We start from the raw sequence: 121,896 nt of genomic DNA, 5'->3' as shown, positions 1-121,896 counted from the left end.
CCGCCATGGACCAGCCCCAAGGAGTCTGGTGGGATCAAAGCATAGTGAGCGAAGCAGAGAGGGGATGGGAAATGAGGCTGGATAGAGATGGAAGGGCTAAATCATGCAGGGCTTTGTGGCCTGGGAACAGGCCATTGGATTTTTAGTCCAAAGGCAATGGGAAGCTGCTATGAGCTTTAAGAGGGATGGTGACATGATCCAAGGCACAGATTCCATCACCTGCTCCTCCTCCCCCCGCCCCCCGTCCTGGGCTATGGGCACACTGCCAGCTCCTGCAGTATCTGTCTTGTTGCAAGGAGAATTTTCACTGCATGCTTTTGAACAGCCTCAAAGCCGGGGATGTGCTGAGAGGAGAGACCGGAGCTTTGAGCACAGAGAGGGAGCAGCATCCTTGAAACAGGCCAGCTGCCCCACCCCCACCATCCTCTGGCCTCATGCTGTGGGTTATTGCACCACATTTCCCTGCAACCTGACATTGGAAAGTCTGCTAGTTTTCCATTTGATTTTAAAAACAAGTAAATCATTGCAGTCAATACACATTTATAGTGAAAATGCAAAGCAAAAGATAGCATTTGGGCACTGCAGCTCCAGGGAGCGGCTGCCGCTCTAAGAGATTCTTGGAGGCCAGCTGCATCTAAAGGGACCCATTGCTGTTTTATGCTGTGTGTGGGGCTTTGGAGGTCCCGGCGGCCAGCCCCGAGGGACATTTTGGAAAGTGATAATGGAAATGATTTTCAGTCTGAGGCAAAGAAGCAGGTCAGATACCTAAACTCCTGGCCCTACCTTAAAAGGCTCTACTTCTGTCCTGACAAGCAGGAAACAGAACAAATAAGCACATTCACGCCATTTCAATGTTCTTTCTCAAACGTGGATTTAAGCCAGTTGGGTTTGGAATCCATTCAATTTGTGATTTTGCCAAGAGTTTTGTGGGTGTAAGGTTTAAAAATAGCTATGTACACATAGGATGTCTGTGGGGAAATGTGGGTAAATTCTAGGTTGGAAAAAGGGTTCTGTGAGCAAGTGCCCTCAATGTTTAGCTCCAAGTGTTTGTCTTTGCAAACATTTTGGAGCTCAGAGTAACAATGGTGTTTCAGCCTTGGTCCAAACTCGCCTGCATCTGGGTCCAAATGGGGGGGGTGGTAGAGTGACTCAGAAATATGTGTTGGGGGGAATTAAAGGCCCAGAAAAAAAAGAATTAAAATTTAAAAAGAGGTGAGGGGAAAAACAAGGAGAAAAAAATTCCATATAGATAGGCTAGAAAAGTCAGGATTTTTCAGTCCGGAAGCATGAAGGCAGATGGAATTGAAACCGAAAAATGCAGTAAGTGGTTAAGGTTCAGGTAATCACAGCCTTGCTCAGTTAGGGCCTCCTGTGTTTTCCTCCCTGCACACAATCCCCCTCCCCGCCCCCAACCCTCCAGGACATTGATTAATTACGAAGTGAGCAGCCTGAGCAGGGGCAGGGGCCTTGACTTGGGAATGTGAAGATGGGTATTTATCATGAAAGGAGCACTAGCCACAAACAAGTACATCTCTCATGCACTCACTCCTTCCTGTCTTATTTATTGAGGTACTGCTTAGACTAAGGACCAGTTTATAATTTGCCTGGGTGGATAAACCTCGTATCTAAACAACTACAGGGCTTACAGGGCTAAGTATCCTGTGATCTGTCCCAAATCAGGGACAACCTAGTACCAACACATTATAGCAGTGGGAAGGGTGCTCTGGTGTCCTGGAGGTGGTGTTTGCACTGGCCTTTGGTGGACAGCGGGATTTTGATGGGTAGAGATTTGGAGAGGAACAATCTGAGCTTTGGCACGTGGGTGGGAAGGTGTGTTTAGTGGAGCGTAGAGTAGTTGAGTGCAAAGATGGAAGAGGTGATGGGGACCGTGGTGAAGGCCTGGGGAGAGGGCACTTTTGCTTGTTGGCAAGAGGGAGCCGTGGGAGGGTTTTAAGCAGGAGGATGTACAAAGCACGTTAATAATTGGCAGTTGTATATAGATGGACAGGAGTGGACAGATGTCGGGGCCATGGAGACCAGTTGGGAATCTCTGGCCATAGCCAGGTGAGGATAACACACAAAGACGCTGGAGAGTGGGCCACCAAATCAGGGGTGTAAAAGTATTTCTTCATTATCTTTTGAATAAAACTAATTCTGACTCGAAACCATCATCCTGTGTCATTCGGAAGTTCCATTGAGTCATAATTGAGGGCTGCTTGGCCAGGAATAGGGACACATCAGAGTCTTGGAGGATTATGTGGTAGATGAAACGGGGAAGGGGCCTCTGGTCTCTTGTGGTCCTGCAGTGGTCCATGAAGCCAGTTTCTGTGCCATGAAGACAAAACCCAGGTGAGGTGAGTATCTGGATGCCCTCATTTTACAGATGAAGAACCTGAGCCACAGAAAGTTACAGAACTGTCCAAAGTTTCACAGCTAGTAAAGAAGGGGCCAGGATTAGAAGACCTGCCTCCAATCACTAGTCTACAGCACATGCATCGCTAGGGCTGGAGGGAAAGGAAGGAGGAGAAGCACGTAAAGCCTGGAGAGGATGAGTAAGCAGGAAGGTGACAGATTAGTCATGCAGATTGAGAATACTCAAAGGTGGCTGTGTTTTCATAGTTTTATTGTCTTTATTTTTTAATTATAAAATTAATAATTGCTTATCATAGAAAATAAGTCAAGTGCAAAAAGGAAATTGAAACAAAAAATATCACCCATAATTCTACCACCCATAAGCAAAAGCTATTATACTTTGGCACACTTTATTTTTTGTTATATTCACTAGTTTGTTTTATTTTTTAGATTCCACATATAAGTGATATCATACAGTATCTGTCTTTCTCTGACTTATTTCACTAAGCATAATACACTCCATGTCCATCCATGTTGTTGCAAATGGCAAGATTTGATTCTCTTTTACGGCTGAATAGTATTGCGTTGTATATATGTACCACATCTTCTTTATCCATTCATCTCTTGATGGACATTGAGGTTGCTTCCTTACCTTGGCAATTGCAAATAATGCTGTTATGAACTTTGGGGGTGCAAGTACCTTTTCGAATTAGTGTTTTCATTTTCTTCAGATGTATACCCAGGAGTGCAACTGCTGGGTCATATGGTAGTTCTGTTTTTAGTGTTTCTGAGAAACCTCCATACTGTTTTCCATAGTGGCTACACCAGTTTATATTCCCACCAACAGTGTGTGAAGGTTCCCTTTTCTCTACATCTTTGCCAACATTTATTGTTTGTAGTCTTTTTGATGATGGCCATTCTAACAGGTGTGAGGTGATACCTCATGGTGGTTTGGATTTGCATTTCCCTGAGTATTAGCAGTGTTGAGCATCTTTTCATGTGCCTGTTGGCCACCTGCATTTCCTCTCTGGAAAATTGTTTGACACACTTCTTTACGATCTGTTTTCCCCTGCATTGTTTTACATGATCAAGGGCTGTGTGTGTATGTGGCACCCTCTTAAGTTTTGCCTCTGAGGTGAGTGCCTCCCTTGCCTACCCTAGACCCAGCTCTGATTCACTCCACTTTGCGAGTGAGGAAACCAAGGGCGAGAAATGAAGTTTCTTGATTAGAGTCACATGGCCAGTAAGCTTCAGTGATGACATTCAGATCTGAGTATGTGTGACTCCAAAATCCTGTTTCTTTCTACTAAGCTGTCTTGGTGCTTCACTCTGGGTTTTATTTATTTATTGGCTGTGTTGGGTCTTCATTGCTGTGCACAGGCTTTCTCTAGTTGTGGCGAGCAGGAGCTACTCTTTGTTGCAGTGCATGGGCTTCTCAGTGCGGTGGCTTCTCTTGCTGCGGAGCATGGGCTCTAGGCACTTGGGCTTCAGTAGTTGTGGCTCACGGGCTCTAGAGCGCAGGCTCAGTAGTTATGGCACATGGGCTTAGTTGTTCTGTGGCATGTGGGATCTTCCCGGACCAGGGCTTGAACCCATGTCCCCTGCATTGGCAGGCGGATTCCTAACTGCTGCACCACCAGGGAAGTCCACACTCTGGGTTTTTGAATGTGAATGATGAGTAGAGAGAAGAAACCATTAAACAGAACTGAGGAATCCCAGAAAAGAAGGAGCTGGTCCTTTCTGGCATGTAGGAGTGTGGCAGTAGTTTAATGTGGGTCACATTGATTTGGGGGCACAGGGATACCAGACCCATCCACTGTGGGCTGTGTAGCAGGTGGCTGAAGATTCAGGTCTGGCCCGCACAATGGGGTGTGACTGAGAGTGAGAGAGGCAGGCTGGGCCTGCAGGACAGGAAAGGAGGGCCAGGGCACACCCCACTGGAAGCTCTAGTGCTTATCTAATCTGAGTGCAAAGGCCAGGTTAAACCCAGAATAGGGCTGTGACCAGGCAGAGTTCCTGAGGATGGTCACACGTGGTTGGGTCACAATTCTGAGCCTGCTGCCAGGTGCCCGACCACACCCACCTCCACAGTGGCAGCCAGTTTGGGGCAATCAGCTGGAATGGGAGACACTCCTGGAAGCCTGTGCGGGGCTGTGAGTTCCGACAGTGACCAAAGGAGCAAAGGAGTCACTGCAGGTTGGCAGAGCCAGCTTGGGGTGAACACAGGCTCGGACCCCCATGAGCTTTCTGGCCAGGAGAGTGGCAGAGCTGCTGGCCTGGGCTGATTGACTTGCATTGGGCACTGGAGGCTTGTTTTGCAGGAAGTGGGACGAAGTCTCCATGTGGCTATAGGACGAGTCATCTCCCTGCTGTGCACACCAGTTTCTTCTTTTCTGCCTGGTTGCATTTTCAGTCTTCAGACCACTTGCAAGGGCAGAGGGTCTGGCAGTAAGTCCATTCTACTCATCAGTCTCTTCTTACTTCTGATCTCATTGGAATCACACACATCTTATGTGGTCAGGAGAGAGCCTGAGGGGGTAATGGACGTTTCTGGCCTTGATTGCAGAGGGGGCAAGGTTAGCTTCTGGGAGTAGTGCAAACAAAGATAGTTTAGGGACTGTTTGGGAAGTTGGAACAGGTTTGGACAATTGAAGCCTGTAAGAGTGGCGTGAAAGTTGACCAGGTAGCCATGGATGGATGGACCACAGTGTGGTCTGGCAGTTAACAGGGTGGAAACAAAGCAAAAGCGCAGGACAGCTCAGCTCAGGGGGGCTGGCAGATGGGGCAACAGATAGAGGGAGAGGTACAGATGCTACAGAGGCAGCAGTGAGATGGTCAGCCCTGGGCTCCAGGTGGGGTGGGCAGGCCTGGAAACCAGGAGAGAGGAGGGGAGAGTAGACAGGCAGGGAGGTGGCTGAGAGGAGGCAGCGCAGGTTTCATAGGCTTGAGGGATTGGGTGGGGGGCTGAGGGGAGAGGGTGTGTTTAGGGAAGGGCAGTTCAGAGCTGGGGATCTGGGAGAAGGAGCAGGGTTGATCTGGGAATAAGCATCAAGGTCTGGTTTGGCCAGCAGTGGCTTGAAATGGAGGAAAGAAAAAAGCCAGGGAGGTGGAGGGTGTGATGATGATGGAAAGATGACTTCCTATTGGGTGGAATTCTGTCCAGAGAGAAGGTTGAGAGGTGATGGTGGAACTGCTGATTGTAAAGAGTACAATGAAGCCAAACCCTGTCTGTCCTCCCCGCACCGGGGAGTCTGTGAAGGAGACTGGTGTCTGCTGGGCAGAGCACGGGGCCAGCCGTTCTGAAGCCCGAGGGAAGGGAAAGAGCATCAGCCTTTATGAAATGCCCGCTATGTTGCAGTATTGGGACTTCTGCACAAATTATGTAACTTAATTCTCATAGTGACTCTCCAGGGTAGGTATTGTTGTCCATATTTGACAGGTGATGAAACTGAGGTGCAGAAGAATAAAATAACGTGCCCTGGGTTCACAGAGTGAGTGGTGGAGTCAGAATGGGAAGCCAGCTTTATCTGATGCCAAAATCTGAGCTTCTGATATATGTAACTGTGTCAGATCCTTTAGGAGGATTATAAAATCTGCAGGGAAGGATAACTAGTAATGATGGGAGGAGTTTGTTCCCTGAGGATGAGATGATGTTGTTCCCATTCAATCCTGGGTCCGCTTGGCTGACATGAAACTGTTCTGTGAGGGTTGCTTGTCAACTAATTTGAGATGGTGGTCAAACTGTGCAGTACTTTGTGCATTCTGGATTTTAGAAGTTCTTTTTTTTTAAATTGTTCATTATATCAAATTTACCTGTGTATGAGCAGAAATTAAGACCTTATATAGTTTTTATGTTGTGATATTTCTTCAAATAAATGTCTCCAGTAAAAAAAGGCCACAAACAGCCCACTACCTGACACATAGTGGGACTCAGGAAATTCTTGTTGAATGAATAAGTAAACCCACCCAGATCACTGAAGAAAGAGGTACAGGGAACTGAATTCCTGTCAGTCTTCAGGAATCTCAGTGGAGGGTGGGCTGTTGGGATTTATTTATTTTTTTAAAATTTTATTTATTTAGTTAATTTTTTTTTTGGCTGTGTTGGGTCTTCGTTGTGGCACGTGGGCTTTCTCTAGTTGAGGAGAGCGGGGGCTACTCTTTGTTGCTGTGCGTGAGCTTCTCATTGTGGTGTCTTCTCTTGTTGCGGAGCATGGGCTCTAGGCGCATGGGCTTCAGTAGTTGTGGCATGTGGGCTCAGTCGTTGTGGCTCACGGGCTCTAGAGCACAGGCTCAGTAGTTGTGGCACACGGGCTTAGTTGCTCCATGGCATGTGGAATCTTCCTGGACCCGGGCTTGAACCTGTGTCCCCTGCATTGGCAGGTGGATTCTTAACCACTGTGCCCCCAGGGAAGTCTGGGCTGAGGGGATTTATAACTTATCTGGAAGGGCTTCAAAGTGCTAGAAGCCTGTTTAACCAGTGTGTGTGCATGTGTGTGGGTGGATGTTAGAGAACTGGAGTTGACTCTGGAACTGCAGAATGTGGATGAGGATGCAGGGGGCCTCCAGTAGACGTGGGCTCTCTATCCGCACAGGCTAGAACCATGGTTAGGAGCCTGCAGTCTCCCAGGAGGATGTCGGCCTCACCACGTGCCCTCTGCCTGCCAAACAGATCTGGTCTCAAGAGACTGGAGGAAGCCAGGTTCCAGGCTTTCTGCCCAGGGCCAAATGTCCCTCTTCCCACAGTGCGGCTGGAGATGTCCAGGGAGGCTCGCCCAAAGCATGAGGCTGTGTCCACTCCTCCAGGTCTCGTAACTTCCATCCTTCATCATGAAAGCTACCAGCTTAGACCAAATTAGTCATCGTGCAGAGAAAATCGCTTATGAAAATCCCCTTCTGAGAGGATTATTTTATTTTATTTTATTTTTATTTATTTTACTTATAGTGGAGTATAGTTGATGAACAATGTTGTGTTAATTTCAGGTGTACAACAGAGTGATTCCGTTATACATACACATGTATCTATCTTTTTCAAATTCTTTTCCCATTTAAGTTATTACAGAATATTGAGCAGAGTTCCCTCTGCTGTACAGTAGGTCCTTGTTGGTTCTCTATTTTATGTTACTTATTTTATTGGAGAATAATTGCTTTACAACGTTGTGTTAGTTTCTGTTGTACAACAAAGTGAATCAGCTGTACGTATACATATATCCCTTTCCTCTTGAGCCTCCCTCCCACCCCCCTACTCCCATCCCACCCCTCTCTGTCAACACAGAGCACCAAGCTGAGCTCCCTGTGCTGTACAGCAGCTTCCCACGAGCTGTCTATTTCACACATGGTATTTGTTCCACCCTCCCTACCCCACTGTGTCCACCAGTCCATTCTCTACGTCTGTCTCTTGTCCTGCCCTGCACATAGGTTCATCAGTAGTTGGTTATCTATTTTAAATATAGCAGTGTGTACGTGTTAATCCCAAACTCCCAATCTATCCCTCCTCTCAACACTTCCCCCTGGTAACCATAAGCTCGTTCTCTAAGTCTGTGAGGAGAAAGTGACTGTAGACGTCTTTGCTAAGAAAAACTTGGTTTCTATTGAAAAATAGCCTTGAGGCAACTTAAATTACAATGAGATAAGACGATGTCACTAAATTCTCTGATCGTAAATGAAAACCATTAAGCTGGTCATGTTTCCCTTTTTACTTTGGCTTCTAGGAAATTCATCTGCAGCAATTTTTCCTTTATGGTTGGCATATTTTCTAGACTCTTTTTTCTTAGCCCTGATTTTCTATTTCTATTTGCATCGTCTTATATAATTGTAATTTCAGTTGCTTCAGTACCTTGCGGAAATAAAATAAGTAAATTCAGAATAATAAATGGAAGTGAAATTCATCAGGGCGGAGTCTTCTGTAAAGACAAGGGCAGTCGCTGGCCCTCCTGGACACGGTGGCCACTAGGTGGCACCAAAGCTTTCCCACAGCCATCCTTACCCAGGAAATTTGGCCTGAAAGCGATTCTGTGTAACTGGCCATTTCTTGGACTGTGCTAAGCACGTTTTGAGTTGCTCTTGTCCATAATGCTCTGGGTTTAGTTCTAGGGACTGGGCAAAGCTGACCTAAGGGAGTCTGGCTGGCTTCTTTCAGATGCTCAACTTATATGATCAATATTTCAAATAAAGTGGGGCAGCTCTGAACCAGACCAGGCCAGCGGGGGGGCTGTGTGTCCTCCACAGAAGCAGCTCTATTAGCTACACCATCTGGAGCAGCGGGAGGTGGGACCCTCATCACAAATGGAGAGTTTAGGGGGTATGTTTTGGGGGCACAGGGAAGGGGCTTTTCAGCTTCCCCAAGTGTTCTGGTGACTTCTGTCTGAAGTGAACATCCTGGTCCTAATATTGGACACATAATTGGACAACGGTTACCACACCTGTGAAATAGAAACTAACTTCTAAGAAGACCTAAGATGCCAACATTACCATTAATGTTTGCCTCTGTTATTCAACTTGGAGAAATCATGTCATTTAAAGCCATTTTGTATCTAGGCCTCTATGCCCAAGACTAGAAAAAAGCCTTCAGTAGAAGAAGAATATAATTCTATAAAAACCTTTAAATTCAGGTTCTTGTCCCTTCCTGAATCCATTTTTTATAAGTTGTGACAAAAGATGTTTCCTTTGAGAATGCATTTATATTCATGTTGATTTCTTTTTTTTTTTTATAAATTTATTTTATTTATTTTATTGGCTGTGTTGGGTCTTTTTTGCTGTGCGCGGGCTTTCTTTTTAGTTGCGGTGAGTGGGGGCTACTCTTCGTTGTGGTGCGCGGGCTCCTCATTGCCGTGGCTTCTCGTTGCAGAGCACGGGCTCTAGGTGCATGGGCTTCAGTAGTTGCAGCACGTGGGCTCAATAGTTGTGGCTCCCGGGCTCTAAAGTGCAGGCTCACTAGTTGTGGTGCACAGGCTTAGTTGCTCCGCGGCACGTGGGATCTTCCTGGAGCAGGGATCGAACCCGTGTCCCCTGCATTGGCAGGCGGATTCTCAACCACTGTGCCACCTAGAAAGCCCCATGTTAATTTCTCATGTTGTTTTCTCAAGCCTCTAATATTATCTGATCAATTTTCTTTCCAAAGAATTAAAGAGAAGTGGAATCCTACACATCACGAGGGGCATTTATGTCCAGACCAGTAACATGGCGCAATGTGGCCCTGGGCAGGGAAGGGGAAGGTGACCATCCAGCTATTCCCATTGCACTCCTGAAGTTCGGACTTGGGATCACTGGCCAGAACTGGTCCTGACAGTGTTCTGAGGCCTTGAGAAGGAGAAGCTCTCAACAGTTTTATTTGCTCTTAAAAATCTCTTCTAGGAATTCGATGAGTCTACTCAGGTGCCTCTTTCCTGGTAGATTGGAGAATTCATTCACCTACAGAAAGCCCAGTAGCGGGTTAGGAAGTACCCGCATTTCTCCTGATTCACAAAGTTCTAAAGAGATCTGCCATGGGCTCAAGGGTCTTCCCAATACAAGGAAACGTTTGGCCTCACCTGGAGGGCGCTAGACAGTGCAGCCCAGCAGGCTTCCATGTGACTGCTCCCCTGTCCTCGGGTCTCAGGGCGTAAGCAGCCGCCAGTGCTACAACCTGCTTTGTATTCCACATATCAGCCCCTCCAGCATCGCAAGTCTCTTCAGTGGCTCACCACCCTCCCCCATGGGAGACCCAGCTGGGGTGCCAAGATGATTTCTGCAGGGCTCGCGTGGCAGGTCCGTTAGGGATCTCGAGAAACATTTGATCTTTAAAGCAGATACTAGGTGGCGTGTAGGGTGGGCCATGGTGGGACCGTGAGCAGTAATTTGGGGAGTCTTATTTGGAAAAGAGACAAGTAAGGGATGGGCTGTGAACTAGACCTGGGCACTTACTAACACGGCCCCCAGGGCAATGCTGGGGTGCGGGGCGGGGGGGGAATGCAAGGTCAAGGCGACATTTTGTCCATTAAATAACAAAAAACTAGGGTTAAAAGTCCAGATGTCCTCCATCACAGAGCCAAATCCAGGAGAAAAATAAATGTATGAGACCACCTCCATGTTTTTTTAATTGAACAAATTTATTGAGCACCTACAGTATGCCAGCATCTCTCACGACGATAATCCAAAAAAAGAGTCAGGATCCCCCAGTGGGTATCAGGACCCCTCCTGGAGCAGGACAGCGTTAGCAGCAGGTCAGAAAAGGGAGCTACGCCATCAGGAGCGTCTCTGTGACTCCTCCCCAGGGGCACCGCCGTCTACGGGGAGGGGAGCGTGCGAGCGTGGTCTGTGGTGGGCTTCTCTCCCCATCTCCCCTCGTGTTATGGGGGCGTCGTGCATTTTCTGCTTTTGAAGGGGTTTGGTGACATCTTTGGGGGCCCCTCTGTTTGGTAGACTACATCGTGCCGAGGCGGGGGTCAGGGAGAAAGGGGAGGGCCAGCGTGCGTCAGAGGTGCGCTCTAAAGCATCCATAGCGGGTGCGCGTGAATATTCTGAACCAAGGGCACTGATGGAGGGTGGAGACGGGGGGAGCCACCTCCTGGCTGTGGGTCCGCGTGTGGATGCTGCAGTGACTTTTGCTATCCTGAGCTTGCCTTCCGCTCCTTGGGGGCTGCGTCAGCATGCTGAGGGATTAGCATGTTGCTTTGCATCGTCAGCTCCTGGCTGTGAGTCACATTTCGGGGCAGCAGGTGGACAGGCAGTGGCCTTCTAGGCACCATCTCTGCAGAGAGAAGCCCCACGCTGCTCTTGAGCCCTGTGGTTCGGCAGTCGCCAGCGTGGCCCTGGAGCGTACTTTCTTCACCTTGGGCACCAGAGCAGCAGAGGGCTACAGACCTTTGCTCTTTTATCGTTGGCCGTGGCTGAGATCTCAAGCAACCTCCGTCTAGCACAAGGGTTGGCACATACGACCCTTGGGCCGGATCTGACCTTCCATCTGTGCTTGTAAAATAAATTTTCTTGGCACTCAGCCACTCCCATTCATTTATATATCCTTGGTTGCTTTCACGCTATAATGGCAGAGGTAAGTAGCTTCCACAGAGACTGTATGGCTGGCAAAGCCTAAAATATTTATTATTTAGCCCTTTAAAAAAGAGTTTGCTCACTCCTGGTCTGGAATTATAAAAGACCAAATTTTTCTTTACTTCAGTCAGAGCAGAAGATTGTAATCTGGAGTCCTGGAATATCCGGGATGTTCAGGGTAGGAGGTTCTCGTTACAGGGACGGCAAAGACGCGAAGCTTCAGCTCAAGTCTGATGAGGAAGCCGGCTGCCGGGAAGACTGTGTTGAAGAGGATTCTGAAGCTGTGTCTGGGCTGGTGTGGGCCTTCCAGGGAGGTGTGAACCGGGCCCCGAGTCATCAGGCAGGAAGCACTAGAGTTGGATGTGAGCAAGGCAAGCCTGCGCTCTCCTTCCCCAAAGTACACAGCAACCAGGGACAGCTCGGTGTTGACCCGGACGCCAGCACTTGGCGCTGCTGGGGCTGGAATTGTAAACATCCCCTTACTGCAGTGGGAGAGGTGAGATTTCAATACCATTCATGCTAAGACAGAAGCAAGGCACCGGCAGCAAAGGCCAAGGTCAGGTTAGAGCTCCAGCTTCAGTTAAGGCTCCTATGAACATGTGCAGCAGTGTTGGCTCAGGACAGCATTTTGTGTAAAGCTTCCCATTTGGAGAAGCGGGGAGGGCATTTATTAAGGTGTGCAATCACAATGCCAGTTAAAATTGTTATTATTTAAAAATGAACAAGGCTGTGTGACGATGCGTTTCCTGGAGAAAGCAGTATATAAAATGTGGCTGCTGTCATTTACATAGACCTATATATACAGCCCTTAGATTGTGGTTTTACAAACTGAAGCATCTTAAGAAGACCTACCCACTATGTCTAATATCCTATTATTCTGTAACTCCAACGAACGATTCTCTCTCAGTGGTCCAGATAAATCCAGGTGGTGGAGACTTCTGTAGACTCTCACTTGTTACCGTGAATGCGTTCGAAAGGTGTATGCAGATCTAGTTTGGGGAACTCAAATTGTATTCTAAATGCACCAAGAGTCTGTTAAGCTAAATCTGTATAAAGTATATTAGCTATTTTTGCGTAAATGCAGATTTTCCAATGTTGCGTGGTGTCAAAGTGAGGCATCACTGCAGTCTGATATATGTTTACTGTTTTATAAAGGTGACTCCTTTCACTATAACAGTACCTGGAAATTCCCAGGGCCACTGCTCCCTGGTAAGGTGAATCCAGTACGGTGGAATCATGTGCACTAATCTCTCATATGAGTCACTTGGTATCTTTTTCACATTCAACATTTTGGCTTTAATTGTTTTTCCTTCACAGCATGAAAAATTGCCAAATCAGCTCCAGCTGAATAAGTTTCCTTTTCATTTCAAATAATTATATGAAGCATTTGAATTATATAAGTGCACTAAGCCATATCTCAAATGGAACTGAGTATTCAAAAATATATTTTATGACTTAAGTTTGTTGAGAATTTATTTGCATAAAAATCTCAGTGTTTTTCCATCAAGTCCCTAGAAATACACCACCTCGCAGGTAAGAATGGGTGATGTGGCAAACGTGCTGATAATGACCCCGTGAGACAGGTGATTAGAGTCCAGACAGACCAAGGGAAGCGGGGCTGAGAAGACAGGTGGCGTGCAGACCCCAGAGGGGCCAGGGGACCTGAGCCTGTGGGTCTGAAAGACAAGACTTGGGGGGTGTTCAGATGTAGAATTCCTCTGAGTCATTGTCCCCGTGTCCCCCCGGCGCTGAGGGTGGTGGGACATCTCTGCCTGTCTGCTGGGCGTCAGGGGGATCGTAAGGGAGTTCTGGGGGTGACTCTGTGAGCGAGGAGGTGTCAGAAGCTGAGGGAGCGGTGACAGCTGTGGCCGAGGAGCCAGAAGGCCCTTTGGTGAAGAAGGGGAGGGCAGCCCAGGGGGCCTCTGTGGTCAGGCCACCCCCAGCAGGCAGCGGTCCTTCTCTGGAACCCCTGCGCTCTGACCAGAGGCTGCTGCATCTTTCAGAGGGGAGCGGTGTTTCCATGGGGCTGCAGAACCTGCTGGGTGCAGAGTAGGCAGAGACCACGGACAGGTCAGAGGAGGAGAGCCGCAGCCCCGTGTCCACATCTGTCTCCTGGGCCCCCTCTAAGTCATCGATGGAGAGGAGGTGGCCGTGCCTCGGCTCTGGCACTCTCTGCCCTGGGCTGCCGGTGTTTGCAAACCACTGTGGTTCAGCTGAGGAGGCCGGGGAGGGGTCTCCGGTGGGCAAACAAAACAAGGACTTGCTTCTCTGGAAAGTCCAGGGGAGCCTGGGAGGGCTGCTGGCTCGTCTGGCAAAGTCCTGCGAGTGCCGGGTAGGCAGGCCCGTCTGGCCCAGCCCCGAGTGTGACGTGTCCAGCAGGGGCTGCGGGCCGCTGCCAGGGGTCCGGCTCGGTGCGGCGGCGCTCGGGGAAGGCGTGGACCCAGGTTTCTGCTCCGAGGCGTGGTGAGCTCTGCTAGGTTTAGGGCACTTCCTGTGCACCCTCTGTGCCTGCAGGGGGAAGAGGGCACATCCCATTAGTGCAGGACTGGGGGTCATGCGGGATGGGGATTCATTGTTAAACAGAACATGAAACACACTTTCTAAGGCTTGGAAACTTCCAGCGATGTCTTGGTGATACAGCATTATCAGAAATTTCATTCTCCAAACTCAAAAGCAAAGACAGAGGTAGCACAGCTTGGGGGAATACAGATTAGACTTCTCAGTCTGAGCAGATGTCCCTGAACCTAGGAGGAGAGGCAGTCCCTTGTCACAACAGGAATACTGCTTCTTCCAGTGCACACGCAAGGATGCTGTGGCCTGGCTGAGCAGGAGAGAGGAGACAAGAATTACCATTCAATGCAAAAAGGGATGCTTGAAGGGTTTCATTCTCTCCAACCAAAGCCCCACTGTTTGGGATGCAAGGGTCGGGATGTGCACGTGTGATGGTCAGGACACATCCTAGGGGTGGCCTATGACTCCGGACAGTGCAGCTTCAAAGAGTGAGGCGCTATCAGTACATTAGCATGTGTTTACTTGCTATAAGGAGCCACTGACTCCTCTATTTCGTCTTTCAGAAACTGCGTGGGAAAGGAGGAGGCTAACTACCGACGAATCTTGTGGATGCCCCAGAGGGCGTGGACGAGCAGTTTCACCCGTTAACACCTCAGCCCCGTCCTCCTATTCTCCGCCACCCCCTGCAGCTCCCCAGGAAGCTGTTTCTGCTGCACAGACCTGGGGACCTCTCTTCCAATGCTCATTCCCATCTGGGGCCACCACTCTCAGGTTCTCCCCCGGTCCAGCTCATCAGGCCTGCAGGCCAAACTTACTATGCAAAGTCTGGATACTATCCAAATGATGGGTTTGGGGACAGTGGGTCTGGCTCTGTTTCGTATAGGATTATCTGATTTATGAATCCCTGAAATAAGAGGTCTGAGTACAGTTCACTATAAGGGATATCTCCCGGCACCCAGCAGATTATGAGACACTGGCCCTTTCCTAGACAGCAAACACCCCCGCCTCCCTGTTAAACAGGAACCCGGTTTTTCCCACAGCCACTTGGGAAATTTTATTCAGTGTAGTATACACTTATTTGTACCTATTACAGGTAAAGGAAGGGAACCTACAATAAGAAGGACTGTCCTCGACCACATGAAACTTATATTTCATTGACAGGATAGGAGACAAAAAGAACTCAGACAAGAGCGTGTGATGAAAGGTACAATACTAGGGCGAAGAGGGAGAGACCACGCCTGCCCGTGGAAGTAGAGGAGTCTTCAGTGGAGGTGGCCGTGGAGACGGGCAGCTGTCGTCCTCGTGGGTGGCACCGGTGGAGAGGAGGCTGTGCTGGAGGGAGAGGCCAAGACAAAGAGAGGCTGACTGTTGGCAGGTAAGCAAGGGGCTGCGGGGTCAGGGAGCGAGCAGCTTGGCTTGATGAGGGACCAGGTGTGTGGGAAGCAGTGCTGCAAGGTCAGCTTGGGGACAGAGTCTAGTATTGGTCAAGGAGACCCTGACCACCTGAGTAAGCAATCCACATACTTATCCTTCTGCTGAGGTCATATTCAGTCTTGATTATGTTTTTTTCTATGGGACCATTCCTTTCATTGATTTCTAAGGTCTTTGCCTAATTCCAGGTATCTTAATCCTGTAAATAGACCAACTGACTCATTTTTTTTTTCGATCAACATTAACTGAGAGTCTTTTATGCAGAGCTTCTCAACTGGTGTGTTTCAGCTTTGACTGGGTTATAAAGGTGTACGGAGATACTGCTCTCTGTCACCAGCAGAAATATTATCATTTCCTATGCACTCTGATGTGAAAAAGGTCTGAAGGTCCAGACACAGGTAATTTTTAAAAATAAATTTATTTTTTATTTATTGGCTGCATTGGGTGTTCGTTGCTGTGCAAGGGTTTTCTCTAGTTGCGGCGAGTGGGAGCTACTCTTCATTGCAGTGCGTGGGCTTCTCATTGTGGTGGCTTCTCTCACGGAGCAATGGGCTCTAGGTGCGTGGGCTTCAGTAGTTGCAGTGCTTGGGTAGTTGTGGCTCTCAGCTCTAGATGAAGGCTCAGTAGTTGTGGCGCACAGGCTTAGCTGCTCTGTGGCATGTGGGATCTTCCCGGACCAGGACTTGAACCTGTGTTCCCTGCCTTAGCAGGCAGATTCTTAAGCACTGCGCCACCAGGGAAGCCTGATAATTTTGAATAAACAGGATCTTAGCCCCCCACAATTAACAACACCATGTTCAAGTGTAATACAGTGAGCCACGATGATAAAGTGAGCGGTGATATATGGGGGTGCTGGGCATAAAGCGGTAGGAGTTGACTTTACAGAGGAATGAGGCAGCACGGGGAGAGGGTAGAAAAAGCTTGCCTTGGGAAGTCATGCTTGGACAAAATCTTGGAAGAGAAAGAGGGATTTGCCAACTGGAGGGCAGTGGGCATGGCATGGAAGGACACACAGGCACAGAAGCAGCCTGAGCAGAGGCCAGGGGCATGAACCCAAGCGGGAGGTGAGCCCCGAGAAGAGAGAGGAGCCTTGCCAGGGGCATGCTCCTGCGTTTGCAAGCTCCCTCTCCCTCTCGCTATATATTCTTTTTCAGATTCTTTTCCATTTTGATTATTACAAGATATTGAATACAGTTCACTGTGCTACACAGTAAATGCTTGTTGTTCATCTATTTTATAGATGGTAGTATGTATCTGCTAATCCCAAACTCCTAATTTATCTCTCCCTCTTACCTTTCCCCTTTGGTAACAGTAACTTGTTTTCTTTTTTTTCTTTTCTTTTTAAAAATTTATTTATTTATTTATTTTATTGGCTGTGTTGAGTCTTTTTTGCTGTGTGCGGGCTTTCTTTTTTAGTTGTGGTGAGTGGGGGCTACTCTTCGTTGTGGTGTGTGGGCTCCTCATTGCCGTGGCTTCTCTTGTTGCAGAGCACCAGCTCTAGGCGCGTGGGCTTCAGTAGTTGCAGCACATGGGCTCAATAGTTGTGGCTCACGGGCTCTAGAGCACAGGCTCAATAGTTGTGGCACATGGGCTTAGCTGCTTCGCGGCATATGGGATCTTCCTGGAGCAGGGATCGAACCCGTGTCCCCTGCATTGGCAGGCGGATTCTCAACTACTGTGCCACCTAGGAAGCCCCGGTAACTTGTTTTCTATGTCAGTGAGTCTCTTTCTGTTTTGTAAGTAAGTGAATTTGTATCATATTTTAGATTCCACTCATAAGTGACAGCATATGATATTTGTCTTTCTCTGTCTTAGTACAATAATCTCTACATTCATCCACATTGCTGCAGATGGCATTTCATTTTTTTATGGCTAATATTCCATGGTGTGTATATATATATATACACCACATCTTCTTTACCCATTCATCTGTTAATAGACACTTAGGTTGCTTCTATGTCATGGCTATTGTAAATAGTGCTTCTGTGAACGTTGGGGTGGATGTATCTTTTCGAATTATGGTTTTCTCTGGATACATGCCCAGGAATGCTGGATCATATGGTAGCTCTACTTTTAGTTCTTAAAGGAACCTCCATACTGTTTTCCATAGTGGCTGCACCAACTTACATTCCCACCCAGGATATAGGAGGGTTCCCCTTTCTCCATACCCTTTCTAGCATTCATTATTTGTAGACTTTTTGATGATGGTTATTCTGACTGATATGAGATGATACCTCAATGTCGTTTTGATTTGCATTTCTCTAATAATTAGAAATGTTGAGCATCTTTTCATGTGCCTGTTGGTCATCTGTGTGTCATCTTTGGAGAAATGTCTCTTTAGGTCTTCCACTCATTTTTTGACTGGGTTGTTTGGTTTTTTGTTATTGAGTTGTATGAGCTGTTTGTATACTTTGGAGATCAATCCCTTGTCAGTTGCATCGTTTGCAGATATTTTCTCCCATTCTGAGGGTCGCCTTTTCATCCTGTTTATGATTTCCTTTGCTGTGCAAAACTTATAAGTTTGATTAGGTCCCATTTGTTTATTTTTGCTTTTATTTCTATTGCCTTTGGAGTCTGACCTAAGAAAACATTGGTATGATTTATGTCAGAGAATGTTTTGCCTATGTTCTCTTCTAGGTGTTTTATATTTGTTTTTAAGCCATTTTTTTTTTTTGTATGGTGTGAGGGAGTGTTCTAACTTCACTGATTTACATGAAGCAGTCTAGCTTTCCTAACACCACTTGCGTTTTTCCATTGTATATCTTTGCTTCCTTTGTCGAAGACTAATTAATGGTAGGTGTGTGGGTTTATTTTTGGGGTCTCTATTCTGTACCATTGATCCATATGTCTGTTTTTGTGCCAGTACCATGCTGTTTTGATCACTGTAGCTTTGTAGTATTGTCTGAAGTCTGGGAGGGTTATTGATCCTCTTCTTAATCCTCAGTCTCTAATTCTGTGTGTAGGGTATGTGTGTGTGTTTGTTCCTATGACCTGCTATCTTCCTGCCCATCAGGTTCTGTACAGCCTAAGGAAATTCTCAAGCTGTTCTGCTAAGGGTGGCTTAAGGAGCTGAAGGTCAAGAGCAGCAATTATGGAGATTTCTGATGGTCTAAATTATAGCTTCTTAAATACTGTGACGCAAAATGCTTTTAGTACAGGTTGTAAGGTTTGGTTCTCGTAAAGATCACACTCTACAAGGCCATTCTATGTGCATTTTCTGTGCATGGGGGACCTCGCTGAATATGGCAAGGAAGGTGCTGAGCCAAGCTGCTTCCTGCTGAGGTGTGACCCACTCAGCAGAGCTTAGCATCCCCTGCATGTGCTCCAGCATGCCCTGGACTCCCAACCCAGCCATTCTGACTCTGTGCTGTACTGCTCTGGTAAGTGGTCCACCTTCTCTGCAAGGCTCTGTGCTTTTCAAGGGAGATTTTGCTCAGCATATACCCTGTCCACTACCTGATACATAGCAGGATCGGGGTAAGGAATGGCCTCAGAAGGCCCATGTGTGCCTGGGAGGTGTGACAGCTGAGTGGCTGTTGAAGAGACAAACCAATTTTCTCAATCATTTGAGTCTGGCTAAATAAGAGAGAAAATAAGTCATGAGGCTTTTTAGAGAAGGAAGTCCTTGGGTATGGAGGTTGCTCCCAGTGTGGAGGGGGAGACAGTGCTTATTAATTAAGATGTCTATCTTATTTTTCCCAAGGGCTGAGCCCCCTGGGTGCCCCAGTAAATATGCACTACCCTGTAATTTCCATGTTCAGATTCTTATTCGAGAGGCATGCTCTGGGTGAGCATGTTTACAGTCTGAATCTGCCTGAAAAAGGAAGCCTCTGTGAATATTGTTCCATGAGAAGCAAAAGGCCAAGGCTCCCAGTGGAGGAACTGTTTGGAGACATCTGAATCTTTCCATGGTGAGAGACAGAACAGTGTTAAATTTGACTTAAACAGGAGCAACTAGCAAAGGACGAATGCTTGGTGGTTTTGCAGAGATTTTCATCACTGTGCTCCATCTTATTTTTACTGCATCATGAAGGCAGGAGTCCAGATAAATCCTAATATCTGCTTTGAAGAGAGGTGGTGCCCTGTGTTTTTCATTGGAGGGCTGCCCACGTGCATTGTAGAGGTACCTGCTGGGCAGGTGGGATTCCAGTTGGCACAGCATTGGCCGGTGATGAGGCAGGATCCTGGGGTGGGGAGTTGGAGGAGGGTTGCTGCAAGGCTCCACACCCCCTGCTCCTGGGGGGGTTGGGCAGTGCTATTGTGCATGTGAGATGTGTCTGCAGCAGATCTGAGGGTTTTCTCCAGCTCTGCCTGGAGGCAGAGAAGTCAGCTCTAAAAGCAGGGTCTTGTCTGTCTAATGACAACTGACATATGCAAAGGATGGCCCTTCTTTCTATGTCCTTCCCCTGGTGATGGCTCCATTTGTGGCCTCTCTTGTCTGCCTGTCTGACTTGACCGGGAACACTAGAAGCTGAGAATGAACCATCATAGATGGTTTGAGAAGCTCTTCCCTAGTGGACTTTTCCAGAGTAAAACAACACCCTGTGCCTTCCTCCCTCACGGAAGCCTCCCTCCTCCTCCAGCTTTCGGCTCTCAGGGTTGTTCTCTGGAGCTTCTCCAGGTGACAGCAGCAATGTACCTTGAGGAGAGCTTCCTTTGCTTCTCTTTAAAGCAGTCCAGGCTAGCTGACTCACTGGAATCCAGTAGTTCCCTCTTTGCTGTTCATGGAACTTTCTCTAAGGAACACAGTAGCATTACATCAATGACTCTGCCTAAGGCAACCAGCCAGGGAGATCTGGTTGTGTCCCTGAAATTACCAAAAAGCTGAAATGAAGTAAGCGACCCATGAGCTTCACATGCAACTTCAAGCCTGGGCGATTTGCAATGGAACAAGTAAAGAGGTCTTTTTCAAGGATCTTGGTGTGTCAATAGACACATGGATAGACTCCCTAGGAAGGGTGATTCTGCCCCTGACCCCGTAAGCCTGGGAGGTGTCTCATGGGATGATTGTGACTGGGGAATTCCCTCTCACCCTCACACCTCCTCTTTCCAAGAAAGGTCATTTCCTCTTGTCCTGTGCTTGGCAGAAACACAACCAGTATGGCACTGTCTGTTATGTAATGAGCTAGCAAAAGACCTTTTAACCCAGGGACTAGTAAGAATTAGGGGCAGTCTCAAGGAAATTGGGCAATGGGTTCACATAAGAAATCAGATTTTTGTTTTAAATAAAAACATCATACTTTGCTTCTCCTTTCACTGTCTTCTGGGTAGTTTCCATATACCCACTAAGAGTACTACCCCCAGAAAAAGCCCATGTTCTCTTTAAAAAATTAAAAAAATTTTTAATTAAAGATTTTATTGAAATATAATTGACATATAACATTATTAGTTTCAGGTGTACAACATAATGATTCCTTATTAGAATATATTGTGAAATGATCACAATAAGTTTAATCCATTACCACATATAGTTGTATGTTTTTTTCTTGTAATGATAACTAAATCTACTCTCCTAGTAACTTTCAAAATACAGCACCATATTGTTAACTATAGTCACTAAGCTGTACACTACACTGCCAAATTTATTAATTCTATAATTGGAAGTTTATACCTTTTGATTACCCACCCCTAACAACCACCAATCTCTTCTCTGTAATTATGAGTTAGGTGTTTGTTTTTTTAAATTCCACATATAATTGAAATCATATGGTATTTGTCTTTCTCTGACTTTTTGCATAATGCCCTCAAGGTACATCCATGTTGTCACAAATAGCAGGATTTCATTATTTATGGCTGAATAATATTCTACTCTGTGTGTGTGTGTGTACATTTTTTCTCCCTTCATCCTTTGATGGACCCTTAGGTTGCTTCCATGTCTAGACTATTGTAAGTAATGCTACAATGAACATGGAGAGTGCAAATATAGTTTCAAGTTAGTGTTTTCATTTCTTTCAGATAAACACGCAGAATTAAAATTGCCGGATCATATGGTAGTTCTTTTTTATTTTTTGAGGAACCTCCATACCGTTTTCCATAGTGGTCACACCAATTTACATTCCTACCAATGGTGCACAAAGGTTCCCTTTTCTCCACATTCTCACCAACACTTAATATTTCTTATCTGTTTGATAACAGCCATTCTAACGGTTACGAGGTGGTATCACTCTGTGATTTAGATTTGCATTTCTCTGATCATTAGTGATGCTGAATATCATTCCATATCTGTTGACCATCTGTATGTATTCTGTGGAAAAACATCTATTCAGACTCTCAGCCCACTTTTTAATCAAGTTGCTTTTTTGCTATTGAGTTATATGAATTTTTCTTTATTTTTTTTTAGATACTAACCCCTTATCAGATATATGATTTGCAAATATTTTCTTCCATTTAGTAGGTGGCCTTTCCATTTTGTTGATTATTTCCTTTGCTGTACAAAAGATTTTTAGTTTGCTGTAGCCCCACTTGTTTGCTTTTTGCTTCTGTTGCCTTTGCTTTTGGTATCAAGTCCAAATTATCATCACCAAGACCAATCTCAAGGAGCTTACTGCCTATGTTTTCTTCTAGGAGTTTTATGGTATTCTTATGTTCAAGGCTTTCATCCATTTTGAGTTCATTTTTGTGTATGGTGTAAGATAGTGGTCCAGTTAAATTCTTTTGCAAGTGGCTGGCCAGTTTTCCCAATGCCATTTTTTGAAGAGACTGTCTTTTCCCCATTGTATATTCTTGGCTCTTTTGTCATGAATTAATTGACCATATATGCATGGGTTTATTTCTGGGATCTCTATGCTGTTCCATTGATCAATATGTCTGCTTTTATGCCAATATCATACTGTTCTCATTACTGTATCTCTGTAATAATAGTTTGAAATCAGGAGGCATAATGCCTCCAGCTTTGCTCTTATTTCTCAAGATTGTTTTGGCCATTCAAGGTGTTTTGTGGTCTCATACAAATTTTAGGATTGTTTATTCTATTTCTGTGAAAACACCAGTGGAATTTTGATAGGATTACATTGAATCTGTGGATTGCTTTGAGTAGTATGGACTTTTTTATAATATTGATTCTTCCAACCCATGAGCATGGAATACCTTTCCACGCATTTGTGTCTTCTTCAATTTCTGTCATTAAAGTCTTATAATTCTCTTTTTTTTTCTTTTTTTAATTTTTACTTTATATTGGAGTAGAGTTGATTTTCAATGTTGTGTTAGCTTCAGGTGTACAGCTGATTCAGTTATATATATATATATACACATATATCCATTCTTTTTCAGATTCTTTTCTCATAAAGGTTATTACAGAATATTGAGTAGAGTTCCCTGTGCTATACAGTAGGTCCCTGTTAATTATATATTTTATATATAGTAGTGTTGTATATGTTAACCCCAAACTCCTAATTTATCCTTCCTCCCAATGTTCCCCCCTGCTCCCCACAACCACAGGCTGCTTTCAAAGTCTGAGTCTGTTTCTGTTTTGCAAATAATTTAATTTATATCATTTTTTTTTAGATTCCACATATAAGTGATATAATATGATATTTGTCTTTCTCTTACTTCCCTTAGTATGATAATCTCTAGGTCCATCCATGTTGCCACAAGTGGCATTACTTCATTCTTTTTTAATGGCTAATATTCCATTGTTATATATGTACCACATTTTCTTTACCTATTCCTATGCTGATGAACATTTAGGTTGCTTCCACGTCATGGCTATTGTAAATAGTGCTGCAATGAACATTGGGGTGCATGTATCTTTTCAAATTACAGTTTTCTCCAGATATGTGCCTAGTGGTGGGATTGTTGGATCATACAGTAGTTCTATTTTAGTTTTTTAAGGAACCTCCATTCTGTTCTCCATAGCGGCTGTATCAATTTACATTCCCATGAACAGTTCAGGAGGGTTCTCTTTTCTCCACACCTTCTCCAGCATTTTATTGTTTGTAGATTTTTTGATGACGGCCATTCTTACTGGTTTGAGGTGATACCTCATTGTAGTTTTGATTTGCATTTCTCTAATAATTAGTGATGTTGAGCATCTTTTCATGTGCTTTTTGGCCATCTGTATATCTTCTTTGGAGAAATGTCTATTTAGATCTTCCACTCATTTTTTGATTGGGTTGTTTCTTTGCTATTGAGGTGCATGAGCTGTCTTTGTATTTTAGAGATTAATCCCTTGTTGGTTGCTTTGTTTGCAAATGTTTTCTCCCATTCTGAGGATTGTCTTTTCATTTTGTGTATGGTTTCCTTTGCTGCACAAAAGCTTTTAAGTTTAATTAGGTCCCGTTTGTTTACTTTTATTTTCATTACTATAGGAGGTAGATCAAAAAAGTTCTTGCTGCGATTTATGTCCGAGAGTGTTCTGCCTATATTTTCCTCTAAGAGTTTTATAGTATCTGGCCTTACATTTAGGTCTTTAGCCCATTTTGAGTTTATTTTTGTGTATGGTGTTAGGGAGTGTTCTAATTTCATTCTTTTACATGTAGTTGTCCAGTTTTCCCAGCACCATTTATTGAAGAGAGTCTTTTCTCCATTGTATACTCTTGCCTCCTTTGTCATAGATTAGATGACCATAGGTGTATGGGTTTATCTCTGGACTTTCTAACCTGTTTCATTGATGTGTATTTCTGTTTTTGTGCCATTACCCTACAATTTTGATGACTGTAGCTTTGTAGAATAGTCTGAAGTCAGGGAGCCTGATCTCTTTGGCTCCATTGTTCTTTCTGAAGATTGCTTTGGCTATTCGGGGTCTTTTGTTTTTTCCTACGAATTTAAAATTTTTTTGTCCTAATTCTGTGAAAAATGCCATTAGTAATTTAATAGGGACTGCATTGAATCTTTAGATTGCTTTGGATAGTATAGTAATATTCACAAGATTGATTCTTCCAATCTAAGAACATGGTATATCTCTCCATCTGTGTCATCTTTGATTTCTTTCATTAATATCTAAAAGATTCTGGAGTACAGGTCTTTTGCCTCCTTAGGTAGGTTTATTCCTAGGTATTTTATTCTTTTTGATGCAATGGTAAATGGGATTGTTTCCTTAATTTCTCTTTCTGATCTTTTGTTGTTAGTGTATAGGAATGCAAGGGATTTCTGTATTAATTTTGTATCCTGCAACTTTACCAGATTCATTGAAGAGCTCTGGCTCTTCTGCTGCCACATTTATGGTTCTCTGCTGGCACCTTTATGGTTCTCTATGTATAGTATCAAGTCATCTGCAAACAGTGACAATTTTGCTTTTTTCCAATTTGGATTCCTTTCATTTCTTCTCTGATTGCCGTGGTTAGGACTTCCAAAATTATGTTGAAGAACAGTGGTGAGAGTGGACATCTTTGTCTTGTTCCTGATCTTAGAGGAAATGCTTTCATTTTTTCACCATTGAGAATGATGTTTTGCTGTGGGTTTGTCATATTTGGCCTTTATTATGTTGAGGTAGCTTCCCTCAATGCCCACTTTCTGGAGTTTTTATCATACATGGGTATTGAATTTTGTCAAAAGCTTTTTCTACATCTATTGAGATGATCATATGGTTTTTATTCAATTTGTTGATGTGGTGTATCACACTGATTAATTTGTGGATATTGAAAAATCCTTGCTTCCCTGGGATAAACTGCACTTGATCATGGTGTATGATCCTTTTAATGTGTTGTTGGATTCTGTTGGTTAGTATTTTGTTGAGGATTTTTGCATCTATGTTCATCAGTGATATTGGCCTGTAACTTTCTTTTTTTTGTAGTATCTTTGTCTGGTTATGGTATCAGAGTGATGGTGGCCTCATAGAATGAGCTTGGGAGTGTTCCTTCCTCTGCAAGTTTTTGGAAGAGTTTCAGAAGGGTAGGTGTCAACTCTTCTCTAAATGTTTAATAGAATTTACCTGTGAAGCTATTTGGTCCTGGACTTTTGTTTGTTGGAAGATTTTTAACCATTTTCAATTTCAGTACTTATGATTGGTCTGTTCATATTTTCTATTTCTTCCTCATTCAGTCCTAAAATCTTGTACATTTCTAAGAATTTGTCCATTTCTATTTTATTGGCATATAGTTGCTTATAGTAGTCTCTTATGATTCTTTTTATCTCTGTGGTGTCCGTTGTAACTTCTCCTTTTTTCATTTCTAATTTTATTGATTTGATTCCTCTCCCTTTTTTTATTGATGAGTCGGGCTAAAGGTTTATCAATTTTGTTTATCTTTCCAAGAACCAGCTTTTAGTTTCACCAATCTTTGCTATTGTTTTCTTTGTCTCTATTTCACTTTTCTACTCTGGTCTTTATGATTTGTTTCCTTCTACTGACTTTGGGTTTTGTTTGTCCTTTCTCTAGTTGCTTTAGGTGTAAGTTTAGGTTGTTTGAGATTTTTCTTGTTTCTTGATGTAAGATTGTATTGCTATAAACTTCCCTCTTAGAACTGCTTTTGCTGTGTCCCATAGATTTTGGACCATTGTGTTTTTGTTGTCATTTGTCTCTGGGCATTTTTTTAATTTCCTCTTTGATTTCTTCAGTGATCCATTGGTTATTTAATAACATATTGTTTAGCCTCCATGTGTTTGTGTTTTTTTACAGTTTTTCTCCTGTAATGGATTTCTAATCTTATAGCATTGTGGTCAGAAAAATGCTTGATATGATTTCAATTTTCTTAAATTTACTGTGGTTTGGGACTTCCCTGGTGGTCCAATGGTTAAGACTCTGTGCTTCCACTGCAGGGGGCATGGCTTTGATTCCTGGTTGGGGAATTAAGATCCTGCATGCTGCGTAGTGCAGCCAAAAAAAAAAATTTTTTTTTTTACCAAGGCTTGATTTGTGACCCAAGATGTGATATATCCTGGAGAATACTCTGTGTGCACTTGAGAAGAAAGGGTATTCTGCTGCTTTCAGATGGAATGTCCTATAAATATCAATTAAGTCTATCTGGTCTAATGTGTCATTTAAGGCTTGTATTTCCTGATTAATTTTCTGTCTCGATGCTCTATCCATTGGTGTAAGTGGGGTGTTAAAGTCCCCCACTATTATTGTGTTACTGTCAATTTCCCCTTTTATGGCTATTAGCATTTGCCTTATATACTGAGGGGCTCCTATACTGGGTGCATATAAAATTACAATTGTTATATCTTCTTGGATTGATCCCTTGATCATTATGTAGTGTCCTTCCTTATCTCTTGTAACAGTGTTTATTTTAAAGTCTATTTTGTCTGATAGAAGTATTGCTACTCCAGCTTTGATTTCCATTTGCAGGGAATATCTTTTTTCATCCCTTCACTTTCATCTGTATGTGTCCCTAGGTCTGAAGTGGGTCTCTTGTAGACAGCATATTTATGAGTCTTGTTTTTGTATTTATTCAGCCAGTCTATATCTTTTGGTTGGAGCATTTAATCCATTTACATTTAAGGTAATTATTGATATGTATATTCCTATTGCCATTTTCTTAATTGTTTTGGGTTTGTTTTGTAGGTCTTTTTTCTTCCCTTCCCCTTTTGCTGTCTTCTCTTGTGTTTCCTGCCTAGAGAAGTTCCTTTAGCATTTGTTGTAAAGCTGGTTTGGTGTTGCTGAATTCTCTTAGCTTTTGCTTATCTATAAAGCTTTTGATTTCTCTGTCAAATCTGAATGAGAGCCTTGCTGGGTAGAGTATTCTTGGTTGTAGACTCCCTTTCATCAGTTTAAATATATCATGGCACTCCCTTCTGGCCTGTAGAGTTTCTGCTGAAAAATCAGCTGATAACCTTATGGGGATTCCCTTGTATGTTATTTGTTGCTTTTCCCTTGTTGCTTTTAATATTTTTTCTTTGTATTTAATTTTTGTTAGTTTGATTAATATGTGTCTCAGTGTATTCCTCTCTGGGTTTATCTTGTATGGGACTCTGTACTTCCTGGACTTGGGTGACTACTTTTCCATTTTAGGGAAGTTTTTAACTATAATCTCTTCAAATATTTTCACAGGCTCTTTCTCTTTTTCTTCTTCTTCTGGGACCCCTATAGTTTGAATACTGGTGTGTTTAATGTTGTCCCAGATGTCTCTGAGACTGTCCTCATTTCTTTTCATTCTTTTTTCTTCATTCTGTTCTGCAGTGGAGATTTCCACCATTCTATCTTCCAGGTCACTTATTTGTTCTTCTGACTCACTTATTCTGTTATTGACTTCTGGTGTATTTTTCATATCAGTTATTGTTCATTTGTTTGTTCTTTAGCTCTTCTAAGTCTTTATTAAACATTTCTTGTATCTTCTCAATCCATGCCTCCATTCTTTTTCTGAGATCTTGAATCATCTTTACTATCATTACTGTGAGTTCTTTTTCAGGTAGATTGCCTATCTCCTCCTCATTTAGTTGTTCTTGTAGGTTTTTATCTTGCTCCATCTGCAACATATTTCTTTGTCTTCTCATTTTGTCAGACTTGCTGTGTTTGATGTCACCTTTCTGCAGGATCATAGTTATTCTTGCTTCTGCTGTCTGCACCCTGGTGGGTAAGGTTGGTCCAGAGGCTTGTGCCATTATTCCCTTGATAGGGGGTTTGATTGGTGTTATGGTGACCAGAGCCTGCCTTGGATATTGAGTGGGGCCTCCCCTTTGCTCTGTGGTTGTCACTGCCCTGTCGGCAGTGGGGTCTGCTCCCTAGTTGTTGGAGTGGAGGCCCCCCCAGATCTGTTTCTTAGCTGTGTTTCTGATCTGTGGTGCAAGGTAGGTGGGACTGGAGCTCTCCCACTGAGAGAGAAGCCACTGAGTATTCCTCCTCTGGAGCTGTTCACCTATGAATGTGCTCTGTTGTGTCCCCCTTTGCCTATTGCGTGGGCTCACAAAGTACACTGTTGTTGGCACTGCTCTTGGTCCCACCTTAACTGTGGGTATGCCAGCAGTTGGCCCTGGTGACTCTCAGGCATCATTTTCACCAGGTTACTGCTGCAGATCCACTGAGGTCAGGTCCCAAGACTCAGTAGTCATGTACCTGGACCTGCTATGAGAGCTATGCAGGCAGCTGATTCTGGCCTGGCTCACCCCCGTGTATACGTGCCCACAAAGCCCACAGCTGCTAAAGCCAGCCCTATCCCAGCTGTAGGAACACTTGTCTTTTTGGATGTTTTGCAGGTGCTGAATTTAGGAAGCGGTCAGTTGAGGTGTAACTCCATGGTTCATGCAGCTGTGAGGAGAGATTTCAGCTCTTCTTCCTTAGTCACATGGACCCTAGGGCTCAGCTTTGGTTTCATCACCACCTCTGCATGTGTTCCTCCCATCAGACTCTGCTCCAGAGGCTGCTGGAGCACATGAGCCCATCAGGCAGGAAGGAGCCATGGCAGAGATTAGGGTGAGCAGGCTGCCCAGGTGGGAGGGTGCTAGGGCAGAGATTGGAATGTGTGAGCCCATTAGGTGGCAATCAGGGTGAGTGTGTCACCCAGGCTGGGGGGTGAGGGCGTGAGGAGGTGATGGCAAGGTGTATGAGCCAGTTCTGGCAGGAGCACTCCCTAGTGCCCGTGGAGGCAGAGGCCAGTGCATGAGGAGAGAGGCTGTGATGGCAGCCCCACCCTTTGTGCATCACTCAATGGCACTTCGCTTCTGTGGCTGTCCAGGCTTCCTCCACAAGCATTCCCAGTTGTAGAGCTCCTCACTCCCATCCCCTCACAGCCCACAATAGTCCTTTCCCCGGGTCTGCTCTCCAAACCCCACATTCCAACACCCAGCCCTCATGCTCACCAGTGGACACCTGTCTCAGGCTGGGGTGCATAGGACTGTGGCACAGATCATCTGTGTAGGTCTCATTCTGTCCTGCCTGCCACAGACTGGTTGCTGGGCTCTCCTCTGAGCCCCCAAGGCTCCCCTTCTATTCCAGGTAATCTCCCCACTGGTGATGGGAATTCCCCAGATGTAGGCACCTCTCCTTACCTTCAGCTCCCCACCAGGGGTTCAGGTCCCGTCCTGCTTCCTCTCCCTTTTCCCTTCTTTCTTTCATCCTACCCAGTTATGTGGGGATCTTTCTTGTCCTTTTAAGTGCCCAACGTCATCTGCTAGTGTTCAGCAGATGAGAATTGTTCCATTTGTAGATGTACTCTTGATGTGTTTGTGGGGAGAGATGAACTCCACGTTCTCCTACTCCTCCATCATCTTGGAAATCCCCGCCCTCCCTTTTCGCTTTTTTCTTTTGTCCTACCTGGTTATGTGGCAGTTTTGTTGGCCTTTTGGAAGTCTGAGGTCTTCTGCCAGTGTTCAGTAGATGTTCTGTGTGAATCATTCCACTTGTAGATGTGTTTTTGATGTATTTGTGGGAGGAGGTAAGCTCTGAATCCTACTCTTCTGCCATCTTGATTCCTCCCTTCAAAGTCCTACAGCTTTCAATGTCTATATCATCGACCTTCTTGGATAAATTTTTCTATGTGTTTTATTCTTTTGATGAAATTGTAAATGGTATTGTTTTTTAAAATTTCTGATAGTTTGCTATTAGTGTATAGAAAGAGCAGATTTTTAATATATTGATTTTCGTATGCTGCAACTTTACTGAATATATTAGTTCAAATAGTTTTCTAGCACAGGCTTTTGGATTTTCTCTCTATAATAGCATCTCATCTGCAAATAGTGACAGTTTTACTTCTTTTAAAACAAAACATGATTATATTTTAATACAAAACCAAAATACAAAACACCATAGTAAATTGATGGCAATAAAATATGGTATTTCATTTGCATTGCATGAAATGAAATGGTTAACATCCTTAGTCGTAAATGAGTTCTTAGAATACTTCCTTCTTTCTAACTTGGATGGCTTTTATATCTTTATCTAGCCTAATTGCCCTGACTAGAACTTGCAATACTACATTGAATAAAAGTGGTGAGAGTTGGAATCATCTTGTTTCTGATCACAGAGGTAAAGCTTTCAGCTTTTCACCACTGAGTATGATGTTAGCCGTCAGCTTGTCACATGTGGCTTTTATTATATTGAGGTGTGTTCCCCATATACCCAATATGTTGAAAGTTTTTTTATAAATGAATGTTGAATTTTGTCAAATGCTTTTGTATCTAATGTATCTGTTGAGATAATCTTATGATTTTTATCTTTCATTTTGATAATGTGGCATATCAGACCAATTATTTTGCAGATGTTGAACCATCCTTGCATCCTTGGAATAAAGCCCACTTGAACATGGTGTATAATCTTTTTAATGTATTGTTGAATTAGTCTGCTAATATTTTGTTGAGGATTATTGCATCAGGGATATTGTCCTGTAATTTTCTTTTCCTATCATGTCTTTGTCTGGATTTGGTATCAGGGTAATGCTGGCCTTGTAAAATGAGTTTAGAAGTGTTCCCTCCTCTCTCTTTTTTAAAGAGTTTGGGAAGGACTGCCATTAATTTTTTCTTTAAATATTTGGTAGAATTCATCAGTGAAGCCATCTGGCCCTGGACTTTTGTTTGTTGGGAGAGTTTTGATTACTAATTCAATCTCTTTGCTAGTAATCAGTCTGTTCAGCTTTTCTATTTGTTCAGTGATTCAGTCTTGGTAGGTTTATGTTCCTTGGAATTTATCCATTTCTTCTAGGCTGTTCAATTTGTTAGTATCTAATTGTTCATAGTTGTCTTTTATGATCCTTTGTATTTCTGTGTTATCCATTTTAACCTTTCCTCTTTCGTTTCTGATTTGAGTCCTCTCCTTTTCTTGGTGAGTCTAGCTAAAGGTTTGTCAATTTTGTTATCTTTTCAAAGAACTGGCTCTAAGATTTGTTCACCTTTTCTATATTTGGTCTCTATTTCATGTATTTCCACTGTGATCTTTGTTACCTCCTTCCTTCCACTAAGTTGGAGCTCTTTGTTCTTTTTTTTAGTTATAAAGATAGGTTGTTTGAGATCTTTCTTGTTTCTTGATGTAGGCATTTATCACTATGAACTTGTTTTAGAACTTGTTTTGCTACATCCCATAAGTTTGGTATGTTGTATTTCCAATTTTATTTTGCTCAAGGTATTTCTTATTTCTCTTTTGATTTCTTCTTTGACCCATTGGTTGTTCAGTTGCATGTTTAGTCTTCACATGATTGTGAATTTTTCAGTTTTCTTCCTGTAATTAATTTCTAATTTCATGATATTGTGGTTGGAAAGGATACTTGATATATTTTCAGTATTGTTTTGTGGCCGAACATGTGAGCTATCCTGGAGAATAATTCCATGTGTGCTTGAGAAGAATGTGAATGCTATTTCTTTTGGATGGAATATTCCATGTATATGTTAAGTTCTCTTGTCTGACATGTCATTTAGGACTAGTGTTTCATTATTGATTTTCTGTCTGGATGATCTAGCCATTGGTGAATGTATTAATACTGTAGTGTTGTCTATTTCTTTGTGTTTGTTAATATTTAGGTGCTCCTATGTTGGGTACATAGCTATTTTCAAATGTTATACCCTTTTGTTGGATTAATCCCTTTATCATTACAAAATTAATTTATCTCTAGTTTTTTTCTTAAAGTCTATTTTGTCTGATATAAGTATACCTACCCCCAGCTTTCTTTTGTGTATTTGAATGGAATACTTTTTCCATCCCTTCACTTTCAATCTCTGTGTATCCTTACATCTGAAGTAAATATCTTGTAAGCAGCATATACATGTATATTGTTTCTTAATCCATTCGGCCACTCTGTGTCTTTTGATTGGAGCATTCAGTCCATTTACATTTAAAGTGATTATTAATTGATATGTCTTATTGCCATTCTGTCCATTGTCTTCTGGCCATTTTGTAATTCCTCTGATCCTTTCTTCCTCTCTTCCTTTGTAATTTGATGATATCCTGCATTAGCATGCTTAGATTCCCTTCTTTTTATATTTTGTGTATATACTATGGGTTTTTGATTTGGAGTATCACGAGGCTTACAACAAACAACTTATCAATTTAAAATAGACTGTTGTAAATATAACAACTTAAGTTTGAAAACATTCTAAAGTTCTACATTTTCACATTTTGATGTCACAGTTTATACCTTCTTATCTTGTATATCCATTAAAAATTATTGTAGTTATTTTTACCACTTCTTTTAACCTTCATGCTAGCTTTATAAGTGATTAACCCATCACCTTTACATTAGATTATATTCAATTTTACTATAAATTTACCTTTACCAGTGACATTTATACTTTCATGTTTTTGTGTTACTAATTAGCACCATTTTGTTTCAGCTTAAAAGATTACCTTTAATATTTCTTGTAAAATCAGTCTAGTGATGTTGAACTCCTTTAGCTTTTTTGATCTTCTGGAAAACCCTTTCTCTCTCCAATTCTTTTTTTCCCATTTTTATTGAGATATAGCTGACATACATTACTATGAAGTTTAAGGTGTATAGCAAAATGACTTGAAACACATATATCAATTCAATTCTGAAGGACAGCTTTGCTGGGTAGATTATTCTCAGTTTGCAGTTTTTTCTTTCAGCGCTTGAAATATATCGTTCTACTTCCTTCTGGCCTGCAAAGTTTCTGCTGAAAAAATCTGCTGATAGTCTTATGAGGACTCCCTTGTATGTAGGTTGTTTATCTCTTGCTGCTTTTAAGATTCTCTCCTTGTATTTATTTATTTTTGGCTGTGTTGGATCTTCATTGCTGCACATGAACATAAAATTATTGTTCAGTCCTGCCCTAGTTGGTTGTCTCTCAAACCTTTGTGTTTGTTTAAGCAGCCTTAAGCAGCCTACTTTATTCTTAGTGGCTCCAAGAAAGGAGGGTGTTCCTAGATCTGTCAGCATCCCAGAGAGGAGAATCTGTCTGCTCCCTCCATATTGAGCCTTGGGGTGACAGCCAGTTAAGAACTGTTTCTTTGTTTGCTACTGTCCCATTGAACCCATGAACACAAGCCTCACTGGCCACAAGAGCCAGTGTATCAAAGGATGTATTCTCAGGGTGGCAGCTACAAAAGCTAGGTCACCAGATATTTACACAAGCTCCTTTCTCAGGAACACTGGCGATTTGGGGTTGGGATGATGGAAAACATGAAGATGACACTTACCAGCTTCCCTGATCTCTGGTGAGGACTGTAGTCATCCTCTATGTGTGTGTTACTAGCCTTGCCCATAGGCCACAGCTATGAAGATAAGAGTGTTCTTGTAGAGAAGGACTGGGGCTTTCAAGTCTGTTGCTTCTTTGCTGTGACCTGGGGTTTGATGGTTAAGAAGTCTTCTCTATTTGTTACAATCCTGTGGGACCTATGAATGTAGGCCCTGCTGTCACCAGCGCTAGGTGATCAAGGGGTGCTCCCTGGGTGGTAACTGCAAAGAGCAGGGCATGAGATGAGTGCACAAGCTCCTTTTTGGGAGACACCAGCAACTTGGAGCGAGGGTGAGTATAAAGATGGTACCTGCTTGCCTCTGTTTTGGAGATTATTTCAGTAATTCCCTGGATATGTGTTAAATTAGATGCCTGGCCCTTGGGATGAAGCTTTAAGAGAGGCAAATTGGCCTCTTTCCCAGCAAGACTGGGTATGTGTTAATTGGCTGCCTCTGCTCTGGGCCCTGGGCTGGGTGCCTCTGTCTAAGCCCTCTAAGAATTCTTGGACCATCTCACTTTCTGGGTATTGTGGACACCAGTCCCAACGGCTTGCAAAGCAAGGTGTTCTTGAAGTTAAGGTACTCATCTCTCAGGTGCAGGCCTTAAAAGTTGGGGTTCAAACTCTTCACTCCTCTGGGAGAGGGTGGGTGTTATGAGAGCCCTCCTGATTATGGGTCACCATGCCAGGGTTCATGGCGATACTGTGTCTCAGCCTTTCCTACCCACTTTGCAGGAGTTGATCAGCTAGTTTTAGAAGAAATCGTTCCATATGTAGCTGTAGATTTGGTGTGTCCATGGGAGGAGGTGAGTTCAAGATCCTCCTATGTCACCATCTTGCACTGGAACCCTGCATTGTCTTTTTTTGAATGGTTAGTAGAAAGAGAGGAGGAGGACTTATGGGGAAAAAGGCAGGATTCACTCTAAAAGCAATTAAAGCCTGTGCACATTCTGTCAAATCAGTGACATTTCTAGGTTGGAAATGTGAAAATTTTCAAAGAGATTCTAGGCCATATAGGATGGTGGTTTAAGCAAATCTTTGCTGGACAGCTATCTGTCCATTCTTTTCCTCTTTGCCTTTATGGAATTGTAAGACTTTCTGAAGAATTATCAGGTAGGGCAACATACTAATTCTGTTCCTTATAGAATGAAACACAGGATAATTAAGAATATAAGAAGAGTACCTATTCTCCAGAATTGGCACAATGGCAGCAAAAGTGATAATTATCCACCTGGACTGGCTTCCTGCCAACAGTTATATAGCTTCACCAGCCTCACCCCCGCCATACCTCTCTGAATGACCTTTCTAAATACAAACCTGACCATGTTTCTTAGCAGAAGAGACTAACTAGCAAGCTCTATAACACCCTGTCTACTCCTTCAAGCCTTGTGTCTTTCTGAGATTGCAACCTGTATGCTCCAGCCATTTGGAACGGCCATTGTTCCCAAACAAACCAAGTGGGCTTATATTTCCATGACTTCTTGCTGCTCCTGATACCTGTCTGCCTAGAGAACACCTGCCCATCTTCAGAGACCAAGCCTAAGGTGATGTGGTGAAGGCTCATCTGGCCACTTCTTCTCCTTTGTGAACAAAATGCACTCATTTTTCTTGGGCATATAACTAGGAGTGGAATTGCTGGGGCATAGGGTGAGCAATTTTTAGTTTTAGTAGGTACTCCCAAACACATTTCCAAAATGATTGCATCAATATATAATCCTACTAGGAATTTATAAGTATTCCAGTTGCTTCACATCCTTGCCAACATTTATTGTTAGTGTTCTTTTTAATTTTAGTCATTTTGGTAGGTAATGGTATTTCATCATGCTATTTATTGGCCTTTGCCAGATGACTAATGATATTATCTTTTTATGTTTATTGGCCATTTGAATACCCTCTTTGTGAAGCACCTGCTCTTTGTATATATTCTGGATTCAATTCTTTTCTTGGATGTATGCATTGTAAATATCATCATCCAGTCTGTGGCTTGCCATCTTACTCTCTTTTTGGTATCTTTTGATGAACAGAAGTTCTTATTTTTTAATAAATTTATTTACCTTTTTTTTTTTTTTTTAAGACTAGTAATGTCTGCTATTCCAACCCGGCAGCCATTCTGAACCAGAAGGTGGAGGACAGAATGAAAAGAACCTTGGAGCCCTGACGTCTGTGGGCTGCCATACGTAGGAGAGAGAAGTAAGCAACTATCATTATTAAGCCTCTATTTTTTAAGCCTCTTTCTCAGTTGAACCTGAGCTTAGAAATCACCACAACAAGCAAGAAACACTTTGCCCAGAAGTATATTTACATATTTAAAGGAACTGGGTCGATTGACCTCTAGCATCTGTACTTATGTGCAAATATGTATTTTAAAAAATATTCATAACAGGCACTCAGTAAATTCCCACTGAATACACAAATACATGTGAGATAAAAATACATTATCTTCTAAGATTGCTTATGATCAAGGGAATTTTAAAGTGCTTATATGTAAATATATTATAAATGCCAACAGTTGTTATTTGGCTTTGATGGAAAAATTGAGGACTTTATTATTGGAAAGTGGTAGCAATATCTAACAATGAAAAAATTTTAAGTAAAGAAATATCTGAGGGGCTGCCTCAGGGACCAGCTTTGTTTAATATCAGTATCAGCTCTTGGGAAAATGTGGCAAACAACACAGAAGATACTAAATAGAGGGACTGTGAACACCCAGAGCTGCTAGGACACAATCAGACTACTGATCTGATATATATTAAAAAGCTCTCCATTTACGGAGGAACAGCAGAGAAAATCAAGGTCATAGATCTCAGGATTAGGAGCTGAGGCTGACAGATCAAATGACAGAATCCGTAAAACTGAAAAGATGACTCATAAAAAGAACAAACATATCTTGCTCAAATGCAAAGCTTTCTCTTTGCCTCTTTGCAGAAGTTCTGAATGTTCCCCTGAATATTTATTTTTCAGTATGATTTATGAATTACCCTGCAACTGGCTGTCAAACACAGAGGTAGACTGACTTTTATATCAACAAAGGATCATCAGAATGTGATTAACTATCACTGATTTAAGGAATTTCAAAAGAAATATTCCTTGCCACAGTTCAATCAGCAGAGCCTACAAGTAGCTGATTGAAATGATTAAAGACAGCTTAAGCAAGAATCCCATTTTTGAAATTAGAATGAAAAAGAGTGAAGAAAGCATACATGAACTATGTGGGGCACTATGTGGGACATGATCAAAAGAAACAATATCCTCACTCTGGGAGTTCCAGAATTAGAAGAGAAGGGATAAAGGGACAAAACTCTTATTCAAAGAAATACTGGCTGAAAACTTTCCAAATCTGGGGAGAGATATGGCCATCTAGTTATAGGAAGCTCAGTGATCCTACCCAGAGAGATCCTCACTGAGACACATTATAATCAATCTCTCAAAAATCAGAGAGAATCTTGAAAGCAGCAAGAGAAAGAAAATCACACACAGGGAATTCTGATAAGGGTTTACATTTCTCAGCAGAAACCTTTCAGGCCGGGAGACAGTGGGATGATATATTCAGAGCACTTAAACAAAAAAAGTCAGCCAAGGCTATCCTACCTAACAAATCTGTCATCCAGAAATGAAGGAGAGATAAAAACTTGACTAAACAAAAGTGTGAGGGAGTGTGATCACCACTAGACCTTCCTTACAAGAAATGCTAAAGGAAGTTCTTCAAAAGGAAACAAATTAGTAGCATGAAAACATATTGAAATATAAAATTTACTGGAAAAGATGAATATAGTCAAATTCAAAATACTCTAATACTTCAATGGTGGTGTGTAAATCACTTTCAAATCTAGCATATAGGTTAAAGACAACAGTGTTGAAAATAATTATAAATATTATATTAACATAATATTACAGTTATAAAGATACATAAATTGGGACATCAACATAAATCTGAGGGGGACAGGTAAATGGGTAGAACTTTCTTATGTAACTGAAGTTAGCTTATATAATTATAAGATGTATTATTGAAAGCCTCATGGTCACAGACCAAAACCAGATAATAGATACACAATGATAAAAACTACTACAAAAATCATCAACTCAAAAAGAAAGACAGCAAGGGGAACAAAGGAACTAAGGAATGACAAAACAATTAGAAAGCAATTAACATTACTGACAACAGTAAGTCCTTAGCTACCAATAATTAATGTAAATGAGCTAAATTCTCCAATTAAAAGACACAGAATGGATTAAAAATAAGATCTAACTATATGCTACCTACAAGAGACACTCACAAACAGAATGTGAAGGGATGGAAAAATATATTTCAAGCAAACAGAAACCAAAAGAGAGCAGGGGTGGTTATACTTCTATCAGACAAAATAGACGTTAAGTCAAAAACTGTAACAAGTGAGAAAGGGGCAATTCATCAGATATATTAATTGTAAACATATACACAGTCAATATTAGAGCATCTAAAAATACTAATTATTTAAAAAATATTAAACAATTATTAAACAGATTTAAAGGGAAAAGTAGACAACTATGCAATAGTAGTAGGGGACCTCAATACACCACTTTAAACAATGGATAGATCATCCAGCAGAAAATCAAGAAGGAAATAATGGATGGGAATGATGCTTTAGAACAAATGGACCTACAGACACATGCAGGATATTCTATCCAACAGCAGCAGAATACACATTCCTCTCAAGTACACACAAAATGTTCTCCATAATACATCACATGACAGGTCACAGACCATGTCTTAACAAATTTAAGGAAATTTAAATCATACCAAGTATCTTTTCCAACCACAATGGTATAGAACTAGAAATCAATACCAGGAGGAAAATTAAAAAATTCACAAATATGTGGGGATTAAGTAACATAAAAAACCAAAGGGTCAAAGAAAAAATCAAAAGCATCCTGAAACAATGAAAATGAAAGCAAAGCATATCAAAACCTATGGGATGTTGCAAAGGCAGTTAAGAGGGAAGTTTATAGTGATAAACATCTTAAACAACCTTCTTTACACCTCAAGGAACTCAAAAGGGAAGAAGACACTAAGCCTAAATTTAACAGAAAGAAGGGAATAACAAAGATCAGAGCAGTAATAAATGAAATAGAGGCTGAAAAGATAATTGAAGAGATCAAGAAAAATAAGAGCTGGTTTTTAAAAGATAAAATTGACCACCTTTAGCCAGACTCATCAAGAAAAAAAGAGAATAGATTCAAATAAAATCACTAATGAAGAGATGTTAAGATGGATATCCAGAAACACAGATTATACACAAATTGGACAGCCTAGAAGAAATGGATAAATTCCTTTGAAACCTATAATCTACTAAGACTGAATCATGAACAAAGAGAAAAAATATGAACAGACTGATTACTAATTCAATCTCTTTACTAGTAATCAAAAACCTCCCAACAAACAAAAGTCCAGGACCAGATGGCTTTACTGGTGAATTCTACCATATATTTAAGGAGTAACTAACACTAATTCTTCTTAAACTCTTCCAGAAAATAGAAGGGGAGGGAACACTTCCAAACTCATTTTATGAGGCCAGCATAACCCTGACACCAAAATCAGGCAAGAGCACAAGAAGAAAGGAAAATTGTAGGCCAATAGCCCCGATCAACATAGATGGATAATTCCTTGACAAAATAGTAGCAAATCAAATTCAGTACATTGAAAGTGGCAAACAGCATGATCAAGTGGGATTTATTCCAGGGATGCAAGAATGGTTCAACATCTGCAAATCAATCAATGTGACACACCATATTAACAAAATGAAGATAAAAAGCATATTATCATCTCAGTAGATACAAAAAGATGCATTTGACAAAATACAACATCCATTTGTAATAATAGTTCCCAACAAGGTGGATATAGAGGGAATGTACTTCAACATAATATAGGCTATACATGACAACACAACAGCTAATATACTCAATGGTGAGAAGTTGAATGCTTTTCCTTTAAAATCATGAGCAAGACAAGGATGTGTACTTTCTCCACTCTTATTCAATATAGCATTGGAAGTTTTAGCAAGAGAAATTAGGCAAGAAAAGGAAATAAAGTCATCTAAATCAGAAAGAAAGAAGTAAAACTGTTACTATTTATAGATGATATATAATAAAAACACTAAAGATGCCACAAAAACAGAATAAATTCAGTAAAGCTGCAGGATACAAAATCAATACACAAAAACCTGTTGCATTTCTATATACTAATAATGAACCATCAGAAAGAGAAATTAAGAAAACCTAATTTATAGTGGCATCAAAAAGAATAAAATACCTAGGAATAAACTTAACCAAAGAGGTGAAAGACCTATATAAACTATAAGACACAGATGAAAAAGTTAAGACACAGATAAATGGAAAGATACTCTAGGTCCTGGATTGGAAGAATATTGTGAAAATGTCCATACTACCCAAAGCAATCTACAGATTCAGTGCAATCCCTATCAAAATTCCAACGACATTTATCACAGAAATAGAACCCCCAAATTTGGATGGAGCCACAAAACACCTTGAATAGCCAAAGCAATCTTGAGAAATAAGAACAAAGAAGCATTATGCCTCCTGATTTCAAACTATTACAAACTTATGGTAATCAAAATAGTATGCCATTGTCAGAAAAAGACACATTAATCAATGAAGCAGAATAGAGAGCCCAGAAATAAATCATGCATATATGGTTAATTAATTTATGACAAAGGAGCCAAGTATATACAGTGGGAAAAGGACAGTCCCCTCAATAAAAGATGTTGGGAAACCTGGACAGCCACACTTGCAAAAGAATGAAAGTGAACCACTAACTTACTCCATACATGAAAATGAACTCAAAATGGATTAAAGACCTGAATGTAAAACTCGAAACTCCTAGAAAAAAACATAGTAAGCTCCCTGATGATGATTTGGACTTGACACCAAAAGCAAAGGCAATAAAAGCAAAAAATAAAAAACTGAGAATACATCAAACTAAAATCTTCTGCACAGCAAAGGAAACCATCAACAAAATGAAAATGCAATCTACCAAATGAGAGAAAATATTTGCAAATCTTATATCTGATAAAGGATTAATTATCCAAAATATATAAAGAACTCATACACTCAATAGCAAAAAAAAAAATCCAATTACTGGTGGCCAACAGGTACACAAAATGGTACTCAACATGGGAAATGCAAATTAAAACCACAATGAGATAGCATCTCACACTTGTTTAAGTGGCTATTGTCAAACAGACAAGAAATAGTAGTGTTGGGGAAGATATGAAAAAAGGGAACCCTTGTGCACTGTTGCTGAGAATGTAAATTGGTACAGCCACTATGGAAAATAATATGGAGCTTCCTCAAAAAATTAAAGACTGTAACTCGAAAAGATACCTTCACCCCCATATTCATTGTAGCATTATCTACAATAGCCAAGACACAAGCAACCTAAGTATCCATCAACAGATAAATGGATAAAGAAGATGTGGTGTGTATACACACACACACATATACACACAATGGAATATTACTCAGCCATAAAAAGGATATCTTGCCATTTTTGACAACATGAATAGATCTTGAGAGCATCATGTTAAGTGAAACAAGTCAGACAGTGAAAGACAAATACCATATGATCTTAGTTATATGTGGAATCCAAAAAACAAATACCAAAAAAGAAAACAAAATGAGCTCATAGATACAGAGAACAGGGTATAAACTGCCAGAGATAAGTTGGGGGGGTTGTCGGTGAAATGGGTAAAGTGGGCCCAAACTTACAAAATTCTAGTTATAAAGTAATAAAGTCCTAGCGATGTTATGTACAACATAGTGACTATAGTTAATAATACTGTGTTGCATATACAAAAGTTGCTAAGAGAGTAGATCTTAAAAGTTCTCATGAGAAGAAAAACATTTTGCCAACTATGGTGATGAATATTAACCAGACTCATTATGGTCATTCTGCAATATATACAAATATTGAATCATTAGGTTGTGTACCTGAAACAAATATGTGGTATATCAATTAGACCTCAATAACAAGAAAACCCTAAAGACTCCACTAAAAAACTATTAGAATAAATGAATATTGTTAAGTTGCAGGATACAAAATCAATATCATGTGCATTTCTATACACTCACAATGAATTATCTGAAAGAGAAACTAAGAAAGCAATTCCATTTACAATGGCACTATAAACAACAAAATACTTAGGAATAAATTCAACCAAGGAGGTGAAAGATCTGTACACTGAAAACTATAAGAAAACACAAATGGAAGAATATCCTGTGTTCCTAGACTGGGACAATTAATATTGTGAACACGTTCGTACTATGCAAAGTGATCTACATATTTAGTGCAATCACAACAAAAATTCTGATGACATTGTTTACAGAAACAGAAAAAATTACCCTAAAATGTGTTTAGAACAGGAAAAGACCCCAAATAGCAAAAGTAATCCTGAAAAAAGAACAAAGCTGCAGATATCACAATACCTGATATGAGCTATATTTCAAGGGTATAGTAATCAAAACTGTATGTTTTTATGGTATGGCATAAAACCAGACACACATAGACCAATGGAACAAAACAGAGATCCCAGAAATAAATCCACGCATACATGGTCAACTAGTATTTGACAAAGAAGCCAAGAATACTCGATGGAGAAAAGACAGTCTCTTCAATAAATGGTTCTGGGAAAACTGAATATTCACCTGGAAAAGAATGAAACTAGGCCCCTATTTTACACCACTCACAAATATTAACTTGAAGTGGATTAAAGACTTAAAAGTAAACCTGAAGCTATAAAACTCCTAGAAGAAACATAGGAAAAACGCTCCTTGACATGGGTCTTTGTAGTAATTTTTTGAATATGACACCTAAAGCACAAACAACAAAATAAAAAACAAGTGAGACCAGATCAAATAAAAAGATTCTATACAGCAAAAGAAATGATCAACAAAATGGAAAGACAACCTATGGAATGGGAGAAGATATCTGCAAATCACATGTCTGATAAGGAATTAATATCACAAAAACATAAAGGACTCGCACAACCTAATAGCAAAAACAAACAAAAAACAACCCGAACAAAAGGGGTTAAGGACCTGAATAGACATTTTTTCAAAGAAAATATATGAATGGCCAACAGGTACAGGAAAAGGTGTTCAACATCACTAATTATTGGGAAATGCAAATCATAAACCACAATGAGATATCACCTCTTGTCTGTTACAAAGGCTATCATCAAAAAGAGAACAAATGCTGACAAGGATGTAGATAAAAGAGAACGCTTGTGCACTGCTGGTGGGAATATAAACTGATGTAGCCACTATGAAAAACAATATGAAGTTTCCTCAAGATATTGAAAATAGAACTACCATACGATCTAGCAATTCCACTTCTGGGAGTATATCCAAAGGAAATGAAATGACTGTCATAGAAATATTTGCACCCTCATGTTCATGGTAGCACTATTTATAATACCCAAGACATGGAAACAACCTAAGTGTCCATCAACAGGTAAACAGATAAAGAAAATATGATATATATTCCCATGGAATATTATTCAGCCATGAGAAAGAAGGAAATCTTGCCATTGTGACAACAGGGATGGACCTTGAGGGCATTATGCTAAGTAAGGTAAGTCAGATAAAGACAGATATCACTTATATGTGAAATCTAAAAACACTGAACGTGTAAAAACAGAGTAGAATGGTGGTTACTAGGGGTTGGGGGTGGGGGGGTTGGAGAGTTGTTATTCAAGTGTACAAACTTGTAACTAGTAGATAACTTCTGAAGATCTAATGTACAACAAAGCGATTATAGTCAACAATACTGTATTATAAACTTCAGAGTTGCTAAGTGTTTAGATCTTGATTGTTCTCTATACACACAGAAAATGAGACCTGATAAAGCTTTTAGCTAATACTACTGCAGTAATCATTTTGCAGCATATGTTATCAAAGCAACACAGTGTACACCTGAAATTTACAACAATGTTATATATCAACTATATCTCAATAAAAGTAATTTTTAAAAATCCCATTTTTACTTTATTTGAGCATTAATCAAGAGAAAGGGTATTTTTGGTTTTGAATTATCCAGATAATTGTTTCAACTCTTTTAGTTTTCTAGGGCACTGAGGGTATAATGCTAGCCTGTGGGACTGACTTTTGACTCATTACTATATTGTAGGCCAGAGGATTATTCATTTAAGTCAAAACACATACACACACACACATTTGGGAACCTGATTGGAATCTTAGAGATTTAGTTTCACTCAAGGTTTCTCAGTTCAGCACAATTGACGTTTTGGCCCTGATAGTTCCTTGCTGTGGGGGGCTGTCCTATGTATGCTTCCCAACAGATGCCAGTAGCCTCCCTCTCCTTCCTGCCCACACTGAGACAACCAAAAACATCTCCAGATATTGCCAGATGTTCTCAGACATGGGAGGGGTGTAAAAAGGCCCCCAGTCAAGAACCACTGCTTTTGTACTATGGAAACATAATGTCTTTATACAAACTCAGCAGTCAAACTTCTATGGGAATGCCTCATCATCATTTTTTAAATTAAATTTTTATAAACTGATATGTGGACAGAGTTTTAAAAAACAAAGTTCAGTTGACCCTTGAACAACATGGGTTTGAACTGCATGGGGTCCTCTTATATGTGGATATTTTTCCATACTAAATACTACAGTACAATATGCCATGAATACAGAGGAACTGGATACGGAGGGCTGATTCTAAGTTATATGTGGATTAACTGCCACATATAACTTAGACCCTTGTTCAAGGGTCAGCTGTAGTTCTACAGAGCTTGTAGTGGAAAAAAGAAGGTTTTACTTTTACCCCTGTCTTATATAGAGCAGTGCTGTTCAATAAAACTTTCTGCAGTGATGGAAATGTTTTATATCTGTGCTGTCTGGTATGGAAGCCAGCAGCAAGTCAGTGACAAGAGACAGACACTAGTCCCCTAGTTCATGAGGGCAGGAAAGGCGTATGGTTTGGGGACCCTCAATCTTAGAGGAACCAAAGGAGCTGTGTCCTCCCAAAGATAACCTACTGACCTGACAATGCCCCCCGCCCTCTTATATGGAGACAGGGGTGGAAGAAGTTCCACTTCTGCTGAACTGGGTCACCCAGCATGCCTTGTAGAGGGAAATGGCTGGTCTCACAGTTGGAATGTCTCAACATTTCAAGTGTAGGGTTCTTAACACCTTTGTTTTTCTGCCTGGACTCCAATCACTAGATCAGGGATAACTGGACACCCATCACCACTGTCTGGCATAAATAAAAATGAATTATGAAAATTCAAAAGCGATGCTATTGCAAGGCTGAGTTAGCTGCCCATATCAGATAAGGACCCACACTTAACATGAGGCAACGCCAATGAGTCATGTCGAGTGAACATCTTCAACACCTTCCAGTTGACCTGGGCAAGGTTACATTACCACCAGACTACTAGTCCCCTCCTGGCCACTCTCAACTTCAGCCCCCGACTCCGTCATCAGGACAGTGAACACACGCACGTGCCAGGACAGATACTGGCAAAGTGTCCTCGAGACTGAGACTCTCATGAAATCATGCCGAGAGAAATGAGAATGGAATTGATCATATTAGGCAGGCCAGTAGTTTGCAATTCTGGCTGCACGTAAGAGTCACCTGGGAAGCTTGAGGAACGAACCCGCTCTAGAGCAACTGAAACAGAAATCTCTGGGGTGGGGCCCAGGCGTCAGCTGAGAAACTTCCCAGGTGATTTTAACATCCAGCCAGAACTGGGACTGCTGTTTTAGGCCAACTTCCTGATTTTCTCTTGTACCCAGGGCATGTAACTATTTTTATGGCTACTGAAAGTGGTATTCTGAATGACTTGAGAATATATATTTTCATGACTGTACTCTTCAAATTTTAAAAACCCTTTCTTACTTTCTGTGAAGTAAACTCTTGCCACCTTCCAGCTCCAAGAATCTGTGATTCTGAAAACCGAGACCCAGAAAATTGTGCCTTATATAACTTTCACCAAGAAAGCCGGTGGGAGAGGCAGAGTTAGCACACAGGAATGTTCTTTTCTCTCTAACTGCCACTAGGTTAATTAGATTAGCATTCACTTTCCCCCCTCGTTTTATACAACGATTTTGACTAGAATACACTCAATTTGACTGAACCTTTGTCTGGAAAATGATATGGGTAATGGAAATTCCAAAGAATGAGTTTCCAGTACCACCTTCCCCTCTCAGCAATTTTTTACTTTGTTCTTATCTGCAAATCTGTTTTAAAAACAAAACTTGCTTTTTAAGCCTTGAAACCTCATCAGTTCCAACCATTGCTATGGCTTACCTAAGCTTCCTCTTGCAGTATTATCTGTCCACTCACTTAAAACAGACAGAGAACTGTTGACTATATTTGTAATGCTTAGGCCAGGAACACCAGGCTGCCTACATCAGAAGAGATCAGCTAACTGCCCCACAGAACAAAGACCCGGGCTGAACAAAAGCTCCATCTAGCCTTCCCCAGAATACACGGACGTCACTGTCATTGTAACTTCTAAAGAGCAAGGACGGATCTAATCTTTTCCATAAACCTGCCTCACTGGGGAAAAATTTTGATTGTTGAGATTAGTCCTGTAATAACAATGCCTCTACTCAGCAAACAGAATTTAGGACAGTGCCTCCAAGTTTTCGTGAGTTGTTAAGAAGCATGCCAGGAATATGTCAAGAACTCACTGTGGCTATTATTCGCCAAGCAGCAGTACTCATTATGTCCTTAGGAGCTTTCCGGACCAGAATTATGTGTGGGCTTTCTTGGGTGGTTAAAAGCAAGTAAAAATATTAAATTAAAAATAAAACCAAACCAGTCTTTGAAGTGCTTACTATTCAAAACACAGATGCAGAAACAGAAGGATCTAAAGATGAGACAACATGATAGATGTGCAACGAGTATGTCAATTAAATAAGCATTTTTACTCAAGATAGGATGCAACTATCTTTATATGTTGTAAAGGATGACTCGTTTCAGGCTTGTGTATTCAGATATGGCAACAACCTAACATGCAGTCATTGGCCCATTTGCCTAAAGAAGCACCAGCTACCCTAACCCCCTGGGATATCGGGACTGGAGGATGTACGTGGGTCTGGGGTCACTGCTGTGGGCTGGGTCCACCCTGGAGTTGCAGAAGACTGCCGAGAGGATGGATCATGTAATCTGGGACCTCCTGCAGAACTCCATGAGTGAGAGTGGCCCCCAGAACTGTCTCACTGGTCCCACGCTTACCCAGTGCACTAGCTGGGTCCTTGGACCTTCTACTGGCTTGAGGGCCAGCCCTGCCAGTGCTTGGACTAGTTCTGGCTGGGATTAAACTAATATTCCATTGGTCACTCAGTTAAAATTCTGGACTTATCAGTGTAGGTTTTCTGATCTGCTTTTGTGCACAGAAAAATATCTAAAAACTACTTTTGAAAAAATAATATCCAATTAATTGCAGTTTCCATTTCAAGCCCAAATTTTCCTTAAACTTACTAATTTGAGTTCAATTCCCAAATCTTATTACTCCACTAATAAATCTAGCAAATGTTAATAACTTATTTTTAAAAGGTCTCTTGCAGCTTAATTAACTAATTTCCTTTAACATCTTAAATTGCATTTATACATTTAATGTATTGATTTTCTTTTTAAGTAGTTCAGTGGTCTGATTAATAAACAAAACCTTTTAAGTCCTTAAATAGCTCTAGTAAATCTAATCAATTAAACATAGAAATGTTGACTATTAAATCCTCTTAAATATTTCAGTCTTACAAATTTACTAACTTTACTCTTATATCCCTCGACTTAAAACAACAAATATAAATCATTTCTTAGCTACATTTTAAAATTGGAATCACAACGTTGATATCTTGTTCTAATTGACCAAATTCTCAAAAACACAACAGATTCTTAAAATACCAGACATTAACAAATTATTTCTGAACAAAATTTTTAATATATAGGTTTTGTTTACTTTATTATTTCTATACTTAATCTTATATTTTTCTGGGATTAAGACATCAGATCCACTAAAGAGATAACTATGTCATCCCAAACAATTTGGCATTGCTTTTCTAGCTGACTGAGGTTATATGTGGACAACTATATTGGCCAAGAGGTGTTCCAACAAGGAGGGAGAAATAGGGCCCTCTTTTATGGTTGCTAAATAGGCATTCCAGGACTTAAAGAGGTTATTCGTGTGGTCCATCTTGCTGGATTTAAGTCAAATCACTATCTAATTTCTCTCTATGAACAGACTTCTGCACCCTTCCCGCAGATTGTGGCAACTTCCATCACTGCTTCATTAGTTCTGCAAGTTTTTGCTTCTCTTAAGATATTTATGCTACATCCATGTCTCAAGGCTTTGCTGCTTCTGCATTCTACTGATAACCAGGTGTTCCTAGGTTCACGGAAGGATGAACCAGTTGAGCCTGGAAAGCCCAGCTATTTGAAATGTCCCACATGGCAGGGTGGGAGGGTGGGAGGAATTGGGAGATTGGGATTGACACATATATACTATTGATATTATGTATAAAGTAGGTAACTAATGAGAACACACTGTATAGTACAGAGAACTCTACCTAATGCACTGTGGTGACCTGAATGGGAAGAAAATCCAGAAAACGGGATATATGCATACGTATAGCTGATTCATTTTGCTGTACAGTAGAAACTAACACAATATTGTAAAGCAAATATACTCCAATAAAAATTAATTAAAAAAAAAAGAAATGTTCCACATGATTGGGTGTTAAAGAAATGACCCCAAAGCAGCTGGGCAACTGAAGAGCGACATAGATTCCGGAAAGAAAGGTGTTAAACTACTCGTAACTCAACTGTCAACATCATTAGACTTAAAGGGATCTTGGAAAACAATTTCATGTATTGGCTTCCAGGACCCTCCAACATGGCATCCTCTTGTGGCCATTCATGGACCCACAGACCTATAGAGTCTCTACCTCCTCCATAGTCCTAGTTGTGCGTTTCCATGCCACATGATCTCGCTTCCACTACCTAAGTGACTGAGCCAAGAGTGGACACCTGACCAAAGGGAAACAAGCAAAACTCTGGGCTGAACAACTGGCTTCTCTCCTGAACAAAGACACACAGCTAAGGGTGGTCACACCAATGCCACAGCAGGATTTTGGAATTATGTCTAACAGAAAAAGTATTCGTTCTGACCCAACCCCATGTTCTCTGGTGAAAGGAGGTTAAAGACCTTCTTTTTATAGCATAGGAAAAGGTTGTAAAATTGTTTCCTTATTCAACAATACCCAAGCCCTGGAAGCATCCTCCTTGATCCTGTTTACTGTTTCTTCAACTCTCCCCATCAATCCTTTCTATAGCTTTTTTAAAAGATGTTGATCATTGGGACTTCCCTGGTGGTCTAGTGGTTAAGAATCCACCTTCCAATGCAGGGGACATGGGTTTGATCCCTGGTCGGGGAACTAAGATCCCACAGGCTATGTGGCAACTGAGCCTGTGCACTGCAACTAGAGAGCCCACACACTGCAACTACTGAGCCCATACACTCTGAAGCCTGTGCACCACAACTAGGGAGAAGCCCGCATGCCACAACAAAGAGCCCACACATCACAATGAAAGATCCCATGGGCCGCAACTAAGACCTGACGCAGCCAAAAAAATAAATATAAATAAATATTTTTTAAAAAGATGGTGATCAAAACTGAATGTCATCCTCTAAGGTGGAATGTATTACTCCCTTGGTTGTCAAGGACAGAAACTCATCTCACACTATTAAAAAGATTTATGTAAAAATACAGAGGAGACACTGGTAACTGCAGAAGGGCAGCAAGCCATGGGAATAAGCAGAGCTAAGGATTCATACACAATAAGGCCCATTCTTTCTCTTCTCAGGCCTTTTCTTGTAGGTCAGTACCATTCTTTTCTTTCATGGCAGGGTGGCTTTCTCTACATGGTAGAAAACAGAAGCTGCTGACCACTCCTGGGCTTTATATGTTAGAGCTTTAGCCATCTGGACGGAGACTAACTTATTTTCTCAATCAATACCAGTTCTCCAATGTCAAAATGATAGTGCACAGATAGTTGACATACATCAACTACAGCTGGGAGGCAGGATTAGATTAGTCTAACATGGGACTTTGGCTGTACCTGTGTTAATGGGGAAGGAGGCTCTCAACAAACAACTACCAGGAAGGGAACACCTTACTTGGCCACAGTATGGAAATAACCAGGCTGAACATTAACAGGAGGGCATCCTAATCCTTACACTTCAGATCACTGCTTAGATGGTCCAACATTAGGCTTACTCTTAAACAAATAAATTATATTTCTCATTTTACATTGTTCAAATGTCTTTTATATCAAGAGAATGTTAAAAGAAATCTTATTTATATCAAAGCTAGGTGACAAGTAAGACTGAAAAACCTTGTTTCCTGAAAATTTGTGGGAAATGAACAGGTAGCCATTAGCGTAATGATTTAGGTGTGATTTTAGCCTAGCAGTTTTAGGTATTTTCTTTGCCTCTCATTTTTAGGAATATATGCTTATCTTTTCAGGTCCAAGAAAGAAGAATCTATTTGCAATTTCTGACAACAAATACTTTAGTTAAGCAATGCACTGATTTTAGACTAAAATGACATTCATTTTGGAATATTCCAAATCATATACAAATATTGTCAAGTGCACATGGAACATTCCCTGGGGTAGATCATATGTTAGGGCACAAAACAAGTCTTAATAAATTTAAAGAGACTGAAATCATATCAGCCATCATTTCCAGCCACAATGGTATGAAACTCAAAATCGATTACAAGAAGAAAACAGGAAAATTCACAAATGTGTGGAGATTAAACATCATGCTACTGAACAACCAATGATTCAAAGAAGAAATCAAAAGAAAAAGAAAAATTACCTTCAGACAAGTAAAAATATAACATACCAAAACTTACGGGATACAGCAAAAGCAACTCTAAGAGGGAAGTTCATATTGATAAATTCCTAATCAAGAAACAAGAAAAGATCTCAAACAGCTTCACTTTACACTTCTAGGAAGCAGAGAAACAAGAACAAATGAAGCCAAAAGTTAGCAGAAAGAAGGTAATGGCAAAGATCAGAGCAGAAATAAATAAACAGAGATTAAAAAGACAAAAAAGATCAAAGAAACTAAGATCTGGTTTTTTGAAAGGTAAACAAAATTGACAACCTTTAGCTAGACCCACCAAGATAAAAGAGAGGACTCAAAGACAGAAATGAAAGAAGAGTTGTCACAGTTGATATCACAAAAATACAAAGGACCATATGAGACTATTATGAACAATTATCTGCCAACAAATTAGACAACCCAGATAAAATGGATACATTCCTAGAAACATACAACCTATCAAGACTGAATTATAAAGAAATAGAAAATCTCAACAGATTACTAGTAAGGCTATTGAATCAGCAGTCAAAAACCTCCCACTGCAATCCCTATAAAAATTCCAATAGCATTTTTCATAGAAATAGAATGTTCCTAAAATTTGTATGGAAACACAAAAAGACCCTGAATAGCCAAAGCAACCTGAGAAAGAAGAACAAAGCTGGAGGTAACACACTTCCTGATTTTAAACTATATTACAAAGCTATATTAATCAAAACAGTATGGTACTGGCACAAAAATGGAGACACAGATCAATAGAGCAGAATAGAGAGCCCAGAAATAAACCAACACATTTACTGCCAAATAATTTATGACAAAGGAGCCAAATATACAATGGAGAAAGGACAGTCTCTTCAATTAATGGCATTGGGAAAACTGGACCTCTGTCTTACACCATGCACAAAAAGGAACTAAAAATGGATTAAAGACTTGAATGTAAGACCTGAAACCATAGAACTCCTAGAAGAAAATATAGGCAGTAGGATCTTGACATCAGTCTTGGAGATGAGTTTTTGGATTTGACACCAAAAGCAAAGGCAACAAAGGCAAAATAAACAAATGGGACCACATCAAACCAATAAGCTTCTGCACAGCAAAGAAAACCATCAACAAAATGAAAAAAAAAACCTACTGAATGGTAGAAAATATTTACAACTCATATATCTGATGAGTTAATTATCCAAAATATATAAAGAACTCACATAACTCAATAGCAAAAAAAAAAATCCCCAAACATTCTGATTTAAAAATGGGCAGAGGGGACTTCCTAGGTGGTGCAGTGGTTAAGAACCCGCCTGCCAATGCAGGGAACATGGGTTCAATCCCTGCTCCAGGAAGATTCCACATGCCGCAGAGCAACTAAGTCTGTGTGCCACAACTATTGAGCCTGCGCTCTAGAGCCCATGAACCACAACTATTGAGGCCATGTGCTGCAACTACTGAAGCTCATGTGCCTAAAGCCCATGCTCTGCAACAACAGAAGCCACTGCAATGAGGAGCCCATGTTCTCTGCAACTAGAGAAAGCCCACGTGCAGCAATGAAGATCCAACACAACCAATAAATAGAAAAATTTATATTTAAAAAATTGTATTTAAAAAAATAAAAAAATAAAAATGGGCAGAGGATCTGAATAGATATTTTTCCAAAAAAGACATTCATATGGCCTGCAGATGCATGAAAAGGTGCACAATATCACTAATCATCAGGGAAATGCACATGAAAACCACATGAGATATCACCTCACATCTGTTAGAATGGCTCTTATGTAATGGATAAGAAATAACAAATGTTGGTGAGGATGTGGAGAAAATGAAACACTTGTGCATTGTTGGTGGGAATGTAAACTGATGTAGCCACTATGGAAAACAGTGTGGAGGTTTCTCAGAAAACTGAAAACAGAATTACCATATGATCCAGCAATCCCACTCCTGGGCATATACCCGCACAAAACTATAGTTCAAAAAGATACATGCATCCCTGTGTTCACAGCAGCAGTATCCATAATAGCCAAGACATGGAAACAATCTAAATGTCCATCAACAGATGAGTGGATAAAGAAGATGTGGTATATATATACAATGGACTATTACTCAGCCATAAAAAAGAACAAAATAATGCCATTTACAGCAACATGGATGCAACTAGAGATTATCATACTAAGTGAAGTAAGTCAGAAAGAGGAAGACAAATACCATATTATATCACTTATATGTGGAATTTAAAATATGGCACAACTGAACCTATTTACAAAACAGAAATAGATTCACAGACATAGAGATCAGACTTGTGGATGCTAAGGGGGAGGAGGGGAGGGAGGGGATGGACTGAGAGTCTGCAGTTGGTAGATTCAAATCATTATATTTAGAATGGATAAACAACAAAGTCCTACTGAATAACACACAGAACTATTTCCAGTCTCCTGGGATAAACCATAACAGAAAAGAATATTAAAAAAAAGAATGTATATATGTATAAAACTGAGTCACTTTGCTATACAGCAGAGATTGGCACAAGATTGTAAATCAAGTATACTTCAATCAAAAAAATAAAGATGTGGCGTGTGTGTGTGTGTGTGTGTATATATATACATAAACACAGTGGAATATTATTCAGCCATAAAAAAGAATGAAATCTTGCCATCTGTGACAACATGGATGGGCCATGAGGGCATTATGCTGAGTGAAATAAGTCAGAGAAAGACAAATACTGCATGATCTCACTTATATGTGGAACGTGAAAAAAATAAAAACAAAAAAGCCCTTACTCTTAGATACAGGGAACAGACTGGTGGTTGCCAGAGGCAGGGGGTTGGGGGTGGGCAAAATGGGTTAAGTTGGTCAAAAGGTACAAACTTACAGTTATAAAATAAATAAGCCATGAGGATGTAATGTACATCATGGTAATTACAGTTAAATAATACTCTACTGCATATATGAAAGTTGCTAAGAGAGTAGATCTTAAAAGTTCTCATCACAAGAAAAAAATTTATAAGTATGGTGATGGATATTAACTAGATTTATTGTGGTGATCATTTTGAAACAGACAAATACAGATCATTATGTTGTATACCTGAAACTAATACAATATTTTTTTTGCCAGTTATACCTCAATTAAAAAACCCAAGGAAATAAACCAACATCAAAGCTCCTGAAGTATGGAACGGAATAAAACATCTTAGGGCAGATTCACTGGCCTCAGCCAAAAGAATATGAATCAGCAGGTCTTTTAGTGTGATAAAACTCAGGTTTCTGATGTTGCTGTTTCCATTCCTACTTGCATACATTTTTACAATGGCTATAAACTTACAGTATTGCAAATCACTGACCCACATCACTCATAATGCGCCTCATCACAAAGTTTAGGTACCAAGTTCTGCCATCAACAATTACACGTGTGTCCTCACAGCATTACTGAGCCCTGCTAGTTCAATTGGCTTTGGGGTCAAATGGGAAGATTCCTGGTCACTAATGCATATTGAAATGCAGCTTAGGAATAGAGAAGCACTGTATTTATTTGATATTTTTCCTACCATACTACAGCCTTTTATACATTCTAAATAAAAATCTGACAATGTCCATGCAGTGGGCTGTACAGATGAAAGGCCCCCAAAACTATCCCTTAAAAATGGTTTAAAAATGTGTACTTTTCTCCAATGTTTATTATGAAGCTTTTCAAATATACAAAAAATATTGAAAGAACAGTACAAGAAACACCCTAGGTACAAATATTATTTTGTCTTATTCCTTTTATCTCCAGTGTACAGATATATTTTATATATATATAAATTTTATTTGATTTATCTATATGTATACATATATGTATGAAAATATGTACACATAGTAGAATCTACATATAGCTTTTTGCTGAACTACTTGAGAGCAACTTGTGGCTTTTGTAACATTTTACTCCTAAGTATTTCAGCCTGCATTTCTAAGAACACTTCGTGTAAATTCCATGTATGTGGCTGAGACGTTCACATGTACCAAGCAAGCATCCTGCATTCTCATCTCAGGCAGGAAAGTGCTTTGTTGTGGTCTGGGGAGAGGGCCCAGAAGCTGGGATGCCCTGGGCAGCAACCAAATTCAACTAATTGCAGAGCCTCCTCTGTGCACCTGAATCCTTACTGCCCTGCTTATCAGCCCTATGGTCTGGGGCAGGTGGCTTACTAGCTCTGCTGCTGACGGTGGTGGTGGTGATGATGCCGCAGCAGCAGACACTTAATAGAGCTTACTGTGTGCCAGGATTCCTATTCTAGATTCCTTCCTAGGAGTGACATCACCAAGGTGGCAACACAGGTTGCTCCTGGCTTTGCTCCCCCCGCAAGAAGAACAAATAACAACCTGTGAAACACAAGTCATATTTTATGGCAAGACAAGAAAAATTTAAACTTAAAAATTTTGTTTTCTGCCTTTTGGCCTCCTCTCTACCCTCTCCTGTGCACTGTGTATCCACATTATACACTGACCAAAACTCCCCATGGGCAGAAATACCTGCTCAGTCATAAACAGCAACATCCTCTTAGCCAACAGGACAACTCCTTAAAAGATAACGTGCCTTCTTAATCTTGTAAGGGGCCACGATGACCCACAACCCACTACTCACTTAGATCTGGATTGTGTAAACTGTCAGTAACACATCATTTAATGTGCAGCCCTCTGTCTCAGAAACTTATATAACTGTGTGTTGACCTCTAACAGGCGGAACCATCCTCAGAGCTTTCTGAAAGGCTGTTCCCAGGTTATAATCCTCAATTTGGCTAGAATAAAATTTCCCATTTCTTTCTTAGACCAACTGCTTAATTTTTTCATCGACAAACCATCCATGGGCAAAACACCACTGAGGAAATTCTAGAACATGCGGTGAGGCTGCAGCACCCCCTCCACCACAGAGACCAAGACAGATTGCACTGGAAGGGTACGAGGAGCAGCTACACGCGGCCAGCCTTGCCCTCCCCCAGGCCAGCGCAGTACCACATGGAGAGGTCTCCCCTGGGTCCCTGGTTCCTCCAGTGGGAAAAGAGAGCCCAGTGGGGACATCTAGCTCCCCCAGCATTGTGGGTCACTTTGTGGGAGGTCCCACTCTGGTCCTGACTCACAAGGATCACAGGCGAACCTGTGGGGTTTGACCCTGGTTATCTGACTGTGATGGAAAAGGTGGGAGGGGCTTGCAACAACCAGCACCAGGATCTTGGCAGACTGACTTCCTACCTGCAACACCCAAGCAGTGGTCCCACCCAGCAGTCCTGCCCGTCTGCAGAGCCAAGACGGTGGCACAGTCTGAGCAGGGAAGTCAGCGGGCTGCAGGTCTGCCAGATGTGGGATTTCAAGTAAAGAGCCTTCACAGCCCTGTAGCCGGGCCTGCCCCGTCACCCAGGCAGGGCGGCTGAGTCACAGCCCACCCTGCAATGGCTGGTCTATGAGGGTAGACCTGGCCTTGCCGACCAGAGAGCCAGGCGGGAACACTTGGAAGCTGCGTAGCCATGCATCGCTCGAGGGGAGAGTCCGGCAGGCAGAGCTGATCACCCACAGAGCAACAGCCAGCGGCACCATTCAGCCAGGGAACTTGGGGTGCGAGTCGGCTTGAGTCAAGACCCCAAACAAAGAGCCTTGTGGGGTTGGGTGCCGGTTCTCTACTCCCCGCAGGCAGAGTGAGAATTCACAGCCAGACTGCTGCTGAGGGTAGCTTCTGGCCCTGCCCAACCAGAGAGCCTTCCTGAACACCTGGGAAGCTGCTTGTGGTGAGCTCTTCTGCTCTGTCTGGGAAGGGGAGCTTAGTCACAGCTCTGCCTGCTGCTGAGGTCACTCTGGGCCCTGCCGAACCAAGCAGCTGGGCCTGAGCACCTGGGAAATGGCGTGGGCCAGCGGGACTCGAGCAGAGAGCCCGGCCGGCAGCTCCGCCTGTCTGCAGAGACGAGCCAGTGACCCCGTCTGAGCAGAGAGTCTGAGGCACAGGTCTGCCTGATCAGCTCCCCAAACAAGTCTTCTCAGCTCTGAGGTGTGCTCTGCATCCCCACCCCCATCCCCTGAGCAGAGAAGCGAACCTGTAGCCCTGCCCGGTGCTGAGTGCAGCCAACTCTGCTAACTAGGAAACCTACACAGAATCTCAGTAGCTGACCCGGCAGCCCTGATTCCAGCAGCATTTGCGTGGAGAGCCTGACCGGCTACATCTGAAGAGAGCTGCATCTGTCCTGAGAGCCTCGTGTGTAAGTCTGTCAGATTTGATTCCCAAAGAGCCTTGCTATCCCTGGAGACTGTTCCGCAGCCCCAACCATGCAGGGAGGGTCAATTATTGCCATATCCAAAGCTGAGTACAGCCTCCAGCCTGAAACAAGATGGGAACCTACCCAGAGCTCCCGGGAATCTATGTGGCCCATCTTGCAACTCCAACTACAGCAGCACTGAGTGGAGAACATGGCCAATGGCCCAACCAATCAGCAGAGGTAGAATGCTACCCATCAGGCCAGGGAAGCTGGAACACAGTTCTGCCCAATTTAATCTGCAAACAAGAGCCTTGCCAGCCTTGGGGCCTGTATAGGGCCCTTCTTAAGCAGGGAAACTAATTCATAACCCCACCCACTGCTGAATAAGGCCCTCAGCCCACTTGACCAGGGGATCTAATCAGAACACAGAAGAAGCTGCGTAGCCCATCCCATAGCCCTATTTACAGTGGCACATGAACAGAGAGCATAGCATGGGGCTTTCTCTCTCTGCAGAGCAAAACTGGTGGCCCTGTCTGGCCAGGATATTCAGTGCGCAGTCTAGCCTGATTTGGTCCCCAAACAATGAGCAGTGCAGTGTCTTGTTCTGCTGCTTCACCAGGGCAGGAAGCTAATTCATGGCCCAGTTGACTGCAGAGTATAGTACCCAGTCCCGACCATCTAAGAAACCAGACTAGAGGGCCCAGGCAACCGCAGAGCCTATCCTACACTCTTTTTGGGCAAGCAACCAAGCCAACCGTCCCATCCAATATTCTCAGACAGTGGTACACCCCCTCCCCATGACCTCAGAGCCTGGGCAGAGGCCTCATTCAAAAATAGACCCTGATAGCAAGCCCTACCTACCCAAGTATATTACCAGCTGACATGTCCAGAACACCATGCCAAGCAAACTAGTAAAGAACTGCTCCTGCCAAAGTGAACCTGCAAAGTTCTGAAAATGAAAACACTCAGATGCATAGACATCACTGTAAGGAATCACAGGTCAAAAAAAATCAGGTAAATATGACATCACCAAAGGAAACTAATAAAGCTGTAATAACCAACACCCGGAAATGGAGATCTGTAAAGAGTTGAACAGAAATTCAGAATAACACTCTTAAAGAAGTTTAATGAACTACAAGAACACACAGACAACTATATGAAATTAGGAAAACAATGCATGAACAAAATAAGTTCAACACAGAAACAGAAGGCATAAAACAGAAATCCTAGAACTGAAAAATACGACTGAAGAATTCAATAGAGAGTTTCAAAAATGGTCTTGAACATGCAGAAGAAAAAAATTAATTATGGACTTCCCTGGTGGTGCAGTGGTTAAGAATCCACCTGCCAATGCAGGGAAACAGGTTTGAGCCCTGGTCCAGAAAGATCCCACATGCCGCAGAGCAACTAAACCCATACACCACAACTACTGAGCCTGCGCTCTAGAGCCCGCATGCCACAACTACTGAAGCCTGCACACCTAGAGTCCATGCTCTGCAACAAGAGAAGCCACCACAATAAGAAGCCCGAGCACCTCAACAAAGGGTAGCCCCTGCTCGCCACAACTAGAGAAAGCCCATGCCCATGAGCAGCCATGAAGACCCAATGCAGCCAAAAATAAATAAATAAATAAATAATCTAAAAAAAAAAAATCAATGAATTAGCAGACAGGATATTTGAAATTATCCAGTCAAAGAAGCAAATACAAAAAAGAATGAAAAATAGTGAAGAAAGCCTATGGGACTAATGGAACACAATAAAAGGAAACAGCATCTACATTATGAGAATTCCCAAAGGAGAGTAAGAAAGAGACAGAAGTATATTTAAAATATAATGGCTGAAAACTTCTGAAACCTGTGGAGAGAAACAGACACGCAGAACCATGAAGCCTAATAGACTGAACCTGAATAGACTCCACTGAGACATTATAATTAAAATGTCAAAAGTCAAAGACAGGGACTTCCCTGGTGGTCCAGTGGTTGAGAATCTGCCTTCCAATGCAGGGGAGGCAGGTTCAATCCCTGGTCAGGGAACAAAGATTCCACATGCTGCAGGGCAACTAAGCCTGCATGCCACAACTATAGAGGCCATGTGTTCTGGAGCCCACATGCCACAACTAGAGAGAAGCCCACGTGCTGCAACAAAGAGCCTGCGCACCGCAATGAAAGATCCTGCATGCTGCAACTAACATCAGACAAAGCCAAAGATAAATAAATACATTTAAAATATATATATATATATATTTTAAAGTCAAAGACAAAGAATTCTGAAAGCAACAATAGAAAAGAGACAAGTTACATACAAAGTAATTCCCACAGACTACTACTGGTGAGTCTCTCAACAGAAATTTTTTCAGGCCAGGAGAAAATGGGATGATATATACAAAATATTGAAAGAAAAAGCTGTCAACCAATACCCAGAACAGCTTTCCTCCAGAAATGAAGTAGAGATAAAGACTTTGCTAAAAAACAAAAACTTGTATGAGGAAGGTCAACTACTAAACTGGCCTTACAAGAAATGCTAAAGGGAGTTGAATGAAAGTAAAAGGATGCTATTTAACATTATAAAAGCATGAGAAGGTAGTGTGAAATTCACTGGTAATGGGGGATATATATAGTCAAACTTAGTAAGATGGTAATGGTGGTGTGTAATTCACTTAACCTCTAATTTAAAAGTTAAAAAACACATGTAGTAAAAACTATGACTACAATGATCTGTTATGGGATACACAATATAAAAATATGTAATGTGTAACATCAAAACCCTAAAATGTGAGGGGAGAAGTGTAAAATTTTAGGAATGATATTAAAATTAAATTGTTATCAGTTTAAAATGAGGTGTTATAATTCTAAGATATTTTATGTAAGCTTCATGGTAACCATAAGGGAAAAACCTGTAGTAATTACATAAAAGAACATGATAAAGAAGTCAAGGCATACTGATACCAAAAGACATCAAAACACAAAAAATACTGCAGAATAAGAAGTGAGGAACAATGGATCTACAAAACAGCCACAAAACAATGAACAAAATGGCACTATTAAGTCCTTAAGTATTCATAATGACTTTAAACATAAATGGGTTGCATTCTCCAATCAAAAGACAATGAATGGATTTAAAAAAACAAGATTCAATGATATACTGCCTACAAGAGACTGACTTTAGCCTTAAAGATACATACAGACTGAGAGAAAAAGGATGGAGAAAGACATTCCAAGCAAATGGTAACCAAAAATGCAGGGGTAGCTATACTTATATTAGACAAAATAGACTTTAAACTAAAAGTGGTACAAAGATACAAAGCAGGTCATTATTTAATAACAAAGGAGTCAATCCTTCAAGGTACAACAATTTAAAAATTTATGCTCCCAGGGTTTCCCTGGTGGTACAGTGGTTAAGAATCCACCTGCCAATGCAGGGAACATGGGTTTGATCCTGGGGCTGGGAAGATCCCATAGGCCATGGAGCAACTAAGCCCGTGTGCCACAACTACTGAAGCCCATGCACCCAGAGCCCATGCTCTGCAACAAGAGAAGCCATTGCAATGAGAAGCCCACACACCACAACGAAGAGTAGCCCCTGCTCACTGCAACTAGAGAAAGCCCGTGCGCAGCAATGAAGACCCAATGCAGCCAATAAATTGATTAAATAAAAAAAATTTATGTTCCCAACATTGGAGCATATAAATATATAAAGCAAAAACTAACAAAGCAAAAGAAGAGATAAGAAATAAATTATTAATTATTGGGATTTTTAATAAAACACTCTCAACAATGGATAGATCATCCAGACAGAGAATCAATAAGGAAACAGCAAATTTGAACAACACTATAGAACATTCTATCTGACAACAGCAGAACAAACATTCTGCTTAAATGCATATGAAATGTTATCTAGGATAGGCCATATGATAGGCCACAAAACAAGCCTTAGTAAAATCAAGAAGACTGAAATCATACCAAGTATCTTCTCTGACTACAATGGCATGAAACTAGAAATTGGTGACAGGAGGAAAACTGGAAAACCCACAGATAATGTAAATTAACACTCTTCTGAAAAACCAATGGGTCAAATAATAAATCAAAGGAGAAACTGCAAAGTACCTTGAAAATGAAAATGAAATGAAAACAAAACATACTAAAACTTATGGGATGCAGCAAAAGCAGTTGTAAGAGGAAAGTTCATAACAATAAAAAACACCTACATAAGCAACAAGAAATATAAGAAATAAACAACCTAAGTCTATGCCTCAAAGTACTAGAAAAAAGAAGACTAATCCCAGCTTAGCCAAAAGAAAGTAATAATAAAGATCAGAACAGAAATAAGTGAAATAGAGAATAGGAAAACAATAGAAAAGAGTAACAAAGCTAAGTGTTGGTTCTTTGAAAATATAAACAAAATTGACAAATCTTTAGACAAACCAAGGGAAAAATAGAGAATACAAATTAAAGTTATAAATGAAAGAGGAGACATTACAATTGCTATCATAGAATTACAAAGGATTATAAGAAGCTGCTATGAAAAATCACGTGCCGACAAACTATACAATCTAGAAGAAATGGAAAAATTCCTAGAAACATACAACCTACCATGAATGAATCATGAAATAGAAAATCTGAACTGACCAATTACTGTTAGGAAGATTGAGTCAGTAATCAAAAATCTCCCCAAAAAGAAAACCCCAGAACCAGATGGCTTCACTGAGGAATTTTAACAAACATTTAAAGAAAAATTAATGTGAATCTTTCTCAACCTCTTCCAAAAATGTGAAGAAAAGGTAACACTCCGAAACTCATTTTATAAGGCCAGCATTACCCTGACACCAAAGCTAGAAAAGGACACTATAAGAAAAGAAAACTACAAGCCATATCCCTAATAAATACTGATATAAAAATTCCCAGTAAAACACTAGCAAACCGTATTCAGCAGCACATTACAACAATGGTCCCCAACCTTTTTGACATCAGGGACAGGTTTCATGGAAGACAATTTTTCCATGGGATGGGTGGTGGTGGTGGGGGGAAGATGGTTCAGGTAGTAATGTGAGAGATGGGGGGCGGCACATGAAGCTTCACTCACTCACCCGCCTGCCACTCACCTCCTGCTGTGTAGCCTAGGGGTTGGGGACCCCTGCATTAAAAGGATCATTCACCATGATCAAGTGAGATTTGTCCCGGGTGCAAGGATGGCATCTGGGGACAGTATATGCCAGTCAATCAATATGATACATTACATTAATAGAATGAAAGAAAAAAATCAAAGGATAATCTCAACAGAGGCAGAAAAAGCATTAGACAAAATTCAACATCTGTTCATGTTAAAAATTCTTAACAAATTAGGTACAGAGGGAACGTACCTCAACATAATAAAAGCCTTACATAACACACCACAGCTAACATCATACTCATTGGTGAAAGCTTGAAAACTTTTCCTCTAAGACTGGAAACAAGGCCATGGTGCCCACTCTCACCACCCCTATTCAACATAGTACTAGAGTCTTAGCTAGAGCAATCAGGCAAGAAAAAGATAAAAGGCATCAACATTGGAAAGGAAGAAGTAGAATAGTCTCTATTTGCAGATGACATGATTTTATATATAAAAAAAATCATATAACTTCACCAAAAAACTGTTAGAGCTAACCAATGAATTCAGTGAAGTTGCAGGATACAAAATTAACATATAAAAATCAGTAGCTGTTCTATATACTAACAGTAAATTATCTGAAAAGGAAATAAAGAAAACTATCTCATTTACAATAGCATCAAAAACAATACAATACTTACTAATAATTTAATCAAAGAGGTTAAAGTTTTCTACACTGAAAACTGCAAGACATTGATGAAAGAAATTGAAGAAGGCACAAATGAATGACAAGGTGTCCCATGTTCATGGATTGGAAGAACTAATATTGTTAAAATGTTCATACAGTAAGCCCCCTACATACAAATCTTCAAGTTGCAAACTTTCAAAGATGTGAACGTGCATTCACATGTCCAATCACATAAGTTAGTTCACACGTCTGGTGTACATTGTCATGTGTGTGTACATATCTTCCTCAAGTGGTTATGCTTTTGTGTACTTTACTGTACAATACTGTATGGAGTACAGTAGTACAGTATCTTTATTTCAAGCCCAGGATGTCCGGAAGCAAGCATAAAAGCAGCAGTGATGTAGCTGGTGCTACTGTACTTTTCAAGGCACTGTACTGTAAGATTAAAAATGTTTTCATTATTTTTGGTGTTTGTTTTTTATGTGTTATTTGTGTGAAAAGTATTATAAACCTATTACAGTACAGTACTATATAGCCAATTGTGTTAGCTGGGTACCTAAGCTAACTCTGTTGGACTTATGAACAAATTGGACTTACAAATGTGTTCTTGGGATGGAACTCATTCGTATGTAGCGGACTTACTGTACTACCCAAAGACATCTTTAGCATCAATCCAATCCCTATTAAGATTCCAATGGCATTTTTAAAATAGAAGTAGAAAAAAACAATTCTAAAATTTGTATGGGACCACAAAAAAACCCAGAATATCCAAAGCAATCCTAAGAAGGAAAAACAAATCTGGAGGCATCACACTTCTTGATTTCAAATTGTATTATAAAGCTACAGTAATCAAAACAGTATGGTACTGGCATAAAAACACATGCATAGACCAAGGGCACACATTTGAGAGCCCAGAAATAAACCCTTGCATATATACAGTTAACTAATGTTTGACAAGAGAGGAATACTATATATTTACTTAAGATATTTTTAGAATTAAGGCAGTACACATTTGTAAATGCCAAATGCAAACATTAAGAAGCACTGAAGAAAACAAAATAAACAGCATCATATAATATTCTCAATAAGTAGATGTGAAATGAGGGACACTGTTGACTTGCTTCCTTCCCAAGGTGGACTGGAGATGTCTGTGTGTCCAGATGGAATGTTATGCTTGTTTTAACCATGTTTCCCCCGACTTACAAGTCACTGGTGTCTGGAGCCCATTAGAAAAGGCTCACTTGGCCAAGTGAGAGCCCCACAGTGGAACACTGCAGAGATGTGGCTCCATTACTTTTTTTTTTAAGATTAAAAAAAATATTTATTTATTATTCATTAGGTGTGTTGGGTCTTCATTGCTGCGTGCTGGCTTTCTCTAGTTGCAGCGAGTGGGGGTTACTCTTCATTGTAGTGCATGGGCTTCTCATTGTAGTGGCTCTTCTTGTTGCAGAGCACAGGCTTTAGGTGTGTGGGCTTCAGTAGTGGTGGCATGCAGGCTCAGTAGTTATGGCTCATGGGCTCTGGAGCACTGGCTCAGTAGTTGTGGCACACGGGCTTAGTTGCTCTGTGGCATGTGGGATCTTCCTGGACCAGGGATTGAACCCATGTCCCCTGCATTGGCAGGTGAATTCTGAACCACTGCGCCACCAGGGAAACCCTCCATCACTTGCTGATCACAGTAACTCTTCAGCAGGGGATGCATAATTCTGGTATTTGTCCAGGCAGGTACTCAGCGAAGAGGCATCTTCAGGGATGCAGTGAGGCCCAGGGGGCAGGAAACCATTCAAGTCCCTTGGGAGCAGAGTAGTATGGTCAAACCCAGCTGTTCCTTCTTGTGCTGCAGAGTGCACACAAAGAAAGAGCTCTCTGCCTGATTGAGAGTCACACCTGGTCTCCTGGGAGCAAGGGCAGTTTTGTGGCATACGGCTTTCAGCAGTGGGTGGACAAAGTGCCCTGCAGGCCTAGCCTGGAGGTTGTCCATGCTCCGCCTCCCATGACTGAGGCCCTTCATTCCTTCTTGCCCCCCTTCAGGGCCCACTGTTTACCTCTCCCCGTCTTTGGTCCAGACAGCAGAGGGAGAGGTCACAGCCAGAGGTCGCTCAGTGGGAAAGGTTAGCGTTCCCGCCTGAGGGACTGCAGACTTTCCTGCTACTGCTAACTACATCAGGGGCTACAGTGGGTCTAGGAGCTCTCCCCCTTCCCATGTGGCCTGAGTGTGTGGTTCTAAAATTCTGAGGCCAGTTTGTGCTAGCCATGCGGGGCTATTTTTCTCAGAAGCAGGTGTTTACTGGGTGCCTGCTGTGACAGCTGCATTGGCACATTTTTAAAAATATTTATTTCTTACTTTTGGTCGCGCCAGGTCTTTGCTACAGCACGTGGGATCTTCGTTGCAGCATGTGGGATCTTTTAGTTGCGACAGGCAGACTTCTTAGTTGCAGAATGCAGGCTCTTAGTTGCAGCATGCAGGCTTCTTAGTTGTGGCATGCAAATTCTTAGTTGTGGCATGCATGCAGGATCTAGTTCCCTGACCAGGGACCAGACCCAGGCCCCCTGCATTGGCAGCATGGAGTCTTAGCCATTGGACCACCAGGGAAGTCCCTGCATTGGTGCATGTCAACTGGATCCTCACACACATCCCCTCCCAGACCACCTTGGGAAGAAAGTGACTCCTTTGAGGTGACAAAAATCCAAACTAGTGGAACCTAGACTTTTTGCGCGGCAAAACTGTATCTGAGTACAAAGAAGGAGACAGAGATTCCCGGAGCATAAAATTCCAGAGGGTCCAGAGACCATTCTCCCAGCACAAAGCTGAGAATCCAGTGGAAAGTTCCTTAAAGTCAAAGCAATGTTTGACCTTCCATTTGAGTGGTTGGAAGATTGTTGGTAGGAGAGAGAAAACTAATTCAAAGGTCTGAAGCCCTTTAGCAAAAGGTTCTTTTCCAACCTTTTCTGGGACAAGTGAGAAAGATAAAAGGAAAAAATTTGTTTAAAAAGAAAGCTGACATAACTAACAAATACAGCTTACATGACCAAAAAAACCTGGAAGAAAATGTATCAAAATGCTCTGTTGTGGTGGTAGTAAGAGTAATTTTTAAAAAAAATATTGCTAATTTCCAAAAATATTTTGGGTAATTTGGTTTGATTACTTTCTAATAAAAATATAATAATTTAAAAAATGAAAACATCAAACTAAAAACTAATAATAGAATTACCATATAACCCAGCAGTTCCACTCCTGGTTTATATCCAAAAAAACCCAAAAACATTACTTTGAAAAGATATGCACCCCAATGTTCATAGCGGCATTATTCACAACTGCCAAGATACAAAAGCATCCTAAGTGTCCATCAACAGACGAATAGACAAAGAAGATGTGGTATATATACACAATGGAATACTACTCAGCCATAAAAAAGAATGAAAATTTCCCATTTGCAGTGACATGGATGAACTTGGAGGGCATTATGCTAAGTGAAATATGTCAGAGAGAGAAAGACACTGTAGTAGTATATATTGCAAATGATATCATTTATATGTGGAATCTAAAAAATAAAACAAACTACTGAATATAATAAAAAAGAAGCAAGGCATCCCTGGTGGTGCAGTGGTTTAGAATCTGCCTGCCAATGCAGGGGACAGAGGTTCCAGCCCTGGTCCAGGAAGATCCCACATGCCATAGAGCAACTAAGCCTGTGTGCCACAACTACTGAAGCCCACGTGCCTAGAGCCCATGCTCCATAGCAAGAGAAGCCACCACAGTGAGAAGCCCGTGCACCACAATGAAGAGTAGCCCCCGCTTGCTGCAACTAGAGAAAGCCCACATGCACACAGCAATGAAGACCCAACACAGCCAAAAAGAAAAGAAAAAAGAAAAAAAATAGAAAAAAAAAAAAAAAAAGCAGACTCACAGATGTAGAGAGCAACATGGTTACCAATTGGGAGAGGAATGTGGGGAGGGGCAATATATAGAGGTAGGGAATTAAGAGGTACAAACTATTAGGTATAAAATAGGCTGCTAGGATATACTGTACAACACGGAGAACACAGCCAGTATTTTGTAAGTATAAATGAAGTATAACCTTTAAAAATTGTGAATCAATACACTGTATACCTGTAACGTATATAACACTGTATGTCAATTATACTTCAATAAAAGAAATGATGCCTAGTAAAAGAAATGATGTCTCATTGGACGCTAACAAAAAATTTTATTAACACAGGGGGAAAACTCACTGGAAATTAAAGCAGGTTTCCTGGCCTGGTGTTTGAGGGTTTGACCAGCCTCTAAGAGCTGTCCCCAAACGATCTGGTCTAGATTGGTGGGACTAGAGCCCTGACTCCTAACTGCTGGCTCCCGACATGGTCTTCCTCTTTCCCCAGCCCTGGAGGGAGGCACCCCCCTGAAACATACCCACTGCACCCCACTTTGCTATACCACGGCTCGCCCATGTCACACTCCGCGGGATGGTCTGGACTAGCCGTGAACTTGGAGCACAGGACTCTCTCGTTAATCTCTGTCCATCTCCAGTACCATGTCTGGCTGAGGGGAGACATTCAACGTGTTTGCTGACTCAAACAGCTCCCCAGCCTTGGCGCTTGACGGGCGCCTTCTGCTGCGGTTTACTTACAGGCACAATGCGATCGGCCTGCAGGGGACCAGCCCAACCTGCTGGTGGTCGCTTGCCACGCACAGAAACAGCAGCCCTTTCTTCCAGGTCCACCAGCAAACCAAACCCCTTCGGAAGCAAAGCTCTGGATAGACCAAATTAAATAAGCTAAACGAGAAAGGCAGGCCAAGGGGGGAAGCTACTCGAAGACTGAGAGCAGAAAATACTGCCTAAAATTCCTCATTTTCCTTCCTCTGCTTCAGAGATCCGATGCCGAGGCCTACACTCTTAGGTCACTTCTTTTTTTAACCTAAAAGAAAATTACTCTTCCTTCCAGGCCTGAAAGAGCTATGATGTCACTTACACATTCTGCAGGAATAGGACACTCAGAGGATGCTCTGGGAAACGATTTTCTAGGGGCGACTTTCAGCCACCCTGGGCAATCTGCACAGATAAAATAACCCAGGGCAGGAACTGCAGTTGAGTGAAAACAGCAATTTTCTTCAGCATCTGGACTGGAAGCCACAAACCCTGGGCGGGTGTATCAAGCCCTCCCTGCCTCCATGGGTGGACGCACTGGTCCTTGGGTCACTGCACCTGCCCTGAGAACACCAGAGGCCAACAGGGAGGAGGAACAGGCTAACATATACTGGGTAGCTGCTGTGCACTGCACATCGGGCTTGGGGCTGGGAACAGGATACGTGCAGCTTTAGGAAGCTCTGAGGTCATCTTCCAGACACCTCTTGTGACCTGTACTCTTGTTTTTCTTTTGAGATGTAATTGACATGTAACATTACCTTAGTTTCAGCTGTATAATGACTCAATACATGTAGTATATATTGTGAATGATCACAATATTGTGGCTTGTACTCTTGATATTCTGTACTGAGCCTGCTACTAAGTACAGTTGTAATAAAATTTTAAAAAGAGAATGTGCCCCAGGTAGTGCTAGTCAAACATGAAGTGACAACTGGGTAGGCCTGCTTAGAATATCCTGAGCCTGGTGCACGTGTAGAGAGGGCGCTACAGACCTCAGCACCTGGGAGCTGATTAGAAATGCAGGATCTCGGGCCCCACCCCGGACCTCCTGGGACCCAGCGGTTTGTGATTTTCAGGTCTGCTGTCTCTGCCGGGTTCCTTGGAAAAGAACAGGGAGCAGCACAGCCAGCGTGGGTTCCTGAGTCAAATGTCCCCGAGTTCGCTCCCAGTTTCACCATTTGCTGCTGGTAATTCTGGGCATGGCAGTTACTGACCTACATCTCTGGGTGTGCGTCTGCAGGGCCAGGGTACGGGTGGTCCCCCGCTGGAGACACGCTGAGAGGGTTCAGGAAGGTATTAGAGCGCACTTAGCCCACCGCATGGCAACTCCTAAGCAAGACATTCATATTCACATCACACCATTATTATTTCTTGGGTAAACTCTTCCCTGCCTAAGCTCCTCCCCAGACAAGGTGACCACCTGGAGAGGGTCTCTGTCCCTTTCTGGCAGCTAGAAGCAGAGGCGCCCTGACGGCAGGGTGGACAGTGCCATGTGTGTCATTTGGCCTTTGAGATGCTAGCTGAGCCCACCTCTTACTTTCTCAGCCTCCTCTGGGAGCGGAGGGGCGCCGGGGTTGGGGGAGGGGGAGAAGGGCTCCTGTCAGCGTGCTCACTGTGCTCTCCGGGGCCCCCACCCCGACGTGAGGGGTGGCGGGAGGCCACCCGCTCCTCCTCTTTGCTCCCTGCCCTGCGTTCAGCTCTGGAGGGCCCCCCGCCATCAGCCAGCAGACACCACGACTCAAGGAGTCCTCCCACGGGTGCCTCCTGTCCCGGTCTCCTCCTCTGGGCCCTGGTCACTCTTCATCTCCCCTGTTTCTAACCACCAGCCAGGGTTCTCCCCTGCTCACCCTGCCTCCCCTGGGCCTGCCCGGAACAGCCCCAAGTCGCCATCTCTCTCCCCTTCTCTTTTTTTATTCATTCAACACTGAATGTCTAATGTGTGCCAGACACTGTTAGAGGCACTAGGGACCCAGCAGTGGGCAAAACAGAGAAAGTCCCTGCCCTCCAGGTGCTCAGGTTCCGGTGGGGGAGACAGACAAGCCTCTAGTCAGTCAATACACAGTCTGATAAAGGGGGCAGTGCTATGGGGAAAAGGCAAGCAGGGCAGGAGCACAGCTACCAGAGGAGGGGAAGATGTTCTTCATGCTGTGGCCAGGGAAGGCATCACGAGGAAGGGGACGTGGAGCAGAGACCTGATGGGGTGGGGGAGAGGGAACAGTCGTGTGGCCAGCTGGATGGTGGGGGGTTTGGGGGGTGGCGATGGGGCTCCAGGCAGAGGGACAGAGCAGACCCAAGACGGGTCAAGAGTGAGGCCAGGGTTGGGGCAGAGTGATGGGAGGAGAAGCGCAGAGCAAGGAGGCAACCTGGCGCCCTACCTGCCACGGTGAGGAAACTGGCTTTTACTCCACAGAGGATGGGGTTCTGAGCACAGGAGTCACATGCTCTGGTTTATGTTCTAAAGGGACCTTCCAGCTGTCCAGTGGAGGAGCGAGGGCAGAGGCAAGGTTGCTGCTCAGGAGGTTATCTGGGAGCTACTTTAGGTGGGGCAGGCAGGGAAGGCATCTCTGAAATGTGAATGATGAGAAGGGACCCGCCATGTAAAGATCGTGGAGCAGATTGTTCCGGGTAGTAGGTGCAAAGGTCCTGAGGAATGAGTTTGCTGCATCTGAGGAAGAGAAAGCAGGCCAACGCAGAAGGCACAGAGGGAGCAGGAAGGGAGAGAAGTGGGAGGTGAAGCCAGAGAAGTGAGCAGCTGATGGACAGCCTTGGGCCTTGGTGAACATCTGGAAGGGCTGCCAGGGCCTTGGGAAGCCTTTGGAGAGTTAATGTTGAGAGACAGGATATGATGCACCTTTTATGATAATGCACATAAACACACGCATACAAGTTGTGCATGGGATCCAAGGACGGCACGTTAAGAATTTCTGCTATAGAGTCTAGACCTGGAGTGTGTCAGGTGAAATATCAATGCCTCACTTCAACGTTTGCGCTATTCTTTCCAGCCATCATGCTATTACGTGCTAGTGCAGAATACGATGTACCATACCCCACAAAGAGCAAGCCTTTCTCTGCTTTCTTAAAAAACAAGTCTCACCCTCACGTGTTGTTGGTGGAAATGCAAAACGGTGCAGCCACTACAGAACACAGTATGGCCGTTCCTTTCCTCAAAAAAATTAAACGTAGACTTACCACGTGACCCAGCAATTGCACTTCTGGGTATAAACCCAAAAGAAGTGAAAAAGCAGGGACCCAAAGAGGTATTTGCATACCCACATCCACAGCAGCGTTATTCACAAAAGCCCAAAGATGGAAGCACCTCACATGTCCATCAACAGATGAATGGGTAAACAAAATGTGACATGTTCACAAGCGAATATTATGCAGATTTAAAAAGGAAGGAAATCTGATGCATGTTACAACTTGGATGACCCTTGAGGACATTATGCTAAGTGAAATAAGCCAGTTACAAAAAGACAAATACTGTATCATCCCACTTACGTGAGATTCCTAGAGCTGTCAGGCTCGTAGAGGCAGAAAGTAGAATGGTGGTTGCCAGGGGCCGGAGGGAGGGGGTGTGAGGAGTTATTGTTTCATGGGGACAGAGTTTCAATTTTGCAAGATGAAAAGAGTTCTGGAGATGGACGGTGGTGATGGTTGCACAATGATGTGAGTGTAGTTAACACTCCAGAACTATGCATTTAAAAATGATTAAGACAGTATATTTTATCATCATGTGTATTGTTATGTGTATTTTGCCACAATTAAAAAAATTTTTTTAAAGTCTCTGGAGCCTACTTAGTCCCTCAATTGCATCCTTATCAGCGCCTGTCTCCCAGTCCTCATAGCACCGATGGCCCCAGTATTCCAGGACTGATTGTCTAGACAGCCTCCTCCCTGGGTGAAGAAGACACGTAAACGAGCTGGCAGGGATGAAATCTTAAAAGCTCTCCAGTGAAGACAATCCTTGAGACTGAACCTGGCAGCTCTTTCAACTGGTAACAATTCTGTGTGTCTGGATTTCTTGCCTTTTAAATGTTACTTAAAACCTTTTGTTTAAGCCACTTTCCTCTTCTGCCTTATGAGGATGCAAAGGACAGCCAGTGACCATGCTCTACGGAAGAAGTCTTCCAAAGGTGTAGACGTCACTGTTAAATTACCTTAGCTCTTCAAAGACACGGAGTGACCTGCTTTCCACATTTTTCCAGCCTAAAATTGCAGCCACGTTCTCTTTGTGAAACTGGCCTTTGGGTCCTCAACTGTGCTTCTGTGTGTTGGATGGACCCCAAATTGCTTCTTAAGGAGTGTGGCCCTGCCGTGGTAGACCTCCAAGGGAGCAGTGGCCCATTTTTCAGGCCTGTATCCTTGTCAGGCTTCCCAGAGCTCCCTAAGAAGATGTCAGCACACAACCCAGCTCGGCTGAGTCACAGGACATAGGACTCCATCCTTTACCAGCTACACCAGTGGAACAGGTGTACTCCAGGGGCTCGGCTGGGAAGAAACAAGCCAAGCTCACTGTCCCTTGCGATCTACCAAAAGCTTGGCTGAGAGAAACAACTTTGGGGAGATTATCTGAAGGTGCACCTCTCCCTCTGGGATTAAGCCAAGCCCCCAGGAGCTGCAGGCACGACCACCTTGTTTTGCCCTGCCTCCCTCTGCGCGATGCCTTTGTTGCACTACACTTGGCTGGGCGCCCTGCCCACCCTGCAGGTTCTGTGTAAGGAAAGCCTTGGTGCAGTTGCTCTAGAGGCACAGTTGAGGGCGGACTGCCGACACCTCAGTGGACGTGAGAAGGTGCGGGCAATGCTGCTCCCAGGACGTGGAACCAGGAATAGCTGCGCATCTAAAGCATAATTTATTTTTGCCTCACAGACTCAAAAATTGTTATCACTGCTGATTTTCCACTCTGATTTTGCTGCTAGAGGACTCAAAATCAAAACTGGGGCCTATTTCTGGAAGAATGCTGTCCGACAGAACTTTATGCAATGATGGAAATGTTCTGTATGTGTGCTAACCAATATGGTGGCCGCCAGCCACGGGGGGCTACTGAGGACCTGAAATGTTCTCGTGAGACTGAGGAACTGAATTTTTTATTTTAATTCACTTAAATGTTAAATTTAAATGGCCACACATGGCCAGTGCCTACCAATTAAGCAGCACGGCTCTCAGATAGGAAATGACATGCACTTTGGATGCTACACTTGGTTTACTTTACTTTCCAATCATTATTTTTCCATTATTCGAAATCCCCTTGGTATCTAATTATTTTTATTAATCTTCTTATATGGCCTGTATCTTTGTCAGCCAACCTAAGTCTTTTTTTTTTTTTTTAAATGAGATCTACCTACAAATACAAAAAACCCAGGTAACACAGCCATGTTCCCAACTTTTTTGACCAGGTACTTCTCCCCCCCAACTATTGTGCAATCTAGAGTCATTAATATGTTCATTTAAGGGAAGGGAGTCCCAGGGGTGGGGGAAGAGAAGCCTTCTCTTCTGTTTGCATTTCTGTTTCTTCATCTGGGTGTTGCTTATGTAAATGTTCAATTTGCAAAAATTCACTGAGCATATATTTATGACGTGCACTTTTCCTTGTATATATCGTTTATATTATTCTTCAATAAAAAGTAAAGAAAAATGTATAAAGAGAACCTATTATGTTCAAAGCACAGTGTTAGTTTAGTTCTAGCTCTTGTAACACAGGTCTTAGCTCCAGAAAGCTATAGTTTTGATCATCCAGCCTTAGTGCAAATTTCTAAGATGCATTTTCTACAGGGATCTTGGGGAACTTCTGATGCCAGCAACTCCCCACCCACCAGCCTCTCTGCGTTTTCCCTCTCAATCAGGCAGTGCCAAGAAAGGACAGGTGGGTTTCAGGAGGTGGAAGGTTTTCTTTCCACCTAATCAGATCTTAGTTAAAAACATTTCCAAATTCTTATAAGAGGCTGAGTAGCTCCCAGAAACAAACCTCTCAGCGTTTCTCTTCCAGAAGAATTAAATGGCTGGAGGAGGGCTCTGAAATACAGAATGTTAAGTCAGTGGGGCAGGATGAGGAACTGAAATGCAATCTATATTTTAAGAAAGCAACTAAAAATTACCCAACCAGGACTGATTTCAATGCATAACTGCACCCAACTGAACAAAAGCATGTATGTTGAAAATGCAACTTGGGAAACACACTGCTAAGGAGAATGCGGAAAAAAAAAAAAAAGGTGTTCTCTCAACTGTGACTCTCCCTCCATGACCAAAACATCTTAATTTTGCTAAAGACTGACGTATAAATTTTTACTTTTAAAACTAACTTAAAGAGGTGGGCAGCTGTCTCTCTCATGCTAAAGCAGAGAGCTGCTTTCTGCAGTGATGCAGTAACAGTAACCTCTTCAAACATCCACAATCAAGAATTGTGAGGGGCACTATTAGTCATTTCTGCCCACATTAATTTAACTCTTTGACATATTACTATTTTGAACACAGGCCCAAATTCCTGAGACCCCAAGATACAAATCTTTTTTCTTACTCTTTTCACACTTGGATGCTCTAAATTCAAAAGCCTGTACCCATACAGATTCTATAGCCATTTAAATCTGTGGCTTTTCTTTGAAATACTGTTTCAATGGTTTCTTTGAGTGGAGCTCAGGCCAAGCTTTCATACTTTACTCTTTCATTTACATTATTATAGGGATTGAGAGAAAAAAATATTCTAAATACTGCAAAAAGGAAAAAGTCCCTCAGAAACAATCACATTCATTTTGGTCTTTTAATATAAACAAAATCTTCATTAATTTTTACTTACAAAACTGCATTATATTTTGTATAAAGAATTGGCAGTCCTCAAATACAGAAGAAAACTTTTCTCACATTTCAAAAGGGACTATAAAACTGACACCACAGAAATTCAAAATATCCTAAGAGACTACTACAAGCAACTATATGCCAATAAAGTAGACAACCTAGAAAAAATGGACAAATTCTTAGAAAGGTACAATTTCCCAAGACTGAAATAAGGAAGATATAGAAAATATGAACAGGACTTCCTAGGTGGCGCAGTGGTAAAGAATCTGCCTGTCAATGCAGGGGACACAGGTTTGAGCCCTGCCCTGGGAAGATTCCACATGCCAAGGGGCAACTAAGCCCATGCGCCACAACTATGGAGCCTGTGCTCTAGAGCCCGTGAGCCACAACTACTGAGCCCATGTGCTGCAACTACTGAAGCCCACGCACCTAGGGCCCATGATCCACAACAAGAGAAGCCACTACAATAAGAAGCCTGCGCACTACAATGAAGAGTAGCTCCCACTCGCAGCAACTAGAGAAAGCCCGTGTGCAGCAATGAAGACCCAACACAGCCAATAAATAAAAATAAAAAATAAAAAAAAAGAAAATATGAACAGACAAATCACAAGTACTGAAATTGAAACTGTGATTAAAAAACTCAACAAAAGTCCAGGACCAGATGGCTTCACAGGTGAATTCTATCAAACATTTAGAGGAGAGTTAACACCTATTCTTCTGAAACTATTCCAAAAGCTGCAGAGGAACACTCCCAAACTCATTTTATAAAGCCATCATCACCCTGATACCAAAACCAGATAAAGATACCACAAAAAAAAGAAAATTATAGGCCAATATTACTGATGAACATAGACGCAAAATCCTCAACAAAATACTAGCAAACCAAATTCAGCAATACATTAAAAGGATCATACACCATGATCAAGTGGGATTTATCCTAGGGATGCAAGAAGTTTTCAATATCTGCAAATCAATCAGTGTGATACACATATCAACAAATTGATGAATAAAAACCATATGATCATCTCAATAGATGCAGAAAAAGCTTCTGACAAAATTCAACACCCATTTAAGATAAAAACATTTCAGAAAGTGGACACAGAGGGAACCTACCTCAACATAATAAAAGGCCACATATGACAAACCCACAGCTAACATCATACTCAATGATGAAAAGCTGAAAGCATTTCCTCTAAGATCAGGAACCAGATAAGGATGTCCATTCTCGCCACTTTTATTCAACATAGTTTTGGAAGTCCTAGCCATGGCAATCAGAGAAGAAAAATAAATTAAAGGAATCCAAATTGGAAAAAAGAAGTAAAACTGTCACTGTTTGCAAATTACATAATACTATACATAGAAAAAAAAAATGCTACCAGAAAACTACTAGAGCTCATCAATGAATTTGGTAAAGTTGCAAGATACAAAATTAATACATAGAAATATGCTGCATTTCTATACACTAACAACAAAAGATCAGAAAGAGAAATTAAGGAAACAATCCCATTTACCATGGCATCAAAAAGAATAAAATACCCAGGAATAAACCTACCTAAGGGAGGATATACCATGTTCTTGTATTGAAAGAATCAATATTGTCAAAATGACTATACTACCCAAGGTAATCTACAGATTCAATGCAATACCTATCAAATTATCAATGGCATTTTTTGCAGATCTAGAACAAAAAAAATCTTAAAATTTGTATGGAAACACAAAAGACCCTGAATAGCCAAAGCAATCTTAAGAAAGAAAAACGGAGCTGGAGGAATCAGGCTCCCTTACTTCAGACTATACTATGAAGCCACAGTAATCAAAACAGTATGGTACTGGCACAAAAACAGACTTATACATCAGTGGAACAGGATAGAAAGAGCAGAAATAAACCCATGCACCTATGGTCAACTAATCTATGACAAAGGAGTCAAGAATACACAATGGAAAAAAGACAGTCTCTTCAATAAGTGGTGCTGGGAAAACTAGACAGCCAGATGCAAAAGAATGAAATCAGAACACTCTCTAACACCACACACAAAAAAAACCTCAAAATGGATTAAAGATCTAAATGTAATATGGGATACTATAAAACCCTTAGAGGAAAACATAAGCAGAACACTCTGTGACATAAATTGTAGTGATATCTTTTTGGATCCACCTCCTAGAGTAATGGAAATAAAAACAAAAATAAACAAATGAGACCTAATTAAACTTAAAAGCTTTTGCACAGCAAAAACAAACAAACAAAAACAAAAACATAAACAAAACAAAAAGACAACCCACAGAATGGGAGAAAATTCTTGCAAGTGGTGCAACCAACAGGGGATTAATTAAAAACAAACAACCCCATCAAAAAACGGGCAGAGATCTAAACACACATTTCTTCAAAGAAGACATAGAGTGGCCAAAAAGCACATGAAAAGATGCTCAACGTTGCTAATTAGAGAAATGCAAATCAAAACTACAATGAGGTATCACCTCACCCTGGTCAGAAGGGCCATTGTCAAAAAGTCTACAAACAGTAAATGCTGGAGAGACTGTGGAGAAAAGGGAATCCTCCTACACTGTTGGTGGGAATGTAAATTGGTACAACCACTATGGAGAACAGTATGGAGGTTCCTTAAAAAAACTAAATATAGAAATACCATATGATAGGGGTCCCCAACCCCCCAGGGCTGCAGCCCATTAGTGGTCCAAGGCCTGCTGGAAACGAGGCTGCACAGCAGAAGATGAGTGGTGAGCAAGTGAAGCTTCATCTGCTGCTCCCCATTGGTCCCCACTGCTCGCATTACTGCCTGAACCATTCCCCACCTCACCATCTGTGGAAAAACTGTCTTCTGCGAAACGAGTCCTTGGTGACAAACAGGTTGGGGACTGCTGCTACGTGATCCAGCAATCCCACTCCTGCGCGTATATTTGGATAAAACCATAATTCAAAAAGACACATGTACCCCAATGTTCATTGCAGCACTATTTACAATAGCCAAGACATGGAAGCAACCTAAGTGTCCATCGACAGAGGAATGGATAAAGAAGATGTGGTACATACATACAATGGAATATTACTGAGCCATAAAAAATAACAAAATAATGCTATTTGCAGCAACATGGATGGACCTAGAGATTATCACAATACATGAAGTAAGTCATACAGAGAAAAACAAATACCATATGATATCACTTATATGTGGAATCTAAAAAATTATACAAATGAACTTATTTACAAAACAAAAAAAGACTAACATACTTTGAAAATAAACTTATGGTTACTAAAGGGGAAAAGTGGGGGGGAGGGATAAATCAGGAGGTTGGGACTAACATATACAAACTATCATATATAAAATAATCAACAAGGACCTACTGTATAGCACAGGGAACTGTACTCAATACTCTGTAATAACCTATATGGGAAAAGAATCTGAAAAAGAATATATATATATAGATATATATGTAAAACTGAATCACTTTGCTGTACACCTGAAACTAACACAACATTGTAAATCAACTATACTCCAATATAAAATAAAAATCAAAAAATAAAACAAATGCTAGCTAGCATTTAGTTCAGTGAATAATAAAGCAATATTATTTCTTATTTCTTGTTTGCATAGTTCAAAGGGAAATCTGAAAATTATCTAGTTCCTCTAAACTGTCAATATCTCAAGGTGACCTTTTTGACTTAAGCCACGTGGCTTGGCTGTAGTTTGAACCAGGTATCTGACATGTGCCAATTTCTCACTTCATTTTGCGATATGTGGATTATAGTTCTAATGTTTAATGCCAAAACCAACAAAAACTATAAAACTTTACCTGTGATTCAAGTAAATATAATCAGCACCTTTCAAACTTGCTATCAACTTTCTCCTTTCAGGTAGCCATACATGAAAAGTGAGATGCCAGAGGCAGAGGCAGTTCAGAAAGACGAAATCCTATGTGCCTGGAACGGATTTACCTGTTAATTCTAGAAAGCCTGGGTCTTGAAAGCATTTGTCAGGTAGGGCAGGGATAGGACATTCTTAAATCTGTATGCTGAAATTTGAATTCTAGAGTATAATTAATGACCTCTAAAGAGTTTGGGACAATTGCTGGAAGGATGGGAGGAGAAAAGGGTCCAGTAATTGAGCCAAGACATTAACCACAGAAGCAACAGCACAGTCTACTGCATCCATTTCCTTCTATGTATTCACTCCCACTTTCCAAGCTTAATGAAAGCAGAAGCTCCAAAAGCCCCACGTACTCCTTAAAATGCCAAGAAAGTCATTTCCAATAATCACTGACTTTTAATGACCTGTTGCCTAGCAGCAGAAGGGTGAAAGGGTAGAAAGTGAGGGACGCACCGGAGCAAAGAAGAAAACAGATACCTTCTCTATTGGATGTCAACATAGTTTACAATTGTTATAGATGGGTTTCCATGAAGGACCTTTGTGGACGGGAAGAATTCATTGGTAAAAACTCCCTACTTGAAAGGGAGTAGATTAAGGAATCTTTAATAACAAATTCCCTGGGATATCAAAATCCCCAAAAGCCACAAGCATTTAGCAGATGCTCAAACAGGTGGGTGAAGAGGCACTAGAGGAATCGGCTGCTGCTTGCCTCGGGGCACATGGCCAAGGCAGTGAAGTGAAAACTGTTTAGAGTATGGACACCTTGACTTGGTCTAAGAGCCAGAGAGAAGGTCACTGATCCCTCCTTTTTCTTAACTCACTGTCCTGTAACAGGTACTAACTAGGGTTTCTGGCAGAACCAATTCACTTGTTTCTCTGTTCTCCCTAAGTGCAGACAGCCACAGACAGACAGACAGACTTCCCCCAAGGTACCTGCAGAAGGATCTTGTTCCCATCGTGGTCCTCCGTCTGCCAGCGCCCCTCACTGATGGGGCTACAGGGGTTAGGCAAGAGAGGCACCAGCTCACCAATGTCCTTGACTCGGAACTCCAGCACGGAGGAGTCGGTGGGGACTGGCGTCTGGTCACTGGGCAGTCTCTTCAGGGAGAACTGGATGTCCACATCCAGATTGGAGAAAATGGGGAAGATGCAGAAGTCTGTTTTCCTCTGGCTGGGGCTACGCCTGAGTATCAGCTCGTAGAACTTGAGGATGTCGGCGTAGTTGTCATGGCGACAATAGATGGTGAAGCGCACGATTTCCTTGCCGTAGTGCACGGGCCGGATGGCCCACAGCGGTGTCCCAGGGGCCAGCGTGAAGAAGTCCTGGCTGCAGGGCAGGTAGGGCAGGAACCTGCTAGGCACGCGCTCCGTGTGGTGGTGGCGCCAGGGCGGCCGCTGCAGTGTGCGGTGCAGCTGCAGGATCTGCTCCTCCCCGTACTCCTCCTGCAGGAAGAGGACCACTGCCAGCGCCGGCTGCACCGCCTTGGGGGCCTTCCTCCGCCGCCTGGAAGCCCTCCTTTCAGAGACCCTGAACAGCTGGAGGTCCGGGTGGATCCAAGCCAAGACCTTGTCGATGGCCTCCTGCAGGGGTCGGGATTCCCCTGGGTCTGTGATTATGTGGATGCTGACCAGGAAAGGGTCCTGCGCTTCCTCCACGGAGAGCTCACCTAGCCGCACAAAACAAAACCCCAAAACAAATGGTGACTATTTCACTGAGGTGTCCCATGATAACATGCAAGGTCTTGGTAAGAAGAGAAGCTAAATTTTAATTGAACTGACTCCTTGATCGTTATGAAATTCTGATCCCAAGTTCATGTGCAAATACAACTGTTGCAGCAAACTGTTGCCCCAAACCCAAGAACTATTACTAACACTGGTTCCCAAGCTGGGCGATGTTAGGACAACCTTGGTGCAGTACTTCATCAGGTTGAGTGTATTTTCTACTGAATGGCACACAGTCAAGTTTCCATGGATTTGGAAAGGATAACAGAGCCATTAGGGAAGATGCTGTAGTACTCCGTGTACACCACTTAGAATTTCCCTAAGTCACTGAAGTGCCTTCCCCCGTAAATGTTCCCTATATCACTGCACTCCTTTGGTTTGCTTATTTCATTGGTTTGTTCACTGGTTTGTTCATTCATGTAACATTTATGGAATCCTTTCCTCACCAGGCACTTACTCTAATTGACACATCAAGCCCTGGTGGGTGAGGCATCCTGCCAACTGTGTCCCCATGGTGGGGTGGCCGGGGGGTGGTCATCTTGCTGCTGGAGACACAGGGAAGTACGACTCCGTGGGGAGGGGGTGAGCACAGTGTTCTTGCTGTCAGAGCTTCCTGGGGCTGTGGTTGGGGGTGAGGGGAGGCATGGTGGGACCAGCACTGCCCGTGTCCTGCTGCACTTTGGGCCCCTTCTTGGGCCATGTCCACCCAGAAGCCCACACATCCTGAATGGGCCAGTTCATTCCCTATGTCCTCCCTATGTCCTCTGGCAGAACAGTGACGTCCAAGTGTGAAACTGACTGTTTACCTTGGCAACCTTCTCCCATGGGGTGAACCGTTTGCTGGCCATACTGGCATATTTCTACTTCAGAAATATTCATCAGCACATTTTATCAAGTAACCTGATAAAAGGCTTGTTCTTGTTCATGATGGCTCTTTTTGCGTTTATCTAAGTTGTATGACCATCCAAGGGAAATCAAGGAATCTTTAAGTCTGTTGTGACTTGGAGGGCAAGATTCATCTCGAATCTAGACCTGTCTCCCCATACATGCCTTACGATGTCTGCTAGGGTGTTAGGCATAGGGCGATCATGTGGTCGGTAACATTTAAGAGGCATGATATGCTTTTAGGAACCATCATCTCGATTAGTACACGGGATACAGGGTAATTTTTTTTTGTAGGTAAACAAGACATTCTACGTGGGTTTACAGGTAAATTTCATCCCAGGCACCTATGATAACATGGTCTTAATTTTGCTGGAGAAAAACCTGTCTAAATTTTCATCCAAATCCTGTTAAATATCTCACTTGGGAATAGTTAGCTCAGTTTGTTGTTGCCTTCTTTCTCCTTCACTCATTCATCCACACATTTCTTGAGCAATCAATATGTACCAGGCACTGGGAGACAAGGAAGCTGGCACCATGACTACTACAGCATCCATTTACATAGACTCTGGCGTGACCAGTGCCCTCTTAGAGTTGCACAGTGTGTGACCTGCACAGCCACAGGCAGCAGCCATAAAGAACCAAAAGCCACAAAGGAGAACTTCATGACTCCGCTGGGAAATACCGACATAAAGTATTAAAATTCAATCTAAGTCTACAGGAAATACGATAGAGTAGCATCTTGGGGAGGGGGTAGATTCTAAAGTCACCATGACATAAACGTTTACTATAGACAATATTACCACTGATAGTCCCTTGAATTTCCAATACAGAACTGGAAGGTCCTGACTTGCAACAAGACCACATGGCTAGACAGATGTTCCTTTGGTTGAACAGCAGATGAAATAAAGGCTTGCTGCACGGCTTTAAAAGAAGCCTTGTATCATTAAACACTAGACCCCCCCCCCCCACCCAGTAGGCTGTGCCTTTCAAACTACAAGGGCTTTTGGGAGCCAAAGAGGCTTCTGGAACCAGAGGATGACTCAGGTAACAGCAAAGTCAAGTCTCAGTACTCCTATGGTTACGGAGTAGAATGGTGGGTGGAATTATTTAAAGTCTCCCTCCCTCTCTTTCTCTCTCTGGCTGGGCATGTATCCCGAATTGTTGTGAGTTAAGTATAAGCATGATGTGATTTCAATTTACTACCACATCGCGAAGGAAGGAGCAATTTTTTTCTCCAGGGGCTTCTGAGAGGGCTTTCTGGAAGACGCTCCAGGTAAACTGGGTCTTGAAGGGTCAACGACATCTCACAATAACCTCAAATGTGGGGGAGATCACTGCAGGAAGAGGGAAGACTGTTTATGAAGGCACAGAACTGTGTGAAAAACAAGCACATTTGGAAGGGGGCGGTGAGGAATTCTGAAACATAGCAACAGATGCAGCAGGAAAAATGGATTGGAGCCAAGTGGTACAGGGCTTCAACTCAATTTGGTCATGATAAGGGGCAGTGGAAAGTTTTAATAAAGGGATGCTGTGATGAAGTCAGGGGAGGTTGGCTACAGGCAAAGTAAGAATTTATGAGTGAAGAGTCTAGGTAAGAGATAACAAGGACATGGGAGGTTGCATTATTGGCCCTAATTCTTTATCCTACCCTGTTGCCTTACTCTCTGCCACGTGGCTTCATAGTTCCTTCCACTAAATGGCTAAAAATCTTTGACTTTGAATGAGACCAGACGCCTAGCTTTGGCCAATAGAAAGACACAACAGTGGTGCATATGTTGGCTTGCCTTCTTGTGCTTCTGATATTTCTACAAGAAGAACATGCTCGGACCAGCCCAGTGGGGCCAGAAAGGAGGATGAGAGCTACAGAGCCATCCTAGCTGAGCCAATCCTCCATCAGCCAGGCTCAGACACCCAAAGACACCCAGCAGAGCTTGGTCTGGATCAGCCGACCCAAGACACATGGGAAATGTTAAATGACTGCTGTTCTGAGCCACTGTTTGTGGGTGGTTGTTACACAGAGATACTTTCAGTGGGTATACAGAAGAGGCATAGTCTCACAGGCTATTTAGGAAGCACATGGAGCCCACAGGCCTGGGGGCTGGGAACAAGAAAAGCAGGAAAGGAGCTGACCTTGATGTTTCTGGCTTGAGCGATTCGTCTGATGCTGACGCTCAACTGAGATAGAAAACAGGGGAAGAAGGGCAGGTTTGTGGGGAGAGAGAACGAGATCCACTTTGGCCATGTTGGCTTCAGATGCCTGACTGACTTCCAGGAGGGATGTCCTGTTGGCACCTGGACCTGTGTGTTGCTGAGGTGATGGGTGGAACTTAAGGATGGACCAGTTACCTTTAGGCCACGTTCCTGCTTTCATGCAGTTACCTAGTAAGTGTGTGACCCGTATTAATTTGAACCAGTGAAAGTGCATCCTGAAGGCTTAGAAAACAATTGGAATTCATGGATTATTCTGGTCCTTTTCTTTGCTTGCCCTTTCTGCTCACCTGGCTACTTTCTGTTTCACTGAACACAAACACCGCTATCAGCAGAAGTGCAGTTGAAGGAAAAGTAGTGAAAATGCAAACTGATGACATTTCCCGCCAGTCAGCAGCTCCAGGGGAGGCGGGAGGCGGTACCACAGTCGCCTACGACGCAGATTTCACTTTTCTATGGTGCCCTGATCGCCCACCAGCGGAGATATGTGATTTCGCTAAACAGTGATGAATGCTCACTATAAATGGAAGGGGTAGAGAGAATAATTTGGGGATGAATGCATTCACTCGAGAAAATTACCGGCGACTTCCACGAAGGGAAAAGAGGACATGTGGAGCACAAAGAGTGTCTGGGAGAAGAAGTCAGGACATCAGGCAGTCCCATTAAGATTCTGACCTCACACTCAGGGTGTGCGTAGCCGTGGATGTGGGGTGATGTCGCTGGGTAACACACAGATGACATGCGCTGCGGGCCGCTGTTCTACATGTATGAGCTCATGGAATCCTCACGACAACCCCAGAAGCCGGTAGGGGGTGCTCCGCGTGCCCTCATTTTAGAGAGCAAGAAATTGAGGCACAAGGAGGTGAAGGCACCGGCCGAGGGCACAGAGCGAGTGAGTGGGCAGGCACTTGGCCACGGCATCTGAGGTCGGTGTGCACAGTCCCCTCTGCGGTTCTGCACAGAAGTTCCCCTTTTCCCAGCCGAAGGAGCAGCTGTCACTCTCCAGCCATTTCCAGCCACACTTCTACTACTTCACCCCTCTCTCCTGCTCTCCTGCCTGCTTCTGATTGGCTGACTCCTTGGCCACCAGTCTAGAATTTTCCTGTCACGGACACCCCTTTACATGTCTTTCTTCTGACCCTGGGTCTCTGAGGAAGAATATCTCAGAAACTGCCTTCCCGAGGGCACGTGCCCAGGTCTCTACATCTGAACACTGCCATCAAGGGGATGTGCAGGCCAGCACTGCACCTGGGACAATGACAGAAAAGCAGAAGAGTGACACAGGGAGAGCAGACAGGTGTGAGAGGCCTGGGCGAGAAGAGGCCTGGAGTAAGCTTCTGAGTCTCCAAGAGAGTTGCCAGGGCGCTCAGCGTTGGGCCACCTCGATCAGCGGCACAAAGGTTTCCCAGGGAGCAGTAACAAAGGCCACGCAGAAGCCTGCACGGCTGAGTCAATGTTTACAGCTTTTCAAAAGGGTGAGATACCCGGCCTCGGAGCAGGCAGAGGGGCTGAAAGGCACTGGACCAAGCACGGCTTGTCCCAGCAGCTCGGATGCAGCCCCGATCACGCAAGCACAGAGGATGGAGACCTGACCCCAGCGCTCCCTCTTCAACATGTGAACCACGGAGACACAAGCAGCTAATATCCTGCCCCCAAGCAGAGTGGGGGGAGTGGGTGGTGGCATGAACACACCCCGGCCATCGCCAGCATGTGCCCACTGCACGTGACCCTGAAATAAACAGGCTCAAAGGCGCACAGAACACAGCTCCAAGCTGTCATCGGGTGCTGGGGTTACACACACCCCAGAGGAAACCTGCTTCCGTGGAGCCAGAGAGGAAACCAAGCATTTGAGGGGAAGGAGAGAAAATGTGAATAATTAATTGTCATGAAAAGCCTCTCTGCCTCCCTGGAGAAGCAGAGACGCCGCAACTGTAGGATATGTCTTTATCATATCTATTACACATCCTCTTAAAGGCCCTCAGAGAGCACCTGTTCAGTTAGGGCAGGACACAGACCCAAACCGGCCAACGGCCTGACCTCCCCAGGGCTGGGGAGAGATCAGAGCCGTTCACAGAGCTTTCCAACTAACTTGTGCTTCCCAAGACGACAAGGAAGATTCTTTCCCGTGTGATTATAAACAATTAGATTTTCCTTGGATACTGTAAATCACAAACAACTTCAAGTAAAGCACCGCACCAGTTCATACCTTCTATGAGGCAGAAAGTATTAACTTGAGGACGTGCTCCATTTTCCCCAATATTATGCTCTCTTATATATCCCTTTTTATGGTCTTGTAAGTGTAACAGAAAATAACTTAGACAATAACAATCATGTACTGTGCTCTTATTATTTGTCAGGCACTATCCTAAAAGCTTTATATATCTCACTGAATCTTTAAAACACCACCATGCTAAAGGTGTGTTCTCTCTCCCCAGCTTGCAGGTGAAATGTTAACTGACTCGCCAGAGGCCATTCAGCTGGAGAAGAGCGGGGTCTCTGTGCTCCCCACCTCTGTCCTTTTTCTTGCCTCCTTTATTTTTAAAACTATTTGTTTATCTATCTATTTATATATTTACTTACTTATTTATGCCACGCGGCATGCAGGACCTTAGTTCCCCAACCGGGGTCGAGCCTGTGCCCCCTGAAGTGGAAGCGTGGAGTCCTAACCACTGGACCGCCAGGGAATTCCCACTTTTTCTTGCCTCTTGAGTCCACCATCTTATAATCATCCTGCTCTGAACCTCAGCCTGCCTGGCTGGGCTCTGAAACTGTGGCCGGGCTCCTTTGGGAAACGTGGGTGGCTGATTCTGCCACGGATGTTGTGACCAGTATGCCTGGGCAGTTTCTGGCAATCTCTGACCTGCATGGACGTCCTAATCTTGAGTCCGGTGGAGGACAGGGAGGGGACCGAAGTCCTTCTGCTTGTTGACAGATGTCCCGATGCTGGTCCTCCCACTCGGGTATCTCAATGCTGCCTGTGCTGGGACCCCCTCACTGCCAGTCTGTGCAACCCGGGGCTTCACACCAGCCTTGCCTGCACTGTCTCCTGCCTGCCAGACCGGCCCTCCTCCCAGAACGGACAAACTGATGTGCTCCCAAATACTGACTTCCCAATAGCAGGTATGTCCAATTGAAGGTCCAGAGCACTTGTTCCAAAGGGAATGCCTGGTCACGTCTCAGGATATGACAAGCTCAGATACCCCTTTCCAGAATTCCTGGGCAATGATTAATGTCTCATCATTTTATTCACCGTTTATCACTGACAATTTGCAATTCAGTGGCAATCACTTATTTAATCAAGGAATGTTTACTGAGCACGTACTATCTGCCAGGCACTGTAGTGGTGAATAAAACAGTCTCTGCCTTCATAGAACTTCTAATCTCATGGGGAGGGATAGACGATAAACAAACAAATATATAAGATGAAGTCAGGTACCTAAATGCAATAGACACTTAAATGAACAAATCCATGTTCAATGTGGGTATAGTAAGGGGCTTCCAAGGCAGGAGCTGTAACCATTACCATCACCTGAATAAACTGCCCTGGACCATTCCAGTGCTGTGAAAACCACAGGGCCCCAAACACGAGGAGGCCAGCGGAGTCTGAACAAGGGCATCTCCAGCTGCTGCAGGCTGCTTGGTGTAGGGAATCTGGCCCTGGAGCTTAGCTTGAGTCTCTCTAACCTCAAATGCAGGAGGTTGAGTAAACTCCTTATTTGCATTACTAAGGCACCAACCGTCAGGGGCTCAGATACTTGGTCTGTCAACCAGACACACGTGACCAAGTGGCAGAAAACCCACAGGAGATGGTGGATCAGGTGTGCAAGAAAGACATGGCCGGGGCATAGGCTGACATGTGAAGAAAGATGAGGTCAGAAAGCGGGAGGGGGAGAGGCTCCAGAAGGACAAGGAACACAAAACGAAACCTGCTGCATGAAAGTGCCACAGGGGGCCAACCTCCCCCCATTAAGCTGCTTGGTCTTCCTGGAATGTTTGGAATAAAAGCTCCCAGAAAGGGGCTTCCAAATTCCTTCCCGGGAGAGTCTATTCATCCGGAATGTAATGAATAACCTGCCTTCAGCTTTTTTTTTTTTTTTTTTTTTTTTTACAGTTTTCTTTTAAAGCCAGTTCTTCAAACCTCTGAACTAATTAAAAAATTGAAGCAATCCTCTTCGTCCCTGACAACACTTAAAGTCTCAGACATTCTCAGTTCTTGGTCATTTTATGATTTTGACAAGGCCTCTGGTTGGCCTGTAACTTTGAGCTATGAAAGGGGCAAGGCTGGTCCCAGTGCCAGCCTCAAACAGCAGTCAAAATGAGACACAGGGTTGGGAAGAGTGGCGATCTGGTGGCAATAAGGTGACATGTAGAGTACTCAACACAGGGGATCCAAAATGCGTTCATAATGTGCTTCTCCGCTCTCAGCCTGAATTCACAGAACTTTCCTGTAATTGAAGGATGGAATATAGGCTGAAGGGCCTAAGCCAGAACCTCTGTTTTCCCTTGACAGAGGGGACACTGTGGCATCTTTTGTAAGAAGTACGGCTTTGCTATCACTGCAGTTATTTGACTATGCTCTCCGTTTTCATCACCTATTACAGAAACAATGTCAGGAATCTGGGTGTGTGATTCATATTCTTGAGCTCACTCTAAAATCATTAAGAAAGAAAAAATATAGAAAGTAAGGCAGATGCTTTAGACACCCTGCATGATTTTCCCACTTGGAAATGTGACATCTACTTTAAATGTATTTCTAAGCTTCGCTGTGAAACCAACCTGAGGATGGGAAGAGAAGGGGGAAGGAAAGGCCAGACACCAACCAGAGAGGAATGACCAAGTCAGTTTAAATGCTGACACTGTTTGACACTGATTCTGGAAGAGGACCAGGAAGGTGATACGTAACTAGTCTGAGAAGGTTTAATTCAGCTAGAAACACTTAAACATATCTGGCATCGTTATCTAAGTCCTGAGGATTGTAATGATTTTGCACGCTAATGAGAAGGTAAGACAGGTCTGACGCACACCAATGTCCCATGCTTAACAATGTACTAGAGCCCTTTTGTATAAAAGTCATATGGTTCAGATGACTGAAAGGACTCTAGTCATGCCAATCTCTGCTGCAGAGCAAAGTGACTCAGTTACACACATACAGACATTCTTTTTTTATTCATATTCTTTTCCATGTTGGTTTAGCACAGGATACTGAATATAGTTCCCTGTGCTATACAGTAGGACCTTGTTGTTTATCCAGCCTATATATAATAGTTTACATCTGCTAACCCCAAACCCACAGCCCTTCCCTCCCCCACTCCGCTCTCCCTTGGCAACCACAAGTCTGTTCTGTATGTCTGTGAGTCTGTTTCTGTTTTGTAGATTGGTTCATTTGTGCCTATTTTAGACTCCACATATAAGTGATATCATATGGTGTCTGTCCCTCTCTGTCTGACTTACTTCACTTAGTATGATAATCTCTAGTTGCATCTATGTTGCTGCAAATGGCATTATTTCATTCTTTTTTTTATGGCTGAGTAGTATTCCATTGTATGTATGTATCACATCATCTTTATCCATTCATCTGTCGATGGACATTTAGGTTGTTTCCATGCTTCGGTTATATGTGAATAGTGCTGCTGTGAACATAGGGGTGCATGTATCTTTTTGAATTATAGTTTTGTCCAGGTATATGCCCAGGAGTGGGATTGCTGGATCATATGGTAATTCTATTTTTACTTTTCTGAGGAACCTCCCCACTTTCCCATAGTGGCTGCACCAACTTACATTCCCACCAACAGTGCACGAGGGTTCCCTTTTCTCCACACCCTCTCCAGCATTTGTTATTTGTAGACTTTTTAATGATGGCCATTCTGACCAGTGTGAAGTGGTACCTTATTATAGTTTTTATTTGCATTTCTCTAATAATTAGTGATGTTGAGCATCTTTCCGTGTGCCTACTGGCCATTGGAAATCAACTATACTTCAATAAAAAATAAAATTAAAAAAAAAGAGAAACTCTAGTATTTTACACAGAATCTGCTCTTCTACTCAGTAACTGCCATTCTTTCTAAACCACCTTGTAACCTGCCAATTCCATCGGTGTCACGGTCACCCTGAGAGTGCCAGGACCTTAATGAAATTCTGTAGATTTGGAGATGAGACAGCAGGGCTTGCAAACAACGGTATTAGAAGGTTCACCTTGTTTTAAGAGGTAAGGTACATCTACCAAAGCCAAACAGACAAAAGAGAAGGATGGTAACCAAACCTACTCCAAGGATTTGTTCATCAAGACCACTCAGCCTTACACTAGAGCTAGCAGGAGGAACCCTCACCATCCCAATTATTAAGATTTATTTCACAAAGGGATTTGTCTGGCAGGATGCTGAGAAATGAGACGAACCACGATTCCCATTACAAGTGTTCTAGGAAAAAACACTGCGGACATGCTTATAAAATACACCATGGACGGTCATAGAAAAATCAGTAATTAAATCTGGTTTTGATCGTGACCAAACAAACATGTGGGAAACAGACTTTTTTTTTTTTGTCCTAAAATTCAGTGAAATATTCAAATGCTTTGCCAACTTGAATAGGATACTGACATATCCCTGGTCCTTGTTTCCAAGTTTCCTTAGAAAAATATGTACCTTATAGCCCATTTGAAGAACAAGCTTCCTGGGCATGACTAGAAAATTAAAGATGGGGGAGGCATTTAGTCCAGCCCCTCAGGTTACACATGAGGTCAGACGACTCGCCCAAGTCGAACAGTTAGTCAACAGCCGCTCTAGAAAGAGAACAGACATCTCCCTACTCCCAATTTGGAGCTCTCCTTAGCTCTGAAGTGCGTACTCCCGCTAATGGCCCCAAGGACTGCAAAGCAGGAGGAGACAGGGTCCCTTCCAGAGATCACAACCTAACGGAGGAAACAAGATGCTCACATGTGAGAAACATAAGAAAAAACACAAAACGGGAGATAGCAAATTCTGAATGATGTAGGGGATGAATTTCAAAGATAATAACTGAAGTTTGCCTCTCCCATAATTTTCTTATTCCCTGTGGCCCTCCAACTGCAGAGTCTGGGCTGTTCATTGCTTCAGGGAGGGTGGGGGCAGATGGATACCCTGCCCCCCAATCTAAAGTCATCAAGTTTCTGAATTTAGATTGTTTTCAGATCACAGGAGACGAAACAGTCTGGAAGGACAAGGCTCTCTCTTTCGAGGCACTGGGGTTTTAGAGACAGAAGAGGCTTTCTGAGCCAAGAAAGGATAAAAACCTAGAGCAGAGGTTTCATCCATGAATTGAACTCCAGAAAAATGTGTGATGCTGCAGGGACAGCTTTTCCAGTTTAGAAGATGTCACGTTTGGGCTTCTGGTGGAGGAAGAAGACTGGAAGGGACCTGACCAAAGCCTGGATGCCAAGAGGTTTCTGAGGATCATGTACTGAACTCCTGGGCTGAGCCCTGCAGGCGTCCAGACCCCAGAGCAGACACGTGCCTTCACTTGTCCGGGGGTGAGGGTGGTGGCTTAGGAGTGAACTTCAGCTCAGTTACAGAGAAATATAGCAGTTCCACTTTTATACCTGAACAAGTGACTGAAAATTCATACTCACTGTAACAGGAGGTTCTTACTGAGTTCTCAACAGACAGCAGAAAGTGTTATAATCCAACTAATGGTGAACCCCTAAACATGCCAGCTCATAAAGACCTCCAACTGCTGAGTCTAGGTTATCTGTGACCCACACCTTTTAGTTTCACTATGCTCAAGCCTGAGGCAATGAAACATTAAGGATGGAATCATAGAAGAAGTCCATTCTTCCAACAATAGACAAAGGAAAGACTTCTCACAACTATTCTTGTTATGAAGAAGGAAATATAATTCTTCCAAGCACTGGTTGCATAGCTCAGTATCAGTACCTTTTGGTACCAATGTCAGATGTCAGGGTGAGATAAAAATAAAAGGGGGAGTGAGAGCAGATGGAATGTTCCTTCCCTTCCATAACCAGTGTGTTGTGCAAAATTTAAAACTTTAGTAAATGTGGTGAAAGGAGAGAAAATTTATAAAGAAGAAAGGAAGGAGGACTGATGGGATCCTCTTTCCTTTCCTAGTCAATTTTGAATATTGTAACCTTTAATGGATATGACCTGGCTTTTTATACAACATTCCCTGAATACTTCCAACTTGTTATCTCCTGAAAGGTTAATGACAACAATATTGATGTTGAATAAAGATAGGAGGAGGGAAAATACTTTCCATGAAGCCTGTGCAGGGCACTGATGGTTTTTGGGTACGGTTATTGATGTCTGAGGTTGGAGTGGGCGTATAATCAATCCCATACTTTCAATGAGAGCCACAGAACAGACTTCAATTTGCGGGTCTCCAAAAGCTGAGAGTTTCCCTGTTTACAATCTACTCTTCAGAAAATACAGGTTAGCAAAGAGAAGAAAACTCAGAATGCTACCATCCAGAAACAAGTCATAATTTGGTGTCTGCCGTTATAGATTTTTTTCTGAGCATCTATATTCCTGTATATATGTGTATTATTACCAAAAATGGTATTGGAGAGTTTTACAGTCTAATTTTCTCACTAAGCATATTGTGTGTATTTAATAACTTTTGCCCATTATTATTGTGTGTGTGTATCCATCCATACTATTTTTTTGTTCATAAAATCCCAATTTTTGTAAGACCCTGGCACTCTCATCCATGCCAATGGGACACTGAAATGGTACCTTTGGAGAATGACCTGGCAATAGGGATCAGAAGCTTTAAAAAGTAATTATGCTTTTGACCTTGGCAATTCCACTTGTAGGAATTTATCCTAAGGAAATAATGGAGGATACGCACAAAGATGTAGTATAAAAATATTCCTGGCAATGCTGATTATAATAGTGAAAAAGTGAATAAGACCAACAATAGGGTACCAGTGAATAAAGTATGGTGCAGAAAGAAATACAATGGAATACTGTATAGTCAAATTATTACAGAAGTAAGTTTGGTATATAAAGAAGTTCACAATATGCTTAGTGAGAAAATTAGACTATAAAACTCTCCAATACCATTTTTGGTAAAAATATACACATATATAGGAATATAGATGCTCAGAAAAAAAATCTGTAAAGGCAGACACCAAACTATGACTTGCTTTTGGATGGTAGCATTCTGAGTTTTCTTCTTTTCGCTAATCTGTATTTTCTGATTTTTCTACAATGACTGTGTATCATTTGGATAATAATTATTATGTCAGGGGAATGTGTAGTGGCAGCTACTCATTTTTGTTCCCTCCCTTGGGACGGGGGTGGGGTGGGGGGGGCAGGGCATCCTGACAACTGTGGTAGACCAGATGTCCCTGAAGTATCACTTCAGCCTCTCAGGGAAAATGTAATCATGAGAAGTTTGCCTCCATTTTTCTCTCATATCCTGGCTAGAAACTAACACCTTCTATGTAATTGAAATCACACAATTAAAACTTATCTTTGAAGCCAGAAGGACTACACAATATTTTTTTTGGAAATGGATGTCCGTGTAACAGAGCATCAGAGGAGTTGTCCGTGTGGGATGCTGTCCTCAGCCTTTGATTTTCTGATGAATATCTTTTGTTATTGGGGTTTATTTTTTCTTATCAACTGTCAAACAGTAACACTGTCTAGTTTTTCAGGTTCTGTTTCAGAGGACTCTAAATATATAGACCCCACAACATCAAATAACAGTCTAAGTACACTCACACTTTTGGCTCCAGTAGTTTCATTCATCTCAGGTTTCATTTGCTAATTTCATGATAAGGCTGCTACCTGCTTCTCGAAAAACCCCCAAACAAACAAATACCTCTGGCTTTCCTGATAAAGAACAAGTCACATGTTTTAAAATAAACTACTCTTAGAGGAGGAACACAATTTTCTTCTTTTAAACTATCAATAAAATAACTTAAATACTAAGTGAATTATTTTATCTAGACATTATACAAATCCTAGAGCCTACAGGTTATACCATTAAAAAATTAGCCTCTGAAAGTAAGAAACTTGGATAAACTACCTCAATCAGGGATGATTTAAGAGAAATCTTATTTATTGGGGAGATGGGCTCAATCAGTGCTCTGGAAAATTTCAGTACAGATCAAGATGGTGGAGTAGGAGGATGTGCGCTCACTCCCTCTTGCAAGAGCACCGGAATTACAACTAACTGCTGAACAGTCATTGACAGAAAGACACTGGAACTCACCAAAAAAGACACCCCACATCCAAAGACAAAGGAGAAGCCGCAATGAGACGGCAGGAGGGGTGTAATCGCGTTAAAATCAAATCCCATAAATGCTGGATGGGTGACTCACAAGCTGGAGAACAGTTATACCACAGAAGTCCACCCACTAAAGTGAGGGTTCTGAGCCCCACGTCAGGCTTCCTAACCTGGGGGTCCAGCAACGGGAGGAGGAATCCCCAGAGAATCAGACTTTGAAAGCCAGCGGGATTTGATTGCAAGACCTCCACAGGACTGGGGGAAACAGAGACTCCACTCTTGGAGGGCATGCAAAAATGTGTGCTCACCAGGACCCAGGGGGAAGGAGCAGTGACCCCATAGGAGACTGAATCAGACCTACCTACTGGTGTTGGAGGGTTGCCTGCAGAGGTGGGGGGCAGCTGTGGCTCACCGAGGAGACAGGGGCACTGGCAGCAGGGGTTCTGAGAAGTGCTCACTGGTGTGAGCCCTTCCAGAGTCCACCATTAGCTCCACCAAAGAGACTGTAAGCTCCAGGGCTGGGTTGCCTCAGGCCAAACGACCAGCAGTTTGGGAACACAGCCCCACCCACTGGCAGACAAGCAGATTAAAGTGTCACTGAGCTTTGCCCACCAAATCAGATTAAAGTTTTACTGAGCTCTGCCCACCCAGCCCAACCCACCATCAGTCCCTCCCTTCAGGAAGCACCCATGAGCCTCCTAGACAGCTTCCTACACAAGAGGGCAGACAGCAGAATCAAGCAGTATCAGCAGTATTTCATCTTGTGGAACTGAAAATCACAGCCACAGAAAGACACAGAAAATGAAAAGGCAAAACACTTTGTACCAGATGAAGGGACAAGATAAAACTCCAGAAAAACAACTAAATGAAGAGGAGATAGGCACTCTTCCGGAAAAAGAATTCAGAATAATGATGGTGAAGATGATCCAGGACTTTGGAAAAAGATTGGATGCAAAGATAGAAAAGTTGCAAGAAAAGTTTACCAAAGACCTAGAAGAATTAAAGAACAAACAGAGATATGCAACACAATAACTGAAATGAAAAATACACTAGAAGGAACCAATAGCAGATTAACTGAGGCAGAAGGATCAATAAGTGACCTGGAAGACAGAATGGTAATAATAACTGATGCAGAAGAGAATAAAGAAAAAAGAATGAAAAGAACTGAAGACAGCCTAAGAGACCTCTGGGACAATGTTAAATGCACCAACATTCGCATTATAAGTGTCCCAGAAGGAGAAGAGAGAGAGAAAGGACTTGAGAAAATACTGGAAGAGATTATAGTCAAAATCTATGCGATGCAGCAAAGGCAGTTCTAAGAGGGAAGTTTATAGCAATACAATCCTACCTCAAGAAACAAGAAAAATCCCAAATAAACAATCGAAACTTACACCTAAAGAAACTAGAGAAAGAAGAGCAAACAAAACCCCAAGTTAGTAGATGCAGAGAATCCATAAAGATCAGAGCAGAAATAAATGAAATAGAGACAAAGAAAACAATAGCAAAAATCAATAAAACTAAAAGCTGGTTCTTTGAGAAGATAAATAAAATTGATAAACCTCTAGCAAGACTCATCAAGAAAAAGAGGGAGAGGACTCAAATCAATAAAATTAGAAATGAAACAGGAGAAGATACAATGGACACTGCAGAAATAAAAAGCACCATAAGAGATTACTACAAGCAACTCTATGCCAACAAAATGGACAACCTGGATGAAATGGACAGATTCTTAGAAAGGTATAACCTTCCAAGATGGAATCAGGAAGACATAGAAAATATGAACAGACCAATCACAAGTAATGAAATTGAAACTGTGATTGAAAATCTCCCAACAAACAAAAGTCCAGGACCAGATGGATTCACAGGTGAATTTTATCAAACATTTAGAGAAGAGCTAACACCCATCCTTCTCAAACTCTTCCAAAACATTGCAGAGGAAGGAATACTCCCAAACTCATTTTATGAGGCCACCATCATCCTGATACCAAAACCAGACAAAGATAGTACAAAAACAGAAAATTACAGACCAATATCACTGATGAATTTAGATGCAAAAATCCTCAACAAAATACTAGCCAACAGAATCCAACAACACATTAAAAGGATCATACACCATGATCATGTGGGGTTCATCCCTGGAATGCAAGGATTCTTCAATATATGCAAATCAAACAATGTGATACATCATATTAACAAATTGAAGGATAAAAACCACATGATCATCTCAATAGATGCAGAAAAAGCTTTTGACAAAATTCAACACCCATTTATGATAAAAATTCTCCAGAAGGTGGGCATAGTGGGAACCTACCTCAACATAATAAAGGCCATATATGACAAACCCACAGCAAACATTATTCTCAATGGTGAAAAACCAAAAGCATTCCCTTTAAGATCAGGAATAAGAAAAGGATGTCCACTCTCGCCACCATTATTCAACCTAGTTTTGGAAGTCCTTGCCACAGCAATCAGAGAAGAAAAAGAAATAAAAGGAATCCAAATTGGAAAAGAACAAGAAAAACTGTCACTGTTCACAGATGACATGATACTATACATAGAAAATCCTAAAGATGCCACCAGAAAACTACTTGAGCTAATCAATGAATCGGGTAAAGTTGCAGGATACAAAATTAACACACAGAAATCTCTTGCATTTCTATACACTAACAATGAAAGATCAGAAAGAGAAATTAAGGAAACAATCCCATTCACCATTGCAACAAAAAGAATAAAATACCTAGGAATAAACCTAACCAAGAAGGTAAAAGACCTGTTCTCAGAAAACTATAAGACACTAATGAAAGAAATCAAAGACGACACAAACAGATGGAGAGATATACCATGTTCTTGGATTGGAAGAATCAGCATTGTGAAAATGACTATACTACCAAAAGCAATTTACAGATTCAATGCAATCCTGATCAAATTACCAGTGGCATTCTTCACAGAACTAGAACAAGAAATTTTACGATCTGTATGGAAACGCAAAAGACCGCGATAGCCAAAGCAATCTTGAGAAGGAAAGATGGAGTTGGTGGAATCAGGCTTCCTGACTTCAAGCTATACTACAAGGCTACAGTGATCAAGACTGTATGATACTGGCACAAAAACAGAAATATAGATCAATGGAACAGGATAGAAAGCCCAGAGATAAACTATGGTCACCTAATCTATGACAAAGGAGGCAAGGATATACAATGGAGACAAGGCAGCCTCTTCAATAAGTGGTGCTGGGAAAATTGGTCAGCTACATGTAAAAGAATGAAATTAGAACAGTCTTTAACACCATACACAAAAATAAACTCAAAGTGGATTACAGACCCAAATGTAAGGCCAGACACTATAAAACTCCTAGAGGAAAACAGAGGAAGAACACTCTTCGACGTAAACAACAGCAAGATCTTTTCTCATCCACCCCCTAAAATAATGGAAATAAAAACAAAAATAAATGGGACCTAATGAAACTTCAAAGCTTCTGCACAGCAAAGGAAACTATAAGCAAGATGAAAAGACAACCCTCAGAATGGGAAAAAATATTTGCAAACGAATCAACAGACAAAGGACTAATCTCCAAATTATATAAACAGTTCATCCAGCTCAATATCAAATAAACAAGCAACCCAATCAAAAAATGGGCAGAAGACCTAAATAGGTATTTCTCCAAAGATAACATACGGATGGCCAAGAGGCACATGAAAAGCTGCTCAACATCACTCATTATTAGAGAAATGCAAATCAAAACGACAATGAGGTATCACCTCACACCGGTCAGAATGGGCATCATCAGGAAATTTACAAACAGTAAATGCTGGAGAGGGTGTGGAGGAAAGGGAACCTCTTGCACTGTTGGTGGGAGTGTAAATTGATACAGCCACTGTGGAGAACAGTATGGAGGTTCCTCGCAAAACTAAAAATAGAGTTACCATATGACCCAGCAATCCCACTGCTGGGCATATCCCCAGAAAACACCATCATTCAAAAAAACACATGCACTCCAATATTCATTGCAGCACTATTTACAATAGCCAGGACATGGAAGCAACCTAAATGTCCATCAACAGATGAATGGATAAAGAAGATGTGGTACCTATATACAATGGAATATTACTCAGCTGTAAAAAGCAATGAAACTGGGACATTTGTAGAGACATGGATGGACCTAGAGACTGTCATACAGAGTGAAGTGAGTCAGAAAGAGAAAAACAAATATCGTATATTAACACATAGGCAAAATATAGAAAAATGGTACAAATCAACGGTTTGCAAGGCAGAAATGGAGACACAAATGCAGAGAACAAACATATGGACACCAAGTGGGGAAAGCGGGGAGGGTTGGGGGGGAATGAGTTGGGAGATTGGGATACCAAGTTGTACACTCTAAATATATGCAGTTTATTGTATGTTAACCGTATCTCAATAAAAGTTCCTAAAAAAAAATTTTCAGTACAAACAACTCATTTGACTCAGGAGCTCAGGGGTGGGGCCTGGGAGTCTGAATTTCTAACAAGTTTCAGGGTGATGCTGATGCAGCGGTCTGTGGACCACAACTCTGAGTAGCAAGTTTTCCAGTTTGGTGATTTTATGTGCTCTGCCAGGCCAAGAATACCTTGTCTGAGCAGTTAACAAAATACAGAATGAGCAAATACCCCGACCTGCATCAGCTGGCATCCTGTGGCTCTCAGCTTCCACTAAGTCTCCCCCTGAGTGGCTGCAAGACCCAGACCTGTGGCCTTTTTATTAATGTTACCTACAAGCTACATGCTAAATGGCTCCAGCCCTAAAAGGGAGGTCCGGGAACATAACAAGTGTCTCAAATATAATGCCATAGTTGCCCCAGAAAGCCTCAATGCCTGGAGGCATGGGAAGAGGTACAAGTACTAAGGCCCTCCTCCATCGGTAGGAGAGTGAGTACATAACTGGAGTGAGGTCAGTGCATTCCCAGGAGGAGAGAGGACGCCTTAAGGGCTCTTTCCCACACAGCTGCAGGAGCTGTCAGGGGCCCTAGGGAACGCGACAGGTACTTCTGAGTAAACGCTTTAGTCCCACAGTCACTTTGGAAGGCAGAGCCACAAGGTAGGACAGACTGGACAAGAAAATCAGGTTGATCTGTCCACATGCGCAACATCTTAATGGTTTCTGATTGGTCTCTGCAGCCATGGCCACACATCAGGGAGGACTGTGTTATCAGTGATACCATCGTCCAGCACAAGGTCACAAATGGATCAAAGTGAAATTGGCTACAAGGTCATTCCAGCCATGCAGCAGCTCACTTTGAGCCCCCATGAGAACAGCTCTGCACATGAACATGACTGTTGGGCCAGAATAGGGTCTCAACCAGAATGAAAATGGAAGTAGTTCTTGTTTGGGGTTCATTTGCTGGAAGCTTCACACTCAAGCACTCCTGGCACACAGGGAGGGAGGAACAGGAATTCACAACCCTGACTGTCCTCCATTGAAAATATGTTTTATGTCAACTGTTGGGTCTACAATGTTATATCAAACAGCATCACCGGTGTGAATAAGCCCTTTGGAATCTGAGGAAGTAGAAAATGAATGAAACTAGTTATGGACATGAACTGAGATACTTAAGATAACTGTCAGGTTGGGTCTCTAAAGACCGTATTACCATCTATAACTTTGTCTGAAAGGCAATATTCTAAATTAGAGAAAATTGGTGATTTTTCTTTTGGTGCTTTTACTGAGATAGGAGTGTGAAGCTGAGGATGGAATAGGTGGATTTTTTAGTCTTTTGGCAAACCTGTGTATATCACCAACTCCATACTGATCACGAAATTAAGCAACTTCAATGGCTAAAATTGTTCTCCATAAAGATTAATGAGTAGATTTGAGTTATGCTTAGATCTTATGGAATAAGATTCCGAAAGATACGCATTCTGAAAATCATAATGGGGAAAACTACTGTACACAGAAGAAAACAATGAAAACTATGACATTTACAAGTGGGTCAAAGTGAAATTGGCTCCTACCACCTCTTCCAAAATGCTGATCTTCCTTTTTTGGATGTATGTGATAAAAACTGGCTCTAAATGAGCAAATTCCATCAATAAGTTATCGTCTCCTCTAACAAAAACAAAAAGAAAAGAATGAATATTTCATGTCCCCAGTCTGAATTTAGCTCTTGGGTGTGGAGACACAGATCATATATATTCAAATATTCCCCATCAGTGATGAGTTCTACAGTACGCAATCATATCTTTTCAAGGTGCTGATGCTCTGAAAGCTCTTTGCATTTGTTTATTAATAAATCACAATGGGCTTATCTTTCCCTCTATGCTGAGGGGAGGCACAGATGTGGCCAGAGACAAAATCAAAATGTATTATGCTTCAGTGTCCTGAAACAGCAAGGAAATGATGATACCACTGAGAAATGAAAGGGAAAAGACAGCACTTAGAAAGATGCACCTGCGAGGAAAGGCAGCCTCAGGAAGGGATGGGATGTCCTCCGGTCAGAGCAGCAAGGCAGACTTGACAAGCCCCAAGGTGGCTGCAGACCAGCTACAGTGCCTTGCAATTAACCAAGACACTCCAATTTTCCTATTTAAAAAACACCTGCAATCCACCGGACCCTTTTTCCTCCAGTCGAGAGTGTGTCCAGGGGCCCACAGCACCGGCTGGGCCTCTTTGAGGCTGCTCAGGGGCAGGTCACAGACACAGCAGCCCCAGGAAAGCTGAGGGGACAGAAGTCCATGTGGAAGCTCAGGGCCAGGAGGGACAGCACAGGCAGGAAACAAGGATGCTACCTGAGTCACTGGAAGGACAGAGCAGGAAGCTAGAAAGAAAGGGAAGAAAGAGGAGCACAGGAGTCTGAGGCGAACACAGAGGTGGGAGGGAAGACGGGTTCAGTGATTCCCAGCCACCCACGACATGTGCCTTTTTTGCACAGCTCACTACATGCTCCTGGGCTCAAATGAGCAGAGCACCCTGCTCACGGCCGTTTCTCCATAACTTCACACACAGAGAATCCCCCAGGGCATTGCCAAGCGCCCTCTCCATCATTTCAACGGACCTTTCATCAGGGGAGCTCTGCAAAGTCTGAAGGGGCACAAAACTGCAAGACACTTCCTGCTGTCACTGGCAGTTAATAAGGGCCAGGTGAAGAGTTAATGACACGGCTTGAGTTTCAAGAAGTCGTGTCATCTTAGTCTTAGGGCACAATCACGAGGGCAATTAGAGAAGGCTCCTGGAGAAGAGTCTCAAACACAGAGAACTAGTTAACTCTTTGACTACCTCCTACTGGCATTATTCTGGGGCTAGAGGTCCTCAAGAAATGTTTTACTGTTCTGAAAATATCTTTTTTTGTCCCCAGCCCCCAGCATCTTCTAGGAGGAATTCTCCAAATGTGATTACAATCCTTATTTGAATGGAAATATTCAATCACACATCATGAGAATTTCATTAGCATTACGTGGCACAGCTGATTTTCCCCCAGCATAATTATTGTTTTTCTTTTATCCTGTTTATAAGATTTCCCCTTTTTATTTAAGTCACTTAAGAACGCAAATTGTACACAGTGGCTTGATGATCTCCTAACCAGGTTGCTGGAATAAACAACCTAAAATTCTGAGAGTATAAATTAAATTCGGCTTCCTGAGGAAGTATTTTGCTTTACTAAGATCTCCTGAGTGCTGAGTGGGTTTAGGTTTGCAGAAAACACAAAGAAAAAGCCTTTCTGCCCATCAACCTCAAAAAGACAAACGGACCAGTCGCAACTGGAAAAAAATTCATCCACGTAAAACCAAAACATTCATTAAAGAAGCCCCCTCAGCCACTCCCCTGAATTGAAAGTGACACTGGACACAGTCAATGGGAATGCGACTCTTTAATCCAAGAGGTTAAGGAGAAGCAGGATGCCCGATGATCTCAAGCCCCTCTTCCACTTATTTGGGGGGGGGAGGAGGGGGATAAAAAGCAGCAGCTGCCCCTCACCACAAGGTCTCTACCACCACCGACTTACAGGCAGCACACAGTACAGAAACTCAGATTAACTCTGAATATCCTTCATTTTGGGGTTAATGCTACAGGCCACCAGAGGGGACGCCCATCCTCTGGACTCTCATTCTGGGACAAAGGAAAAAGGTACAGAGTCCTTGATCCTTCTCTCCTTTCCTCCCTCCCTTCTCTGCTCTTTTTAGAGGAGTTTCTAAAGACTGTCATATCTGAGCATCCCAGAGCTCCTGGAGAGGTCCTTAGAGGTCATTCAGTCCAACTGCCTCATCCTAAAGAGGGCGAAACTGAGGCTCAGAAAGGGTAAATGACTTGCCCGAGAGCACACAGCTAATTCACGGTGGAACCAGGACTGCGACCTAGGACACCTGAACCACACCACTGCTCTGGAACTTCCTCCTGGGGATGCCCTTTCTTCTTCTGCCCTCAGGGGCAGGCAGCATGAAGAAGCAGCCCCTGTGTTCCAAGAGGAAAACCAGCAACGAAACAGAGTGGCGTTCTTGGAGGAAGCTCTGCTGACACTCCCAGTAGTGATGAAAACCAACTGTGGACAAGCAGATTCTAACCCCAGCCTACCCCGAGGGAGCACGTATGCCTCTGTGAACTCAGGAACAGGCGGGGAGAGGAGCATCATGGGACTATTCAGCAAGAAGCACTCGCAGACACAGAAAAGTCCATTTCCTAAAGTGAATGGTTAGAACCAATGCTGAAATCCCAGTCAGGAATCATTCAGAAACAAGCCATTCAGCGGCGAGAGGCCGACCAACGGGGGCACCAGAATGACAATGAGATGCAGGAACTGCTTCCAGGACCGATACGTGGGAACTGGGACCGACCAGTCAGCAGCCCTCTGGGCCCTGCTGGTCACACAGAGGGCACTGGCACCAAATTGGCTGTGACAGGGAGAGTGACCTTGGAACTGCACCATTCAGGAGAAATAGGAAACTCATTAACCTTCTTTCTACTCAGTCCTCTGAGTGTGATTATCTAGCTTGTAGGGAAATGCTGGGGGGTTTTTTTGTTTGTTTTTTGGGGGGTGTTTAAAAAATTTATGTATTTATTTATAGGCTGTGTTGGGTCTTTGTTGCTGCTCACAGGCTTCCTCTAGTTGTGGCGAGCAGGGGCTACTCTTTGTTGTGGTGCCTGGGCTTCTCATTGCAGTGGCTTCTCTTGTTGAGGAGCACGGGCTCTAGGTGCACAGGCTTCAGTAGTTGTGGCATGCAGACTTAATAGTTGTGGCTCGAGGGCTCTAGAGTGAAGGCTCAGTAGTTGGGGTACACGGGCTTAGTTGCTCTGTGGCATGTGGGATCTTCTCAGACCTGGGATCGAACCCGTGCCCCCTGCATTGGCAGGCAGATTCTTAACCACTGTGCCACCAGGGAAGTCCTGGGAAATGCTGTTTTTAACATCTACTTGGAAAATACTTTTTATCATTGCAGCACTGTTTAACCTATGTTTTAAAGGACAGATTTAAGACTCTAGAGTTAACTTTTTTTTTTTCTTTTCGAAAAGGATCTACTCTGTTACCCTTAACTGAATGCATAAGGGGCCTTCTCCTGCACATAGGTATGGCCAGGACTGATTCTCCTGGCTGGGAGGAAAGGCAGTTCAGGCAACATACAGAGCAAAGACAGTCAGGGGCCTACCAGTATCCCCTCACCTCTTCTTCCTGCCCAGAACAAGGATGTGATGGCTGCAGCAGAGGCAGCCATTTTGTAACTTTGAGGCAACCTTGAGGATGGAAGCCACAGTCCGAGAACTGTGTAGCACACCCACACTGTCTCCTCTGGACTTTTTTTTTTTTAATTGGAGGAAAACAAACCCTTACTTAAGTCATTATTTTTCTTTATTATTGGTAGTCAAATACATTTCCTAACTGAAATATGAAACGCATATACACCCTCACTCACCAAGAGGTCCCTACACTGAAGAATGAGGCAGGAATCGCCAAATATTTAAAGAGAAGAGGAACAGCAATAAAAGGCTATTGATCCCAGTTGCACTAAGAGAAATTCCAACTCAGAGATCGCAATTAAAATAACAGAGAGAAAAACACCCCAAAGCAAATTACCGGCTTCACTGACAAGAGAGGTGCTTTGTTATAACCCAGAGGACTGATTTGAGCGCTACAAATTGAGCAAAGGCTTTGGGCAAGCATTTTATAAAAATCATTCTTAAAGAAATGTAGCCTCTGGGCAAAACTGAAAATGGTGGCAGAGAGAGAGAGTTCAAGAGAGCGTTCTCTGATTTAGGGATGCAGCAGCTTTGGGGAGGGGATCCAAATCACGGGAGCATTATTCTCATTATTACTAATGGTTCTTAATAACTTAGGGGCAATGTTGGGTCTCCAGTTGGCTGAAATGATCAGAAATTGCTCGCTGCAGTTATACTAATAACTAAATATAATTTGACACTAAATTACCGTCCCAGACATACAGCTCTCCGCACAGTCTCTTATTGCAAAGGAAGAACTAAACCAGAACATCAATAAAAAGAATAATCCAATTAAGTGTCTTTCCATTTGGGAACTATTTAGAATTGAGAGCTTATCAGGATAGCAAGACAGGACCAAAAAATTCAGTGTTTACTGAGTCAAAAAATCAGGGCTTTTATTATAATTTTTTTTGTTATTTTAAAATAAGTATTTAATCAGTCTGAATGGCGTCGTAGCGATCTTCATCATTGCAAACTGTTCCTAGATATAAGGCCTAATTTCCCATAAACAGATTGATTTATAATTTAATATTCAATACAGGCACCTTTTTCTATGCTCAGAGTATGTTTATAAACATATTCCCATTTTTTAACTATATAAGAATCACCTATGATATCTGCCTGCAGGTACAGAAAGACATGGGAGGAAGTTCACCCAACAGATGAATTGGGGCCATCTCATGGAGCCAATGAACGCACTCTGAGCTGTGAGCCTGCAGACGGCAGGTATTCGATACGTTTGTTGAATGAATGAGTCACCTCAGCTTCATCAGAGAAGGTACTTTCCAAGCATGTGGGTTAATAAAGCCTGGGCTAGGCTCTCCAGGCTGAATTTCCATAGGGAAAGTAGTGGCACGTCTAGCCCTGAAATCAAGGGACCATCAAATTCTCCAGGAAAAGCCTCCACTTTTCACAGAGAATCCTGTATCACATTCTTTGGCAAGGATACCTTTGGTGATTCTTTCTTTTAAAGCAAGGGTTACATGGGTGGCCTTCTCTACAAATAGAGATGGGACTAACCCCCAGGGAGACTCCAAAGACAAAGCTGAAGGACATTCAAGCCATACTTAAGTGCATACTTACTGCTGGTGGAGGACATGTGGCTGTAGTCGGACCTGAAACACAAAACCTTAGCATTAGCAGGATTAGACATGATTTTTCTCTATCCAAGTGATCTCTTCAAGCTAGAATTTTAAAGTCAGTGGTAAGTAGCATTTAACCGGTAAAGAAATGCCACAAATTAAAAACTGTCGTGCTGAGGACTCTTTTGTGCAGAATCAAGTTATGTCTGGATTTGAAAAGGACAACTTTAAGGCATTCTAGAAATCTGGGGTCCTTCATATAGGCTCTGTGAGTCTCCCAGATGGGAGAGCAGATGGGTCCCGAACCGTCTAAATTTACTGGCGAAGTTTTGAATGGAAGCTTATTTTTCCAGGGAGAAGGCTCAAGGTTTTCAACAGATTCTTGAAGGGGTTCATGACTCCCCCAAGAGGTTAAACCACTGCAAAAAGTTAAACCCTTCAACTGTCAGCACCACTTCTCAGGGAAATGTTTCTGTGCTGATGCAAGCAGAGGCAAATTGGACCCTGGTGAGGGAGAGGGAACCCTGGCTGGGAGGGCTTCCACACTCAAGGTCTGGCTGACCATCAGGAAACACACAAGCACAACGATGGTTGATTTCTGTTCCATCTGGGAATAAATTCTGCTAGATATTAGAGGGACAGGATGTGGGCTCTGATCTGGAAAGGGAAATGGCAGGGTTAGGGCCAGGGTGAAATTACCCATCAGTTTCTATGCTGAAAAATCAGCTGCTGGCATTCTGCCTCTGTGAGAACGGGAATCTGGCCAAGAACTTGCCTGCTTAATCTCTACTGAGTTTCTGCTCTACTTGTGTGGCTCTCAAACTGTCCCTCTCTGGCAACGTACGTGGTATAGGAGCTATTGGTTTTCTCCCCCAAGTGTCCCCAAGTTATTCTCAGTAAGAAATGAATCTCTCAGGCACAGAGGGGTTTATCCTGCCAAGGTGGTAGTTAGGGGACATAGTTATGCAAATAAAGTGGTTAATTATGTTTAATTTTATAGATCTACCCTCCTTTTATTTACTTAGTCTCACGCTGCCTTTCTTGAATCATCCAATTTTTACTCCATTGAGATTCTTGCCACATTAAAAAGGTATAAACAAAACTTTAAAAATCATAAATGACATGCCTCTCACTAGTTCAAACAACCTACATTTCTCACACAAAATGATGCACTGACCTATTGGTAGAGGAATAAAATAGAAGAAAAACAGCATGTGATTTTCTCTTTTCGAATGAAATACTTTAGTCGTCATAGAATCACTGAATTTTAAAACTGGAAAGAATAACAGTTACTAACATTTGCATATCCCTTTATAAAGTACAAACTGCATCCACTGAAATCTCATCCAATTTTTTATATTATTGATTAGGAAACCAAAGTGATAATATTTGTAAGCAGACCAGGACGGGAGGAACGATAAGGCTTAAACTAGGTGGGCAGGGCGGTGGCAAGGAAGGAGTTAGAAAGGAGAATGGATTGGCTAGAGCCTGGAGACATGCTGGCTAAGGGAAAAGAGAGAGAGAGAAAGAGAGGAGAGGCAGGGACCAGGAACGTTCTGAAACTCAGGATCTGTAACCCCAGTGTCGGTGCATTACATTCTTTCTGGAACCAGGCAGGACATAAATAAGCTTTCGGACAATGCTTAGAAATGTAACTGTACATAACTGCAATTATTACTCAACCAACGTCTACTGTGGTAGATGCAACAGAAAACAATTCCATTACAATATGATCATCTTAAGATGGCCAGGCTTCAGAGAAACTGCATGACAATTCCAATAAAACATTCAATAAGAATGTGCAATCGTATTTATTTTATTGTTAAAATTTTGTCAGTATTTTCAGCTAGGGTTTTCAAAAGACTCTTGAAGCATATGCGTTTCATATATGTGTACATTTAAAGATCTGCATGCAGATGGATACGTATGTAGAATGAAATTTACATTTGAAATATATTCCAAGAATCTTAACGTGCAATGGGAGTATTTTAGGACAGGTGCTGGCATAACGAATGCCCCTGCCACAAATCTCTCCATATTTTTCATGATGAAAGGCACCACCTAGGTCAGGCCTGCCAAATGGTCAGTCTTCTGACTGTCACTCTCGCCCTGCTCCAATTCCTTCCTCATACAGCAGCCAACCTTTGCAAAGCACAAATCTGATCATGTCCCTCTGGATGAAGTTCAAGCTCGACAGTGTACAACATAAACCCCTCTTTCTGTGACTGATGGCCTCTGCCCAGCTCTGCTGTCTCATCCTCACCCCAACTTCCACCCCTGCCCACCATCAAAACAGAAATCAAACAGAAAGTCACCTAAAATCTCACACTGTTCTCCAGCCTCTGGTCCTGGCGAAGCAATTTGTACCCGATTGCCATAATGATGGAGATACAATTTTAAACTGCTCTTTTCACTAAACTCCAACATAAAATGCTGCTACGTAGTTCCTGTAATTATAATTTTAGATAAAGTGATGTACTATAATTTAGTCGACCATGCCCCTTTTGTTGGCTATATGATTGTTCATGATTGTTCACTTTCGCAAAGCACACAGAGATGAGAAATTTAAAATACAGCTTGATATTTAATTTCCTTAGAAAAATTATCACGATGGGGAATAGGGACTGAGTCAAGGTATGAAGACTTTTACAGATCTTAAAATACACTCCAAGTAACCCCAAAAGGTTATTTACTAGAAATATGGCTGGTGAAGGACAAGCTGTAAAGCTTGAAAAAATTTTACACATAAATAGCTTCAAACAATTTCAGATACTGACTACGGTTCTCTGGAGGCGTGTGTACTCCCAGCTTTTTTTAGGTAGGAGGAAGCAAGCTGCAAGGTACCTGTCTTGGGAATTTTGTTTACTGGCCTCACATCCTAAGAATTTATCCAGCTCGCTCTGCAACAGACATTCAGCTCTGCCAGAATGAAGCATGTAAGGTGAATCCACAAATTTTAGGGTGAAAAATTTATGGATACATGATACAGGTGAGCAGTAATACAAGGGTTATATATATATTCACATGCCTGATACATGTAGTAGACACATTTTCAAACATTACCTTTAGTTAGTATCTGTGCCAAAAATGAACAGAATGTAATATGTGGTCCCTTGACTGTACTTTAGTTACAATTATATGTATGGTTTGAAATATAAAGGGATCTGCACTTAAGATAGTTTACCACTGACAGCAGTCTACTTGCCAATTTTTATATTTATATAAAATGGATACCTTCCTAAATTCTCTTTTCCAGGGAAATCTTGGGATAAGAATTGATTTAGGTATTTCAGTGGAATTTATCTTGACATTTCTGTAAAACATCAGCTCAGTGCACCATGGACCGCATCCTTTAACTCTCAGTCCACTGAATTTGACGCCATAGTAACTTAGAACTAACTAGCTCCACCTTGAACACAAAGGTAACAGAGTACCTAACAGATCATCTTGCCGTCTATGCAAGATTTCCCCATCTTCCATTCTTTAAATCTGTCCCATTTAAAAATGTATTCTGCCTCTTCCTTCCCATCCACCTGTTTATAAACTCTAGACCTGTGAACTGTTTGTTACCTGTGAAATCACAGTGACGCATCAGTTGGAGGTCATCGAAAGATAAAGGGCACGTTATGACCCTACGTTTTCAGAAGCTCAGTGACAGCTGACACAGACGTGGAGCTCCGTTAATGCCAGGTCAAACTTCTGAATGAAAATAATCCATCGGCTATGGTTATATTTGAAAGAGTGCCTTAGAGGCCAAATCTGGGAGGCAGCACTAATGAAACACCCATTGGAAAACATGCATCTTAGCCTTTCGTTTGCGTTTACAAAACACTGCCTGTCCCTCTGTTAAGAGGTTCTGTTTCTTAAGACAGTTCACCATGGTCAATAGCCAACTTGCCAGTTTTTTTCTAACAGAAAGTACACAGAAGCACAAGGCTTGTTTTTAAGTGGATCTGGAAAGTGGGAGTTTCAAAATGACATCAATCGCCACAGAAGAATGCTAGTTTGCTTTTAGTCTTAGCCTGTGTTGGGAGGTGGTCAGACAGCAAGGGTAGCATTTCAGGCAAAAGAAAATGTCTGAGCAGAAAACGAGAATTAATTACAGACCAAACAGCTCTTTGAAAGGCAACTTGACCAGGCGAGACGTGTACTGGAGACCCAGGCTTCAATCTAGGCCACTAACTAGTCATACACCCTCTGGACCTCTGTTTCCTCACCTTCAAAATAAAAATAATTATCGTATTGAGGCATGTGCCGTAGTGTTTCTGATGTTCTGAACAATGATCAAATTGCTTAAGGCATTTGAAAGCATCAGAGCCTCTACTGTGATGAATGCAAAGAAAATAAGGTCTTGAGTGCACCTGGAGATGTACATTTTTATTATATAAAACTCTAAGTTTACCATTTAGAGTGTTTTTCATAGGAAATAAGTGTACAGACTCATTTAGTCCTCATCACCACCCTATGAGGTAAGTACTATAATATTCATCCCCATTTTACAGAGGAGAAAGCTGAGGGCAGAAAAAGGTTAAGTGACTGACTCGAGGTTCCAGAATTCCTAGGTGGAGGAGCCAGAATTTGAACCCCAGCAGGCTGGCTCTTTGGATGGTAATTTTCAAAGGGATCAGCACAGTCTACCCACTGGCAGTGGGATCCACAAAGGTTCTTGGAAGCTTCTCCGATGTGCTGCTGAAAGGATCCGTCATCAGCTCAACAACAGCCCCCAAATCCCTTGCTCCTATGTTCTGTTCACCCCAGCCTAGCAACAGTCCCACTCCTCCAAACCTTGCTGATCTCAACTACCCACCGTCTTTCTCCGCCTGCCCCTAGGTGGGTGAGCACTGCTGCAGGAAAATAAACAGCAAGGTAGACTGGTACCTTCATATCTATGTAATCACTAATCTTGACTGGGTTCTCACTCACCATTGCCCGAACAACCGTGGCAAGTCTCCATTCTCCTGGGGGCTGGGGGCTGCATTTGCACTGAATGGAAACCCATCTTCCTTCCTCTCCCACTGGCTGCAACAGGGATGTCCCTCCTCTTTCCAAAGTCAATCCGGCCACGTGGTCTGAAGTCCATCTACCTGTACCTTTTCAGAAAGCTGACGCTACAGATATCAGTTTTTCTCCTATATAGTTATCCTTTACTATTTACAGAATCCTTTCTATGAGCATTTACTGCCCAATTATTGCCTATGTTTAAGAAATCCTGGGCTTCCCTGGTGGTGCAGTGACTAAGAATCCACCTGCCAATGCAGGGGGACAAGGGTTTGAGCCCTGGTCTAGGAAGATCCCACATGCTGTGGAGCAACTAAGCCCATGTGCCACAACTACTGAGCCTGTGCTCTAGAGCCCATGAGCCACAACTATTGAGCCCACGTGCCACAATTACTGAAGCCTGCGTGCCTAGAGCCCGTGCTCAGCAATAAGAGAAGCCACCGCACTGAGAAGCCTGAGCACCGCAACAAAGAGTAGCCCCTGCTCTCCACAACTAGAGAAAGCCCGCACAGCAGCAATGAAGACCCAACACAACCAATAAATACATTAATTAATTAAAAAAAAAATCCTTTCCTCATCCCACTCTCCCCTCCAGCTACTGCCTCTTTTCACCCCTCCCTTTCCCAGACAAAGGGCTCCAGCCACCCTGGCTTCTCCTCCACCACTCCTCCGTCAACCACTACTCCGCCTTCTCTTCACCACCTCCGTTTCAAAAGAAGACACTTCACCTTCCTCATCCTGATTCGTTTCTCAACAACACAGCTAATCTCTTTCCTTTCTTCGCTTGGCTTCTAGGATACAACCTTCTTCCTTTTTTCACTCCATGCCTACTTTTTCTCAGGCTCCTTTATCAGCTCATCCTCCTTTACCTGACATTTAAATACTGTAGTTTTTCAAGGCTGTTTGCCAGAGTTGTTGAAGGATTAAATGAGTTAATGAAATATGTAAGTCTTAGAATGGTACCTGGCACACAGTAAATGCCAGGCACCTGTTTGCTATGACCTTTAATGTATTTAATCCACTCCTAGGGCTTCAACTGCCATTTTTAGGCTGACAGCTCCCAAATGCAATGCCATCCTGCAGCCCTCTGGTCTGAGCGCCTCTCTATGTAGATTACTTGACTGCTGACTCATCATCTTTACTTGGATGTCTCCCAATACTTGAAACTTGGTATGCTGAAGATGAAACTTCTCATACCCTGCCCATACTTGGTCTAGAGGGGATCACAGGCTACTCTGAGAATCTGATGAAAAATGGTGTCCTCTCATAAAACTTCACAAAGCCCGTCAATTTGCATACAACTTGAAGCAATCCACGGACCCCAAATTGTTATCTGAGCTGACTCTTGAAAGAAGAGTAGAGTTTCGCTTGGCAGACAGGCGTGCCAGGTGGAGAAGGGCCCAGCAAGCAAAGAGGGCAGCTTGACACAGACAAGGAATTGGAAAAAATCCAGCTGACATGGCCAGATGCAGGATGCAGGGATGAGCCTGTCAAGTGACAAGGCCGGGGCGGGGTGTGTGTGTGTGTAGGGAACCCCATAATCCTGGGGCTTGTAGGCCATGCTAAAGTCTTTGTACTTTATAGATAACAGAACCACTAAAAGTTTGCAAGGCAGAGAGACATGATCAGATTTGTGTTTTAAAAATGATAACAAACACATACTGAGTGCTTTCTACATGCTTTCTACACATTCTTGACAGGTAGCTATAGGAAAGCTGGATAGAGTAAGAGGTGGCAAGCTCTGGAGAAGCAGGGAAACAATGAACAGTTTTTAAATAAGTAATCCCAACTTTAAGAGATATATGAATATGCGGCAAATACAAGACTAATAAGCATGTGCTGAAACTACTTCATTTAAATGCATCTGAGGGTGATGACACTCCTGGGTCAGGGCTTTCTTTCCACTTCTCCAAGAGATCTGTTTTAAGTGAGCTCTGCAAATTGAAAACCAATGGACCAGCCTGTGCTTTATCTAACCCAGCTGAAAATGACCTGGTTAATTTTGCTTTGTTTCTTCTATTCATGGTCCAGCTAACCAGAGGCGGGGTGGAGGGGGGGGAAGCTAAGGCTCTTCAATTAAAGTTGATAAATCCCACACATACAAAGTGTGGGAGAAAGCTCAGGAGTTCAGTATCTGGAATCAGGTTACAACACTGGAGTGTAATTGGGTTCTGTAGTGAATCATCAAAAATCACAAGTGCAGAACACAGGGAAAGCCCACTGCAGGGTAAATGTTTTTGGGCAGTAAAGTCCCAGATTTGGGCTCCAGTGGGTGGAGGCTGCAAGGAAGGGTGGGGTCGGGCAGGCAGGAGAGGCTGCCTAGGGAGGCTTTCTCCGGGTCAGGTCTGAGCCAAGGTCCAAACTGGGCCTGGACTTTTCCTGTCCTCACAGGGTTGCCAAATCCTGAGATTAGTCTAAATCTCCCCAGCCTTCCAGGAATGAGGCTTTCTGTGGTCTGGGCAGCCCCAGCCCGGCCCCGACTCGAGTTACTGCAGATAAGAAAAGACACCCTTTCCTTCTGGGTCGGTACTCGCATCCTGGATGTAGCGCTGACTCTGCACCGGGAAGTCCTCTAGAGATAGGGACTGGGCGGAAGCCTTTACGATGACATTCGTCTCCTAAAAGATATTCAGCCTTTTGTCCCACTCAGGAAACCGTGTTGTCGGGAGAGGGTTAGTCTCCAAAGGTTTGGGCTAATTGTTTGAGTCCGTTGAAGCGAAGAGGACATTTTAAAAAATAAGCAGGGTTAGACCATAGCACCATCTTCATCCCACCTGTGCCCAAGGCAAGCGGTTCCAGCTGGGACAGGTGCGCAGAGGTGAGGAAGTTTGGCGCAGCTGTGGAGGAGTTGGGGAGGGGGGGTTTGGAAAGCACAGTGAAGTCATAAAATGAAAAACGCCATCCTCTTAGACGACTTCTGAAAGACTTTTAGGTCTCACGTGTCCTACCCTCTTCACCTTTTCTCCCCATCCTCAAACCCCCATCCCGGACTCCAGGGGGCTCCAGAGGTACAAAAAGAAAGCCCTCGAGGAAGGTGGAAACAAGTGCAAGAGCATCCCTTGTCTCTCTAATGATGATACAGAGGACACGGCATTTGCCCGGCACGCCGCATCAGCTCAGTGATAAGCGAGTGCAAGAGGGGCTGGGGTGGAGTGGGGTGCGTGGGGTTACTCTGAACCTTGAGTCGTTCCACTTTCCTGTCCTCCAGGGTGGGGCCCACCTTGACGCGGGCAGCCACGGACCACGCCGCTCTGCCCTCAGGGTCGGCCCAGGAGCGAGCGCGCTCGCCACAGCCCCTCCGGCTTCCCCAGGGGACCAGGCAGGAGAAGCAGCCCCCGCAGCCGTGTCCCGCCGAAGCGGCTCCAGAGCGGGATCCAGGAAGGGGCCGGGAGCAGCCGCCGCGCAACTCGGAGAGTGCCCCCCGCCCACTGCCCAGCCGGGTCCGCGACGCTCACCCTCCGGTCTCGGCGCCCGAGTCCACGCAGTCATCCTCCTCGCCGCCGCCCGCCTTGGGGTCCATGGCGCGCTCCCCGCCGCGCTCCGCTCGCGGGCGCCGGCGTGACCCGGGGCGGGCTCCCTCCGGGCCGCCCAGCGCCGCCCGGACCCGCCCGAGCTGGCCGGGCTCCCTCGGAGCGTCTCGCGGCCGGGGCTCCGGCAAACAACTCAGGCGCCACCCTGCGCCGCGCCCTCTCCTGGCCGCGCCCAGCCGGGCACCCGGGGCATCTCCCGCCCCGCCCCGGCCGCTCGGCCGTGCGAGCGTGTGCGCGCGCAAGAGGGTGTGTGCACGGAGCGTGTGTGCGCGCGGGGGTGTGCACGTGAGCCAGGGTATGTGCGTATGCACGAGGGCGTGTGCACTCGGTGTGAGCGCGCGCGCGAGGGGAGTGGATGTGCAGGGTGTGCGCGCGCAAGACAGAGCATGTGCGTGTGAGCGAGGGTAGGTGCGAGCGCAAGAGGGTGTGCGCAACCGGCTGTGCGCGTGTGCGCGAGCTCCCGTGAGCCCGCGTGTTGCGCGCCTACGTGTGGTGTGAGTGCATGAGTGGGCGAGGTCTGTGTGGTCGCGTGCACTTGTGTGTGTGGTTTGCTGTGGGTGGGTGGGTGAGGTGTGTATGTAGGTGCAGGCTTCTGGGTGTATGCTGAGTGCGTGTTCCCGGCTGTGCTTTGTGACCGCGTGTGATGTGGGAGTGAGCCGCCCCTCTCCCCGGTGGGCGCATAGCCCCGGAATTCGGAATCCTAGGGATTGCCCCCAGGTTCCTGAGCCCCGGCGATGAGAGTCCCACTGAGAAAACACCCGGCCGCGAGGTGAAAGCAAGGAGGAATCAGTTTTACTTCTGCATCAGTTAGAACATCTAGGTGGTTTCTTACAATTCCCTCAGAATTGCCAACACTGGATTCATTATCGCCTTTCTTAGCACAGGTCTGAGTGGCTTCCTGCCACCAACTTGCTAGTTTACAACTGGTGTCATGCATTATTTTGCTAGTTAAAAAAAAAAAGCCTTTAAAAATAACTCAAAGACCATTGCAGGCACCTGCATTCAGGGGTTGTTGCTGTAAGGGGATAATGGATGCTTGTAAAGTACGCCTGTCAGCACCTGGGGTGGGTTAATGATCACTGCTGAAGGGGCTCACCTCCCCTTGGTAGGGTGAGGCTGGATGGAACTTGGGGGCAGGGAGGATCAACACAATTTGGATTTAATTCTGACAGCCCTGCCCAAACCATCGGAAGGCACTCATTTCTAATTTCTTCTGTTTTAAAGCAAGTTGTTTAACCTTTTCGTGCCTTGATTTACTTAGCTGTAAGACGGGACTATTGATATCTATCCTAGCCTGTCGTGAATTTAATGAGATCATATGTAGAAGTATGTAGCATTGGTCCTCATACGTGCAAAGCACTAGTCCCAGGCAGCCATCAGTACTTTTAAAGCATGAGCTAGCTACATTCGCAGTCTCAATTTGCAAACCAGTGACAAGCGGTATCACCAAAGGGGAATCTATTTTCTTTCCTTTCTCTCCTCCCCTCCCTTCTATTCTTCCTTCCTACTTACCTAAATGTCACTCCTTTTGAGTCTTATCTTAATTAAATTACACAAAAGAGAAATCCAATTAAACAAAAGAATAGACATGCACTCTCATCATCAAGAAAAAACACAGGTAAATATGCCAACACCAAATCTTAATTGTCCTTACTGAGCATAAAGTTCCCTGCACACAAGAAAGTCAGAAAGAGAAAGACAAATATTGTATGCTAACTCACATATACGGAATCTAAAAATTGTACTGATGAACTCAGTGACAAGAATAAGGACGCAGATGCAGAGAATGGACTGGAGAACTTGAGGTTTGGGGGGGGGGCGGGGGGTGAAGGGGAAGCTGAGATGAAGCGAGAGAGTAGCACAGACATATATATACTACCAACTGTAAAATAGATAGCCAGTGGGAAGTTGTTATATAACAAAGGGTGTTCAACTCGAGGATGGAAGATGCCTTAGAGGACTGGGATGGGGAGGATGGGGGGGACTTGAGGGAGGGTGGGGGGGGAGTCGAGGGAGGGAGGGAATACGGGGATATGCGTATAAAAGCAGATGATTGAACTTGGTGTACCCCCCCCGAAAAATAATAAATAAATTAAAAAAAAAAGTTCCCTGCACACAAAATGAATATATTATACTCAATTTGTGCTCATTAGCTGAAAGAAAGGAACATGCCAGTTCTTCAAAGGAGACGCCTCCTACCCCATATACTGATTTCTAAAAGAAAATTCTCAGACAAGGCAAAAGGAATGTTATGAAAGATTTACAGCACAATGCCATTAATGACCATCTTAAATTTATCCATACATTCAGTAACTAAATACCAGACAGGAGGCTGAATTCTGGATATACAAATAAGGGAAAACAGCAGCAGGTACGATGCCTGCCCTCACCGAGTTATAATCAGGAGAGGGAGACTAATTAAACAGGTATATATTGAAATATATATAAAACATCAATGGAGATGAATGCTATGAAGAAAAGAACAGTATGCCCTGAGGGAGACTGTAATTCAAGTTGGAATGTCAGGGAATGCTCTCTTGGGAAGGGATATTTAGCCCGCTTCTGCCTCAGGGCCTTTGCACTTGCCATTTCTTCTCCCAGATTTTCTGCAAAGCTCCTGCTGCATGTTTTTCAGGATTCTGTTCAAATGGCTCCTTATCAGAGAGCCCTTCCTAACTAAGCCTGCATCACAATATCCCCTTACCCTGCTCTGCTCTTTCTTATAACTCTACCAACACCTGACATATGATAGGTTTATTGACTAATTACCTCTTCTTCCCTCCTCAACCCTATCCACAGAATGCCAGCTCCAGGAGAGCACTGCTTGTATTCCCAGCACCCAGCATAGTCCCTGGAGCAGTAAATATGTGTTGATTGAATGAAAGGGAAGCAGCCCCAGTGTGCAGAGGGGTAGTGAGAAGAGCTTTCCCCGTGTGGGGACCAGCAAGTGTGTGGCAGGATAGGGCACTGAGCAGTTGATTAGAGAGGGAGGGAAGGAAAGCTGGAGGGCCAGAAGGGCACAAAATGGCAAAGATGATAGTGAGGCATTTCTATATAAATGTGACATCTCCCCGAAATCAATAGACCACTATAGCCTATTTGAAAAATAGAAGGACAAACATAGTGTCCGTGAAACCAGATTAAAGGGAGTGATGAAAGTGGCCCAGTAGGTAAGTATAACGAACATTCTGCCACCTTGGTATCCTTACAGCCACAAGAGAACCTACCTTTGTCTATTCTGTGTAGGGACAGTCCATATTTGTCACCTCATTTAATCTTGCACAAAGGTCTGTGAAGTAGGCTTATTTTTCCACTTTACAGTCGAGGAAACTAAACCCCAGTGAGTTCAAGGGCCTTGTCCCAGGCCCCCCAGTGAGTGAGTAGAGGAGCCAGGTGACCCACTTAGTGTGGATGGAGTCCTTGTCACCTACCTGGAGGGCCAGTGAGTGAATCAGTCACACCCTCAGGAAGACAACACTAAGAAAAAGGGCAGAGAAGAAAGAGTGAAATTAGCATGGCCTTGGGCTTCCCTGGTGGTGCAGTGGTTAAGAATCCACCTGCCAATGCAGGGGACGGGGGTAGGTCCCTGGTTCAGGAAGATCTCACATGCCGCAGAGCAACGAAGCTCGTGTGCCACAACTACTGAAGCCCACATGCCTAGAGTCCGTGCTCGGCACCAAGAGAAGCCACCGCAATGAGAAGCCTGCCCACCGCAATGAAGAGGAGCCCCCGCTCTCCGCAACTACAGAAAGCCCGTGAGCCGCAATGAAGACCCAACACAGCCAATAAATAAAAATTAATTAATTAATTTAAAAAAAAAGAACTTTTGAGGGGGGGAGAAAAAGAAATTAGCATGGCCTTTAGAAAATGAGATGCTGCTTAAATTATTTCAGTCTTTCTCAAATATCCAGAGAAAGGTCAGACCAGACAAAAACCTGGGCCATGTCTCAAATGATACATTGATTCAGGTCCCCTCAACTGCAGGGGACACAAGTATAATTTATCATTGGCACAGCCTCCAGTGGTGACTCCATGATGCATTTATTATCGAGAAGAGAAAACATCTGAACAGTCTTCACTGTCCCTCTGAGCACTCGTCTCGTATCTAGCTAGGCAAGGGCTCCCCCTTAAGCCTTCGGGTCTCAGGAGCCTCACTTTGTTATTTTTTTGGTAAAAGAGCTGTCAGCAGGCAGTCAGCACAAGGACCTCGTAGTGATCACCATAGGGTATCTTGCCCATAACATTTACATGGTTCTTGGGCTCTGCTTCCAGCTGCTTAACACTGATCACTTTAACTGTGAGGATGCAACACCCTCCCCCTCCCCCCCGTAAGATGGGGGCAGAGAAGTATCACTGGTCTGCTTAGAGTGCCCTGCCCTTCACCTTAAGGATGTTCCCATCAGAGTCTGAGGCCAGTGTGGGAGGAATACTGAGATAGGGTGTAATAGGCCAGGAAACACGAAAGCTGGTTTCTGACCAGAATCCGACACATCACTAGAGGAACAGGGTAGATCAGAAGCTGTTTGAGACGCTCTCACCACAAGTCAGGCATTGTGGTAGGGGCCTTACGTGCACAATTTCGTTAATGCTCATACAAACCTGTGGGGCTTCCATTGTCCTTAAAATGGGGTTATTGACATAGATCTCAGAGGAAATGTGAAGACCTCTAGAAAATGTGACGATGTCACTGATTTTTTTTTAATCACGTTTTCTCAGATCTGAACACACTCCCGTGTTGTATTTCACCTAGAATACTCGTTTCCGCCTCTGTGGACGTTGTAGCATGCGATGGTGTATTAGAAAACAAGACCATCCATCTGTTTATTTGCTGAGCACTCATTGTGTGCCAGGCAGTGACTGGGTGTCAAGGACACGTTGGGGAACACTCAGAGGCAGTGGCTGGCCTCATGGAGCTTTCGAGGTAAGGAGAGGGCCATTTACCTTGTGCCAGACCCCACGGGCAGGGCTGGCCCTCCCACCAAGCCGAGCTTCCTTAGAGGAAGCCCCACCAGCTACCTGACGCCATTAGAGCAGGCACCATTAAAGGAGGACTGGAATATCAAAGTCCTTTATTGGAGGAAAAAACTTAAAATAATCTGATGGGAAGGAGTGTCAATTTTGCCGGTGAGAGAGATGGATTAGTAATCAAGAAGGCCAAAAGTAATTGGGAGAGCACCAAAGGTTTTAAACAATAGAAGGTAAGTAGCTTTAAGGTAAGAAATCTAAGGGCTAGAGATTGAAAACAGATAAATATAAAAATCTCCTGGGCATGGGATTTTCTTGGGTTTGAGTTTCAAGTTAGAGGGAATTTAGGCCACTTCACTGCATGCGTCTAAATCTTCTGGACCATTTGCTGTAAGGCCAGCCTGATCTAGTATAATTCTTTAAACAGAATACTAATTTAGGGTATCCAGTAGGGTCTGAGAAGTTTTGTTCAATTCTTTATTTTAAAAAATACATTTCCGGGACTTCCCTGGTGGTCCAGTAGTTAAGACTCCAGGCCTTTACTGCAGGGGGCTCAGGTTTGATCCCTGACTGGGGAAGTAAGATCCTGCATGCCGCTTGGCGTGGCAAAAAAAAAAAAAATTTCCCAGAAATAAAAAATTCAGGTTAAAGAGAGACATGAAAAGGAAAGAAAAAAAACCAACCTCTTTCTTCCAAGTCTCCAGAAGAGTTTGTCTGATGTGAAAAATAAATATTATGATCATGACAAGAAAAATTATAAACTATTGACAAATCTACTTAGACAAAGAAAGCCACTAGCCTTACAGGCAAGCATAAGGGGACCAGATGGCAAAGGGATAAATGAAGCTAAAGATAAACTGTTGAGTTAGAAAATAATCTTATTAAAATATAAATGACTTTGCTTGGATAGAGGAGAGCAGAGATAGTGGTCCTGCCTTGGAGCCTCCGCAAGAACTCTCAGCCTGCAGTTTACCTGGTAGATCTGGAGTCCAAGGCCAGACATCCCACACCGTACCCATGGTTACCCTTCCAACTGACAGGAGGTGGGAGAAAAGTGAGATGGGAACTCGAAAGACCTCTGGAAAAGTGCTGTGGAAATTTACAAATACAGGGAAACCCTAGACTCAGGACACTGCCCTCCAGGCTCCAGAGAGGATGGATGTGCCTTCTGGGAATTGTGGCCAGGTCACCTATTTATCACATTAATGATGTAGACTTGGGATGTTGGCTCTTCTTATTCCCACACTTTCCTTCAGTGACCCAGTCTTCCGCTGCTCTGCCTGTATTCATTTCTCAGGGCTGCTGTAACAAAATACCACATATCGGGTGGCTTCCACAACAAGAATTTACTTTCTCACAGTTCTGGAGGCTGAAAGTCCAAGCTCTAGGTGTTGGCAGATGTAGTTTCTCCTGAGGTCTCTTTCCTTGGCTTGTAAATGACCACCTTCTCTCGGTGTCCTCAAGTGGTCATTCCTCAGTGTGCACATCCCTGGTGTCTGTGTGTGTGTCCAAATTTCCTCTTTTTATAAAGATACTAGTCAGATTGGATCAGGGCCCACCCGAATGGCCTCATTTTAATTTGTTTCCCTAAAGACCTTAACTCTAAATCTGGTCACATTCTGGGGTACTGAGGGTTAGGGCTCCAATATAAGAATTTGCAGGTACAAAATTTAGCCCATAACACTGCCTCCTCTCATGTAGGAGACAGAGTAGTAATGTATAGTGGGTCGGTCTGAGTTTTGACGCTGGCCAGACTGCCGGAGTTCAGACTCTCCTGCTATCTCTTACTAGGTTTGTGATCTGGGGCAAGTTTTGTAACTTCTCTGAGGGTCAGTTTCCTTGTTTGTATCACAGGAACACTAAGGGCTTGGGAGGACTGAGAAGTTATTACATGGAGGTAGTGGCTGGCGCATGGGAAGTGTTGCGTATTAATCGTCATTTTGTCCTGCGGTCAGCTTCCAAGTCTCTGTCTCCATGAGCTCTCTCACGATCTGTATCTGACTGTCCAAATGCACCTGCCCTGCTCCACGCCCATGCCATGCATTCACTCTCTCCTCCAATGATACTGACTTGGGTATCCTGCTGGATCTGGTTCAAATAAGATAGAGCCCTGCCCTTGAACCCTGACATCTTTACTGGGGGCTCCAGGCAAGTAAATCACAAACCTCCATACGATGTAATAAATGCTGTGACAGACCAGCCGTGTGTGCAATTCCGTTTTGAAACCTGTACAAGATACTGTTAGAGCCGCTGGAAGGGAGGAAACAATGCATCTTGGAAGGGGGAGCAGTGGGTAGGAATGAGGAGGAAGGGATGGGAAAAAGTTTCACAGAATAGAAAACGTAATTTGAGACTTAAGGAGTGAATAGAATTCACCAAAACAGAAAGGGGAAGGGCAGAGACCTTCTTTTTAGAGATCTAGGCTGTTCTACCTTCCCTTGCACCTCCTTCCCACCCCTTCAGGTCCCCTTGCTCCTGGAGGGTTGATATCACAGACTTCCTGATTCCTCCCCTGGTCCAATGAGCGCTTTGACTTTTGGTCCACAGTTATCCTTTCCACCCCAACGCTGCCTTCATTTTACAGCTGCTCCAACTGCAATTTAAAACTCCAAGATACAGATTTATGTTCCTGTCCTTCCTGCTCCCATTTCTGTTTCCCTACCTGTTCCCTAACCTCATAAAGACTTCTATTTATGCATCTCAGACTGAGCCACCCTGAAAGGTCCCTGGATAGATCTGCAGCATTAAGAACTTTCATGGCCACCGTCTACTCACAGGATATGGGCAAACACCTCAAGCCGGCGCTGATCCTCCACCTGGGCTCTCTCTCTCCAGTCTCATTTCTCTCTCTATCCTCTTTCCACCCCCTGTGAGGGATCCTGTCCTCCTGTTCCATGAGCTGTATCAGGGACAGTGCTGGGCACTGGGGACATAAATAAAAAGAACGTAATTCTTGCCCTCGAGCAGCTACCAGCTTATTCAAGACGTAAAAGCAACCTGAGAGTCTGAAAACAACGTGAGAAGCTTTTTCAAATCCAAAGCCAGGATGAGTGGGTCCTCCTCACCGCCATAGACCCCTGGACCTTTTATGTAACCCTGTTGGTGTGCTCACCTTGTTCGCTACCCTTTTTGCCAGAACTACGTCTGGGGGTCCAGAGCTCTTTTTGTGTGTGTGCTGTGGGTTTACAAGTATCATGGACACTGAATGAGAAGGTTGTCCTACTGGGCAGACCAGCAAGGGGGTTGAGCAAAACCTCGGGCTCAGACGACTGCTCTGCTGGCTTGACCGGTAGGCAGCGCCCTGACTAGACTGGCCGCCTCGGGGTGGCAACACGAAGAGGTACTGCCAGTATCTTTGGGACCCTGATGCCGGCAACAGAGCTGCTTGCCTTGGCCACTGTGTGGGTTTTCAACACCCACCATGACTATCCTGAAAATAAAATCTCTTCACCTATTCTATCCTGTCCAGCCTTCTCCAAAACTTCACCCTACTGCTTGCCCTTTCTCTCTGCCCGATCTTCAATCTCTCCCAAGTTCTCTCCCATCAACATTTAAATCGTCTCCTCTCATGTTGAACAAGAAAAAAAAAAAAAAACCTTTTAAACTTCACCAGCTGCCACTCTCTCACACAGCACATTTCCTGAAAACACTGTCCATATTTGTCATCTCTCTTTCCTTTCATTCCAAGGAGGTTTCAGATTCCTTAGACACCAACACCTCCCTTCTTCTCAGGGCAATCTCTTTCCTGGGTTCCCATGGTATAACGCTCCCTGGTTTTCTTCCCATCCCTGTGGTCGCATCTATGGTGTCTCTCGTGCAGCCTGCTCTATAGTCTTCACGGACTGGAGTCCTCAAAGTCTGTTCCTAGGCTCTCTGCCCTTCTTACTTTGCACTCCCTTGACCCATGATTTCAACTGATGCACATACGTGTGAATTTCCAGCTGTGACACCTTCTCTGTGCCTCAAACTTGTCTATTTTACTGTCTCCTAGACATTTCTTCTTGGACGTCTCAAAGACACTTCCAATTAAAGCCACACAAAGCTGAACTCATGGTGGGCATGCCCATCCTCTCTACCTGCTCACCCTGCCGTGATGCTCTTCTTTGTTTCTCATCTCAGTAAGTGGTATCAGCATCCATCCTAGTATGCAAGCCAGAGCTTTCATCCTTGAAAACTCCCCTTTCCCTTAACCATGTATCAATTCATCACCAAATCCTGCCATTTCTGTTTGCTAGATGTGCCCTGAAATTTTCTCTCGTCTTCAACTTCACTGCCGTCATCCTAGTCCATTCCCCCCTTCTCTCTCAGCTAGCTGATTATAGTAATCTTTCAGATGGCTCCCTGCCTCCATTCCTGCCCCTCTCATTTAGTCACTGTACTGTAGCCAGAGTTTTCTTCCTGAAAGACAAATCTGGCTGTGGCATCCCCTATAGAGACGAAAGGATTGCAAGAGCTTCCTGTTCCTCTTAGGATGGAGACCAGAACTGTACCAAACGTCCAGCTATGTGTTGTCACAGATCCCACCCACCCCACCACCATTCTCTCTGCATTCTCTGTGCTCGACTACACTGGCCTTGTTTCAGTTCCCCAAATGACCAACTGC

At 43.0% G+C, this 121,896-nt stretch overlaps 1 protein-coding gene across 2 annotated transcripts; it reads right to left on the bottom strand.

Annotated features, from left to right (window-relative positions):
* Positions 1–10,445: 10,445 nt before the first annotated feature.
* Positions 10,446–112,422, bottom strand: FAM124A (family with sequence similarity 124 member A). 2 transcript variants are annotated; one of them, XM_057708009.1, is made up of 4 exons: positions 112,254–112,422; positions 103,802–103,833; positions 78,434–79,167; positions 10,446–13,884 (listed from the first exon to the last, which is right to left on the bottom strand). In XM_057708009.1, exons 1-4 carry the CDS (start codon positions 112,316–112,318, stop codon positions 13,078–13,080), a joined length of 1,638 nt encoding a protein of 545 aa, XP_057563992.1. In that variant the 5' UTR covers positions 112,319–112,422; the 3' UTR covers positions 10,446–13,077. The 2 variants fall into 2 exon arrangements, with proteins under 2 accessions (XP_057563992.1, XP_057563993.1); XM_057708010.1 differs by lacking the exon at positions 10,446–13,884 and adding an exon at positions 72,575–72,842.
* Between the last annotated feature and the right edge of the window lie 9,474 nt (positions 112,423–121,896).

Source organism: Hippopotamus amphibius, chromosome 14 (assembly GCF_030028045.1).
Source record: "Hippopotamus amphibius kiboko isolate mHipAmp2 chromosome 14, mHipAmp2.hap2, whole genome shotgun sequence".
Taxonomy (NCBI): domain Eukaryota; kingdom Metazoa; phylum Chordata; class Mammalia; order Artiodactyla; family Hippopotamidae; genus Hippopotamus; species Hippopotamus amphibius.
This window is presented reverse-complemented; position numbering and strand designations above follow the sequence as displayed.

Bases quoted from the DNA above. Each gene is read 5' to 3' on its own strand.
- FAM124A (XM_057708009.1), bottom strand. From the start codon at position 112,318: ATGGACCCCAAGGCGGGCGGCGGCGAGGAGGATGACTGCGTGGACTCG. The intron at 103,834-112,253 runs GTGAGCGTCGCG...TTTGTGTTTCAG, and splicing joins TCGGGCGCCGAGACCGGAGG to GTCCGACTACAGCCACATGT. The intron at 79,168-103,801 runs GTAAGTATGCAC...TTGTGCGGCTAG, and splicing joins CCACATGTCCTCCACCAGCA to GTGAGCTCTCCGTGGAGGAA.